Raw genomic sequence first — 144,179 nt, 5'->3', positions numbered from 1 at the left:
CTTCCATATGTTACAGATGCAGCCATAAAAAAAAAAAAAAAAGGATTATTAAATGAACAAATCACACCCACCCATCCCAGAGATTTGGTTATATCACTGCAGTTAAAGCCTGAGTTATAAAGTTGACTCAAGAAAAATGAAGTTAAGTGTCTGGCTAACCATTACAACTTCTTGCTAGAACACAACCCCAAAAGATGAATGCTTGCCTCCAAATAGGTACAGCACATGGTGTATGAACTGAAATCCAGTTGACAATGAGGATTTAGCAACTGGAAGAAATATTAGACACTGAGATTAAACTCATCAGAGCAAAAACCGCAAGCATACAACGTCAACATCTTTTGTGCTTGCTTGGGGGTATTTTGTTTTTTAAGTGTTAGATGAGCTGCAAAGTTTCTGACTTCAGAAGTGCTGTTGTAATGACAACACTTATGAGGTTAACTTTAAAACGTATATTTTCAGGCGATTTATGAGTCATTGTAAAATGTGACAAAGTTAATGTCTAGCAAATCAGCAGCATGCTTCCAACGCACAGCTAAGACAGCCTGCACGGCAGAAAGCAACCAGTTGAGCAAGAACAATTTTAACTGGAATTGGGACTTTAAAAAAATACTATTAGAATTGGGGCTGAATAAATACTCCCCCCCCCAAAAAAAACGATACATTGATTAGTAAATCCCAGGTGAACACCTTATAAAGTACTTTTGAGCAGGTATCAAAAGTGTTCTTTTTCTTCTTCTCACTGAGCTGATTGGAGGCTTTCAAATGATGCTAATGCTTCGTCCTATCTCATTGTATGAAGACAGGCAGATTAATCAATAGGCATCTTTTGTCTAGTAGGACAAATACATAAAGGACTTTTCCTTGAGGCTTGTGATTTGAAGCAAAACTTGGAAATGCAGAATGACATGCAAAATAAAAGACTCATCTAAATTGGATAAGAAGATTTTTGACCTTCTATCAGCCTTTTTTAGAATAATAATGTCAGTGTATATAGATCGTATTACGACTGGCAGATATTGTAGTTTCATTGACTGTAGAATCTTTAATTAGCTTAAGTTTCTCCATAGAAATCTCTAAATCAGCTATTTTAATGCCCATCAAACTGGCTTTGAAGCAGCTGCCAGCAGCCTATTCTATTAATGGTTTACCTCGAGTGTTTTTTATTAGATCCATACATTAAGTTACCCAGAGACATTTGGATATCGTTGTGTTACTATCAATTCAAATAATATAGCCAAAAGGGTCTTCGGCATTCAAAATGAAGCAAAGATGCCCTAGACCAACCTGACATGATAATCTGTGCTGGAGAAAGATGACAGTAAAAAGCAATCACAAACCTTTTAGTCTGATAGTTCTCAAGTGAGGGTAATTTTACATTTTTTATTGAGAGAAGTAGGCACCAAAGTGCAGTTGTAATTAAATTGTCCCAGAGTCTTCAGAAGGCAGATGTGAGCCAGAAGAAATGTCTGAAACCAAGTCTAGATTTCTATGTCTAGATCTCATAGACTAGTACAATTTGTGCCAGAGCTTAGCTCTCAGGTGCCGTAATGAACTGCCCTGTGACTATGGCATTACCCATCCAAAGTCAAGAAGACGTGTCCTTTGAATTGTTTTTTTCCAAAATTTAAACGTGAAATAAGAAAACAACACTGGTAACCTTCCAGTTTAGCTAAGTACACTTCTGGAAAGTTTCTTTCGAAAGGTAACTGCAAATAGATAATGTGATGTCACAGTACTTTGGCAGACAATATATCATTTATCATTTCGATTTCTATTCTAACTAATGAAAATCTCTGCATTATTCACAATGCAAAGTTAAGCCTTGTTCTTGGACTGAAAGCTGTCAGCCGGCCTTAAAAATTAATAACTATCCACTTCTCTCCTCTGCATTGCTTAAGTGGCTCTATGGGACTAATGTTTCAGCTGATGGACGTTTCTGAAGGGTAATAAATGCTTGAGGAAATGTTTATTTCTCGCCACCCATCTTCTTAGTTACCTCTCAGCCTTTTGCGCTATTTCCTATAAAGACCATGGTTGCAGGTCAAAGACAATGAAATAAAAAGCTCACAAAAGGAGGAGTATTGCTAGGTGGAGTCAGCACTTTCCATCATTCCTCGTAATGAAAAAGCCTCCTTATATCTGCTTCATTTTTTATTTCTTATGTTAATATCTATCCATCTCTGTGAATGCTTTTGTGAGCCTGGGATATCTGGAAACTGTCGTCACAAAAACATGTCAGCGTCTTGTTTGTGAACCATGAACCGCTGAAAATGAATCTGTGGGCTTGTTCCTATCTTGTCAGACTTACTAAAAAGAATGTTTTTAATTCAAGGCAGTGCGATGGGGACGCAGAAGATGCTGAAAAATTGTATTAACTTATATAAGTATTACCAGGCTCTTTTTCAGAGGATCTGTTGCCAGCACTACGTCCTCTGATATATGTTGCAAATTGCAGTCGGGCCATCAGTGCAGGCTTGCAAAGGCCAGTCTGGCTTGTGTATGTTGAATGGCAGGAGAAATGTAAATTGAAAACGTTCATTTTTGGAAAAGGAAATGAACTCCCCAGATGTGAGTTCAGTATTTCACATTGAAAATCTCAAAATAGGAGTTCCTGTCATGGCTTAGGGGAAATCAATCTGGCCAGCATCCATGAGGACACAGGTTCAATCCCTGGCCTCACTCAGTGGGTTAAGGATCTGGTGTTGCCATGAGCTGTGGTGTAGGTTGCAGACGTGGCTCTGACCTGGCATTGCCGCGCCTGTGGTGTAGGCTGGCAGCTACAGCTCCAATTCGACCCCTAGCCTGGGAACCTCCATATGACTTGGGAGCAGCCCTAAAAAGACCAAAAAAAAAAAAAAAAAGAAAAGAAAATCTCAAAATAGCTCTCTTTATACAACTATTAGACCCCTGCTACTGTACTTTTGGGAGCTTTTCATTGGAAGGAAGCATGACTCTTGGAAAAACAGTCCTTATCTCCACTGTTCTTGAGGCTTCTCGCAGGCTGGTGTCCACACATTCGCCTATCTTCCCATGAATACCTTTTAAGAAACTAAAATAATATTACCGAAGCAATGATGGAATTGGAAATAAAAATAATCCCTATGTCTTCCTTTAATTTTACTAGAGAAGCTAATGGGAGAAAAACTGACTAGGTTGAGTGCTAATTTCCCTTCCTCATTTTGTAATGTCTGGAGGAGCTTTAGAGAAGAAGAGTTGAGAGTTGCTGAGCTGCAATCCTGTGCTTGCCCAACCTCAAGAAAAAGCCCAGAGTCGGCGACAGAGACATCACCCACAGCATATGGAAATTCCCAGGCCAGAGACTAAATCCAAGCCACAGCTGCTCCATCCTTTAATCCACTGCACCGGGCCAGGGATCAAACCCTCACCTCTGCAGCAATCCAAGCCACAGCAGTTGGATTCTTAACCAATTATGCCACAGTCGGAACTCCTGGGTAGAGGATCTTTCTTACACGACCAAAGCAAAAAGGGGCCTGGAGTGACACTACTAGGTCGGCTCACCCATGGGTTACCAGGGAAAGAGCAGAGAGGCACACCCCTCACTGCCCCTTTGATAAGCTATCATAGTGGAGACGTTTAGCTCCACAGACTGGAACAGGCACTAACCGGGGCCTGGGACAAGTGTGCAGTCATTTACCGATAGGCTCTGTGATTAAGAGGGAAGGTCCGTCGTGTGGGTAGGATATAGGTGAAGCAGGGACTGGTCACCTGAAATCAGGGATATACAGAGAGTGAACATCCATCTCAGATGGCCTGATCATACAAGGGTGGAGGCACAGGAGAATTTTGTGACAGTCACAGATGGAGAAAAGCATAAGATTCAGGGGAGAGTGATCCTGTGGTCAGAGTCAACATTTCAAAGGAGTCATAGCCGTGGTCCAATAAGCCATTAAGAATCTTACTGTTTCTTGGAGAGTCTATATTTCTTTTGGAAACTATCTGGGGAGTTACATGTAGCTGTTCTCACCACAGTTTATATTTAGAGCCAGAAGCATTTCCCCATAACTCTGCCAAATAGCACAAAACTACCGGCTAATCTTTCTACTAGAAGATCTCTGAGTGCGGAATCTATATTTTGTTCCCTGATATAATCCTAGAGCCTAGAAAATGCCTTGTACATAGCATCCAATGAAAAAGGACTGTTGAGTTTATATTGTTAAGTAAATTCTCTTGGCCTAGCCACTCATTTTTCAAACTGGATTCTCAAATTTGATGAAATGTTTAGAATTATGTTTAGAATTTAGTGAGATGCTCGGCGCACTTACAAATTTTTTTCTTTCAGTTTTTTTTAATTAAAGTATAGTCAATTTATAATGTGACACTTTCTGCTGTACAGCAAAGTGACCCAGTCATACATACATATATATTATTTTTCTCATATTATCCTCCATTATGGTCTATCCCAAACGATTGGATATAGTTCCCTATGCTGTACAGCAGGACCTCATTGCTTATCCATCCTAAATATAAGAATTTGCAGCCTCAACCCCGAACTCCTCGTCCATCCCACTCCCTCCCCCTCCCCTTTGACAACCAGAAGTTTGTTCTCCATGTCTGTGAGTCTGTTTCTGTTTTGTAGGTGGGTTCATTTGTGCCATGTTTTTGGTTCTTTTTTGTTTTGTTTTGTTTTGTTTTGTCTTTTTGCTATTTCTTTGGGCCACTCCCGCAGCATATGGAGGTTCCCAGGCTAGGGGTCCAATTGGAGCTGTAGCCACTGGCCTACGCCAGAGCCACAGCAACGCGGGATCCGAGCCGCATCTGCAACCTACACCACAGCTCACGGCAACACCGGATCCTTAACCCACTGAGCAAGGGCAGGGACTGAACCCGCAACCTCATGGTTCCTAGTTGGATTCATTAACCACTGTGCCACAACGGGAACTCCTGTGCCATGTTTTAAATTCCACATATAAGTGATATGTAGTATTTGTCTTTCTCTTTCTGACTTAACTACTTAATATGAGAATCTCTATGTTGCTGCAAATGGCATTCTTTCATGCTTTTTTAGAGCTGAGTAGTATTCCATTGTGTATATGCACCACATTTTCTTAATCCATTCATCTGTCAATGGACATTTAGGTTGTTTCCATGTCTTGGCTATTGTGAATAGTGCTGCTTTAAACATACAGGTGCATGTATCTTTTTGAATCTCAGTTTTATTGAGATATAATTGACATACAGCACTGTATGAGTTTAAGATGTACAGTAAATGATTTGACTTATGTACATCATGAAATGTTTACCACAGTGTATAGTGAAAAGCCATCATCTTATACAAAAACAAAAAAGAGAAAGAAAAAATACTTTTTCCTTGTGATGAGAACATCCCTAGTATGTATCTTATAACTAGAAGTTTGTACATTTTGACAGCCTTCAACCAAATTTCCAATATTTTTATTTAACGAAGGGAGGGCCTGTGTCTCTTTAGCTTAACTGGGTGGATTTTCAGTAATTTTGAAGGTCGAGATACAGGGAGATGGATTAAATTTCCACTATGTCACATCAGAGCAAGAGCTTGAGTTTGTAGATCCCTGAACAAGACACCTTTGAGGAAATAAGGACCTGGAAGATAGATGCACCCACAGAGTGAATTCAAATGCAAAATACAGCCAAGGAGATAGACTCATTGTCAAAAAGTTGGGACCAGCAGAATGGAGACCTAAGCCAGCCCCGTACAGGGGAAGGTCAGGCAGCACAGAATAGGGGTCTAGCTACAGTGCAATGGTTCAGAGCCAGGATTCCAGGTCTTGGGTAGGTTAACAAGACATTCTTCATAATGGATGTGTTAATTAACTCAATGGTGGGAATCCTTTCATTATGTACACATATATCAAATCATCATGTTTAAACTTTAAATATATTACAGTTTTGTTGATTATACCTCAATAAAGCTGAAAAAACAAAGACAGTGTCTCTCAAGAATGTCATAAACACCCAAATCCCCAAACCAGTGACTCAAGTGGGGACTGTCCATGGGGCCAATGTAGAGAAAGCATTTTACTAGAACCAGCTCCAAAGTCAATGCCGACCCCATGGTGAAGTGGAGCCTAGAAGGTTGTGTCTCTCCAAACCAGTACTCCTGTCATTCAGCCTAACTTAGGGACCAGCCACAGCCGTGTTTTCTCCTCTCCTCACCTCCTCATCCCCAGTCACATCTGTTTCCCCACATCCACCAAGCTCTTTCCTCCCTCTATGGACTCGATAACCCATGTACACCCTTCAGATCTCAGCTTAACTGCCTCTCCCCCATTTTACCACTTCCCTCCCACCCTCTGGAGACTAGTTGTGGGCACTGGGATATACTGTTATATGCTTTCATCATATACTGTATTTTTCCTTGAAAACAGCACCTTTTTTTTTTTTTGTCTGCACCTGCACCCTCAGCATGTAGAAGTTCCCCAGCAGGGGATCAAACCTGACCCGGGGAACTTCCAGAAAACCTAAGTTTCTGCTTTGGCAGACAGGAGTCGGGGGCATTTGGCTGTGGTGTGCAGTAGTTGGATGGGGGATCTCAGTTCCCAGGCCAGATATTGAACCCAGGGTGCAGTGGGGTTCAGATTACTGCTACTAGATCACCAGGGAACTACCCCAACATAACTAATTTTTTTTTATGGCTGCACCCACAACATATGGAAATTCCCGGGCCAAGGACTGAAATCTGAGCCGCAACCATGACTTATGTTGCAGCTACAGCCACACCAGATCCTTTAACCCACTGCACTGGACCAGGGATCAAACCTATATGTCCACAGTGACCCGAACAGCTTCAGTGGGATTCTTAAGCCACTGCACCATGGCAGGAACTTCACAATTGTAATTTTTAAAAGTGATGATATCCCCAGGGCCTCACCCCTTTCCTGATGTAAAGGACACTCTGTACACTAGAGAATGGGTGAGTATTGAGTGAATAACTGTAGGAGTAAATGGGTTCAGAAGGTTGCTTAGGAGTTCCATTGGCAGAGGTGGGGGAGAAAGCTCTTCGTTTTTATTCTCTGACTCCATTTATAGGAATGGCCACTCCTCACACAAGCTAGACTCTTGGGCATATTCTGTGACTCTTCCCTCACTTCCTACATCTAAGCAGTCACCAAATGAGACACTGTCACCTCCCTCCAAGCAGCTAAAAGTTCCTACGTGTTCTTCAACCTCTTTCCCTGGACGCCCTCTCCCCGTGCCTCAGTAGACCCTCAGCATGTCTCTGAACTCGTGCTCAACTTACTTTTTACTTCTCTGCGTTCCCCACTTGTAGCACCTGGAGATCATGCCCCTCCCACCCTGGGATCCCAGGACCTGAGTCAGTATCTGGAACATCACAGGAAATCAGTAAAGACTTCTTGTACAAATGTTGTACCAAATTTTGTACAAATATGTACAGAACCCACAGCAAGGAAAATGTCCCCAAGTCTTTACGTTCTCTCTCATCCCTCTTTCCTCACATCTTATGAAAATTTAAATTTCCCCATTCCTTGCCCTATAGAAGCTCATCTAAATCACAATAAGACAGAAATGGTTTGGGCACTTCTCTTTCCCAGAAATTTTCCTTAGCTACTCATTATGGCCTGTTTTGATGAAAAGTTGACACCAATAAGCAGAACACCCACACGCCAGAGAGGGGATGTAATTTTCTATGTTTCCGCTTGAAACTGTATGTCAGGAATGATTTAAATGAAGGTGGTCCTACCTCTGCCAGTATTTAGCCCGCGCTCATTAGCACATGGGTCCCCAGGGCGCTCTGAGCTCTAACATCGCAGCTCTGTGGGTGACACCTGGAGCTGGGGTGGGGGTTCTCTCAGGGCATGTTCAAGTGCATCACTTCTCTCCATTCATTTGCAAACGGTGAATTTGGGGCGGCTATTCCAAACATCCTGAGGGTTCTGCTCCAGACCAACAGCCCTGGGAGTGGAAAGCTCATCCCTTGCGGCAAGTGTTCTGCACAAATGCCCCTCCGCTCCAGGGAGAGCACCTCCCTCCATCCCTGATCACGACAGCCCGGCCCCAGGTTCTCATGGATACCAACAGCCGTGGGTGGCGGCTGGCCCTCCCTTCCTGAAGAAAGGCTGAAGGACCCGCCATCCAGATGGTTCCGGATGGAAGATGAGGGATTTGGGAACCAGATGTGATTATGAGGGAGCAACAAATTTAAAAATTCACATCCTCACAGGACCCTAAATGCAGTGAGGGAGATAGGGGACCGTAAGGATTTTATGTGGATCCTGGGCAATGGTTTTATTCTGGGTTATTAGTGGGGAAATTTAGGAGCCCAAGGGGAGAGTAGGTACCAGCAGTCTGACAGGGTCCCCTGTGCTGTCATTTTAATTCTAAATTCAATATCCCTCTGCCAACCCACCTCCCCTCTCTCGGTCCTCCCACTGCGCTGGTCTCCCAGCCCCACCTGCCAGACCCCTAAGTCCTCCTTTCTCTCCAGCTGTCCCTGAGCTGCCAGGTGACACAGCAGAGAAGCACCTGCTGCAGCCACTGGTCCTGTTGCTGTCCCACAAGGTGGCATTAGCGCATGTGCCCGGCCATCACTCTGTCCTCCCCTCACTCATTCCTAGCAGTGCCTTCTCCAGGTCCCTTAAAACTGCAGTTTCAGGGGTTCCCGTCATGGTGCAGTGGTTAATGACTCCGACTAGGAACCATGAGGTTGCAGTTTTGATCCCTGGCCTTGCTCAGTGGGTTAAGGATCTGGCGTTGCCGTGAGCTGTGGTGTAGGTCGCAGACATGGCTCGGATCCCTCGTTGCTGTGGCTCTGGCGTAGGCCGGTGGCTACATCTCCCTAGCCCGGGAACCTCCATATGCTGCGGGAAGTGGCCCTAGAAAAAGACAAAAAAATGCAGTTTCAGAGCTTCCCACCCTGAGGCTTTGGAGTCTACTCTTGGGTTAGGAACGAGGAAGTGAAGCCAGAGAGGGGGTGATCCTGGTACCATTGCCTGCCCTTGCTCCATATGCTCAGAGCAGAGGCTCTTCCACTGCAGCCAAGAGAAGGAAAGCCAGGAGCCTGGGTTCCCACCAGCTCCCAGCAGGACTGTCCACACGTGGATTATCCTCTTCCTGACCTGGAAGAGGAGGCCTCCCCTCCGCCCCATGGCTTTTGTGGCTCTACGTCCATCCTCCCACATTCAGGACCTTGCCTCATTAATCACGCTCTTTCCCTCCCGAGCTTTCTCTTTCTTTCTCTCTCTCTCTCAATTTTTTTCCTTCTCATTGGTTCTTTTTCCTTAGCTTACCAAAAAAGTCACATACTTAAAAACAAAAACAGAAATTACCCTGTCTCCCTACCCAGTCTACACTGAGCATGCCTGACTCTCATACTTCTCCCTCTACACCTAGACTTTTCTACAAACCAGTCCAGACTTAGTGTTGACTTTATCACCTCCTATTCACTGTCAGTTCGCTGCTGTCCATCTTTTTGTCCTATGTGATCACTAAGGCTGCTCTCTCCAAGGCCAACAATGACCTCCTAATTGTCAAGTTCACTTAGATCTCACCAGGCTTCCTTACCATGCATGGGGTAGGTCACTGCTGACTATTCTCTCCTTGGATATCTTCTCTTCTGGCTTTCCAAGCAATCCCATCTCTTGAGTTTTGCCAGGCAATCCCAACTCTTGAACAGCACTGTTTTGCCAATTAAAAATTATTTCTGTAATTCCCATTGCAGCTTAGCAGAAACGAACCCGACTAGTATCCATGAGGACACAGGTTCGATCCCTGACCTCGCTTAGTAGGTTAAGGATCTGGCGTTGCCATGAGCTGTGGTGTAGATGAGGCTCAGCTCCTGTGCTTGGATCCCGTGTTGCTGTGGCTGTAGCATACAGCTTTGATTCAACCCCTAGCCTGAGAACTTCCATATGCCACAGGTGTGGCCCTAAAAAGACCCCCCAAAAATTATTTCTAATATTCTCATGCAAATTAAGCAGATTTCTGGGGCAGACACAGGTAACAAATTCTGAAGTACTCGCACTGGCTCCTTTGGAGTGATGATGCTTTACCATTAAGGCCTTAAAATGTCAATGCACCATCCTTCGTATCCAGCTTTTTCTCTCACTGTTACACTACAGCATCTTAAGTAAGATCAGATGATGAAACAGAAGCATTTTAAATTAAGACCAAACAATAAAACAGATGTTTATCCCTTTTAGATAGCAAAGAGGCACATAATATTCTCCAGAGCTGTATACTCTAGGATCAAATATTTAATGGAAATCCGATTTTATAATTCCTCCGAAGAAGTATCATGCAAGTAACCAACAATAAAAGGCATATATGGAGCACTCATCTTCATGTGCTTTAAGTACTTTATTGACTAAAAAAAAAAAAAAAACTAATTTAGTGTTATTCCTGGGAGCAGTATTTGAAACTGGCCTAAGTGAAGTCCTTGGTAGTTCCACTTAGCTTGGATGCCCACATGAAGAGAAAGCAGCGGAGGAGTTCTGTGTGGCTTAGTGAGTTAAGGATCTGGTATTGTCACTGCTGCTGTTAGGGTCGGGGCTGTGGCTCAGATTCCATGCCTGACCCTGGAATTTTCCACATGCTGCAGGTGGGGCCAAAAAAATTTTAGAAACAAAAGGAGACCAAGTAGGGGAGAAGTGAAGGCATTTGCCTCTCCTTCTAAGTTGTATGCAGTACAAAGTAAATTCATTCTAAATTCTATACCTAACTAGCCTTTCGGTTTTGTCCACATTCTTTCCTCAGAGAAGGAAACAGGAGCTCTCTCGCTTGCTCGCTTGCTCTCTTTTCTCCTCCTCGCTTTTGTCTGCTCTCTCTCTCTGATTATAAGAACGAGAAGCCTAGATCAGAATTAATGGTGTACCCTGAGAACAGCTTTCTCTGCTACCTACAGTTCATTCAGCTGCAAAGCTTGTAATGTTTTCCAGCCCTTACTCATTGAATACCATCTACACAAATTTTGTAAGAGCCGTGCGAGCTCAGGTCGGAGACTGCCCAGATCTTTGCCATTTGTCAGTTCTTCTCCTGGCACACAGGTTCCCTGCAGTTAGGTGTCCCATGACATTGAATTCCAGATCATGGAATGTTCTGGAACATGACCACTTCCAGGCCTGGCCCCCATGTCGCTTCCACATGTGGTTCTCCGGGCTCCTTCCCCTTCCTACCTGTTGGGTACAGACCAGCACAGAAGCTTGGGAAGCCACATGTTTAAAATTGTGGAGCCACAGTGTTGAAGGGACCTGGGTCACTGAGTCATTGCTTGGAGGAGAGTTGACCACATAACATGAGAACAGGATGACAGTGCCTCTGAGGCACAAGGCACTGAGGAGCACCCAAGACAGTAGGTCAGGGGAGGGTTCACAGAAGTGGGGACCCTGGGGCAAAAACCAGCAGGATGTCCTGTACCTCTGCCAGGGAGCAGAGCTTTTAGGCATTCCACAAACATGTGAGTGCCTCCTGGGCACTTGGGAAGGTCTCTTGGAGGAAGTGGCATGGAAGCTGAGACTTAAAGGGTAAGAAGGAGCCTGTGAGGTGACTGGGCAGATGGGCCATCAGTGCATAAAAAAGTGATTAAGGAATTACTTCCCAGAAGAGGCTTCCAGCCCAAACCAATGCTGTGCCCTCAGCAGCAGCTTCATCCTGGATGCCCTGCAGACTCAGCCAGAATCTGGCCCCTCTCCACCTATGGACCCTCCAAACAGTAGTAAATTAAAAGGCAGGTTATCCACCTCAGGGACTTGATTGTCAACCCTGTGCGGAGCAGGAAGGCTGTGTGAACAGGATGAAAACCATATCCTTTTCACACATTGCAAGAAGAGACATTGCTTAGAGGGGATTTTGGTTTTATTTTCTTTTTCTTTTGCTCTATATGTGCCTCAATTTCTCTTTAGTCGTCTTCACGTTTCTTTGGAAGAGTAAATTAGATCTGTTTCTTTTTTATTGAAGGAAAACAAAGATTCCAGCTAAGAATCTATTGGTCCTAAAGTTGGAGCCAAGGTGTCACACTGACTCTGCCTTCCTCCCAAGGTGACAAAGATACCCAAGGACAAGTGAGGGTCAACGTTTCTTTATAACTTTGTGCAGCTCCTGACGTCCATGAGGGAAGCGCTTCTGCACAGAAAGTTATATCTATTCAGGGTCTTAAATTACTATACAGTTTATTAAGCTGACAGTTTTTTTTTTAATCTGTTTTTTTTTTTTTTCCTTAAGCTCTAAATGCTACCAGAGCTAAATTTTAATAATCACCTTGGGGGAACTTTTGGTTTCTTTTTATTGTGGCAACACATGCATAATGTAAAATTAACCATTTGAACACGTTCAAGTGTCCATTTGGGGGCATTAATTCTGTTCACAAAGTTATGCAACCATCACCCCTATCCATTTCAACTTTTTTTATCATTCCATACAGAAGCTTTGTGTCTGTTAACAAGATCTCCCCAATCGCCTCTCCTCTCCGCCCTGGTAACGTATTTTATTCTCTGTCTCTCTGTACTTGCCTATTCTAGATACCTTATGTAAATGGAATCATAGAGTTATTTGTCCTTTCGTGTCTGACTTGTTTTACTTACTATCATGTTTTCAAAGTTTATCCACATCGTATCCTGTGTCAGAGATTCCTTCCTTTCCAAGGCTGACTAATATTCCATTGAACTTTTAATGACTCTTTGATCAACTTAAATGCAAAAGTCTAAATTCCTTTAACTAATCTGTTCCATTAACAAGTTAAAGTCCTTTGGCTTAGCAGGTTAAGAATCTGATATAGCATTCATGAGGATACAGGTTCGACCTCTGGCCTCACTCAGTGGGTTAAGGATCCAGCATTGCCCCAAGCTGCAGTGTAGGTCATAGATATGGCTCAGATCTCACATTGCCATGGCTGTTGAGTAGCCCTGGAGCTACAGCTCTCAATCAACCCCTAGCCTGGAAACTTCTCTATGCTCCAGGTGAAGCCCTAAAAAAAACCAATAATATGGGAGTTCCTGTCGTGGCGCAGTGGTTAACAAATCCGACTGGGAACCATGAGGTTGCCGGTTCGGTCCCTGGCCTTCCTCAGTGGGTTAAGGATCCAGCTTTGCCATGAGCTGTGGTGTAGGTTGCAGACGCGGCTCGAATCCTAAGTTGCTATGGCTCTGGCATAGGCTGGCGATTATAGCTCCGATTGGACCCCTAGCCTGGGAACCTCCATATGCCGCGGGTGTGGCCCTAGAAAAGGCAAGGAGACAAAAAGAAAAGAAAAAACCACACACACACACACAAAAAAAAATAATAATACGTTAATAAGTCCTTTAACATTTAACCTTCACTCAAGAAATCATTGTAGTTATCATTCTTTAGAAGTACTTCAAATATTCCTTCTAATAAACAAAACATTCACTGGTTTATAAACTATTCCAGCAAATCTAATAAATAAAAAAAGATGTTTATACATATATTAAATCTTACGTTCTCTTAAATATTACCCAAAGTTAATAAAATCTTCCCATGACTTTCTAAATTTGCTTCTAAAATCACAAGCATAAAATTAATTACCAAATTCACATTTTGAAATGATTTTACTTGGTGAACCTGCCAGATCTAACATAATCTGTCTGATGATGTTAAGAAACACAAGGGAGTTCCCATCGTGGCTCAGTGGTTAACAATCCAACTAGGAACCATGGGGTTTCAGGTTCAATCCCTGGCCTTGCTCGGTGGGTTAAGGATCTGGTGTTGCAGTGAGCTGTGGTGTAGGTCGCAGGCATGGCTCAGATCTGGTATGGCTCAGATCTGGAGTTGCTGTGGCTGTGGTGTAGGCCAGCAGCAACAGCTCCAATTAGACCCCTAGCCTGGGAACTTCCATATGCCACAAGTGCGGCCCAAAAAAAGACAAAAGAAAAAAAAATGTAGAACTGGCTTACTTTGTTCTCTCTGGAGTCAACTCCCTGTGTTGGCCATGTGTTTCTCTAATAAATAAGCATCTCAAACAAATTGACTTCACTACATATTACAGGATTTTTCAGCTGGGAAGCAGGACCTAAATTCCAAGAGGATTCTAACTTTTCACTAATGGGTTTTCAGAGATTTTTTAAGTAGTTGGAGGAACAAGAGGAGATCTCATTCCATACCCTTCAAATGTGATTAATTCTGCAACACCAGAACTCAAATGACCTTGGATTTGAGTAGACAGAAGACTTTACTCCTATTAGAGTTTCTTTTGGTTGCTTTTTATATTTGCTAAATCTTTAATGTCTTCCCGTGTGATTCAAATGCTTTGTTGACATTTCACTTCTTTTTTTTCCTACCATACCACCTGATGAATTCTGTGTTCTTTCTATATTCTAAGTAGGTTGCCAATTCTTGTAGATATTTAAATGTTTGATTGGATTCAGCATTCATTTCCTAACTCTTCTTGTTCTGAGGTCATTGACCTGTTCAGATTCAAAAGTATTGTCCAGATTCTGCATTTTATTGTTTAATTTTAGGCTGTAAACAAGTTTAAATAGCTAATCCTTTATTGACTTATTGATTCATTCATTCAAGAAACAGTTATTGAAAGATTTCTGAACATTAGACCACAAGGACACAGAGATGAATAAGACTTGGTCCCTTACCCAGGAGATCTTAGGTTCTATTAAGTGATCCAAGCATGTAAATAATTGTGAAAGAGTGAAGTGCAGATAATGGTCTGTATAAAGTGAATCAGAGGCACAGAAAAAAAAAGGCAGAGGCTAATTGTGTGTCAGGCAAGTATGGGGGCTCAGAGCTTGAGAACATGGTCTTAAATGAAGAATATTACAGAGGTCCCTTCTTGGTGCAGCAGACACGAATCCAAGTAGGAACCATGAGACTGCGGGTTTGATCCCTGGCCTTGCTCAGTGGGTTAAGGATCCGGCGTTATTGTGAGCTATGGTGTAGATTGCAGATGTGGCTCAGGTCTGGCATTGCTCCAGCTGTGGTATAGGAAAGGGAAAAAGGAAAAAAGACCAAAAAAAAAAAAAAAAAAGAATATTACATCACAAGGAAGGGGACAAAGAAATGCATTTTAAGTAGTAGGATAACATGTCAAAACAGCTTGGGAAAACCATGAGATCCTCAGGAAGTGATGAGTAAAGGGGTATTTTCAGTTCACTAAGTGAGCAGTGGGGTCAGTCTTTGAGGGACCTTGGATTCTGTCTTACACCAGTGATTCCCAACCTGTTTCCTATCTTGGCACTTATAAAGTTAACATTTATAAGGCACTCTGTGATAAATAAATTACTTTTCTCCCAGCTAACAATAACCACCCACATGGCTTAGCTACCCCATGCCTTGCACAGTGCACACCAGGGAATGAGGGAATCAATATGCTGTCACATCTGTACCTATCAGATCTCATCAGCTGGGATGCTCTGCTGGATGACGTGGAATCAATGAATGGATTTAACCTTGAGAAGAATATGATCAGATGCCATTTTCTTTGACTAGTAATTCATAGAGAAAAGAATAAGAAAAGTGACCTCGGAAGAAATGGCATTTTGGGGATGGAGACTGTCTCAGAAATAGGAAAACCAAAAGTAATAACAGAGGTTATTTTTTTTAAATAAAGTAAAATAATATTCAAAGGGGAAATGTTCAAAATTGTAGAAGCAGACAGTAAATATGAGCTATAGAGAGACTTCAGAGTCAACAAGTATTTGTCCCTTGATTTATAGAGCAAAGTAAAAGACTGGCTAGATTTCAATGAGAATTATAAAAATATATTGGAGAAAAAATTGGATAACCAAGGAAAGAATATATTACAAGGGGGAAAAGTTATAACTGTTTGGACAGATTCTTAGAACTGTTTTTAGCCCTTACCTTTTTAAGCCATCAATTCCTCTCAGCCTTTCCATTCTGGTTTAATTGAACCCAAAGAGATTTTAGAATTTCATTATGCCATATTTAAATATGACCTACTCTTAGAAAAGTTTAAAGTGGGGAAAAAAATCTATCAGCACTGATTATGGGGACATCTGATTCCAGAGATCTGGACCCGCAAGAGAAACAAAAGCTGGAAAGGCAGCCAAGCAGAACTGAAAGGAGAGCTCCAAAAATAGAAAGGGAGGTGTTTTTAAAAACGTTGTTTTCTCTAGAATGAAAGACTCCTCTGAATGAGCCCAGCAGTAGTGACACAAAGACCTTCAGCCACCAGTCATTGTGAGTAGATAGCAATTGAAAAATTACAAAAACTTTGAAAGAGACTTCACAAAGTCAAACCATAGCTGAAAAGAGTAAGCAGCCATCCCATCCAATTACTGAGCCACTGATGAAGATTAACAGAAGGGTTCAGAGTGTCTCTATGATAGGAAAATCACACAATGTGGGTCACTTTCAAAGAACTGAGTAACTTTATAGAAAATAGAAAATGTACTATTAAAGATGAAAACTAGGGAGTTCCCGTCATGGCACAGTGGTAAATGAATCCGACTAGGAACCATGAGGTTGCAGGTTCAATCCCTGCCCTTGCTCAGTGGGTTAACGATCCGGCGTTGCTGTGAGCTGTGGTGTAGGTCGAAGACGTGGCTTGGATCCTGCGTTGCTGTGGCTCTGGTGCAGGCTGGTGGCTACATCTCTGATTCGACCCCTAGCCTGGGAACCTCCATGTGCTGCGAGAACAGCCCAAGAAATGGCAAAAAGACCAAAAGAAAGAAAAAAAGAAAGAAAACTAAAATAAGAAAGTGGGGGAGGGAACCTAGCTACTTTCTTTAGGAATATAAGAAAATCAAAACCAAAACGCATATGTGTGAGGAGGAAGTAGGTTGGTGGGAGCCGGTATATTACGCGCATCGTGTAAATATCATATAACTCTGGCAACCAAGAGTGAGGAAGGAAGCCACAGTGGCAGGTGTTTATTATCAAAGCACCCAAAGGATCTGGCGTTGCCGTCAGCTGTGGTGTGGGTCGCAGACATGGCTCAGGTCCCGCGTTGAGGCTGTGATGTAGGCTGGAGGCTACAGCTCTGATTAGACCCCTAGCCTGGGAACCTCCATATACTGTGGGAGTGGCTCAAGAAAAAGGCAAAAAAAAAAGACAAAAAAAAAAAAAAAAAGAGTGTCACGTGTGCACTGGGCCAGTCACGAGCTCAACACCTGCCCGGGATGGAGAGAGAGCCCAGATCCCATGTGACACCTGACTCTGAAGACTCTGCCTCTTCTGAGCTTTACTTTCTTTCTTGCCATACAAGGAAGTTTAATTTTCTAGAATAAAAACACTGCTCATGGAAGATGAAACCTCAGGCTTCAAAGCCTAACAGACTAATCAATCTCCCTTCCTCCAAACGATGCTTTCCAAACATGAGAAAATCAAACTAGACACAAGCTCAATGCAAGCTTGCCAAGGACAGACCCGATTCTGGGCAAGTTGGATAACAGAGCACTGGAGTTCTCACAAACCACTATTATCCTAAGCTAAACAAAGCTTTTGAAGTTTTGGAAATCAGTTGTTGATGGGCATGTGTCATCAGAAAAAGATAAATGTGTAAACAATATGGATAGCAGCCTGTTAAGTGCCTTCTGCGGACCAGCCCTCCTGGACTTTATCTAGGGCAGCCACACTCTGGGAGGCATTGTGCTCATTTTACAGATGAGCACACTGAGTTTTCCCCCTATAAGGAGTGGAACGAATATCTCATACAGATATTTCAGGGACCAAAGTCCATATGCTTTCAAATATCCAAGTATGCCTTTCTTTCCAACCAGGATAACAACTAAATTCTTCATACACTGGTAAAGAAAAATACTTTGGTCACTCACTAGATTAAAACTAGAACATTCATATTTAAATATTGAGTGAGAATATAAATTACTTGCACAATGTAGAGAAAGATAATGGGCTAGCCCACTAAAATTTAATCGGATACTGGAGTTCCCGTGTGGCTCACCAGGTTAAGAATCTGGCATTGTCACTGCAGCAGCTTGAGTCACTGCTGTGGCACAGGTTAGATCACTGGCTCATGTCACAGGCTCAGACAAAAAAGAAAAAGAAAAAAAAAATCCTGTCCTAATGTAATATATTTATTCCTAAAAGATTTTTCTTAAGTCTACCATATGATGAAAAAGTATTTATAGATTGAAATTTCATTCTTTTTTTTTCACTTGTAATGATTTTTATTTTTTCCATTATAGCTGGTTTACAGTGTTCTGTCAATTTTCAGCTGTACAACAAGGTGACCCAGTCACACATGCATATATACATTCTTTTTTCTCACATTATCATGCTCCATCACAAGTGACTAGACATAGTTCCCAGTGCTATACAGCAGGATCTCATTGCTTATCCATTCCAAAGGCAATTGTTTGCATCCATTAACCCCAAATTACCAATCCATCCCACTCTCCCCACTCCCCCTTGGCAACCACAAGTCTGTTCTCCATGTCCATGATTTTCTTTTCTGTGGAAAGGTTCATTTGTGCCATATATTAGATTCCTGATATAAGTGATATCATATGATATTTGTCTTTCGCTTTCTTTCTTACTTCACTCAGGATGAGTCTCTAGTTTCACCCATGTTGCTGCAAATGGCATTATTTTATTCTTTTTTACAGCTGTGTAGTAGTATTTCATTGTGTATATGTACCACATCTTCTTAATCCATTCATCTGTCAATGGACATTTAGGTTATTTCCATGTCTTAGCTATTGTGGATAGAGCTACAGTGCACATTCAGGTGCATGTGTCTTTTTCAAGGAAACTTTTGTCCGGATATATGCCCAAGAGTGGAACTGCTGGGTCATATGGTAGTTCTATGTATAGTTTTCTAAGGTATGTCCATACTGTTTTCCATAGTGGTTGTATCAATTTACATTCCCACCAACAGTGCAGGAGGGTTCCCTTTTCTCTATACCCCCTCCAGCATTTGTTATTTGTGGACTTTTTAATGATGGCCATTCCGACTGGTGGAAAGGTGGTAACTCATAGTAGTTTTGATTTGCATTTCTTTTAATAATCAGGGATGTTCAACATTTTTTCATGTGCTTGTTGGCCATCTGTATATCTTCTTCAGAGAAATGTCTATTCAGGTCTTTTGCCCATTTTTCATTTGGGTTGTTGGCTTTTTTGCTGTTGAGTTGTATAAGTTGTTTGTATATTTTAGAGATTAAGCCCTTGTTGGTTGCATGATTTGAGACTATTTTCTCCCATTCTGTAAGTGGTATTTTTGTTTTCTTTTTGGTTTCCTTTGCCATGCAAAAGTTTGTCAGTTTGATTGGGTCCCATTGATTTATGTTTGCTTTTATTTCTGTTGCTTTGGGAGACTGACCTGAGAAAACATTTGTAAGGTTGACATCAGATAATGTTTTGCCTATATTCTCTTCTAGGAGTTTAATGGTTTCTTGTCTTACATTTAAGTCTTTAAGCCATTTTGAGTTTATTTTTGTGCATAGTGTGAGGGTGTGTTCCAGTTTCATTGATTTATATGCAGCTATCCAGTTTTCCCAGCAACACTTGCTGAATGAAATTTCATTCTCAGTGTTACCTTTAGTGTATAAAAGTTCTTAGTTTGTATAGTCCAGTTACCAATCTTAAATCAGGAAATTTCATAGTTTGTTCTTCAAGACTAATCTTCAGTCTTTGCCTCTTTACATAAATTTTAGAATCAACACTTTGATTAAACTGCTGGAATTTTTTTTTACTGAAATTGCCTTGAATCCATAGATTAATTGATCCACAAATCAACTAGTATCTTTATAATACTGAGTGTAGCAACCCATGAATATTTCATATTCTTCCATTTGTCTACGACATCTTCAATTTCTCTTAATAGATTTTGTTGTATTCCGTATGGAGGACTTGCAAGTTTTTTTAGATTTATTCCCATGAGTAAAAATTTAATTTTTTCCTGTGACCGGGTTTTAAGTATTAAAGTTCTTCTTTAAATGGGATTACAAATTGAAATTATTGGCTACCAACATGACTGAGCAAACATAAATGTGTTACAGATATTGATGAATAAGTCTTAAACAATGTAATATGCATTGGACAAGTACCTCTTAAGAAAATGGACAGAGTAGTTTTGTTTCAATTAGTTCATATATTCATGGATGAATATTAGGTATTGCTAGAATGCAGTAGGCTTCCTCAGGTACCTTCACAGAAAAAAACTATGAGAATGGGGGGAGATCAGTTACATCAATGCCACTTAATTGTTTTAATTCCTTCTTTGCTCAAATAGTTTTGAGGGCTTACCTTGTACCAGGTGCTGTTCTAGGTGCTGGGGACATAGAATTGAACAAAATCAGACAAGAGTAGACAAAAATTCTTGTCTCTAAGCTTAAATTGTAATGAAGGAATCAGACATCAAGATTTTTTAAGTGAAATATATAGTACAGTATGGTAAATAGTGATGAAATACAAAAGAGAAAAAAATAAAGGCAGAAAGGAGGTAGGACAAATGGCAAGGAGTGAAACTGTAGATAAAAGTGACTGATGTTTATGTCAGAAAGTATATAGTGATCCATTATCAAAAATTATTTTTAGGAGTTCCGTCGTGGCGCACTGGTTAACAAATCCGACTAAGAACCATGAGGTTGAGGGTTCGATCCCTGGCCTTGCTCAGTGGGTTAACGATCCGGCATTGCTGAGAGCTGTGGTGTAGGTTGCAGACGCGGCTCGGATCCCGTGCTGCTGTGGCTCTGGCGTAGGCCGGTGGCTACAGCTCCAATTAGACTCCTAGCCTGGGAACCTCCATATGCCGCGGGAGCGGCCCAAGAAATGGCAAAAAGACAAAAAAAAAAAAAAGAAAGAAAGAAATTATTTTTAAAGTAAAGTACTACAACTGATAGATTGGTTAGGTTCTCTCTCTCTCTCTCTCTCTCTTTTTTTTTTTTTTTTCTTTTTTGTTAGGGCCGAACCCAAGGCATACGAGTTCCTAGGCTAGGGATCAAATCAGACTTGCAGCTGCAGGAGTATAGCACAGCCACATCAAGGCAGAGCTGCATCTGCAACCTACACGACAGTTCACGGCAGTGCCAGCTCTTTAACCCCTGAGCCAGGCCAAGGATCGAACCCACATCCTCATGGATACTAGTCAAGTTCATTACACTGAGCCACAATGGGAACTCCAGGTTCCCCTTTTGGAACTACCTACCTTGTCATTAGTAGCTATTACTTTATCATCCATCACAAGAAATCAAAACTGCCATTTTGGAGTTCCCATGTGGCTCATCGGGTTAAGGACCCAAAACAGTGTCCATGAGGATGTGGGTTCATTCCCTGGCCTTGCTCAGTGGGTTTAAAGATCTGACATTGCTGTGGCTGTGGTGTAGGTCAGCAGCTGCACTCGCATTTGACCCCTAGGCTAGAACTTCGATATGCCACAGATGCAGCAGAAGAAGGGGAAAAGAAAAAAAAAACCTGCCATTTTGTTTGGCACCCTGGAGGTTTTTACTCCCTGGGGAGTGCAGTAAGATAAACGCTTATCCTGGAGGCTGAGATAAACACCTTTCAGTGAATCGGAAAGAAGATAATTGTAGAAGAAGAGAGAGCCAGAAACCAGAATGGCCACAGGTACCGTCTCAGGACACATAAACGTTGGAACAAGTCTCTTGAAATTGACCACCTTGAATGACACTTGCCCACACACAATTTGGGAAGTCCTCACATCCTGGGGTGGGGGAGGGGAGGGTCCTCATATTCCCAGGATGAGGAGGGGCTGGGACTCTCAAATAAACCTGAGCTTGCTTCCAGACCCTCCAGCCTCTTCTGGTGACAGCTCCCTGTGTTTTCCAGGCCAAACTGCCATCTGCGGCAATTGAGCCATATCATTTCTCCAAATCAGGACCAATGACTGAGTGGAACCAGCGGGACATTTTGCTTAGCTATTACTTGGCAAGAAGAGATAAAAATATCGGAAAACTCTGACCTGGACAAGGCAGCCTCTGGGACTGTGGACTCCGCTCTTGAGCAGGGTCTGCCTTCTCCTCGAGCATCTCGTATTGGTCCCCACACTTCCCTTCTTCCGCTTCCTGAGCCTTCCGAAAGGTGGAAGAGATGTTAAACTTGCTGCACCATCAAGAGAACAAGAGTGACTATCCATAAAGCTTGCCGTCAGGGTGTCATCTGCCTGACTGAGCAGCTCTTAAGGTTCACAAAGTTATTTGGAGCAGGCAGCAGCCCGGCCCCAAGCACCTCCTCTTGGGCATCGGCAGCATGTCAGGGAGCCATCAGGTTCACTGGGCAGAGCCAGCAGGCCATCCTTACAGCTACTCCGTGTGCCGTGAGCAGCCTGACTGTGGCCTGCGGGCTTGGCACAGCGGGTCATGCCCTCTGAAAGCTCAGATTCTTCAGATCACTGATCCTGTAGGCTAGCTTGTCCTTAGTAATGCAGGCAGAGTTCACTTGCCAGCTACCTGGGAAATAACCGGTCTCTCCTAAAAGCCTTCATTATCGGTGGGGGGCTGCAAAAAGCCTCCCCACAGTCTTTGAAGGGCCTCTCTGCGTGAACTCAGCTGATGGCAAGCCTCTACCCCAGCTTTTCTCTCATGAATTCATATTGCAGAACAAGTAAATCACAAAGAAACGGCCCCCATCTTTGAGTTCTTTAAGGCCTAAGCGATGCTTCCTTAAGACATTACTGCTATAAAATAAATTCTTATTAGAAAAGTCTCAAAACCACATAGCAGGAACAGTGAGAGACCAGGAAGCAGCTTCAGAATAAATATGAGAATTGCGCCTCATCTTCCCAGGTCTTTTCATTTCTCTGAGCTAAACACAATGATACAGTGCCTGTGTCAGAGACAAGGCAGCATGCACCGAAGCTGGGTCAGAAACAAAATGCCTGCAGTCTAGTTCATTATTTGGTGACTCTAGTGAAACCTGGTCCTCCTTGCAGCACAGGGAACTCAATCCAGTCTCTTGGGACAGCCGCTGATGAAAGAGACTATGAGAATGGGAATGTGTATGTGTGTGTGCCTGAGTCACTTTGCTGTACAGCAGAAACTGGCGCAACAGTGTAAATCAACTGCACAGTAAATAAAACAGAATTAAAAAAAAAAATCCTGGGCTATAAGGAGTTCCCGTCGTGGTGCAGTGGTTAACAAATCTGACTAGGAACCATGAGGTTTCGGGTTCGATCCCTGCCCTTGCTCAGTGGGTTAAGGATCCAGCGTTACCATGAGCTGTGGTGTAGGTCACAGACGCGGCTCGGATCCCGAGTTGCTGTGGCTCTGGCATAGGCCGGTGGCTACAGCTCTGATTCGACCCCTAGCCTGGGAACCTCCATTTTCTTGCCTCCCAAGAAATGGCAAAAAGACCAAAAAAAAACAAACAAACAAAAAAAAACAAACTGGACTATAAATGGTAGCTGGAGTATGCACCGGAAATGGCCTTTGTGGCTTTAGGAGTCAGTCAGGTTTGCAGCATCTGAGTGAAGCACCGAGTCATGAGCATTGGGTTCTCTGCTGGAAACATCACTGGTGACGGAAAGTTTCCTGTAGCAACAGAAAAGTTGCAGCTGGCTGTGAATCCTTCCCAAGTGGGAAACAGACCTGTATGTGTATGTTAAGAGGAGGCTTGAAATAAAGAACAGCTTTGCCCGTCCTCCAAGTCTGTGAGTCCCTGTCCGGGTTTCAGTGGCTACAGTGACCAACCACAGAGATACTCAGTTACAAGTAACATAATTTTTTCCAAGAAGCTGCTTGGCTGTGCCTTGGAAGTTGGCACCCAAAATAGGTTTGAAAGGACTACAAACAGGGAGGGTCCTGGCTCTGGGCGCTCCCTGAGGGGTCTTTTATAGGAAAACCTCCAGCTCTGAGAAGGGGCCAACAGGGCCGTGCTCTGCATAACTGCCTCTTCTGATGCCAGTTCTTAATTGTGCCCTTTTTTTTTTTTCCTTTTGGGGCCACACCATCCACTTATACAAGTTTCCAGGTTAGGGGTCGAATTGGAGCTGCAGCTGCCAGCTTACTCTACAACCACAGCAACGCCACATCTGAGTCACATCTGCGACCTACACCCACAGCTTATTGCAACATCAGATCCTTAAGCCACGGATCAAGGCCAGGGACGGAGCCCACATCCTCATGGATACTAGTCAGGTTCTAAACCTGCTGATGCACAATGGCCATACCAGTTGTGCCAATTTTTTGGTCTACATTTTAAGACTTTAATAACCAGAAGATATAGAATTTAACTCAGTTATCCTGCAGGTCACCCGGCGAGCTGTGACCCCTACCCTCAGCCCTCCTTCTGTCCTTGTCTCTTCCAAGGCCACTGTCCTGCCAAAGACCCTTATATGGTGTTCTCACTGTCATGACTACAGATTTCGTGGATGTTTCCTTCCCAATCCTCTGTTTATAATACCTCTGAAACCCATCCGCGCTGCTTCTGTTACTTCCCATGTTTCATTGAAATTCATCTCCTTATTTCTGCTGATGTAACCCCTTCACTCAGCATCTTCTCTTCTCACATCTTTCTCATTACAGTGACTTCTGGAATATGCACAGTTGCTTTACTTAACAGTATGACATAACTACGTTTCTGCAATTAAAAGCTGAAGGTCCTTCCTACTGAGCTGTCTTCAAGTATTTTGTTAAATCATCTTTAAAAAAAAAACAACTTCGTTTTTTAAAGTATAATTAAAAAAAAAAAAACTTTCAGACTCTATAACCTTGTCCTCCGTTTGCACTTCCATTTACCTCTTAAACTATCGTCCTAGTTTAGCAAACAGGAAGTGTTGGTATGTGCATAAAAATCTATTTTTCTAATATGGAAGCATCAGCCTTCGTTGTCAGAAAGCCACATAGTTGGGTCCCATCCACAAAGGATTCTTGATATTTTCAGTTTCTTTTCTTTCCTTCTTTTTAAGGCTGCACCTGCAGTATATGAAAGTTCCCGGGCTGGGGTTGAATTGGAGCTGCAGCTCCAGGCCACAGCCACAGCTCACAGCAATGCTGGATCCTTTAACCCACTGAGCAAGGCCAGGGATTGAACCTACATCTTCATGGATACTAGTTGGGTTCTTAACCCGCTGAACCATGATGGGAACTCCTATTTTCAGTTTCTTAAATACCTACTTTTCGATGACTTCTTCTTAATAGTTACTTTTTTGGTAGTCTTGTCTATTTCTCAAAATGTATATATCTATACACACACATATCAGGATAAACTGACATTTTTGCCACCTCTTGAATAATGTGAATAATGCATCATCAACATTTGTGAACAAATCTTGGTGTGGATGTATGTTTCCTTATCTCTTGGGTATATAGCTAGGAGCGAAATTACTGGGTCATACAGTAACTCTATTTTAACCGTTTTTAACAACTGCCCATTTTCCAAAGTGGTTGCACCATTTTACACTCCCACCAGCAGTGTTTGAGGGGTCCAGTTTCTCCACATCCTTACCAATATTTATTATTATCTGATATCTTATATAGTTCTTCTAGTGGGTATAAAGTAGCATCTCATTGTGGTTTTGGTTTGCAAATCCCTGAGAATATTTTTTAATGAGGTTGATGATGAAAACAAACAAACAACACTTCAGAATGACCAAATCCATTTTCTGTCTTTGCTTCCCTTCATCAATAGGAGGTAGAGTTATTTCAGCCTTTTGAGAACTACTGTGTAAATTAATCTAAGTTTTCTACAGTTATCATAAGCATTTTTATAATGTCTTCTACATTTTAGTCGCATTGCATTCAAGATCAGTTGAAGAATTTAAATTGAATTACTCAAAAAAATGAAGCACCTCCAAAACCATCTTTTGAAGCTTTTAGTAAATGGCAATAAGTAAAAGCTTATTTAAAAAAATATTGAAATTTATGCTCACAAAAGCAAGTGAACTAGACAAATTAAATAATAAGAGTTCAAATGTTATTCAAGATTGAATTTTCATTTTTATATAATTTCTTGTTGAAATATCTTGACTTGAGAAAAGACTCTTTTGGCAGAGCTCCTGTGTTTTATTCAACAAATTTGAATTCTGTACCAAAATGAAAAGAAGTTAATTTGTGGGAAGATCTAAAAACACCATCAATATATGCAATTTAAATTCTATGTTTTGTAAAATTTTTGGCAAAAAAAAGATGGCCAAATGGAGGTAAAATAACAGTGCCTGAGAAAGTTTTTGGGCTAAACTATATTACATGTGTCATCTCTTTAGCAAAATTGCTTGATATTTACCAGCACCCATATAGAAAATATTTTTATAGTTAAAAATACTATTGATTTATAGTCAGTAAAGTATCAACAATTTTAAATTTAATCATTCAAAGAGATTTTGAATAAGATTGTAAATTATGAAAATAACAAAACCATGTTGAAAAAGTATATGCATATATTTCCCCCCCAAATACCAGTGATACAGCATATTAGAAACAGAGATGAGCTAAGGAGCAGATTCATAGCAGTACGTGAATTTACACCAAAAATCGTCATTCTGTTAATGTTATGTTTTAACATTCAAGTGACAAACATAAAAAAAGTTTTCTTTTTCTCCTTTTTTCTTTTTTTGTCTTTTCATCTTTTTAGGGCCACACCCATGGCATATGGAGGTTCCCAGGCTAGGGGTCCAATCAGAGCTGTAGCCACTGGCCTACACCACAGTTGACGGCAACACCAGATCTTTAGCATACTGAGCAAAGCCAGGGATCAAACCCAGTCCTCATGGATGCCATTCGGGTTCATTAACCCCTGAGCCATGATGGGAACTCTATTTTTTGTTTGTTTGTTTTTTGTTTGGAAGTCTTCTTTTCTTTCCTTTTGCCCTAATGAATGCAGATATTCATTCTATCTTTACTTTTGTAAATATTTTATTTTGAACATAATTTTTCAATTGAATCATTTTATTCACAAATGTATACATTTATAAAGTTGTTTAAACACCCCCTTTAACTTCCGAAAGTGCCCTGCAAACAAGAGGATCATTCAACTTTTAATCCATGATCTTAACTGATCCAGTGATTTTCCTTCTAAATTCCCACTCATTGGTCAACAAGGTGAAAGAGTGGATATTTGATTAAATATCTAAGCTAATAAAAATGTAATCCAGTCTGACTAAAAGGCCACTACAAGCAGGCTTGTTCTTTCTGGGAAAATCTTTTTAATGTCTCAGATTGACTGCTCTCTCACTGCTTCTCCCCTTAAGGTTGTGTCCAGGTAACTTCTGTGATTTGATAAGAAAAAGATGGGGGAGTTCCCATTGTGGCGCAGTGGTTAACGAATCCGACTAGGAACCATGAGGTTGCGGATTCGATCCCTGGCCTTGCTCAGTGGGTTAAGGATCCGGCAGTGCCGTGAGCTGTGGCGTAGGTCGCAGACGTGGCTCGGATCCCACGTTGCTGTGGCTCTGGCACAGGCCGGTGGCTACAGCTCCGATTGGACCCCTAGCCTGGGAACCTCCATGTGCCTCAGGAGCGGCCCTGGAAAAGACAAAAAAAATGAAGAAGAAAAAGATGGGCTTCAGCCTCCTCTGATCTCTAGGGAGATGATCCCTTGTCACCTGATTGTTGTGAACCCCATAGGACTCAAGGCTCATGTCTACATGGTGATCTATCTGGGGAAGCCTCAGCTCACTCCTCCAGTGGAGGCCAAAGGATAGAGCAGGTCAGAGTAGGTCAAGTTCAATAGAACTTCTAGGCTAATTCATCTCTCTCTAAATCATTACAGTTCACTAGCTGAGGATACAATATAATATTCACATACTTTGTTCTTACACACATACACACACACACACACACACACACATTCTTTGTCCCTCTATGCCCCCATACGTGTTAATGTTAATTTGCTATAATATAACCAGACCTTGGTATAAACTAATTAATATTTTTAATGAGTTATGACAAAAAGAAAAAACAAGAGAAAAGAACTAAGATTAGCCATGGACCTTAAGTTTGGAGAAGAAAGATTGAGGCTTTGATGGAAATAGAAAGAAATTAGAAAGAACAGAATATTACCAAAAGCAGTGAGTCTGTGCAGACTGAGACAAGTACCACACTACCAGAGAGGAGACCCTCTGCAAAATGCAGATGCTTATTTGTCAGGGATGGCTTGAGGACAGAAGGCAAGGGCATGGATTTTTGTGACTTCTCAAAGGTCTTTCTAATGATGCAATAAATATTCTTAAGAAAAAATAATAGATTCTGGCAACAAGAAGAAAAGGTATATCTTTAGATATATAGGAGGAAAGGGCATATCTGTATGCCTAAGGACAAACACATTATTTAAAATCTGATGTTACTCAATGTTACTTCATTTTTCACTAAAGCCAATAACAACTGTGATTTTGCAGCCCCTAAGTTCCCAAGTTTTATGTGTATTTTTAAAAAATCCCCCCCCCTTTTTTTGTCTTTTGTCTTTTTAGGGCCACACAAGTGGCCTATGCAGGTTCCCAGGCTAGGAGTTAAATCGGAGCTATGGCTGCTAGCCTACACCACAGCCACAGCAACGCAGGATCTGAGCTGCATCTGTGACCTACACCACGGCTCACAGCAACGCTGGATACTTAACCTGCTGATCGAGGCCAGGGGTCAAACCCACAACCTCATGGTTCCTAGCTGGATTCATTTCTGCTGCACCACGATGGGAACTCCAAAATCTCCCCATTTTTGAACCATTGATAATATTTTAAGAGTTCCTGTTGTGGCGTAGCAGACAAATCCAACTAGGAACCATGAGGTTGTGGGTTCAATCCCTGGCCTTGCTCAGTGGGTTAAGGATCCAGTGTTGCCATGAGCTGTGGTGTAGGTCGCAGACATGGCTCAGATCCTGCATTGCTGTGGCTGTGGTGTAGGCCGGCAGCAGTAGCTCTGATTTGACCACTAGCCTGGGATCCTCCATATGCTGCGGGTGTGCCCCCCAAAAAAAGATAATATTTTGAACAGTCCTTTATATTAAATACCCATTTTTCCATTTGTGGAAAATATTTTTGTTACTATTACTTTTATGTGTCCCTTTTTTAAGCACCTAGTATGATGTGAGTTTTTATTTGCACATTTATTCACATTGGGCTATGCTGTATTTTCAGTTGATTTCATAGGCGGACTTGAGGCACACTCCTACTACCAAGATCATGTTGAGTTAAAGCCTGTTCATCTGTAAGTAAAGGTGTGATGAGATGGAAAATATTAATCCTTCTAACTTGGCCAAAACTAACCCAACCTGAAATAATTTGGACCTGCCACTACTAATCATTGGTTTAATTTTCCACTCATGCTTAAAACACACCTTTCACCTGTAACCCAACATTATCATTATTATTGTTCATTCCAAAAAGTATTTGACGTAGGGCACATGGTTTATGTTCCTAAAATGATCGTTTTATTTCTTTTCTCTCATCAGTAGTTGATTGCCAAATTGGGGGCGGGAGAGGAGGATTCTGTAGTCTACAAAAGAGGGACTAAATATTGTCTTTGGGGCAGCATCGCAGAGGGAAAAAGGAAAAAAAGATGAGGTGGGGATCCGGGCTCTATCTATATGGTCCCAAGGCTCTATCTATGTGGTCGAAGACTTGGTTTTCTCATCTGGAATATACAGTTTCATAGGTGGAGGAGAGAGGATAGATTAAATGAAATAAGGTCTGTAGAGCATCTGTAAAATTACCCTCGATTATGTCTGGCACTCAAATATTTGACTCACCGGAAGGAAGACATCAACTCCAACAAAAGCAGCTCAAACTGGACTGATTTCAGTGTTGACTGTAAGGAAGGAATCTCGGTCACTTGATTGATGATAACACACTAGAAAATAAGCCCATAGATACAGTGACTCCATTCCTAGAAAACTCTAAGTAGCAAACAGACAACTGTGCAAAATAATAGCTATCATGTCCTAAGCACTTTGCATGTATTATCTCACTTAATCCTCATGCAAATCCTGCAATGTACTAATTAACAGTCCACTTTATGAGAAGGAGCCTGAGGTTCATAGAGGACAGACAACTTTCCCAAAATCTCTCAAGTAGCAAGTGGCGGAGCTGGGATCTTGCCTGGGTGATAAATCCTCACCATGACACTGTGGACTGGCTCAGACCACCTCCCAATTTTTTCAGCCCAATGCTCTGTAATTCCACAGTGACAGAGAAAGTTTCTAAAACAGTCACTGGGGTAGGAAACAGCTCATAGGCTTCATCGGCTGCCTCTTTGTCACATTGGTTTCTGCCCAAATCTGCAACCTCCTCCCCAGCTTCTTTGGGGACTACAGCCCTGAGAAGCCTGCAAGGGCTCCTCCCCATCCCCAGGTAGAATTAATTTTATTCTAGCGGAATGAGCTGAAGGAAACATAGCTCATGGGCTACACAAATCAGCACTGTGCCTGTCACATGATAGATGTTGAAATAGATGTTAGTTTCTTAAAGCAAATCCAATTTGGAAAGACATTCACCCCATAGAACACTCCAGAGCCAAGCAGCCACCACGTCATTACTTGTGCTAGTGAGTGCTCGTAAATGACCTACTTCAGTGGATGTTTGTGGATCTAGGGGACTGGACAGGGCTGGTGACAGTAACAAAGATGATCAGCGCGTTGGAAACGAGAAAAGAAATGAAACAATGCCAAACGGTGACTTGGAGAGTCCTCTATATATTTGTTGTGTGAAAAGAGGATGATGAATGATTTCTTTCATTTCCACTGTGGAAAAAATAACCTCATCAGAAAAGTCACAATATGAAAGATATTGGTCAGACATAAGAAAGATCTATTAGGGAAGGTTATTAAAAATGGCAAGTGATTAATGCTGGTAATGCATCTCCTCTTTTGATGACACGTATGTATCCATACACCTGAAAAGGGGACCCAGTGGCATGGTCCAGAGGCAAGTAACTTCCATCTCTCTCTCTCTCTTTTTTTTTTTTAGGGCCACACCCATGGCATATGGAGGTTCCCAGGCTAGAGGTCTAATCAGAGCTACGGCTGCCGGCCTGCTCACAACCACAGCAACACTGGATCTGAGTCGTGTCTGTGACCTACACCACAGCTCATGGCAATGCCTGATCCTTAACCCACTGAGCAAAGCCAGGGATCGAACCCGCATTTTCATGGATCCTAGTTGGGTTTGCTAACCGCTGAGTGATGAAGGAAACTCCGTGACTTCCATCTCTGCTCCCTTAAGTCCCACCCATCTGCGAATCAAGAACACATGAAACGTCCCCATAAGGTTACCTAAAAGGCTTAAATCAACTCCACTCCCTCCTCAAAGGCCTTTCTCAACTACCGTGTTCACTGCCAAACTCTCAGACTCCTCAGCCGAATATGGCATCCGATACTGTCTACAGAAAGCAAAAGAACAAGTTTCTGCTCTGATAAATTAAGCAGGTCATTCTGTCAGAGGACTACGGGATGCCTTTCAGCCAGGAAGGGGCAGGAATCTGCAAAGCGCAAACTAAACCCGAATTAAAACCAGCGTGCATGAAGCAATGTGCACTCCCCTCAAGTATGCAAGTCCTGCAGGCTTTACAGGCTTGACCTCAGTCAGCCTGCTTGATTTCTTTTCATAAAACCTTTATATTAGATTCTGTGCAACCAGCCCAGTGATCCCCTATCTGTTGTACCAGCAACAGATTGGAGAAAAAGCCAATCTTCTGTACTAAATTGTTAGGGGAAGTGCAGTGAACCCTGCCTTTTCACCTTCATTAAGGCTCTAATCGCCATGGATTACAAAACCAGGTTGATGAGGAAACCACTTTATTAAGGAAGGGGATCAAGAGGATCTTCATCATATTCCCGGGCACATGGATATAAGTGGGTAACTTTCAACTCTTGAAGTTTCGTTACAGACAGTCCATTCGCTGCAGACCCAGTCCGGGGAGCCCTCACTCTCTGTTTGATTGTGTCACTGCTTGTAATCATAAAGTGTACTCTTCCAGGGCCCACAGTGCAACTGCATGTGATTATGTGCGCTGAGGTGATGGGATGGGGTGAGGCAGTTCTTACGTGGATTCAGTCTTTCATGCTTTGTCTCTTCGGCATCAACAAACGGACTTACGGAACAGAAACAGACTGACAGACATAGAAGACAAATTTATGGTTACCAAACGGGAAAGGAGGGAAGGATAAATTAGAAGTTTGAGATTAACAGACATACACTACTGTATGTAAAGTAGATAAACAACAAGGACCTATTTATATAGAGCACAGTAAACTATATTCAATACCTTGTAATAACTTATAATGGAAAAGAATATGAAATATATATGTATATATTATAGCTATACACCTGAAACTAACACAACATTATAAATCAACTACACTTCAGTTTTTTTAAAAAAGTAACAACATTAAGCTATCAAGGCACACTGGTTAAATAAATTGGTTTACTGCCATTTATAACTATTTATTGATGACTCACAATGTGTGTACCACGCCCTGGGCTGGAGATTACAAAAGATAAATAGTACTTGGGCTTTGACCTCTGGCAGCTAATGATTTAGGAGAGGAGACACACAGAGAAATAAGTGGATACAAAATAATGTCCCCAAGGCAATTTGTTACCAAAAAACAAACAAACAAACAAACAAAAACAATGTTTACTTCTCACTTGGGGAAAGAAGACTCCCCTAGGTGATGATGCCTGAGCTGAAAGACAGGAGTTTATCAAAAGCTGCAGACAAAAACAAGTGTCCCCTGCAAGGAGGCTCATTTGCAGGGCCATTCTGCAGAGAGAGGATGATGCTGAAATTTGTGCCTATCCAGTCCAGCCTTTGCTGTTCTCATATAAAGTCCACAAACCTAAAAGGAAGCAGATGCAGATGTTTAAGCAGAGGAGGAATCTTGCCAGCTTCTGGTGCAGAGGCTCTGAGAGCCTCGGCAGCCGTTACTGTGACATCTACACCCTGTCATTCTTTGTGCTTATGGCTGTAAAGACGGTTCCGGGGCTTGTTGTCCGGGTCTGGCTTGGGAATTTGTAACACATGGGGTGAGGTTTTGCTGGGGTCCATTAGTTGCCATGGCTACAAGGAGGGAGCTAAAACTCTCAACATACATACATCCTGGTTCTTTACCAGGGTCTCCTCGCTGCTACTAGGTCACCTTTCATGATGGGGGAAGGACAAGGTTGCTCAAGGGGTCATTGGTGGCTTTGAAAAGGACACTTTCACGGAAGCTTACAGTCAAAGCAGCAATACCACCAAAGGGAGAGGACTAATGGAAACAGATTACCTCTCGGGAAAAGAAGTGGCTTGGCATAAACCCCTGCAGCTGTAAAAGAGATGTGGACTATCAAGGAACATCAGAGTCACTGAATTGCTTTAAAGTCTGTCAAAATCATCATAATGGTTAGCGACTAGGTGGTAGGAAAATTAAGCTCCAAGCAGCAGCAACTCTTCACATAAAAATAATTAGACCGAAGCAGTTTATCAAAGAAAGACAGCGGTGGAATTTTAGAACTCAGTTTCACAATGGAATAGAGAGATCTGACGATGTTGGAAATTTCCATGAGGAAGACGCCCTGTGACTGCAGTCAAGAAAGACTTGATGAGAAAAGCTTCTCCTGTTGCTTTTAGCCAATCTTTTTCTAAGGTTTCCAAATGAGAACTTGACTTTTCCTGGCTATCTGGACTTGTCTGATTGCCTTTGCTGGAGGCTAATTTTTCTTAACAAAAATTGTTACATGCTATGTGGCCACTGCTGATTGAGTGTCTGCTGTTGCAGCAAGGAAGACAGACACTGCTGCCTCCATCTCAGGCTGGCCTTACGGTCGCTCCCACTGCACTCAAGCTGCCTGTCCTCCACCCCAACAGTCCAGGCCTGGAGAAATCCACCTCTGACCATTGGGCTGCTGGATAGAGCCAGAGGTGGTCACGTCCACCTGCTCCTCCCTGAGAACGGCCGTTACAACATCTAGATTAAAAACTAACTAGGAGAACAAAGAGAGGTGTGTATGTGTGCGTGTAGGCGGTGAGGAGGCAAGAATGATGTGGTTTCAAACCCTGATTTAAGAGCCAATAACCCGAGTTCCCACTGTGGCTCGGCAGTAATGAATTCGACTGGTATCCATGAAGGTGCAGGTTCAATCCCTGGCCCTGCTTAACAGGCTAAATAAAGATCCAGCATTCCTGTGAGCTGTGGTGTAAGTTGCAGACTCAGCTTGGATCCCACATTGCTGTGGCTGTGGTGAAGGCCAGCAGCCAAAGCTCCGATTTGAACCCTAATCTGGGAACTTCCATATACCTCAGGCGCAGCCCTAAGAAGCTAAATAAATTAATTAATACCAATAATCCTAAATATAGAAATACCATATGATCCAGCAAGCCCACTCCCAGATATATATCCTGACAAGCTTATACTTCAAAAATATATATGCACCTCTATGTTCATAGCAGCACTATTCACAGTAGCCAAGACATGGAAACAACCTAAATGTCCATCAACAGATGAATGGTTAAGAAAATGTAGTACATATACACAATGGACTACTACTTGGCCATAAAAAAGAACAAAATAATGCCATTTGCAGAAACATGGATGCAACTAAGGATTCTCATATTAAGTGAAGTTAGTCCGCGAGAGACAAATACCATATGATATCACTAACGTCAAATCTAAAATGTGGCACCAATGAACCTATCTACAACACAGAAACAGATCATGGACATGAGAACAGACTTGTGGTTGCCAAGGGGGAGGGGGAGGGAGTGGGATGGCCTAGGAATTTGGGGTTAGTGGATGCAAACTATTACATTTAGAATGGATAAGCAATGAGGTCCTGATGCATAGCACAGGCACCTATATCCAGTCTCTTGGGATAGAGCATGATGGAAATATATATATATATATATTTATATTATATATATATATATATATATATATATATATATATATATATGAATGACTGGGTCACTCTGCTGTACAGCAGAAATTGACACAGCATTGTAAGTCAGCTATACTTTAAAATTGAGCTTAAATAAATGAATAAATAAAAACCAATAACTACCAGCCAAGTATTAGTAAACATTCATTTTGGAGTTCCCGTCATGGAGCAGTGGAAACGAATCCAACTACGAATCATTCGTCCTGTCACCCCACCATTTCTTGACCAAGCACCAGAAGACTAATAAAATGACAGCTCACTGGCTCTCTCCTGTTTTCATTAGTCCTTGATTGGCTTTCATGCCTTCACATTCATCTATCCATGTGTCTGTCCCCACGGCACACAGAGGCAAGTGTCTGAAACCTGCTCACGGGATGGCAGGCTCCCTCCTCTCGTTACTATTACAGAGTTCTGTCACCTGAGCATTCCCACAAGTCCCTGGAACGGTGGCACTGACGGACATATTAACTCTGGGGGCTGCCTCAGAGCACAGAGCGTGGCAGCTCTAAAGCATGCAGCACCCTGAGTGTTCCCAAAGGAGAGGCGGCTCCCTGCCTGCCTTAGCACAGAGAGGGTGGCACCTGGGGCTGGTTGCTGTCCTTGACGTTGGAGTGTCTTCCCTTTGTCACTGGCGTGCACAACTTCTTGACCCAGCAAAGGAAACGATTATACCATTTTAGGGATTGGATAAAAACACACCCTAATGGCAGTGTTGATATGGCTTACGCGGTTCTGATTCACCCCTACATTGGTCAGTTCGTGTACCACTGTCCTTGGTAGAAAGAACGAGGCCACCAACCATGCAGCTGCCACATGCAAGAGGGGCTGCCATGACCATGACCAATAGCCAATTATCTGCCCTACACTTCACTGAGGACACAGAGACCCTCTCCTTTGACACAGGACCTCTCGCACTGCCCCCAGAGCCTGGTGGAGCCTGGCGCTCACGCTGCCTCGTGAAGCACATAAATGTTTTTCCCAAACGAGGAAGCTCTTATCCAAACAGTACCGTCCAAGGAAGCTGTCGATTCTCATCTTTCCCAGAATTCTCCAGGTCTCCTGAGCCCTTGGCAGTGACTTCAGTGGCTAGGAAAGATCTGTGCAGTAGTGCGGACATACAAAGCATCCCCCACCCCTGAAAAAATTAATCAGTGTAAGTAAAGGTAACTTCATTTGGCCATTTCCAAGAGAACATGTTAAATACATATTTTTTCATTTTATATTCCCATCAAAAATATGTATAATCCGGGAGTTCCCATAGTGGCTCAGTGGGTTAACCCGACTAGTCTCCATGAGGATGCAGGTTTGATCCCTGGCCTCGCTTAGTGGGTTAAGGATCCGGCATTGCCACAAGCTGTGGCTTAGGTCAAAGATGTGGCTCAGATCTGGTGTTGCCGTGGCTGTGGTGTAGGCTGGCAGCTGCGTCTCTGATTCAACCCCTAACCCAGGAACTTCTGTATGTCGCAAGTGTGGCCATTTAAAAAAAAAAAAAAAAAAAAAAAGTGTAATCCCCATGTGATGACAGATTCTGAGAAGAAACAAGGCATAAGAAAGAACATACAAGTGACAGAGTAAAGCATGCGGGTGCACGTGCACACATGGAAGAAGTGACACAGAGAGACTTTAAAAAGCAAGAGAAGAGACAATGACAGACCTTTATCAGGAGACACACTTTGAAATAACATCACTACCTTATCATTTGATTTCATTTTTCCTTGAGGGTAAGTACCCTCAGGTTACTGCTAATATATCTACAAATCTGCAAAAAAAATGTATGTATGATCTTAAGGATCCCCAAACTCAAACTCTTCTACCCAGACTAACTGATCTGTCATTTAAAAAGTGACAACTAGACATTACATGTCTCCAGAGGTGCTGTGATAAGAAGACACAGCTCCACCTCTGAAATATCTTGGACTGAATGTGTCGAAAATACAGGAATAACAGAGTAAAGTAACTCTCACAAGGGAGCAATCAGCCAATCTACAATGTGGGAAACAGTATCATGCAAATGAAAAAAAAAAAAAAAAAAAGAGGGAAAACTTACTAATTAAAAGTTTTAAGAGATATATGTAGCAGAGTTCCTGTTGTGGCTCAGTGGTAATGAATCTGACTAGTATCCATGAGGAGGTGGGTTCGATCCCTGGCCTTGCTCAGGTGGGTTAAGGATCCAACATTGCTGTGAGCTGTGTTATAGGTCACAGTTGCAGCTTGGATCCACATTGCTGTGGCTGTGGTGAAGGTCGGCAGCTGCAGCTCTGATTCAACCCCTAGCCTGGGAACCTCCATATGCCGTGATGAAGCCCTAAAAAGAGAGAGAGAGCACAATGTGTGTGTAGAGAGAGTGAGAGAGATTTTAGGAAAATTGGTTCAGTGATTATGGGGCTGGCAAGTCCGAAATCTGCAGGGTAGGTCGGCAGGCCAGAGACCCAGAAAGAGGCGATGTAGTGTGTTGAGTCCAAAGGCCATCAGGAGGCAGAATTCCTTCTTCCTCCCTCCAGGGACCATGGTCTTTGCTGTCAAGGATTTCAACTGATTGAACAAGACCCACCCACATTAAGGAAGGAATCCACTTCACTCAAAGTCTATTGATTTAAATGTTAATCTCATCTTGAGAAATACCTTCAGCAGTGACTTTTAGGCTGGTGTTTGACCAAATATCTGGGTACTGTGGCCTGGCCATTTGACATATAAAATTAACCATCACAGGGTGGTGTGAAAGCCAGGCTCAGATGGTCCTTGAGCAACTAAGCAACAGAAGGCTGTAGGAAGGCTAAGGTAGGGGTGTATCTAATCAGTCTGGAGACATAATACTACCCTGTCATCTTTACTCCAGGGCCACTAAAGGCAATAAACACCTTGACATCAGGCCCCAATTGCTGCGCAGTTGGCACTTCTCTCCCAGGAGACCACAGCCCTACCCTCTCGTGTTTACACCTGCCAGCCCCATCCGAAAAGCACCCAGGTGTTCCGCTTCCTAACTGCCATGCAGACAGACAGTACAAGACACGTTCTGATTTTTGAAAAGCCCTGATGAATAGAAAGGAAATTTAGCTTTTAATTTAAAAGTCTTTTCAAGCAACTCATATTTTCTGTTTTTAGGTCGAAATAAATAATGGCACGGACTCTGAAATGCGGCCACTGCACTTGACTTAGGAAGCAAAGCACCGTCAACGGCACTTCCCTGCATCCACATGTCTCACTTCCTTCCAGAGGATGGACCGCGCCTCCCTGCTTTCCCACACATCACGGAGTTCTCAGGTCACAGCCTCTGTACTATTAGCATTGTTTGCTAGATGAGTTGTAGGTGCTTGGGTGGGTATATTTTTAGTCATTTCCTTCTTATATGAATACTCGCAAATTGTTTTTAATTTTAACAATATTCAATGTGAGGCATGCAAAATGAAAACCATTCTGTGAAAAGCTTCCCCAGTCAATTCGAAGAGAAATGCAGGTTTGTGTTGTTGAGGTGTTAAGTCCCCTTCGATGACTGATGCCTGTGGTTATCCTAGGCCTGATGGAGTTTGCACAGTGGACAGTACCCGGGTTCCTTGGCAGGAAGTTAGATGCAGTGACAACTGATAAATGGGTACAGCTAGTGTGTCGGGCTTTCAGACTGAGTCTGGATCATGTTTTCAACATCACAAGAAAAAAAAGGGAGTCCTCTTTCATTCTCGACTTTCCCAAACCCAGAATAATATCACGGCAATCTCAAAGTTCAGATTCTGACATGACGTCTTGTTCCTCTTGTGTTCTGAAAAATACATATCATTGGCGTGTAAAAGGGTGAAATGACCAGTAGGACATCTTTCCCATTTGGAGGGAATCTTGAGTATCTCTGAGGTTCAGATTTTCTACCCTTTATCACAGTTCTGGCACAGGCAGCAGACCTAACTATACAGCCTGTAGGCTTACGGGGCAGAAATCACAAAAATCTGCAGTCAGGAAGGTTGCTCTTAAAATATTCTGAAGAAGGTATTAAAAGGGCATGGAATTCTCTAGAAGTACTTCTAAAGGAGATATTTAAGTGTTTTGCATCAATTTTTCTTTCTCCTACCCACACCAAGAATCAAGAAATTAATATGGGAAACATAATTTTCCACGGAAAAAAGACTGCCTTGGGAAAAAAAAACAAACCATCAGAGTTTTTTCCATTCATATCTTTCAGTGACTATTTGCCATATCAAAATAAGCGTGGCTCACTTGGGTAACAACCAATATGAGATTTCCCATGAGCCTCAAAATTGTGAATATTCTATTTAATCCAGAAGTTAACCTGAACCACACATCTCTCAGAAATCAGTTTACAAATCATCTAAAATTGTGTGCAAATTTGTGTATGTTTGTTGAGGGGTTTTTTTCCCTGCTTCTTCGTCTTTGAAGACCCTATATTTTTTGAGACTCTGTGAAGAATCAGAATTTATGCAGTAAAGTCTGCCGTGGTTCCTCCCAGTGTGTGATCAACACTGTGAGCTTTCTGGAGGACTGTTTCACTCTTAGCTTCTAGATTTTACCATCAGTCAGCGGACAACCCCTGAATCTCATCACTTCTCATTTCACTGAATAAACCCAAATTCAAATGAAGAGGAACTAACAGGGACCCAGAAGGGCCGATCTAAGCCACCTTGTGTTGAGGTGACCTAAAGCCTACGAGGTTTGATGGTGTATCCAGAGTCCTGCTGTATTCAGAGGGCACAGGCTATAGTGAAAGGAAGGAGAAGCTGGAGGGCAAAACCAGGAGGGGCATGGTCCACCAATGTGGTCTTGGACAGTGTTGGATATCTTGGCCCCGGAGACTTCCTCATCTATAGAGTGAAAGATAATCCCTACCTCCAAAGGGTAAGGCTCACCTGGAAGGATTACCTGGAAATGTCAAAAATACTCTGTAAACTGTGAAGCCCACAATTGATAGAGGTGATGATCCTTGTAATTACACAAAAAGTTGGATCCTGTCTGGAGCTTTTGCTACCCATTCACATGCTGTGCAGAGCCCCTGCAAACCCCAAACTCTTTCAAGTTTTCTAAAAAGTAGCTTGAGGAGTTCCCATAGGGGCGCAGCAGAAACGAATCTGACTAGGAACCATGAGGTTGCGGGTTTGATCCCTGGCCTTGCTCAGTGGGTCAAGGATCCAGCATTGCTGTGAGCTGCGGTGCAGGCCAGCGACTACAGCTCTGATTAGACCCCTAGCCTGAGAACTTCCATATGCCACAGATGCGGCCCTAAAAAGACAATAAATAAATAAATAAATAAATAAATAAAATAAAAAAATTAAAAAGTAGCTTGAAATAACTGCCCATGTTTAAGAGATGAGAAATACTACACACGAAACAGTGCTTCTTAATTTAAAACTAACTTTTATGTTCGAATTCCAAGACGAATGCATATTATTATTATGGATAAGGCTAATAGAGTATTTTAAAAAGTAGAAAATCAGTAAAGACAGAAGAATAAAATTCACATTTAAATAGTTTAAACTGGAGTTCCCATTGTGGCTCAATGGGTTAAGGACCCAACATAGTATCCATGAGGATGTGAGTTCAATCTCTGGCCTTGCTGTGACCTGTGGTGTAGTTTGCAGATGCAGCTCAGATCTGGCTTTGCTGTGACTGTGGCATAGACTGGCAGCTGCAACTCTGATTCAACTCCTAGCCTAGCAAATTCCAGATGTTGCAGCTGCAGCCCTAAAAAGAAATAAAATAAAAAGTTCAAACTAGCATTTCATGCCCCCACCCCACCACACACAAACAAAACTATTCTATTTGTGAACACCTCACAAAATAGTCCCACACTACCTTGTGTTGTTTTGCCTTCATGTAAGTTTGCACATCATTCTGCGATGCACTGCAGAGGCCTAGACCTTGTCTCACTGCAGGTTTGAGGAGGAGACCCTCACATTCGTCATCTTTCTATAGATATTCAATGCAGGGCAACTACTTAAAAGCGATATGTTTTTAGTTTTTCATCTTTCTTCATTTAAATTATAACTGTTTCAATCCTCAATCTCAGCAATTCATAATAATTCTAAAATTCCAAAAAACTTGTCCCTCATCAGAAACAAGGCAACTAGGTCTCCCTCCCGCCCCCCACTTGGCTCCTCCCTGCCTCTCCTCTTCCTGGCCAGTCTTTAGAGGTTCTGCTTCCTTAAGGCAAGAGATGAAGCATAGGCTTGTGCAGTAGGACTCGGCAGCCACCTCTCGATCGGGGTGATACCAACGCAGTACTGTCGAGCTTGCTGCCTCTTAAAAGTGAACATTTTTGAGTTTGCAGCTTTTGCCTCCTGTGGTAGGCACTCTGCGCTGTACCCATGTGTCATGCAGCAGGGCTTTCGACAAAGACATGTTCACTGTATCTACATTCTTGCCAAATCTTGGCTTCTCTGTGTGCAAGTGTGTGTGTTGTCAGAGCAAGGGAAAATGACCATGTATTTTTAACCTGCACTCACTTGTTAGAATATCTGCATCCAAAGAGAGATAGTCTAGCTCTAGATTCAAGCACTATCCTCAGAAGTGGTCCAGGGAAAGCTGGAAACAGTACACCCACTGCCCATTGGCCCCTAGCACTGACCGGGATGTAAGGGAAGGTGAAAACCAGGTGTTTTTCCCTCTTTTAACCACCTTGGCATTGCGTCTTGTGACCCTTGGCCAGCCCTGCTCTAGGAAATGTCTTCCGTGTTGCATCAGTGACTTATCCTCGCTTTAGTGTCTTCTGCTTCTGTTGTGCAAAGTTATAGGCAGCTGGGGTGGTTTCCGCTTTACCTTTTGTTTCAGCTTCTGGTCATGTTTCAAAGCAGCAAAAGTTAAGCAGAGGAATCACTGGAGGCAGAGGGGTGCGGGTAATTACTGAATTCCCAAGGGACAGAATACATATCAGGATATGGAACAGCCTAAATCAAGAGAAAGCTCAACCACCTCTTAGGAAAAGCTCTGAGCTGGTACATCCACAAGCATCCTAGCCTCCCACCTGCTTACAACATGAGGGTATAAGTCTTTGGAACAAAAGCTTGTGTCCATGTTACTCTGGCCTTTGAGGCTGTTCTCTTGTCTTAAAGATAACTTGACATCTTGCCTAGCAAAATACTGACGTCTTTCTTTTTTCCTCCAGAAAAAATATAAGCCCTAGTATTTCCTATAGACCTAACTCAGGGAGGCAACCAGCTTCAAGAGGCTGGATCTAACATAATATAACAAGGCTGCCATCTGGTTCACTTAATGAAGGGGACACTCATGATTGAGAAGCATTCCTCTTCAGCAGCAGCAGCTAAAATATACACTGCAAATCTGGAGACAACCAACATGACTCTGCTAAATTGAGAAGCAAGTAAAAACCAAAATTGCTCTTTTCAATCTTTGCAAATGAGAAAGGAATCTTGCCAGAAATAAACAGATCTTCATTTCATACCTAATTTAAAAATTTATAGTATCTCAAAATGTGGATTCACTATGGAGTAAACATTCTGGCTAATTATTTCTCCAAGGAACTACTCGCTTATCATTCCTGAGTTACTTTGGTACGTAACTAGGAGAACTTTTACAGTTGATTAGAATAGAATTCAAGTGTTCCAACTTGACCTTTTGGCCCAAGTTCGTAGCTGCTTTCAACAAATCACTGAATTAAGTAGAAAACAATACCAATAATTGATCTTTTGAAACTTAGAAACCTTGAATGTCTGTTTTTCTTGTTTTCTTCCCATTTAGTAGCAATCTGTAACTTTTGCTGGAAAGTCTCTCTATGAACCCTCTTCAATATTCATGATAAGTAGGCCCACAACTCATGGATGTTATGCCCAAAAGTTGAGCTGATAATCACTGCTCACGTAGCTGCATAGTGTGTAATGCAGAAAGAGAGCATAGGTGTTTCAAATATTAGAAGAATGTATTTATTAATAAAGAATTCTTGGGAGCTCCCACTATGGCTCAGTGGGTTAAGAACCAGACATAGTAGCCATAAAGATGTGGGTTGGATCCGTGGCCTCACTCAGTGGGTTAAGGATCCAGCATTGCTGCATAGGTCACATACAAGGCTTTGATCCCACGTTGCTGTGGCTGTGGTGTAGGCCAGCAGCTACAGCTCCAATTCTACCCCTGGTCTGGGAACTTCCATATGCTGCCAGTATGGCCCTAAAAAAAAAATTGGTGTCAGGTGAAAAATGAAATCATCTTGCTCAGATTTACAAGCATATCAAGGACAAAAATCACATTAGATACTAAACATTTTTTAATGAAATATTCAGAGAATCCAAAATATGCTTTGGCCTGAACTAGAGAACTGAATTAAGTAAAAAGAAGAAGGAGAAATAAGACAGGAAGGAAAGAATGGAGGGAGGAAAGGTGAAAATAAATAGAAAGAAGGGGAAGAGAGAGAGAATTCAAATTTGAAAGTTTACCTAATTTGGATTTGGACATATCAATCCTTAACTCGCTATTTTTGTTTCTTTGAGTGACTAAAAACATTGGATCATTTTTCATTTAGGGCATGCTTTTCCTTTACTCTCCAAAGTTAAGTTTTTTACAACAGTTTGAAGACACCAATAATCTAGTTATTTTCATGGACTTACTTTGGTAGACAACCTTGTCAGTCTATATTAGTTAGTCTGTATTAGATGAGGGTTACCTGGAAGTGACAGAAAGAAAAATGACTGTAGCTTAAATAAGATACAGGTCTATATCTCTTCATATTTCAAAATTCTGGAGATAGCAGAGAACTGGACTTGGGTTCCCTAGAGACAAGGACCCAGGATCCTTTTCTTTCGTTGCTTCATCATGTGTTCTGCCATGATGCAAGATGACTGCCAAAGTTCCAGCCATTGCTTTTGTATTCCAGCTAAAAAGGAGGGGAAAGGGAAAGAGAAGTGTGCTTCTTTCATTTAAGGATGTGTCTCACAAGTTGCACACACACTATTTGGTTAACTCCCAATTTAGCTGCAAGGAAATCTGAAAATTGTAGTCTTTATTCTTGGTGGCTTTGTCTCTGTCTAAAGTTTAGAGGCTTCATTTCTTAGTAAGGAAGGGAAATGTATATTGAAGAATGCTTAGCAGTCTCTGCCACACAGTTCAAACTAGTTGGCATGATTTTGGGGGATAATGTTTTCATTTACTTTAATTATAATACATTATAGAAATAAAGCTCTTCAATATTGTGAGAAATTAATTATCAACCCTGTGAAATGAGAACTTCTACCTCATCTTTCTGCCTTCTTAGAAAAAAAAAAATCTGTGGCACAAGACCCTTTCATAATTCTGCAGAGTATATTTTAACTTTCCTTTCTGGAAATTGAATTCAAAATTCAAGAACCAGTCTCATATTGCTTGGTTCCCACTGTTCTGCTACAAAAGTACATTAATTCTTCTACAGTCATAACTCTTCAACTCTTATTTTGGCAGCACCTTTTCTGCTGAATTGATTAGTAGTGTCGTGATTTTCTTTTCATTCAGTTCAACAAAAACGTAATGGACAGTGATGCTTAGGGAGGTGGGAAAGGACATTCAAGTGAAAAGGATACAGTCCTTCCTTTTCTGCTAGTTTTCTCTCAGTAAGTTAGGCTTGTGTTTCCTTTATCGTGTTTCTTGAAGACCATAATATTGGCTAGAGCTGAATGCATCTGTGGGAAACTGGCTCCAAGAGCCCCCATGGAAACCCAACCTCTCCATGCTCACCTCCCTTAAATAAATGATGCCAGTGATGACAAGGGCCACCCTCCCCGCCACACCCCATATCTGTATGCTGTTCAAACCCAAGGATACAGGAAAACCATGGGTGATGGGGAGGGCAGGGTGTATTTTAAACTACTTGACAGTCTAAGAAAAAATACAATTGAGGGAAATCATAAGATGTTTTTGTAATTAGATTTTATCATCTCTTTCTCCTAGGCGGTGTGTGTGTGTGTGTGTGGAGAGAGAGAGAGAGACAGAGAGAGAGACAGACAGAGACGCAGAGACAGAAACCTCCCAGGTACTATTCATGAAACAATAGTCCAGGAAGTGATTTCCATCCTGGGGAAGTATTGGTTACAGTCTTCTTACACCTTGTGCCAGCAAGTCTGGCAGCTGACATTGATAATGGAGATAAGATTGGTGACTTACTCATGTTGTACACACCCATCTGCATACGAATGCCAATAAGCACATCCTTTTCTACATAATCACGCTGTTAAAAGGCGCCATGTGACCCATTTCCCTGAAGGATAAGTAACATGAGATTATTTGAGGGAGTGGGAGTTTAGAGGAGGTGTTCTGGGACAGTGTTCTTCCTCTGCCAGTTCAGGTAACCGTGAAGGGACCTCAGCAATTGGTTTGCTTGGTTCAGGGATTGATGGCACTGCTAGCTCAGAGGCTTGTCCACATTTCATCGGGGTTGCTAGGCAGGTTCTCAGATAAGCCTTCTTTCCTCTACCTTTGGGGGTCATCAGCTGTCACAAGGCCAGCCTGCCAGGCCTTGGCTGTCGTCTGCAATTAACAATTTTTTTCACCTGGGTTCCTATGGGTATCTCCTCCCCCTCTCCCTGCCCTATGCCTGGATCCAAACATCAGGAAGTTCCATCCAGAGGGCTTACTGCTTAAAGTCACAGTGTCTTCTTGGGACAAAAAAAAAAAAAAAAAAGCTGCTCTAGCACAGGTTTGGGCCCTGATCTGGGAACTTCTGCCTGCTGCTGGCTCTGCCTCAAAAAAAAGAAAAAAAGAAAAAAAGAAAAGTACAGTCCTGCCTGCTTTCTTCTTTCTTTGCTCACGATTGAATCATTCCTTCTGCCCCAATCAGCCTTCTCATGCTTTTGTGTCAGACAGCAGATAGTTAAACAGCGAGGTAACAGTCTCTTTGAAAGACTTTTGTTCCTGAGGAAGTGATTTTGTAAGTAATTGCTTCGAGTCACTTTTAACGGCATCATGTAGTTTCATTTCTTTTAAATCTTTATTTTTTAAGGGAATTGCGCTTTCCCACTTCCGGTGTTTTAAATCTATTTTAAACCTAAGATAGCAGTCTTTGAATGCAGTTTTACAAAATAATTTACTTGGGTCACCTATATAATACCCTCATCACTGCAGTTATTCCTACTGTCCTCGGATCACGATGGTATAAATGGAATATTCTAGGTGTGAGCAGTAATTAGCTTTCTGGTCCCTTCATCATAACTTGCATTGTGTTGTACAGACTTCTGTTGGCAATGTCCAGGGATTTTATTCTAAACTGTCACATTTAACCCATGTATTCAACCTGTAAGTATTTAGGTTCTTCTCTGCCTTTTCATTTTGCCACCACTCTGAATCAGAAAATTAGTTTCCTGTGGAAAACATTTTAAAGCAAAATATATGGAGCACCAAATTAAATAATGTTAGAGTTAATTCCATTTTACTTATTATTTTTTGAACCACTTGTTTAGTGAGGTGAATTAAGGAAAAAATCAATTGATTGATCTTTGGATTTTTTTTTTAACATCACAGAGAAGAGCCGTGGATTACCGGAACTCAAATATCTAAAGTTCACCAAGAAATCGAAATTGCTTGGCCCTCTGGAAAGTTCTTTCTGTGCTCCTGGGCTTGCTAGGACTGCTCTAAAATCTTTGTCAAGAAGGAAGTTTCGGGGGAGGGTGGAGGACTTCTGATCCTGTGATATTCTTTCCTCTTTTGTTTCAGGGCCCATGGCCATCACCCTCTTGACTTTATTCTGCCTGGTCTTCATATTCCCATAGCTCTAAATATGGGACTGCATGATAAGTAAAACCTCTTAAGAAAGTGGAGCATTTGCACTACATTTCCCTGAAAATCTAAGATGCCATAGGCTAGAGGCTCACAGCACAGGGGATCATCAGCCTCAGTGATAACTGTAATAAGGCTACGTCTCATTTTCTGGGAAAGACAGATTTTCCAGTTTCCTCCTGTATAACTCAAAGGAAGTTTGAGTGTTAGCACCTCAAAATACTTCTAAATCCTCAGGAGGAAAATGTGAAGCAAAAAATATCTATTTCCTAAAGCAAAATGCCTATTTTATTCTTTTTCCGAATAATGAAGTTATTTCTTATCCCATGGTAGAAATGTATAGGTGAGAACTCCCGCTGAGAACTTCTTGATCTGAAAACCTAAGGAACTTGTGCCATTCTAGGCAAAAAGACAAGAAAACATTGTCTTCTTAGTTGTGCTTACCTTTCACATTTTTCTGAGAGCTGCTTCCTGGCAACCTTACCCATAACAGAACTAAGAACCAAGAACAAACAGAGAAAGTCTTTGACTATCCCAATAAATGTTACAAAACCCATGCTCTGACGTTCCCCTAGTGGCTCAGAAGGTAAAGAACCCGACTGGTATCCATGAGGTGGCAGGTTCGATCCCTGGCCTTGCTCAGTGGGTTAAGGATCCAGCATTCTCGTGAGCTGTGGTGCAGGTCGCAGACAAAGCTCAGATCCTGTGTTGCTGTAACTGTGGTCTAGGCGGGCATCTGGAGCTCTGATTCGACACCTGGCCTGGGAACTTCCATATGCTGTGGGTGTGGACATAAAAAGCAAAAAAATCAAAAATAAAAAGACAAAAAAAAACATACTCTGATACTCCTGAGTTTTTCCAAAGGAAAGTTCTTCAACCCTTTGTTTAAATCCTACTTACTCTTAATTTACACATAATTCTAATTACCTTAATGACATTGTTTTCGATCACATGACAGACTGCAAGCAGAAAATTAGGGAAATAGACATTGCATAAAACAAGTAGAAATACTTACAATAACTTAACATGCTTTCCCTAATGAAAAGAACAGCGATAGAGCAGTTCCCATGTGGCACAGCAGGTTAGGGATCTGGCATTGTCACCGCTGTGACTCTGGCTGCTGCTGTAGTGAGGGTTCGATCCCTGGCCCCAGGAACTTCCCCATGCTGTGAGTTCAGCCAAAAAAAAAAAAGAGACAGAAAACGACTATAAAATTCTATAGCACAGTTGTCTGGAGACATTTAAAATAAGAATGAAAATACTTTAGTAGAGTTTGTGGACAACACTTTATTCCTTCAAAGAATAGCACTGCATTCATACAATCATAAATTCAAATCATCGATAAAAATAGTTATTGTAAATTAGGAACAGGAACCCCTTAATCAAGATACTTTCATCTGTCCTTAATTGTATTATTGATTTTTATTTAAATTAGGCACTTGATCATCTACTGGAAAATCTTTCAAATAACCATACAGATCTTCAATTTGAATGGAAATCCTTTAAATGTGGCCTTGCTGTGCCTGTGTAACCTGCACGACTTTATATTTTGGCCCTGTGGTGAATATGGTCTTCTTAAATAACTAGGTGGTGATTCTGGAAAACACCATAAAAAATGGTTAAAATAAAGATGCTCAGGTATTTAAGAGGTTAAATATCAGTAATACCAAGACATTCCCTAAATATTCAGAATAGGAGCCATGTTCTAGTGAGACACTCTCTGGGCAGGGGTAGATTTTCAAGACTGGGGGCCTTGGTGTTAGTGCTCTAGAATTTTCCCCTTCGATAAATTTTCTTCCAACTTGTAACTGCAAAATTATCTCTTCTAGCAAAATGCCCTGATATTTTTCAGTTGCAAACATATCAAAGTCCTGGGATGTTCCACGGACAGGGGAGGCCTTTGCCAAAAGTACAACCATAGATAGCATGCTTTTTCCACGGTAAGCGTGTCCCTCCTCCTCCAGTCACCAAAACATGCCGGCACCTCCATGCCCTATCACCCCTCTGCAAAAGGAACTAGCTTCTCTCTTGACACTAGCAGCTTTGAGCAACCTGGGATGGGTAGTCACTTCTTCATTCATCGAGAAGTCTGATTTGTACTTTAATGTGTGAAACTGACAATGCCCAGAAGATACTACTGGTCTTGAAGTTGCTCTGCGCAGTAGCGACTGTTCCAGCGTACACCAGCCACATGGAGGAGACAGAATTAAAGACCTCCTGCAAGCCACACCGTGTGCTCATGCCCCCTGGTGGCTGCTGCTTCTTCCTTTCAAAACACCCTGCTGAGCACCTGCTGGGCATGAGGCCTTAGCAGGACTAGAGATGTGATGGGAAATCATACCCGAGTTTGCCCACAAGGAGCTCACAGTCCAGTTGTGAAGAGGAGTATTAACAGAGCCAGACACTGGTGGGACAGGCTGGGGCTGTCCTTTCTCTGGATTCTGGGTCCCAGCAACCTCAGGAGGAAGGAGAGGCTGTAGGTCTCCCTACCATACAGCAAATCCTTAGTGAGCATCTACTTTGCACCAGAAGCTGGGGGGAGGGCGAGGGGTGTGTGTGAAAAAAAAAAAAACAAATCAAATATACATCTTTGCCTTGAGAAGTTTACAAAAGAAACCCTAGTAGCGTTCGGGGGGGGTGGGGGGGTCAATACATTGCTTTCCTTAGGTTTAGCCTGTAGAAATGACACCTGTTCATTTTACCATAACTGAGGCCTCCCGAGGCCAGAGGCAGCCCCATTCATCCCACCAGACCTAGGCTGTCTCTTCTGTTGCGACTCTGGCTGAAAGAAAAGATGGACAGAACGAGCCCCCTACTGCTCAGGACTGGAACTACAAATGCCAGAACTGTGATGACCCATCACAGATGAACCATAGCAAGTCTGAAAGGCCTCTGAATTCACATCAAAGCTCCCCACAATCAAATCAGTCATGGCCACGACTCACTCAAGTGATATCAGCAGACCTTTTCTTGTTCCAACTGTGGTGATCTGAGAGTGGTGCCACAGGGCTGGGTTTGAAGGGTTAATGTTTAAATAAAAACCAGAGGCAACAAATAAGGGGACAGCGTAAAGGAACAAAAGCAATGCTGAAAGCAGTTTTCATGCAGCTGGCATAGTTGCAGAGATGACATAACATGCAACTGTTTCTTTGATATTGTTTCTGACAAACTCAACATTGTTATCCTTATTTATTACTGAAAGCAGGATAGCAGTATTTAAATTGTGGGAGCAGCTCTAACTCTCTAGGTTGCTGTGACCAACAGAATGAAAGTTAGTTTGTTCTCACGTTTGTAACGGCAACTCTGCCATCTCTTGGAAAATGCTGGAAGTACCTAGAGCATTTCACAATATTTCAAAGGCAAGGATCTGCTGGTAAGAAGACAGATGAAAAGGACATTGCCTGTCTATTTCTATATGATGTTTTTAACCTTTAACATTTGTACCAGCAAACGTCACTAAAAAAAAAAAAAAAAAAAAAAAACAAACAAAAAAACTTAGTCTTGAACAATTCTTAGAATGCCTGCCAACCATACGTGTCTCAATCTCGACACTGCAGCTTAATGTAAAAATCTTGAATAATATTTTGTACCAACATGAATTTCTACTGCCCCTAACACTGTGTAGTGACTTCACTGTATATTCTTTTCTACAGATATTTGAGCTACCAGGTGAATCAACTGAAAAAGTCAAATTCTGTTAGGAACATCCTATATGATGTTGGTAGCCTGTAAAAAACAAATGTCTTTTTTTTATACAAACCGGTAACAAGACTTGTTTCCACAATTCCTTTTTACATTTTTTGTGCATATAATACCTGTATATTATACTCATATGCTAAAGTGACCAGAAAGTGTTATTTAATAGAAACTGCATACCTTTTTTTATGTCTCTATGGACCCTTTGACTCTGGGTACACTTACAATAAATTAGCAGTATAATAGACTATTCTTTTCAATTATGAATAAAAATGTACATTGAAGTACAAGATGACTACTGTTTTTAATAAGTTTTTCTCCATTCTAGTGTGTATTTATTCTAGTAAAATCAGGAAAGGCATGAATCTTTTGTCTTCTTAGGGCCACACCCACAGTATACGGAAGTTCCCAGACCAGAGGTCGGATCAGAGCTACAGCTGCTGGCCTACAGCCACAACAACACTGGAGCTCCATCTTCGACCTACACCACAGCTCATGGCAGCTCTGAATCCTCAGCCCACTGAGCAAGGCCAGGGATTGAACCTGCATCCTCATGGATACCGATCATGTTTGTAACCTGCTAAGCCAAAATGGGAACTCTCGAAAGGCATGCATCTTGTATATCTCTTTATTTCTTTAGATTTCAAGGGGTTAACTGTCTATTTCATACACAAATAAAAGTTACTTCTCAGGCCATGTGACTATAGGAAACCCTGTCCCTTCACCAAGACTTTCCTGGCATCCCTGGGGAGCTTGTAATGCTCCACAAGTCCACCCAGGTGGTGCTGGGGTGGGTGCCCTGCAGACAGCTGTTCTGGGCCACTCTGCCAGTGACTCTCCTAATTCCTTGTTCCTAAAGCCCACTCCAGACAAGTTCTCTTCAGCGTAGAAACTCAGGCACTCTTTTTATTTTCCGAGCAAAGCTGAAATAATTTTTCTTTTTAGAGTCACACCTGTGGCGTACAGAAGTTCCCACGCTACAGGTGGAATTGGAGCCACAGCTGCCAGCCTACACTACAGCCACAGCAAGACGGGATCCTTAACCCACTGAGCAAGGCCAGGGATTGAACCCACATTCTCACGGACGCTATGTTGGGTGCTTAACCCACTGAGCCAGGTGAGAAACACCTGCAATAAATTTTTGTAACCAATAAATTCTACTAAAGTTTGATGAATGTTTACACCCCGGGCAGGAAAAGCTTAAAAGTGCATCTCAGGGACCAGCGGGCCTAGGGTGGTTCTGAATCCACCTGCACAGAGGGCATTCTGGTGGCCCCTCCGTTCCTCAACTACCTGCTCCCTCCTTTCGCCCCTGGAAACCTGCCCACTGCTGATTTCAGCGCTGTTTCTGAGTTGGGTGGCCAAAATACCTTCGCCTCACCCCAGGTGGCGAGTAAAATCTCCTTAACATCAGCGTCATCTCCACAGAGATGACTGAAGAGAATACTGTTATTTACTTCTTTAACAGAGTACTAAACATCTGGTCTGAAGCATGCACCCTGGGATTCTGCCCCCAAATCAAAAAGCTTCGCCAAAGACAATGAATGAAACTGTCCCGAACCCACACCCACGGACTAGCAACTCACAGTGGCTTCAGCCCACAAAGGGCGGGGGGGGGAGTGGTGGGGCACACGGGAACTCTATTTTTGCAATTTTTCTGTAGTTCTAAAACTAAGTTTATTTAACAGGTGGAGGAGGGGGCTTGTTTCAGTGATATATTCCAGATTCTACCCTTAGAGATGCAAGTCCAACAGCATAAAAAGTAATGTTTTTCCCTTTTTCCATTTATCAAAAAATTAAAATATAATCTGGTCTCAGAGCACCCATGTACTTACAAGCAAAATAATGAAAATTTTAAATGGCTTATTTTATTGCCTTTTCCCTAAAATGGGTATTTGAGTTTGTATGCCTAGCTGCACACATAGAAATCGTGTCCTATATTTTAATCATGGCTATGAATTTAAACAATAGACTAGAATATATCCTTTCCCACTCTAAGCATATGTTAAATTTTTCTTCCCCTATTCACATGTGTGTGAAAATAAATAGCATTTCTTAACCCTGCTCTCCAGTCCCGTCACTGCCTTCATTCTGGTTCTGAACATCTTTTAATTAAACAGCCTCCAAATGGAGCTTGGACCCTCCACCTTTCCCTAAAAACTCTGCTTTCAACATATTTCTAAAACAACAAATCTGAACATTGTTTTTATCACTCTGCTTAAAATCTTGACATAGAATAACCAAACTCCTTAGCTTGGTGTATAAGATCTTCCATTATTTGACCTGACCTACATTATCATCAGCCTTGCCTCTTCTCCCTTTTCTATGCCCTCTACGTCTCTTTCAAGCTGTTTTTTGTTTGTTTGTTTGTTTGTTTGGGGGGGGGTGTCTTTTTTACCACACCCGTGGCATATGGAAGCTCCCATGCTAGGGGTTGAATCTGAGCTACAGCTGCCGGCCTACACCACAGCCACGGCAACACAAGATCCAAGCCCCGTCTGCAACCTACACCACAGCTCACGGCACCACCAGACCCTTAACCCACTGAGTGAGGCCAGGGATTGAACCTGCTTCCTCATGAATACTAGTCGGGTTCGTTACCACTGAGCCATGATAGGAACTCCAGATTACATCATTTTACATTCTGATTTTTTTCAAACCAAACTACTGGTTCTTCTTCTCAAATTCATGTGACTTGCATATGTTCAAACATCTTTTATCCAGAGAGTACAAATGGTTGAATAGGGTGAGGTAGACAGTGATTATTGCCAAATTATCACATTATTCCCATCAGTCAGGCCTCAACTGCCTCCTTAGGATCTGAGATGATACACTACTTTTACACAGATGACCATTCTGAAACCTAGATTCATAACATTCCTAAATCTCTCTAGTGTAATTTACTATATAAACTTTATGAGGAAGAGGTAATATAACAGACCTAAATCATATTAATTTTTAATAACATGTATTAGTTCTCAAATTAACACTTAGCAGTGTTGGTCTGGGAGGTCATCCTTCTTCCTAGAGAAGGTGAAGAAATGCTGACCAACAGTCCTCTGTAATTACAAAATTTCCTAAAGACAAAGGAAAATTTCCAAGAGCTTGGTCTTTAGCAGCCCTCAAGGAGCTCCCATCTTGATGAGCAAAAGCAGATGCAACAGTGATATGGTACGTAAACTTGGAGAAAACCAATGAACAAATTAAAACTAAACACAGGTTGTGATAAGTACTATGAAATATAAACAGAAGGATGGGATGGAAGGTAAGTGGGACGGGGAATGAGGCCCTATCTTGGATATGCGGCCAGGTGACACCTTTGATTTCACTGCAAATGCAAAGACTATCAAACAGCAAAGTGGTGGATGCAAGCAAGGAACTGAAAAGAGCCCTCCATAGCTGGAAGAATGGAAGAAAGATGTGAGAAAAGGAAAACTACTGGAGGGCATCAGGCCCCGTGGGCAGTGGGGAAGTCAAGTCACATCCAGTGCTAACTCTCTGGGTAACAAATACCAGCAAACACGAGGAACTGCATGCATCTTTTTTGGGAGGGGGGCACCCTCGGCAAATGGAAGTTCCTGGGCCAGGGACTGAACCTACACCACAGCAGTGGCAACACTGTATCCTTAATCACATTTTTAAAAACCCAATTGGCTGGCAAAGAACAAGGGCACTGCACCATGCCTCTTACCGAAATAGCAATTTAATTTCATTTTATCCTTTGATAAAACACCTCACCCATGCAGAGCAAAATATGTGCTTACTCAGCTCACTGTGATGCTGAACAATCCAACACAGTCAATATAATTCAATCACGAAGGACTTTTTTTTTTTGCTTTCTAGAGCTGCACCTGCGACATATGATGGAAGTTCCCAGACTAGGGGTCAAATAGGAGCTGAAGTTGCCGGCCACAGCCACAGTCACAGCCACAGCAATGCCAGATCCAAGCCACGTCTGCAACCTACATCACAGATCATGGCCACACCACATCCTTTAACCCACTGAGCAGGGCCAGGGGTCGAATCCAAGTCCTCATGGATACCAGTCGAGTTCATTACAGCTGAGCCACAGTGGGAACTCGTCAAAGACATTTCTGCTTCCAGGTTATGGAGAAATGACACTTTTAAGTTTGCTTTCAAAAAGTGTTTTCCATGTACCCACGTGTTCATTGCAGCACTATTCACAATAGCCGAGACATGGAAACAACCCAAATGTCCATCAACAGATAATTGGATTAAGAAGATGTGGTATATACACACAATGGAATACTACTCAGCCATATAAAAGAACAAAATAATGCCATTTGCAGCAATATGGATGGAACTAGAGACTCTCATACTGAGTGAAGTAAGTCAGAAAGACAAATACCATGATTTCACTTTTTTCTGGAATCTAATATATGGCACAAATGAACCTTTCCGCAGGAAAGAAAATCATGGACCTGGAGAACAGACTGTGGTTGCCAAGACAGAGGAGGAGGGAGTGGGAGGGACTGGGAATTTGGGGTTAATAGATGCAAACTATTGCCTTTGGAATGGATAAGCAATGAGATCCTGCTGTGTAGCACTGGGAACTATATCTAGTCACTTGTGATGGAGCATGATAATGTGAGAAAAAAAAGAATGTATATATGTGTGTGACTGGGTCACCTTGCTGTACAATAGAAAATTGATAGAACACTGTAAATCAGCTATAATGGAAAAAATAAAAATCACTGTAAAAAAAAATTCTTTTTTTCAAGTGTTTTCCCCTAAAGTTGAGCCACCTCAACTGGTGATGCAAGGGCTCTGATGAAGGCCTGCACGTCCGAACATCTGCACTGGTGGGGCCTGACCCTGTCTTTGTCTCTTGGATTTTGAGAAATACAAGACTGGATATGTCTTCAGCAAATGCAGTCCTCTTAGAGCGCTTATTTGAACAGTTCCTTAAAGGACAAAGTGGCTGGGGAGTAAAAACAGCAGAAGCAATTTCCCCGGGCTGCAGATGTGATTACAGAGGACAGAGGAGTGGGTGGCTGGAGAGGAGGCGCTCCTTGGGGTGAGCCCGCACCCCACAATCCCATTTCCCTTACCCCCACCACCCCCATGCTTTCCCTCTCTGACTTTCCTCCCTCCCACCTCTGCATTTCTGACACATGGGGATTCCCAGTTCCCCCACTCATTAACTCACGGAGTCTGTTACGTTTCTCAGACCTAAGTTTTTTATCCATAAAAGGAGGCTGACACCGATCTCACTGGCTTGTTAGGTAAGAAGATAGATGGAAAGCAGGTAAATAGGCCCTGACCCATCAGTAAGTCCCCTCAAACACGTCTTGCCTCCCCAGTCTGCCTCGTTCAACTCACCCCATCCTCCCCTTCCCCTGCCAGTGCCAGAGGCCAATAGCTGACCTTAAGGGCATAGAGGTTAATACACTCAGAAGTACCTTCTAACATGCAGAGGAAATGTCCTCTTGTTTCCTATTTCAAGAGGTATCATGAACAATTTTATGACCCCTTCTACTAATGAACTAATGAAGAGTAAATTTTTTAATTTAAAATTGAGGAAAGCAGAGTTCCTGCTGTGGCTCGACAGGATTAGCAGTGTCTCTGGCGCACTGGGAAGCAAGTTCAATCCCTGGCCTGGTGCAGTGGGTTGAAGGATCTGGTGAGGCCACAACTGGGGCTCAGATCTGATCCCCGGCCCAGGAACTCCATATGCTGCAGGGCGGCCAAAAAAGTAAAGTAAAATAAAATTTCTAGAAAGTAGTCCTATAGAGGCCACGTATGAGCAAAAACGTTACTATTTTTACTAGAGCATTTTTGAGAGGGAGAAAAGGCTGGAAACAACCCAAAGGTCTATTCTTAGGAAACTGGCTAAAGAAATTATGGAACAGCCACACAGTGCATCCCCCAGAAGAATGGGGAGCTCTGTGCTGGAGGATTTACAAGACAGAGCAGGAGAAAGAGGCCCGTGTGCAGGATGCGCAGTGTTCTGTCAGGCTGGTGATGGGGAAAGGGGGAATCCTATCACGTATTTGTCTCAGCATCGAGGATCTCTGGGATAACACAGAGAAGCACGTACACTGATCGTCACAGGGAGGGAGGGCTGGGTGACGGGGACACAGACCCAACAAGGAAGACTTCGTAGACTTTCCTTTCATAATTTGTTCAGGAAAATTCAAGTTGGTACTAAATAAAATGTTTTGAGCTTAAACCAGCAATGCCTTGGGCTACCGGGAGAAGGGCCCCAGCTCTTCCTTGGAGTGAGAACCTTCTAGGGCAGGACTCATCCTCGAGGCCAGTGTGACTCAGGTGCATGAGGGGAGGTGTGGGGGCCCATTTCCTCCACTCTCATGTGCAGAGCCCTTCCCTAAGGTGCCAGTACAGAAGAATCCATGTCTGCTTTTTAGTAAGGAAGGGGATGTTTTCCTTCATGGACCATCAGACTCTGTTTTCATACAGTTTCTTCAGCTTGGCTAAAGCTCAGGAAAGTCAACAGCCAAAACAGGTGAACCATAAAATTAAGCCCACATCATTGGGGTGTTAACTAAGGCCATTAACTCTGTCATTTGGGATCTAAATATTAGAATAGGACTTTGATGCTGGGGTAAAACTGTACCCAAAGAAGACTAATCCCTATAACACAGTCAACAGCGTAACTGAAAAATGTAAAAAACAATTCAAGCTTTTCAATTGGTATTTACATTAGCACAGACCCATCCTCAATGGCATAGAGAAATAGCGTTACAGATGCTTAATACATCAGGGCTCTGTAAGTCTGGAGGAAAAGCAGATGGCTTATGCAGATTTGAGGGCACTTTAATATTAAACAAATGAGCCAGGATTAGAGGGGCATGGCAAAGGCGCATCCTATTGCATCACGCTCCACCAGGGAAGTGGATCTTTCAGACCTTAGTCCGCTACCTTCTTCAGGAGTTCATGCAAATGGTGCAGACTGAAGGCAAGAGCCAGGGGCATGAAGCCCAGCCAGGAAGGGAGCAGAACTCACTGCACTGCCAGCCATGGAGGTTCTGGCCTGTGCCTGAGGAAAAGGAAGGCCCTCCTCCCCACCTCTCCCCCTCCGCTGTGCTAGGTGTGCAGTAGGGTTGTTGCCAAACTGAAAACCAAGAAAAGCTACACTGATGGACCTTAGTCACGACTGATGTACCAATGTCTGGGATACATGGAAGAACGAAGATGGGAACAGGGGACCAAGGAGAAGGAAGGGGACTAGGGCTGGGGAGAACCTGCAGGAGCAGAAAGAGAAGGAGCTTCAAGGATGCGCCATGTCTACAGAGAATGGTAGGAAATTGAAGGAAACCACAGTGTGTTTGTGACAAGGCAATAATCACCCCTCCTCCATAGCCTCATAAAAAATAAAATGAAAACTTCAACTAAGACCTATTACTCCTCAGTGCTCTGTGGAGTCAGAGCTATGTTCCTTTCAGTGTGTCATGAGGGGCTGATAAGAGTTTTGAGTTGAAAGCAAGAAAGCTTCACGTTTTTCGGGTTGAATTACTAAAAGTGAAACTATGACGGAATTGCAGTTGTGGCACGATGGGTTAAGAATCCCACTGCAGTGGTTCAGGTCACTACAGAGGCATGGGTTTGATCCCCTGTCCGGTGCAGTGGCTTAAAGGATCTGGCATTGCTGCAGCTGTGGCATAGTTTACAGCTGCAGCTTAGATTCAATCCCTGGCCCAGGAACTTCCAAAGTCTGCAGGTATAGCCATTAAAAAAAAAAAAAAAATTACAACTATGAGTCTAGCACATTTTTTCAGCATATCTGATGCCCAAAGGCACTGACACCAGCACTTACTACTTGTTGTCAAAGGCTTGAAAGAACTCTGGGTTGCCAGGTGTTTTTTACTGTAAGAAAGAAGCCATGTGGCCATGGATCTTTCCCAGTGGAGTCAAATCCTACTCAGGAGACGAAGTTGCAAAGTGGGTACACACAGCAGCAGCCAGCTAGTTAAAATTTCCATCTAAAATACCGTACTTCACACCTCCAGTCCAATACCTGTGAACTGTACACCCACCTGCAAACTCCAGTCAAGACTTTTTCAGCCTTGAATGCACAGTTGTTCATGGGTTATTTCATGGGCACCAACCACACACAGACAGTGATGTAGGAGAAGAGTCCTCACCTTCATGAAAATGATGTTCTACGTGATGAAGTCAAGAATAATTACCTGAACAAGTACATGAAACGACATCAGATCGTTATATATGCTGTGGAAACAAATACTGCTGAGAAAGGGAAGAGGCAGCCCAGGCCAGAGTTACCGTTTTATGCAGAGTGATCAGGAAAGTTCAGATGGTGATGTTTAAGTGAAACTGGCAGGAAGGAAGAAGGGAGGGAGGGAGGGAATAAGGAAGGAAAGAAGGAAGGAAGGAAGTAGGGAGAGAGAAAGGTAGGAAGGAAGGTGACCTGTGCAAAAGATACATGGGAATTCTTTGCATAATAATTGCAAGTTTTCTGTAAGACAAATTTGAAAAGTTTCTTTAAAAGAAAGTTCCTATTAAGAAAGGGAAAGTAAATGACTTTTGTGAATTTAACAATTCCAGAAATCCTACAGAGGGGAAAAAACATCCAAATCAGCAGTCAGATTTCAGAGTGGAGACACATTAGAATGACCCCAGGCAGAGTCCCGTCAAGGTTCACAGAATTCTCAAGACCTTAATGAGAAGTGATGAGACCTGAACTGCAATATCTTGGCACATAGGCATCAGCACAGCATCTGTTCTTTCTTTAAAGTACACTTCAACACATGGGCACCATTTGTGTGGTTTCGAAGAGCCCCTGAGGAACTACATAGTTTGTCAGACCTTGCTGTTTGAAAGCAAAGAAAAGGTAAAAGATTAATTGTAGTATCAGAGCAACAACAATCCACACACATCTGATCCTACCTGTAAATAGCTGGTTTGGGAAAATGCCATCCAGAAAACTACATACTATCATTACTCTATCACCTGTTGGAATGCTTTTATTCATGTAAAGTACAAGTCTGTAAACCTTAACCTTGCTATGTTATTTATTTTTAACCTTGCTACTTTAATTGCACTATTTAAATATCCAAACAATTCCGCTCTCCTTAATTTAACATGCACATTCAATTCCTTATTTCTATGTGAAATAAAGCAGGCAACAATATACAATGGAGAAAAGACAGCCTGTTCAATAGTGGTGCTGGGAAAACTGGACAGCCACATGGAAAAGAAGGAAATTAGAACACTCCCTAACACCATACACAAACATAAACTCAAAATGGATCAAAGACCTGGATATAAGACCAGACACTATAAAACTCCTAGAGGAAAACAGGCCACTCTCTGACATAAATGACAGCAACATCTTCTCAGATCCACCTCTTAGAGTATTGACAATAAAAACAAAAATAAACAAATGGGACCTACTCAAACTTCAAAGTTTCTGCACAGCAAAGGAAACCCTAAACAAAACGAAAAGACAACCCACAGAATGGGAGAAAATCTTCGAAAATGAAGCTACTGACAAGGGATTAATCTCCAACATTTATAAACACCTTCTGCAGCTCCATACCAAAAAAACAAACAACCTCATCCAAAAATGGGCACAAGATCTAAACAGACAATTCTCCAAAGAAGACATACGGATGGCCAAAAAACACAAGATGTTCAACATCACTCATTATTAGAGAAATGCAAATCAAGACCACCATGAGGTACCACCTTATGCCAGCCAGAATGGCCATCATCCAAAAGTCTACAAACAGTAAGTGCGGGAGAGGGTGGGGAGAAAAAAGAACCGTAACACTGTTGGTGGGATTGTAAATTGGTGCAACCACTGTGGAAAGCAGTGTGGAGATTCCTCAGAAAACTAAACATAGAACTACCATTGGATCCAGCAATCCCACTCCTGGGCACCTACCCAGAGACTCGCACAGACACATGTACTCCAGTGTTCATGGAAGCACTATTTACAATAGCCAAGACATGGAAACAACCTAAATGTCCATCAACAGAGGAGTGGATCAAGAAGATGCAGTACATATACACAATGGAATATTACTCAGCCATTAAGGGAAACGAAATAACAGAATTTTTAGCAATATGGATGGACCTAGAAATTATCCTGCTAAGTGAAGTCAGTGAATGAGACACCAACATCCAATGCTTTCACTGACATGTGGAATCTGAAAAAAGGACAGACTGAACTTCTTTGCAGAACAGATGCTGACTCACAGACATTGAAAAACTTATGGTCTCCAGAGGAGACAGTTTGGGGGGCCGGGGGGATGTGTTTGGGTTGTGGGATGGAAATCCTGTGAAATTGGATTGTTATGATCATTATACAAGTACAGATGTGATAAATTCATTTGAGTAATAAAAAAGTAAAACATACACACAAAAACAGAAAGTAATATTCCAAAACACCATTAAAAAAAATCGATAAGTAACAAAGACCCACTGAATAGCATAATAAAATCTACTCAATACACTATGATGGCCTATATGGGAAAATAATCTGAAGACAATGGATATATGTATATATAAAACTGATTCACTTTGCTGTATACCTGAAGCTGGGGCAACATTGTAAGTCAGTTATACTCCAATAAATTTTTTTTAGAAACAAAGAAAACCCAAATTAATAATCCTAATATACTATATTTATGCATAATACACAAGTACAGATATCTATGCATACATATATTATAAAGAATAATTAAAAATAAAACACCCTTAGGAATCAATTAAAAAGTTACTAGGAGTTCCCGTCGTGGCGCAGTGGTTAACGAATCCGACTAGGAACCATGAGGTTACAGGTTCGGTCCCTGCCCTTGCTCAGTGGGTTAACGATCCAGCGTTGCCGTGAGCTATGGTGTAGGTTGCAGACGCGGCTCCAATCCCGTGTTGCTGTGGCTCTGGCGTAGGCTGGTGGCTACAGCTCCAATTCAACCCCTAGCCTGGGAACCTCCATATGCCATGGGAACGGCCCAAGAAATAGCAAAAAAAAAAAAAAAAAAAAAAAAATCCTGTCAAAAATTCTAACGTACATCCTATTTTGATGAGTTTAAGGGGCATATGTTTAAAACTTTCCACTTAAGAAAGTAAGTTAATAAATCCCATTGAGAAACAGCAATAGAAAACGAATTATCTAATAAAATTCCTAATAATATATATGAAACTATTTAACTAAATTAAGATATACAAAATATGCATTGTTTATTGCTTTATGATAAAAGCTAAGTGCTGTGAGTTTTTCTCAAATGAAAACATAGGCTTTTCCTCCAAGGAAAAATATAGGCTTATATTTCCAATAAAATCCATGTTGATAAGGGGGAAGGTTTTGAGGACTCAACAAAATAATCCTCAAATTCATTTAACATATAAAAGGGAAAGGATATTAAAACAAATTCTTTTAAAAAAATAATAAAGGATTGGCCATACATTAAAATATATTACAAAGCCATTATAATTAGTACTACTGGCAGAAGAATAAGCAGAAATTAAGGAAACAAAATAATACAAAACAGTATTGATAATAATTTAGTACATTCTATAGACAGCATTGTAAATAAGTAGGGAAGGACAATTATTTGATGTGATGCTAGAAAAACTGGTTGTAAATATAGGAAAAAATGAGCTGCTAACTCCATACCATGCTCTAAAGTCAATTTTGATTGTTACAGTCACACGTACCATGAAAATAAGAGGAAAAAAAGAAGAAAACAGAGCAAAAAAGAGGGAAGGAGGAGTTCCCATCATGGCTCAGCAATAACGAACTCAACTAGCGTCCATGAGGAATCAGGTTCATTCCCTCACTCAATAATGGGTTAAGGGTCCAGCATTGCCCTGAACTGTGGTGTAGGCCAGCAGCTACAGCTCTGATTTGACTCCTAACCCAGGAACTTCTATATGCTACAAATGTGGCCCTAAAAAGACAAAAAGAAAAGAAAACAAAAAACAGGAAAGGATTTTTTAGGCTTAAAGAAAGGGACAAACATCAAAAGGAAAAAAAAAAAAATCTAGGTCTAGACCAAGAAGGCAACATAAGTAGGCTCTGGAATTTCTCTCCTCCCATAGATACACCTAACACACAGCTACACAAGGAACAAATCCCTCTTGGAGAGAAATCCAGACACTAGCTAAGTGACTCCTACACGATAACAGAGAAAATACCCACATCAAAATGGGTAGGAGACAGAGTTCCCTTCTTGGTTCCACTGTTAATGATCTGACTAGGATCCTTGAGGATGAGGATTCAATCCCTGGCCTTGCTCAGTGGGTTAAGGATCTGGCATTGCCGTGAACTGTGGTTGTAGGTCACAGATGAGGCTCAGATCCCAAGTTTCCGTGGCTATGGCATAGGCCTGCAGCTACAGCTCCAATTCGACCCCTAGCCTGGGAACTTCCATATGCTGCAAGGGCAGCCCTAAAAAGCAAACAACAACAAAAAAAAACTGGGTAGAAGAGGCTGAGACACACTCCTACGATAACCCCAAACCCCAACTGGAAGGGAAACCCCAACTCCCAGATGCTCCCTGTGGAGCAAAAGGTATGGGTTGTACATTTAGTGCCCCAGCTTTAAAGGCCGCCTCCTGAGAGATAGGCTCCCAAATCACTTATCTCTGAAAGCCAACAGGGCTTGCATCCCAAGTCCTAGAGTACTCTTCAAACAAAGAAGCCTCTGCTAATGGGCACAAGTGCACTCAACTTGGCTATCCCCTAGGGCTCAGTGCAGAGGGGGAGGGCAAAATCATCCATCTTTGGAAAGGACTTAGCTGCATCCTTTACAATCTGCTGCCCTGTGGGTCTTGTTTCTAATTATTGTGAATCTAGGTACTAAATGATCTGTCCTAGAGCCCAAGTAAGCTGGTGGGTGAGTCCCCCACCTTCTCCCCCCAGCTCACTCCAACAATAAAACCAAGTCTACAGTATCTTCCTGGAAGGAGCTGTCCATGCATCTAGCACCCCAACATTATGGCTGTCATCCAAGGGATAGGCCTCAACTGTCCCACCTCTGCAAACCAACAACAGGGCTTTGCTTGCAAGTCCCAAAGGACTATAGTAAGCAAAGAAGCAGTTTTTAAATAGATGCAGGAGCATGCCCTGTGGCGATACATTCAGGGTCAGCAAGGGGAGGAGGCAAAACTGCCTCTTCCCAGTTTCTCCTGGAAGGGTTGACTGTGTACTTTCCCAGGTACTGCCTCAGGGTCAGATTTCTAGACAGTCTGCATTACAGATGCTGACTGCAATCCTCCCCTCTGGTATGCTGATGGGTCTCAGCACACTCTCAACTACTGGAAGCCACTAAGAAAAAAAAGACAGCAGCTTAGACATTTGCAAAGATCAGAGAAACAACCAGAAGCCCAGGCCAGGTTGACTGACAAGTTTCAGCTCCTATGTGACACCAGTTGGAAAAGTCTGGAAGAGGTGACTTCTTTATCTAGTGTGCAAAAACCAACCCAGACAGTCAAAGAAAATAAAGAAACAGAAATACGTTCAAAACAGAACAAAATAAATCTCAAAAAACCTATCTTAATATAACAGATATAAGTGATTTACCCAATAGAGTTCAGAATATGGACATAAGATACTCACAGGTGTCAGGAGAGCACTGAATGAGCAAAGTGAGAATTTCAACAAGACAGATAATGTAATGAAGTACCAAATGGAAATCATAGAGCAGAAGAGCATAGTAATGGAACTAAAATTCAACATAGATTAGATAAAGCAGAAAAAAGGATTAGTGAACTTTGTCTTTGGACAGGGCAGTAGAATTCATCTAATCAGAGGAACAAAAAAAATTCTTTAATGAAAAAGAGTAAAAATAGCTTAAGGGACTTAGGGAACACCAACAAGGAGACCAATATATGCTTTCTACGAGTTGCAGAAGCAGAAGATAACAGCAAAGAAGCAGAAAACTTTTGAAAAGTAGTAACAGCTGAAAACTTCCCTAAAATGGGGAAAGAGGGATATCCAGATTTAAGAAAGCTCTAGACTTCAAATAAGATGAATCCAAAGAGACTCACAACAAGACACAGTGTAAATGAATTTTCAAAAGGCAAAGACAAAAAGAATTTTAAAAGCACACGAGAAAAACAACTTATGACAAAAGAACCTCCATAAGACTATAAGCAGATTGTTCAGCAGAAACTTTGTAGGCCAGAAGGAACTGGGATGATATATTCAAAGCACTGAAAGAAAAAAAGCTGCCAACCAAGAATGCTCTATCTAGCAAAGTTGCCCTTTAGAATTAAAGTAGAGAAAAAGCATTTCTCAAACAAACAAAAGCTAAAGGACTTCATCACAACTAGAGAGGTCTTATAAGAAATATTAGAGGGAGTTCTTCAAGCTGAAATAAAAGGATGGTAATAAATAACATGAAAACATATGAAAGTATGGCATAGAAAAAACACAAAAGTATAAAACTCACTGGTAAAAGTAAATATACAGTTAATTTGGAATACTCTAATATTGTAATGGTAGTGGGCAAATCATATATAAATAGCATAAAGGTTAAAAGACAAAGGTATTAAAAATGATTACAATAATTTGTTAATGGATACACAATATAATAAGATATAAATTGTGACATAAAAAAGCATAAAATATTAGGGGAAGTGGAAAAATGTACAGCTTTTGTATGTGTTTAAAGTTATAAGCTTAGGAGTTCCTGTTGTAGCTCACTGGTAACAAACCCAACTAGGATCTATGAAGATGAGGGTTCCATCCCTGGCCTCGCTCAGTGGGTTAAGTATCCAGCATTGCCATGAGCTGTAGTATAGGTCAAAGGTGTGGCTCAGATCTGGCATTGCTGTGGCTGTGATGTGTAGGCCAGTAGCTACAGCTCCGATTCATCACCTAGCCTGAGAACTTCCATATGCCATGGATGCAGCCCTCAAAAGACCAAAAAAAAAAGTTATCGGCTTAAAAGAGACTGTTACAAAATGAAGACGTTCTATGTAAGCCTCATGGTCACCACTAAGCAAAAACCTAAAGCAGATAAACAAAAGATAAAGAGAAGGGAATCAAAGCACATGGCAGAAAATCATCAAATCAGTTCTATATTAATGTTTTGAAAGGACAACAGTAGCCACCTGGCACAACTCCTGGACAAAGACACAGTTCACAGATGCAGAATTGACTTAACCTTCTCTCAATGCCTTCAGTGCCTCATAGGCTTGCTCTGGAAGGACCTGGGTCTCAGGCAGGGCACATGAGTAGTACTCACTACCTGCCCAGACTAAAGGGCCACCCAGCAGACCCACAGAATCAGAAGCTAAATAAAATCCACTATCCTAAAAGGCTGAACATAAGCTCAACCTGTTAAACATCACATTATCTGCTTCTCTCCTGACATCTAGTGTTCCTAATTCTTTACTGCAAAATACTTCCATTAACTCTAAACCATGAGAATCAAAATGTTATATGGAGTAAAAATTTTGTTCATTTTATATGTGTTCCATGTAATAAAATAACAAGCTAAATAGTAACAAAATTTGTTTCTACGGAGCAAAAGACTTTTTTCTGTTAATTCTTCCCCTATGAGAAAGTAGTAGATTTTCTTGCTATTCTAGTAGATAAGACAGAGACACCCAGCATACATGGCTGCTCCATTACTGCAGACGAGGGAGGGGACTTCCTGGGGACATACTATTTGCCAGGTACAGGGCCTAAATACTTTAGTGTAAGTTATCACTGTCATTTCAGAAGCTACAAGACCATTCTGATTATGGACACTCAGCCTGACAAGGTACCAAGGATTTTCAGACTCTGCAATGTGGACGTGGAGAGAGCCAACATCCCTTCTTAAAATATCCTGTGCCAGGCTCCAAGTTATGGAACTTGTGGGCAGTCAGAAATATCTGGCTTATTCAAATAGAAGTGAGTGACAGGGGCTGTCCTGCCAAGCAACCGCTCCCATCCCACTGGAGATGTTCACATGTGTGGGAGAATGAGAACTGCTGCACAAAGAACCAACAATTGTTGGGACCACCTTAGCTGTTTCTTACATGTAGAAAAAAAGCCCCATATTTACCAGCTCCTGCCTCCTTTTCTTGCTTTTTTGCTTTTTAGGACCACACCTGTGGCACATGGACGTTCCCAGGCTAAGAGTCAAATCGGAGCTGCAGCTGCAGACCTACACCACAGCCACAACAAGGCCAGTTTCGAACCAAATCTGACCTATGCTGCAGCTGGCAGCAACACGGGATCCTTAACCCACTGAATGAGGCCAGGGATCAAACCTGCATCCTCATGGATACTAGTTGCGTTCTAACCCTACTGAGCCACAATAGGACTCCATTCCTGCCTCCTTTTGTCCTTCCTTTCCTTCTCCTAATCCACACGTTCCCTCACTCACACTCTGTCTTTCAGCCTCTGCTCCCCTCCTGCTGATGAAGTCTGGATCCTGGAAACTCAAAGTGAGACTCGCTGACCAGTAGCATCACCATCACCTGGGAGCTGGTCAGAACTGCAGATCCTCAGGCCCCTCCCCAGACCTCCTGAATCAGAATCTGTATTTGACCAGATCCCTAGGGGATTGGGATTAACACCAGTGTGTAGCAAATGTGTTTATGCTGACAAACCACCTCCAGTAACGGGACCAGCTGACTGGAGCCACGAACTTGCTCAAGGAAAGAGTCCTGGGGTCAGTGACACGTTATCTCCTACAAGCAGGGTATGGAGTGAGGCATCCATACTTTGTGCTCAGAAACGAACCTTCTAATACCGAGTAGCCTTCACCCTCTAAGCTGCCCACTTGGAGGGTCCACAGTGAGCGAGGCAGCATCACCCAGCGACTCAGGCGAGGGGCACCCCTGCTCAGACCTCACCCACCAGGGGTACCCATCAGGGGAGGAGTGCCTTCCTCCAAGCTGTCTAAGCCCCGTCCCAGTACCTGGGAGCAGTCAAGGCCAGAAGGGCTACCTGGGCTAGGAACCCCTTGCCTGGACCTGGTCCTGTGTGGGTCCCCATCACAGGAAGCACACACCTCAGCATTTCATAGGTGCTCCCTCCACCCCCTCTGTGGGGACAAGCCAGCCCTGGGAGCATCATCTGAGCCTGGCCAGACCTGCATGAGTCCTGACTCCTATGTTCCCCCCACAAGGTGCCACCCAACACTACTCCATCCTTGGGGCAGTCCTGGGATTCATGCCTGTGGGACAGCCAGCTCCGGGAGAGCCACCTGGCAACACAGTACTTCTCTTAAGGACAGCAAGAGATCAGGCAGTGAGAGTGGAGTCAACATGCTGATTTTGCAACTCTCACGAAGGGCTCGGAACAAGGTCAGGGATCTGGGCTATAGCTCTGTCAACCCTGGTGCTGGAGCCCCCTGTGTGGGCCCGTGTACCAGCTCCCGCTCATCCATCTTCCCTCCAGTTTACAGCAGGCGAAGGTGGTGGGCGTGGTGACACGTCTCTCAGCCTCCAGCCACAGCACTCCTTCCCCAGGTCCCCAGAGTGTGTCTGGCAGTCCTCTGGCAGTGACCCCTCACCTCCTCCCAGGGCGTCCAGACTTGCTCAGTAATGTCAGCATGTTCTTCTAATCCAAGTCCTCACTTGGCTCTGCTGATGCAGCAATGTCAGGCCTCCCTGGGTCAGTCTTAAGCCAAGCTGGCCAGGGACAGATGTGCCTCACCTGCCCGCCCAGATGGGACTGCTCTTCTGACCTGCCCTCAGGCCCCCTGGTGAGCCCCTGTGGGTAGTGTATGGAACCCAGCAGTGTCGCCAACTTTGAAAGACATTCCATTCTTGGAATAAAATGATTCCAGAAAATTCACAGTTGGAAAACATGAGTGAAAAACAAATGATGGTCCACATTTTCTTCCATTTGTGGTCATCATCAATGGAGCACAGCAAGAAGCTTTGGAAGCAATGAGAAGCCAGTGTCCCTGGGCAGGAAGATGGATGACACAGCAGCATGAGGGACAATACAGTCCGGGCTAAGAGTTACTAGGGAACTTCAGAGTCAGGCAGACTGAGGACATTTCAGTGGAGGCTGGCTGGGAAGAGCCCAGGCAGCTCAGGAATAACAGCAACGGACACGCAGTCAGCCAGAAATGGTACGTCTGGCAAGACTTAATCTTGCTGCTTGGGGACAGAAACCAAATCTGCCACCTTCCATCAGTGCTTCCAGCGGACTAAATGTCTTCATCCACTTCAATTCCATGTTCCATGTGGCTTACTGCCCAAAGCCTATGGTTTACCTCAGTATCTTCAGATAATGGCTCCTATCTTTCTGTACATAATCATTCCTAGTCTTTCGAACATCCTTCCAATCACTCTCTCTGCTTCCCATGTTTGCTTCTCCAGAAGTATCTCTGGAAGAATCAGGACAGCAGATACATACACACTGTCAGAAGAGATCAAAAAATCCTCTCTTCTATGTGCTTGGCTGTCCCCATGGAACGGCTCAACATCAGAGTTTGTGAGGGCATACAGGACGTGGGGGTGGGGAGTGAGGCAGAGACTGAGGACTACATTAAAACACACCCAGGCAAATATACAACAGCAGTTAAATTATTTCCCATGGAAGAAAAGTTCATTCGCAAATAATCACAAATATTTACTGAGGACCTACTGGGCTAAGTAAGCACTGTGGGAGATAAAATTTCAAAACACCGACTCTGCTTTCAGGAGGTGTGCACTTTATCTGTGGAGCTGAAACATCAGAAAGAAAAAGACACACACACACAAAATATTCCAGAGTCTCTGGAGGGAGACCTCAAAGTGAACTGCAAGTAGCATTTAAAGAGTCTTCAGACATACAGAGGGTCAATGGGCACAAATAAACGTGCTCATTATCACTAACCATCAGGAAATGCAAATCAAACCACCTCACACCTGTCAGAATGGCTATCATCAGACAAAACAAGAAAGAACAAGTATTCACCAGGACGTGGCAAAGAGCCCTCGTGCACTATTCGTGGGAATGTAAACTGGTGCTGCCACCATGGAAAACAGGACAGGGTTTCTCAAAAAACTAAAACCAGAATCACCTTATGATCCAGCAATTCCACTCCTGGGTATTAATCTGAAGAAAACAAAGACCATTAATTCGAAAAGATACACACACCCATGTTCACTGCAGCACTACCCACAATAGCCAAGACATGGAAGCGACCACGGATAGGGGAATGGATGAAGACGACCCAGTACATGTGTGTCCACACACACACACACGCACATGAAATGGAACAATGGAATATCATTCAGTCATTAAAAAAAAGAATGAAATCTTGCCACTTGTGGCAAAAGAAATGGATCTGGAGGGTATTATGCTAAATGAAGTAAGTCAGAGAGAAGACAAACACTGTAAAATGAACAAAAACATCTCGGAGTTCCCATCGTGGCACAGTGGTTAACAAATCCGACTAGGAACCATGAGGTTTCGGGTTCAATCCCTGCCCTTACTCAGTGGGTTAAGGATCGGAGTTGCCGTGAGCTGTGGTGTAGGTCGCAGATTCGGCTCGGATCCTGCGTTGCTGTGGCTCTGGTGTAGGCTGGTGGCTACAGCTCCGATTCGACCCCTAGCCTGGGAACCTCCATATGCCATGGCAAGAAATGGCAAAAAGACAAAAAAACAAAAAACAAAAAAAACAAAAACCTCAACATAAACAGTCATAAATATACAGAACAGACAGGGAGTCATCAGAGGGCAGAAAGGTAAGAAGGGGATTGAGATAAACTCCCAGTTAAAAAGTGAGTGAGTCACGGGTAGCAAGGTAAACACAGAAAATACGGTCGACAATACTGTAACAGCTTCGCATGTGACAGTAACTGGACGTACTGTTAAGGTGGTCATTTTGTAAAGTATAAAAACATCAAATCACCATGTTATACACCTAAAACTCAGATCATGATGTATGTTAATTATAACTCATAAAAAATTAATAAAAAAGTCTTCAGCAAGGATGAGGCAGGTAGATGGGCAGGAGGAAGTATGTATTTCCAGAATCAATTAGTTAGAAAAAATATCTATTTTCAATAAATTTATTTTTTCTAATCTTCAGATAAATCTTTTCTATGAAATACATTATGATTATCTGTCTCACTGATTATTAAATGTTATATAAATAGTCAAATTTACTAAACGAAAAATTGGAGCCAATAACATCATAGAAAAGGAATCTCTGTGGCTTTCTATTATTGCCATGAATAGCAAGACATTATAACAGTTTAATCATGGAATTAATCAAAATTCCTTGTTAACACATTGAAGGCTTTCAATCAAATACATAACTTTGCTGAAACGAAGAAATATTTCCAGTATAAACCGGACGGAACTGATAAATTAGTGCTTTGCTCTCTTCAACATCAGATTCAAAATGATGGCTGTTTTTCCGAGCTGCAAGAATAAGAAAGTGTTAATTTTTAAAAAGACAGTATAAAGTTTTTGAAAGCTACTTGATAACAATTCTTCCTATAATCAGCATTAAGTAGGACAATACCAGCAAAAAAGGACAAAAGGTTTACAGAATTTTCCCCCAAATAAGGCAGCACCCAGGCTGCAGGAGTGACCTCCTGACAGCAGTCGTGCCTGCCCTACCCCATGTGACACTCACTGCTCCCCCACTTCTTTTTCTTTTTTTTTTTTTTTATTTGTCTGTCTTTTTTGTTGTTGTTTCTTTGTTTTTTAAGGGCCACACCCGAGGCACATGGATGTTCCCAGGGTAGGGGTTGAATCAGAGCTACAACTGCCAGCCAGTGCCACAACCACAGCAATGAGGGATCCATACTGCATCTGTGACCTACACCACAGCTCACGTCAATGCCGAATCTGTAACCCACTGAGCGCGGCCAGGGATCAAATTTGCATCCTCAGGGATACTAGTCAGGTTCATTACCGCTGAGCCACAATGGGAACTCCTCACTGCCCCTTTCATTCAAACAGCTACTAAGCGCCTACTGTGTGCAAGGCTGAGCAGGGCCTGGGGATGGAAACATCCACAAGGCAAGGTCCTGACGCTCAGGGAGTCGAGTCTAGTACCACACAGAATTGGCTGCTGCCACGTTTTTATAGACTAAGCTCAAGGAGATGCTTTAGGAGAAAAGAGGAGGGAGAAACTAGCAAAGCTGAGGCAGGGGGAGAAGTGAGACACTTCGCACAGAAAAGGCAGAAATTGGAAATACAAAGAGGCACAAAGAAGTCAGTGCGGCTGAAGGTTTGGATATGGGCGGGGGAGGGCACAGACCTTGCCCTAAAGTCAAAACGAAGTCAAAACAGACCTTTGCAGCATTTTAGAAAGAGATACTGGGAGATGAAGACTGTTTAGCCTTGACCCGAGATAACAGTGCAGAGTTTGCTATGTCCACTGCTGTCCTCGTTTACTACTACACACGCACCATGAAAATGTTTCTTGGGACTAAAATTGCACACAGGAGAATTTCTTTTTTTTAATATGAGGGTTTTGTCATGAAATTATCCATTCAATTGAGCACAATTCTAAACCACAGTGAACTCAGGAGGAAGAACTTTACCGCAGGTGTGGGCAGAAGGGTTGATAAAACCCTAGGGACAGCTTGGAGGGAAGACGCTGACAAGGTGCTTGCGGAGGCTTCATGCGGCCACGCTCTGCCTCAGTGACATCCCATCCGCTGCGAGCTGTGCCTGGAGCTAGGCCTCAACTCGACTACAACTTAAGCATCTAGAGCCAAATTCTCAGTTTACCCACAAACATAACATGGCATGAATACATCTGTGTTTTCATCACGAACAAGCAGGCAAAGCATATTAACTTTCTCCAATGTGCCAATACCTACAGAGAGACAGCCTGAAAATCACAGACTGATGAATGTATATTCAACTTATATATACATAAGTTGTCTTGTAAAAGTAAGAACTAATTCTCAGAGAATGTTATAATTAAAGCATTATTCCTAGAGTTTCCACTGTGGTGCAACAGGATCAGTGGCATTTTGGGAGTGCTGGGACACAGGTTCGATCCCCAGCCCAGCACAGTGGGTTAAAGATCTGGCACTGCTGCAGCTGTGGCCTATGTGGAGCTTGTGGCTCAGATCTGATCCCTGGCCTGGGAACTCCACATGCCGCAGAGAGGCCAAAAAAGAAAAAAAGGGGGAAAAAACAAAAATATTATTCCTAAAAAGAGTAACAGAAGAGAAAAAAAAAAATTTCAAGATAGGGAGGAAAAAACCCAATCTTTACGCTGTTGTTCAAGAATTCAGCCCACCTTAAAGTGTACAATCCTGTTAACTGAAACAATCATCCTGGTTTGACCTGAATGACTAATACCCCAATACTGGGGCTTTCACGTGAATTAATTTTTTTTAATTAAATCTACAGAACATTTATAGAGCAAAAAGAGTACCCGGAAGTTCAAACAAGGGCAATCTGCTTCAAAACCACACTGTTGTGATAACAGAGTGATAAAATTACCTTCAGACACAAAGAACTCTGCTAAATAAAATGCAGCCTTCACAGCGTTAGGTGCGTGGGAAATGCCCTTTAGTGTCCCCCACTCATAAGGCGCTTTCTCTGGATGCCACTGGACGCCATACACTGGATGCTGGTATCCTGCACAAGCAACACAGACTGCTAAGTATTAAGTAGCAAGAATGGTTTAAGATGTTACAATTAAATTATGTTTTACACCCCTTGTAAAGCATTACTTTCTTTTTTTTTTTTTTTTTTTTTTTTTGTCTTTTTGCTATCTCTTGGGCCGCTCCCGCGGCATATGGAGGTTCCCAGGCTAGGGGTCCAATCGGAGCTGTAGCCACCAGCCTACGCCAGAGCCACAGCAACACGGGATCCGAGCCGCGTCTGCAGCCTACACCACAGCTCACGGCAACGCCGGATCGTTAACCCACTGAGCAAGGGCAGGGATCGAACCCGCAACCTCATGGTTCTTAGTCGGATTCGTTAACCACTGCGCCACGACGGGAACTCCAGCATTACTTTCTAACACACAATCTTAGACAAAGTAAAACTGTGCACATTCAGACACAAAGAATTTCAGTTCACAGACAACAAGAAAGTTCACAGTACAATATTTCACTGACTTTCCACCTGTTATGATTTGAAATATGATTCATTTCACTAGGTGATCAGAGTAGAGAAACAACTGAGCCTTTGAATATATTCCTGTTCAAGTCAAGTGCATATCTGATTCGGCCTACACTACAGCTCACAGCAACACCGGACCCTTAACCCACTGAACGGGGCCAGGGATCAAATCTGCATCCTCATGGATGTTAGTCAGATTCATTTCCACTGAGGCACAATGGGAACTCCTGGTGTCCTTTTATGTAAGCCAGTCTGTCTCAGCCTACACTGTGTTTCTCTGTTAGCTGGTGGAATGGTTCATGGCTTCATGGTGCCAATTTTCAAATAGTTTTTAAAAGTTTAAATTTGGTATAAAAGATTTTTGTTTATGTTGTTCACTTATTTTTAGAATTCTTAAGTGTCTTTATATATAAAAATGATATGGGAGTTTCCGTCGTGGCGCAGTGGTTAACAAATCCGACTAGGAACCATGAGGTTGTGGGTTCGGTCCCTGCCCTTGCTCAGTGGTTAACAATCCGGCGTTGCCATGAGCTGTGGTGTAGGCTGCAGACACGGCTCGGATCCCACGTTGCTGTGGCTCTGGCGTAGGCCGGTGGCTACAGCTCCGATTGGACCCCTAGCCTGGGAACCTCCATATGCCGCTGGAGCGGCCCAAGAAATAGCAAAAAAAGACAAAAAAATAAAAATGATATGATTCCTAGGATTTATTCCAAAAAATAATCTGGTATGGGGAGAGAGTAGATAAGAAACAAAAATGGCCACATAAATATAACAGTTGTTGAAGCTTAGATATAGGTACCTGCCGGTTCATTACATTATTCTGTCTACTTCTAAATGTTTTTAAAATTCCATAATTTTTTAGCCACGCTCACAGCATGCAGGAGTTCCTGGTCCATGGATCGAATTCCCGTCACAGCAGCAATCAGACCCACAGCAGTGACAACCTGGATCTGCTAGGCCACCAGGAACTCCTAAAACTATGTAATTTTTTTTACATACCTTCTGAGAAATTTATACATTCATCTCTTTTCTTCTTCACATACACCTTTCCCCATTTTAGCTGAAAAGAATCCTCCCACTATTATTTTTGCTTTGAAACTACAACCCTGACTACTGTGGGAAGATACTTAGAGAAATGAATTATCTGAAAGCAGAGAGACCTAGGGAAAAGGGCACTGTCTTCTCACACCCCACAAGACTCTGCTAAGAGAGATGGTGTCACCAGGAGGAAACCTACTCCACCCGAGCCTTCTTCAGGCTGGAGAGCCCAAGAAGAAAGAACCTACCAGCAAGCAGCTCCGGGCCCTCTCCCTATGTCCTTGTGACATAATCCTCTCTTCCTCTGTCTGCGTCCACATGTGACGCTATCAGGAGGAAACCCACGGGCTGGATGACTAGGAAATTAACCACTCCACACAGGTAACTGAAAGGCAGATCTTCTTATAGATTTCTTTGAGATATGAAAAGTATTATTTAGGATATGAAACACCCTAAGTGATAAACTGTAACAAGGATTTTCCAGATAGGCAGATAAATAGACAGACAGACTGATGGATGGATAAACAGAGAGATACACGCCGACATTTAGAAACAAGTGAGATTTACTCTTCTTCTGTAAATGACATTACTATAAGATCTGTGCAGGTTCCTGACAACTGCAGGAATCATGTCCTGACTCACGAATTTAAAACAAAAGTAGAATAGACATGGAATATGCAAATAAAGAGAATCACAAATGTTTCTATCAGGTGTCGAGAATTTTCAGAAAATTTTCAAATGAGCCCGGTATGATGACATAGCCAGGAACAGACCAACATGGGATCTTATTTCCTAATTTCCAAGCAATACTCTTTCATTTAAATAGTCACCCACTCCAGGTCTATTGAGATTTCCACAAAGTCCTGGAAACACAAAGAAAAATAAGACAAAGTTCCAGCTCTGATGAGCCCTCAGCCTAGGAGGAAAGATAGAACACAAACAAATGAGTGCAAAAAGAGACACTCCTAGGAGTTCCCTTGTGGTGCAGCAGTTTAGGGATCTGGCATTGTCACTGCAGTGGCTCAGGCCACTGCCGTGGTGTGTGTTCAATCCCTGGCCCAGGAACTTCTGCAAGCCATGGCCAGGGCCAAAAGGAAAAAAAAACAGAGATGTTCCTAGGTAGCACAATGTACAAGGATCACTGAAGATGCAGAGAGGAAGAGTAAGGGGTGGGGACATTCTCCAGGTGGCGACCACTGGACCAGCCTTAACGCTCACGAAGAGCTCAACGGTGGAAGAGAATGGGGAGCAAGAGAAGCTTTTCAGAGGAGAGGAAAAGACAGGGCAAGCAACGCTGCTGTGTGCTCTGTGGAGGCTGCATGCACAAAACAGGATGCACAGAACACAGGCCAGGGATGAAGGCAGGGGAGAGCGGGGAGCGAGCGACCTGGTAAAGCAGACTTCATCCCCCGAGTGCTGAGGAGACACTGAGGAGGTTTCTCCCGAGGCAACATGGATTTGGGATATGGGAAGCAGAAAGTGGCACGAGTCTTTCAGATGTGGAGACAAGGGCAGGAAGTCAAGGACAGCTCACATTGGATGATCTGATGAATGGCGATGCTATCAGCTGGAGCAAAAACGGCATGAAGGGAAACGGGGCTAAAGAGGCAAGTTCAGATGATAAATTCATTTCAGTGTGGGTTCCTCAACCTCCCCCAGATTCCCTGGGATGTTGTTTCTAGGCCTTCAGACATCTGACCTCCCGGGCCACACACGCGAACCAGCGACACAGGCAGTCTTTAAACGACATGAACCACTTCTACTTCATTCTAGGTGCTTCCACTCTCAGGCAGCACTAGCCAGTCTCACCAGCTCAAAGGCCACCTGTTTCTGCAAACTCTCACTCACCAGATTTCGCTTCCTTTTGCACTTGCGACTTTTTTGACTATGAACTGCTCGTTTTCTTTAAAACCTCAGAGTACATCAGTTTCTTAAAGTCTGGGATAAATGGAGATTCTTCCAGAGAGAATTATCGCTATTTTGTGTCTGCCAGGCTTGCTGAGGCACTGTCAGCCTGAGGTAACTGGAAACACAATCTGTGATTTGAGAGCTGTCAAACCCTCCCAGTTAGTACAATGCAGGCCACCAGGCCCACATGTCCTTCAGAAGGCTCTAGGCTTATTTATTTACCAGCCTCACTCCCTCAGTGCTAAGGTCCAGGAGGGCAATTCTCCCTGCAGTTCTGCAGGCAGGGTTCGTTGACGCTCTGGCCTTTTGGATCCTGCTCTGTGGGGTACCTCCAGGAAGGAGCCCCTTTGCTTGGTCTCAAGTTCTCCTGATTCAATACTAATGCTGGTTTAAATAATCCACGTAACTCTTGGAGTTTGGGCCTGAATACCCCTACTGTTACTGCATCAATATATTTAGAAGGATGTTTTCCTGGGTGTAAATCACACTTTTTGTTGTTGTCTAGAACAGGTATTTAATCTGCACTACTGCTAAAAATAGAGTCACTTTCTGCATTTACTCTCCCTTGCCTCTTTCCTTCTTTATCACCATCTTCTAGAAGGTGACCCAAAGAAACCACAACTGATCTGGAACATGGACAAAACATGTTTCCTGGCTCCTAACTCCCAACTTTAGTCCCCAAAGTAATACGGCTGTACTCAGAAGAGAACTATAAAACCACAATAAACATATAAAAATAATAATAAACATAAGGTATATGTGTGCAGTGATACATACCTTCCATTGTTGAAATAAACTCAATATTGCCATCTGTATTTGTAGTTAATACATTGAAAAACTTCTTTAAATTTTCATTCATTGTAAAATTCTACAGTATAAGAATAAATCAAAAATAAAAACATTTCATTTCTGCAATAAATCTAAATGCACAAATTCCTTTCTTTTTTTTTTTTTTTTTTTTTTTTTTTGGTCTTTTGTCCTTTTAGGGCTGCACCCGCGGCATATGGAGGTTCCCAGGCTAGGGGCTGAATCGGAGCTATAGCTGCCAGCCTACACCACAGCCACAGCAACACCAGATCCGAGCCACATTTGCAACCTACACCGGATCCTTAACCCACTAAGCGAGGCCAGGGATCAAACCCGCAACCTCATGGTTCCTAGTTGGATTTGTTTCTGGTGCGCCACGATGGGAACTCCTAAATGCATAAATTGCATTGCATAACTAACGTGATACCTTCATAGAGAGGCTCCACTTGTGGTAATTTGCAGTCAGAGGTTCTATTGCCAATGACAGCAACAAGTCAGCAGGAAAATTCTGAAACATTCTGCTATGCAATGTACCTGAAATAATTTAAGCACAGAAAAAATAAAATCCACTGAAGTCACTGATCGACAGCCAGAGAGAGACCATTGCTAAGACATAATCAAGATGACTAAATAATAAGCAAACACATCGTTTCTACAGAAGTATTCCAGTCAAGCAGAAAAGAAGGTTAACACACAAATTCAAATACATTCCATACTTCAGTGCTTTTGTCCTAGAATTGTAACATGAATAACTAAAATCCTTTGGATATGATAATTAGCAGGCTAACCAGAGTAAGCAGAGAATTTTAACTTGAGTTATCTAAACAGGACTGAAAACCAGGTAAAATTTTCCACATGTGTATATAATTGTTCTCTCAGGAAAGGATCCAGAACTTTCAACATATTTTCAAAGGTACTTGAGACTTAAAAGGTTAAAAATACCAACAATGTAGGGAAAAAACAAAAACAAAAAAACACATTAAACAGGCAAAGAAATTTCTCCTCAGTAAATAGACCAAAAAAAAAAAAAGCAATTTATTTCACCGAAGGCTCTGGAGTCTGACAGAGACTCATATATCTGCAAAAGGATAAGAAAATCCTGATGGGGGGGTTCCCATTATCAGAAAGAAATCTGACTAGTATCCATGAGGATGCAGGTTCGATCCCTGGCTTTTGCTGAGCAGGTCAGGGATCCAGCATTGCCATGAGCTATGGTGTAGGTTGCAGACATGGCTTGGATCCCTAGTTGCACAGGCTGGCAGCTGTAGCTCTGATTCAACCCCTAGCCTGGGAACTTCGATATGCTGTGGCTGTGGCCCTTAAAAAAAAAGAAAGAAAAAGAAAGAGAAAATCCTGATGGTATTGAAGTCCCTGAAGCCAGCTGTTCCTGAATGAGCCAGTGCCCCAGATAATAAAAACCCACTGATATCTCACTGCAGTGAATTTCATTCCTTTTTTGTATAAATTGGCTTTTAAACCACATACAACCAAAAGAGACTGACCTACATCATATACTTCCCACGGGGTTCTAGCAGTACCTGAGGTATGTTGAGAAAGAGCTTTAAAAGGTACAGAGAGCACGTTATAGGTTCTATGTATAATAACTACTACTTTCTATCCAAAATCCTTATGAGAACAGGAAAGGTTGGTAGCATTCAATTCTGAGGATGCAGAGATAAAGTAATCTAAAAAAAAAAGAAATTATTATCTACCTATACAGAGTGGATGTTAAAGATGGTCTGGCCCTTGTCCTGGGCTCCTGACGGGGAGCTTTCAAAGCTCCTGGAATTTCCTGGGGGATAGGTGTGTCTTTGTAATGCTAATAAGGTGACACAAGGTGGCCCATGGAGGGCTCGTTGGAGGAGGGTGGTCATTGAAAAAATAACCAGGAGATTAGACCAGGATGGACTCTTGGGCCAGCCTGATCTCTGAGGATGGGACAGGGACTGGAGACTGAGTTCAATACCAGGGCCAATGATGCAGCAATCGATCACGCCTTCACAATGAAGCCCCAGTAGAAACTCTGAGCACAGAAGCTCAGGGGAGCTCTCCGGTGGGGGAACACAGTGGTGTGTCAGGAGGGTGACGTGGCCTGACGCAGGGAGAGGGCACAGAAGTCCTGCATTCCCTCCAGGCCTCCTTCCGTGTGCACCCTTTACAGTAAAACTGTTGCTGCCAACCCAGCACTGCCCTGGAGTTCTGTCAGTCATTCCAGTGAATTCTTAAACCTGAAGAGGATTTCGGAATCCCCAAATTCATGGCCAGCTGAGCAGGAGTGTGGGTGGCCCTGGGTGCATGGCTGGTATCTGACATAAGGGCAGTCAAGTCAGGAAGATGAACTTTTCCTGGAGTCTCCACTCCAGGGGGTTAGTAGTGGAATGGAATTGTAGTTCTCCCCAGCTGGGGTCAAAACCCAGTACACGGCCAAGGGAAAATGTTGACTGTAACAACAAGAGCTGACATTTAGGAGAATTATATCTAAAGTGCTTAGCACAGAACCTGACATTATCTTATTTAACCCTCACAAAAAAACCCTAACAGGTAAATGCTTTCACAAATCATGAAATTAAAGCTGAGAGAGGTTAAATGGTTCCCTCTCAAGGCAGAACTGACAAAGCTAGGACTCAAAACCACGTCTGCTTTTAGAGATTTTAGTCAAGCACGGTCCTGATGTCACTAGAGGCAATAAGTTATCAACATTCAGAATTCCTTAAGCTGACCTCATAACTCAGTACAAAAACTGATCATTCACATCTTCAGCCTGTGTAAATAACTTAAAAATTAATAAATGTTACAAACATTTTTGACTTTAATATCTGCGACTTGCTAATCCAGTTAATATTTTTTAAAGGATCAAAAGAGAATAGTTACCTTTAGTGAAGTTCAGCGGCATTTTAATTCCAATGGTATTTGTGAGCGTTAGTAAACTCTCTCCACTGACCAGATACGTGAGCTCTTCAAACCCAAGGCATGTGCCCCACACAGGAAAATAGTCTCCAGCGCCAAAACTCTTTGCAGAGTAAAAAGAAAACCAAGCTTATTCGAACTTCTGAAAATAAAAACTATACAGTCGGTTTGTCATCATGATTTCAGGCACCTGAGTTATACGTGGATTTCTAAGGCATCTTCCAGGATCACTAACAGCAGGTTATCACTTACTAGTTCAGGTTTACTCAACCAAACTCTGAACTCAGTTGTGTTGGGAAAGATAAAGACCTCTGCCAGTCAACTAGCAAACAACACACAGAATGCTCGGGGACCATAAATACCAAAGATGAGTCTAGACAAATGCCTATTTATACATTTTCTACAAATCTTGTTGCTTTAAATGACTGTTTGATTTTGAACATACTCTGAAGCCTTTCCTCCATTACCTCAGAATTTATAGCAATCACAGCATTATCACACCTTCAGCTAATCAGATTTAAATCAAGTGAAAGCCAGGATCTGGAAGGAATAGTTGGTAAGCAAAAGCAAAATAAATTTTCACTGAGTAGAAACTGTTGACTAAAAAAGTCAAAAGTACTGGGTTTCTTCTGAGGGAATTCACAACCAGTGTGACTAGAAAAATGTATTCAGTGACTAAGTTTTATGATTAACAAAACTTAAACCTAAATGTGTTGATAGTTACAAAAACGGGTTTTGTAACTTTTCTAAAAGCAGTGGTTTCCTTGCATGGGACTGTAAAATATAAACAAGTCACTCATTTTAAATGAGGAAATTGTTAGGGAATCTTTTCCTGTTCCTCAATGAGAAAAATAAAGAATTACATTAATTCCTATACATTAATTCCTATCCCAAGAGAGGATTTTAACATTTTACATACAAGTCTGAAAAAATTTATTTTTAGAAGTTAGAACTGCAAACATTAAGTTGAAGGTTCACACTGCATTCGCTTACAATAAATGTAAAAGAGGGCTGAACTGTTCTGTCTCCATATGTACCAAATTTAATTTCCTGACTAAATATAAAATCCCCACTTGCTGGGTACACACCTTTTATCTGCTGTGATCTGCAGAGCAAAGGACAGGGTGGGATGGAACAATCTAACAGAAATCACTTCCTAGGGCTTCTTCATGAGGGTTTGCGGACCCCAGTGGCTACAGCTAAATGGAAGTTCAAGGTTGCTAAGCTTTTTTCTTTGCTTTGAAATTTTCAAGTAGCTAATTACATTTTTTAAAAAATAGGCCTTTGGGAGTTCCTGTCGTGGCGCAGTGGTTAACGAATCTGACTAGGAACCATGAGGTTGCGGGTTCGATCCCTGCCCTTGCTCAGTGGGTTAAGGTTGCTGTGAGCTGTGTGTGGATCCCGCGTTGCTGTGGCTCTGGCATAGGCCGGCGGCTACAGCTCCGATTAGACCCCTAGCCTGGGAACCTCCATATGCCATGGGATCGGCCTAGAAAAGGCAAAAAGACAAAAAAAGAAAAAAGAAAAATAGGCCTTTGGATCTTATAGGTTAGGTGGCTCCTTTTTGTTGTTGTTGTTCATATATATGCTTCCCAAATGCATTCTATATCAATCACATTAAAAAATTTCAATTTTGTTCACTAGCTTCTCCCCCCAAAATACCCACTCAACATGTACTAACGACACAGAGCCTTACAACATGAAGTGCAGAACGCCTAAAGGGTGTCAGAACCAAGCAACCTGATTAGACAGGAAGAGCTAAGCTCAAGGCATTTATAACCCCCTTAATGGCTCAGATGCTGCCACATCACAAAGTCAGAGCTAACTATATATTCGAGCATTTTTGCAACAAAATACTCTACAAGCTGAGAGGAAGAAGGATGCCACTCTAGTAGCTGGGGTAGAGGGTACCTCCACAGAAGAGCTGCAGCCCCCCTTGGCTCTGAAAAGCTGACTAAGTCACCAATCAGGGACGGAGCAGAAACAAACTGACTAAGCAGATTTAAAAGTAGGAGGACAGAGAGCCTGTGCGGGAAATACCAGCCTGGCTGCAATTAGGTGCACAAGCCAAGTCTGTAAAAGGTGGGCTGTGGACAAAGTCTGTGTTTTGACCCAAAGACTATAAAAGGTTATAGGTTTTTAAGCCAAGGCATTAAAAGTTTTCAAACAAGCATCTCGTTTGCTAAAACAGTTTCTTAGGAAAATATTTAAGGTTGGGGGGAAACAGGAGGGCTAGCAAGATTAATTAGAAAATGGCTGTAAATAGTTAAGGAGAGAAACAGCCAGGGTCGAACTAGGTGCAAAGGCAGGCACAGCCCGAGAAAAGGAGGTGAGGGGCTGTGCAAGCCCTGCATGTGGAGGCTCAGGGGCTAAGGAACCTGTGAAGGAAACAGCACTGAGTGAGTTGGGGACCAAGAGCAGCTTTCGGGGAGATGATAACTGACATCACACGAACAATGCCCAGTACAGAGTGAAGTCAGCTTGCTCGGCCACCATGAGGGCTTGGTCCCCATTCACGTGCCCAGACAGAGAGGGCTGGTCAGCAGGGCAATTGCAGATTCCCCACAAGCCCAGATTAAATGGAACGCAGAGTTGACAGGAAAGAGCTGCCACTGGTACTGCAGAACAGGCACCTCAAAAGTTAAAGGGGTGACAAGGCCCAGGTAACTGCGAAGAAAGTATTACTACCATGTCCTTAAAAAAAGAATTACCCTCCTGGAAAATTACAAAAACTCACCTGGAATAATAAGAACCGATACTTACCTGTATGGCCAACGTGTAAAATATTTTGGCCACGTGGGCGTAACCGGACTTCTTGATGTTAACACTTCCTCCAGGGAAAAGGATCCTGAAACATCAAATGGGGTGCATTTCAACCTCTCCCTCCCCAGAAAATAAACAACCTTTTTATGTTAAAACAATTTTTCCTTATTACTAAGCAGCAAGATCATTACAGAAAATGAGATAAGCAAAGGAAAATATAAAATACTTACAATCTCACTCATTTGTAAACTACCAGAGTTAACAATGCATTTGTGCATATTCTACCAAGCTTCCTGGATAAAAAAGCTTATTTTTTAACTAAAATATAGATAAATTAAAGTAAAATAAATGGAGGGAGGGAAGAAGAGTACACAGAGCTAGCAATCAGGTAGAAATAAAACTCCAAGTATAGCCAGGTTTAAATTAGAGTGGTCAGAGATGCCAGAATCAATCCAGGTCCATAATCATGAGTCAGTCTTAATAAAAAATCATAAACATTTTTTAGCCATAAAGAAGAAACTAGTCATAAAAATATAGTAGGCTAAAATCAAATATCCATGAAAATGAAATGTATTATTATCATCCTGAGATCTCTTCAGAAATAAGCATGGTATTAGAAAATTGTGAAAAAGAACACAATTACAATTCTAAAAAAAAGTCGAGGAGGAAAAAAAGGGGAGAGTCACAAACATTTGACTTTATTTTACTCTAGCCATAAAGGAGAGAGATAGTTGCTGGGCTAGGGGCTGAATCAGAGCTGCAGCTGGGACCTACGCCACAGCCACAGCAACAACGGATCTGAGAGGCATCTGGAATCTAACTAGACTGTAGCAAGGCCAGATCCTTAACCCACCGAGTGAGGCCAGGGATGGAACCACACCCTCATGGAAACTATGCCAGGTTCTTAACCTCCTGCCTGAGCCAAACGACAACTCCAAAATATTTATGTTTTTATATCAACTTTTTAAATTAACTCTAAATTTTCAAAATTACTACAGGACTTAAAGTAACTAAGGATATTCAAAAGAGATGACAAAAGTTGGAGTACATATTTAAAATTTTGAAAATAATTAAATGTGAATTTGAGATTTGTGAAACAGCACTTTTGAGACTGCTGTTCATTCAAGAATAGGTATTAGCCTAGAGAGACAGATGGCTAATTGTTGCTGTTAGTAAGATCATGATCTAGTAGGAAATTTATAAATTAGAAGGCAGAACATCTGTCACAAAACCAAGCAGAACAGTTAAAAGGGCTTAATGAAGACTCATGAGCAGTCTTCCCATTTTATCACCAGTATTTAAAAAGCTGCCTCTGAACAAACCTGGTATGTTTAACCCCAAAGTCCTTTCAAAAAGTAAAACCTGTTGCTCCCAGCTGACAAATTCCTTCAAGGCAAGGTTCTGCCTTTTCACCTCTGTGCCACCCCCCACCCCACCCCCACACACACGTGTATGGGGTCCACTGCGTAACAGGGCTCAAAAAAGATGTTTCTGAAGTGCCAAACACTGCTCATAGTCTGCTGTCTATTTTTACATTTTTGAGATTCTATCACATAGTCTATCCTGGACTTATTTATCTTCATCTGTGCCAAAGTACACTGCACGTAACAGGCACTGTAAATGTTTCACTAAATTGCAATAATTTTACAGTAAATATTTACTGAGCCAAACTGAGCTGAATGCAAATGACTGAACACAGTTTTAAAAAAAAAAAAAGAAAGAAAGAAATGAACAGTTTTTAAAAGTAAAAAAAAAAAAAAAAAAAAGCTCTATTTATAAAAGCTTCACGGTAAAATAAGACTCCCTCCACCTCACTCCTAATCAGAAGTAACCACTGTTAAAATTTATTGTGCTACCCTGATAGATAGATGTGCTATATCTCCTCACCCCAATTCCCAAAACAAAAGCAAATGGCAGCATATACTATACACATCACTACCTGCTTTGCTTGTTTTCTGTAATACTACACTGTTCACGTAACAACAGGGATTTATAACAGCATCTAGGTATCCTCATTTTCAACCTGTGCATAATATACTATTATATGCATATAGCCTAATTTTTTACCCAATTCCCACTAATAGACTGCTGCTCCGGTTCTGATCGGGGGTACTTTAAATAATAGCAGAATGCATATGTTTGGACCTAGATCTTCACATAAGGGGGGGATTATGTTTGCAAAATAAAATTCCTTCTGAAGGATTTCCTAGGTCATACAGTACACACATTTTTAATTTCAAAAGATACTGTCAAACGCCCTCCAAAGACTTTCTAACTTAGACCCTGATGGAAGAAGTTTTCACATACTGACGTATGGGGAAGTCACCTGGCTTATACATGATTTGGATTGAACTTTATGCTAACTAAACAGCGTGACAAACATGTACTGTATGTCTGCTTTAACCAGATGTTTAAGAAAAGAATGCTTTACCCAGAAGTTACAAAAAGGCCTCCTGGACGATAGGGATAAATGTCCCCCTTCATCTCACACCCAGGTTAGCAGTCCTTCAAACATAAGGCTCCCTTCCCAGTCACCAAGGTCACACAGGCTCACTGTACACAGGCTAGGCTGTCAGAAATCCTGAAGGAATGTACCACTGTCATGTTTGATGCACATGCCTTGTTCTGTTAGGTTATAAAAACCGGGTTTTTCCAGAGCACTTTATTCCCTGTTGGAGACTACATGCCTGGCCTATAGTCCTCAGTTTGGTTCCAATAAAACTCTCTTCTATTCCTTAGCATAGATTGCTCATTGATTATCTGCATCAACAGGTCCCATAAATAAAGTATAAGAACGCTGTTTCCTTACACCCTCACCAAAAGAGCACTAGCAAACGTTCTGCTCTTGGCCAACCTGATGTTTTTAAATTGCTATAATTAGCTTTCCTCTAATTATGAGTAATGCTGAACATTTCTTTATGAGTTTTTTGTTTGTTTTTTTCTGTGAGCGAAGCAGTCATATCTTTTATGATGAACTAGGGGATAGAAAACTTTTTTCTAAGTTCTATCTCAAAGTACTTTCTGAAAGAACCAATTAACATCCTCAGTCTTAAGACTTATAAATCCCTTAAGCAAGCAGTATGCCATGGCATCAAAAGTGGCTTCAAAGCATGTAAGACAAGCATTAAAAGAATAAATTATTATGTCACACATTAAAAACAAATTTATGTTGTCCTCTGTGGAATAACATTTGTTTTTTTAACCTGTCTTCTCTCTGTAGGACTTCTGCATCTCTTAACAAAAAGAATCCTATAAAAAGAACTCAGAAACTCATGCTGCACCACTGTAAGATAGTTACATAGAAACAGGTAGGATATTTATATATACTTTCATAATCACTTAGATCTCATACACTGTATTATACCAATGCTGGCAACTTACCCATTAATGGACTGGAAAAGCTTTTGATACTCTTCATCTTTAAGATCAACCCTGAAAATAATAAAATACAGTTACAAAAGATCCATTTCCAAAACTTTAAAAAAAAAAAAGCCAGGAGTTCCCGTCGTGGCGCAGTGGTTAACCATCCGACTAGGAACCATGAGGTTGCGGGTTCGGTCCCTGCCCTTGCTCAGTGGGTTAACGATCTGGCGTTGCCGTGAGCTGTGGTGTAGGTCACAGACACGGCTCGGATCCCGCATTGCTGTGGCTCTGGCGTAGGCTGGTGTCTGCAGCTCCGATTGGACCCCTAGCCTGGGAACTTCCATATGCCGCGGGAGCGGCCCAAGAAATAGCAAAAAGACAAAAAAAAAAAAAACAGCCAGCCCCTACTTGAAGTCACATTAATTCTTAAAAGTCAGATGAAAATAATTCTTAAATATTGAACGATATCACCTGCCTTCCTGGAGGCATTTTTTCAAACTACATGAAAGATCCATGATTATATCCTTGTTCTGCCAATCAGAAAAGTAAATATGTCTTCTTCTGGTCTAATGCAGTTTAACATTGTAAGGTATGTGTTCATACGCAAAACATTAAAGACCATGAGATTAAGGCACCAGTAACTTCTCTGCTAGCCAAGCACTCTCCAAAAAAAAAGGTTAAGGATGGGTAAGGACATTCAGTAGTTTTAAGTAAAGACTAAATAAGAGATTTATTAACATGTCTATCTTAACTACGGGCACCTTTGGTAAATAAAAGCAGTACATATAAATCCCTGCCTCATCCCACCCCTACCACCAAATGCAAAGGTCTCAGAGCCGCTGTATTCAGGAGTCAGAGGAGCTCAGATGTGGGTACAGAACACATGCGGATCCCTCCAGCTGGGCCTCATCTGCCCAGGTAATTGTTCTGAAGCTGCTTCATCAAATATCTAATAAGAGTGTCCTAACCATCACCATGTTATGGACAGTATTATTCCCTCCCCAAGATAACCCATGGGGTTAGTCCATGACAACTGGCTACAACCTTCAATTACGTCACAGTAAGATGGTTACTTTTTTAAAAGTTTGACAAAAAAAAAAAAGGGGGGGGGGGAAGCACCATATTTATGAACTCCTCTAAGAACTTTTCTACTTTTAGCAGTCTTCTAGTTGTATAAGAGAATAAGAGGGCATAACGCCTTCTCAACCTGCCATAAAAGAAGTAGGCTTATGGTCAAGTATCAACTACAGTCCATTTCTGCCCCAAGAAACAGTTCCCTAGAACTGCCTCTCTCAGGCATTAAAACACTTCTTCCATTATTAAGTAGACACCCATGATGCCCAGAACGGGGCTGTGCTTTGCCAGCAAACGCCTGTGGGCTTTCCCCAAAACCCAACTGAGCTTTGTGTTCAGTACATAATAGCCCTCCTTGTGGCAGAGAGCCTCGGGGCAGTGGGCTTACACTGTCCTAAATGGAGGAGAAATGGTGGGTGGCCCTGACATGGCAAGTGATAGGGAGATAAAATGGGAGCTCCAGGACTCTGCCAGTTCAATCTCCCCAGATTGTGCCAACAAAGAGGGAACCAGTCGGGACCCAGAATCTTCTCGGTGGATATTTAAACCAGGATGGGTAACCACCACCATCAGGAACCAGAATGGATTTGGATCCCTCAGTGCACTCCACGGACCCCTCCCAGCTAGCCCGGCAGGCTGGTTCCAGTCATCTCAGTCATTCTAAGGGTGCCCACAGTGTCCATGACTGAATTTTTAGGCCCTGCTTATCAATGTTAAAGGGCTTAACAGATGGGGATGGGGCAGGGGGAATGTTATAAACAAGTGCTTTAGACACCTTGCAGGGAAAACAGGCCAGGTCACATTCTTTGAACACAGATGGTATTTGCATATTGTCAGACTGTCCTGAAACAAAAGACCTTTTCAATAGGTTCTCTTTAAAAGAACAGCTTACGGATCCCGCGTTGCTGTGGCTCTGGTGTAGGCTGGTGGCTACAGCTCCGGTTGGACCCCTAGACTGGGAACCTCCATGTGCCACGGGAGCGGCCCAAGAAATGGCATAAAGACAAACAAAAAAAATAAATAAATAAAAGAACAGCTTAAGTCTGGTCATGATGATAAGTGACATCAGCAGTGTGAAAAGGAGGGACAGGTACTGTTGCCAGCGGAGAGCACTTGACCCATTAAAAAAATTAGCTGCAGCTGTTTAAAAAAAAAAAGCCAGTAATTCAGACTTTTATGAAGTCTTTCAATGTGTAAATGTTTTTTAAACACTGTGTGAATGAAACACATTTTTAAACCTAAAGGAGCCTGAGGACCACCCCACCCCACCTCCCAGGAGGAGGACTCTGAAGGTTCCAGGAGCCCCACAGCACCAGGTACCTGAAGGAGAAGGCAGCAGCGAGGAGGAGGAGCCTAAAGACAAACATCTTCACCTGCTCCAGGATTTTGCCTCAGTCTCCCAGCCTCCTCCTCCCTCCTGAGCTGCAGAAGTTGGCCCTCAGCATCCACAATTCAGAAATGAACCCACCGTTATCAGTGTGCTCACCTGTCTCATTCTCCACGTAATCCTATGCACGTTACTCTGGGAACTTGGCTGCCATGTATTACATTGTTTTTATAGGATCATATGATTCTCATTGTGAGCAATATAGCTTAAAATGAACTTTGAGAACCCAACCTAGAAATTAACCTGTATGCTGACAGTCACGTTTTCAGCATCTAAGTCATAAATACCAGTATTCTGAAAGTCATCTGTTTCAAAACTTCCCTAGTTTCAAAACTTCTGTCATTCTTGTCTATTCCTCCCTGCGCCCTTTCATTCCATCAGTCATCAAGTCTTTGATTTTGTTTAAGAACACTTACCTATCTATCCTACAACCACTGCTCTAAGCCAAGCCCTCATCACCTGGCCTACTCACACCTAGCAACAGTCTCTGAACCAGTCTACCTGCCTTTTTTGGGGGGTCTTTTTTTTTTTTTTTTTTTTTTGCCATTTCTAGGGCCGCTCCCATGGCATATGGAGGTTCCCAGGCTAGGGGTCAAATCAGAGCTGCACCTGCCAGCCTACACCACAGCCACAGCAACGCGGGATCCGAGCCGAGTCTGCAACCTACACCACAGCCCATGACAATGCCGGATCATTAACCCACTGAGCAAGTGCAGGGATCGAACCCGAAACCTCATGGTTCCTAGTCGGATTCGTTAACCACTGCGCCATGACAGGAACTCCCCTTGTTACAATTTTTTAGTGTGAAATTATTTACAAAAACAGGAGTTCCCATTGTGGCTCAGTGGTCATGAACCTAACTGGTATCCATGAGGATGTGCGTTGTTAAGGCTCCCGCATTGCCGAGAGCTGTGGTGTAGGTCACAGATGTGGCTTGGATCTGGTGTTGCTGTTGCATAGGCCAGCAGCCACAGCTCCGATTAGACCCCTAGCCTGGGAATTTCCGTATGCTGCAGGTGCGGCATCAAAACACACACACACACACACACACACGTGTATATATATTTACAAAAGCAGGCTGCCAGAGCAAATAGTTGTGTTTTGTGTATGTGTGTGAAATCACATATAATGGGTTAGACGAGGATGCTGGAAGACCCTAAAATACACTAATTTGGGGTGATAATACTAATACCTACAAGGTTTTCTTTGTTGGAAAAAACCTCAACTCTTTCCAAATCAAAATGACATGAAACATTCATTATCATGTCATGTCACAAGTACATGAATCATTTTATTGTTCCTAGGTCATTATACCACAAAGTGATGTAACTCCTTTAAAACTGCATTATCTGCAATATACACTGAAGCAACACTGATGTATTTGTCACTTCCAGACTTCTAACAGAGTTGAAAGTATTTTCAAAGTCCTCTTCTAGAACCCTCCTGATCCCTAAGCAGTTCCTTACCCTAGTGTTGGGGGGGAAGCTGGTGACGCTGCAGAGCCTTCACTTCCTCACTTTCATGATGTGTGATGAGGATCTCACCTTTTCTGGGCTGAAAGAAACCATCCTTTCATTCTCTGTCCAATATAAACGACACACCTCTAACGATATCACAGATACACACAGCTTCATACTTGGAACAACTTCATGAGAGACGGAGCATTAGACTTGTGGCAACAATCAGGTGCAACGTTACCGCATTTTGAGTGATACAATCATAGGAGAGAAGGCATTCGTTTTAGGGATAAAAGGTAATTTGAGAGATAAAACAGTAGTTGCAGTTTTTATTTTTCAGCGGAAGAAAGATCAAATCATACCTTATTGGTACAACTCTGGCACCGGCAGACTCCAGAAACTTTACATAGGATGCGGCAATATAGTATTTTCCCAGGGCTTTCATGTCCTTACCATGGCACCTTTGCATTAATACTCCTAAATTACCAAAAAAAAAAAAAAAAAAAAAAGCTTCAGTTTCAAGACACTTCCTTTTTTCCTGAACAGAAACTGAAACACATCACCCTGGAAATGTTACTACCTTACTCATTTAATTCGCAGAATCAAATAAGAAGTTTCTTCTGAAAGTACATCTACAGAGTCTGGAAAAGGAGGAGTGGAGCTGAGCTGAGTTTTAAGCAGCCTCCTGTCTTGCCTCATCGGGGAGGCCAAATAAGCCCCCAAAGTAGGTTTACAATAGCAACAGCCTCTTTCCCACAACCTGGAATCAATCACACAGTACAGATCCTTAAATCTAGGAGGCCTCTCCCTTCTCTCACACACCCAGAGGCACTTGGTTTCCGTGCCAACAAGGCAAAAGAGTGAAAATATCTTCTATCCATATCTCTCCAACATCATCAACACCAGCTTAATCCAAGCAACTAACATGTTGCCTCTCCACCCTCCAACCCCCGCCGGGGACTATTATAATGGCCCCTTAAATGGTCTCTTGCATCCTTTCTTAAACAGCTGCCTCCACCTCCAGCCAGTTCTACCATCATTCATTCATTCAGCATACATGACTTTCTCATACCAGGCACTGAAGTAGGTGCTGGGGACACCACCCTGCCTTGCAGGCTTTAATTCTAGTGTGTGGAAGGGAGAGGAGAGAGGACACACCAAAAACAAGATGGAAAGGTTAAACAGCAGTGTGGTTTAGTGCTGGTTGGCAAAGTGCTAAGGAGAAAAAGTAAGCAGAGGAAGAAGGGGTGTGTTTGGGGAAGGAGAGAGGGGGGTGTACAGGGGAGAAGAAATCTCTTAAACGTGGTGGCGGGCAAGTCCCCCGGAGAAGGCAGAACATGGCAGCTGAGGCAGGACTTCAGAGAGGTGGTGGAGCAAGCCAGAGGCAGTATTTACAGAAAGAAGGTTCCAGAGTGGGGGAAGGACATGTGCAAAGACCCTGAGTAGGTCTGCACCTGTCCCACTTTTCTCACCGTCCCAGGTGAGCCAGGGAGGAAGCAGCAGGAAGGGAGAATGGAGAAAGGGAACAAAGCAGCAGGGGGCACTCTCTGAGCACTTCAGAGGGTCCCTAAACTTTACAAACTCTACAGACCCTGGAGCCCCTCCTTTCCCCACCCTCCACCCCCGACCTTCTGGTCTGCCTCTTACCACCAAAATCTCAACCCCAGCACAGTACTGGCATCCAGTACGCAGCAACACATGCGTGTCTTGGGAGCGCCCCCCTGCCTGTATCACTCACTAGTTCTCCATTTGGGACCCTTTCGGTATCTCTCAGGGCCACCTGACATCAGTCACCTGCATTCCCAGTTGCTCACAATAACTGGCATCTATCAGGCACTAAATTAACACATGCCAAATGCCAAACTTTGCTCAGTAAGATTGCTTTTCTCTTCATGGAGAGGTAAGATCGCCTTTATTGAGGAAAATGCACTTTGGCAGGGGAAATATTAGGGAGTGTCACAGGAAATGGGGTGGTTACAGAGGAGGCAAGGATGAGATGCCACAAGGGAGAGTTGGCCTGGGACGTGTGGACGCAAGGTACCAGGAAGGAAAAAGGTACAGGAGAGTAGGGGAGTTCCCTCAACTTCGCATTGCCCCCTTCCCACACGTACTCACTTATCCCATCCTGGGACCAGAGCTCAGGCTGTATGCCCTGCCCCTCGAAATGCGACCCAACTCCACCCACTACTTTAAGGCTACCTCAAGACTTCTGTGGCTTGTCTGTGAATCCTTTGCACTCCTAACTCAATGCTCTGCACAAAGGCATTCAGTTAGCTCTTTTTGTCTCAACTGATTAGGGTAAACCAAAAGTTTACTCACTTGTTCTGGACTTGCTTCCTAAAAACCACTGCCTCTAGCAAAGGGAAAAGTCACCCCTCTTCAGCCCCCTCCCCCCGCACTCACAATCTCCAGCACACTACATAGGATTATATTTTGAGTTAACTTCCCCTTGGAGACTCTAGATACTATTTTAAATAGCTTATAAAATAAGGCATTCCAAGTTCCAAGTATTGATACATATCATGGCTCAGTGGAAACGAATCTGACTAGCATCCATGAGGACGCAGGATCGTTGATTCCTGGCCTTGCTCAGTGGGTTAAGAAGTGGTGTTGCTGTGAGCTGCGAAGCTTGGATCCCACGTTGCTGTGGCTGTGGTGTAGGCCAGCAGCTATAGCTCTGATTCAACCCCTAGCCTGGGAACTTCCATATGCCTCAGGTGTGATCCTAAAAAGACAACTGAAAAAAAAGAAAATTGGGCACTACCAATATACATGAAAAACTGCTCATCTAATTCCTATTTAGTTACAGAATATACTGTCTATCTTCGTGGGGAGGGAAGGAACAGTATGAAAGGCATAATACCACAGCTAAAATTAAACCAATCTTAATTGTCTGCACAAATTATTTTTGACAAATTTTAAGTTCGGGCTGATTTCCCTTGGGAGAAAGGCAAATTGAGTTTACTATCTTTCAAAAACATTTGTTTTTTGTTTTTGTTTTTTGGGGGGGTTAACATTGTGGGGCTTTTTAATCGGGTAAAATATACATGACATTAAATTTACCCTTTTACCCAAGCAGTGGCATTAAATACATTCATATAGTTGTGCAACCATCACCACCATCCACTTCCCGAACGTTCTCATCTTTCCCAACAGAAACTCTGTACCCATTAAACAACAGCTCGCCGTTTTCCCCTTCCCCAGGCCCTGATAACTACCATTCTACCGCCTATAAAAAACACCTGTTGAAAATAGACATGCTTCACTTTAACACCGAATAGAACTGACTAGGATCACACTAACCACTGCTGCCCTCCGCTGCTGAAGATAACAAAGACCAAGGTATATCATAATTGCTTGATTATTTAGTCAATTCGATTTTTATAATGCTTTGTTTCTTGAAATACGCCCTCAACCAGTGAAATTTAAATAAACATAATGCATGTACAGAATCTGTTTAATTAGTAGAAATCCCTGGCGAGGCACAAAGAAGAAAACAATCCACAGGATCTTCACAGCGCATCCTTCTCCCTTCCAAATTTAAGAGCCACATGTTTGAGGAAATCAATGCGGCTTTAATTAGCTGTATTTCAGCAAGACCCAAATGATGTCTTGGTTCTGGGGCTATACAGGACGGCGCACAGTCTAACCCTGAACACGGATGTTTCCCAGATGGGACGCACCTGCCGGAGCGCAGCAACTGGAAGCGCCCAGCGCCGCCCCCACCCCGCCCCGACCTCCCTGGCTCCGGCCGCCGCCTTACCTATGATGGGCTTCTTGGAGGTGCTGGCGCCAAGAGCAGACAGCCTGAGGCTCGTGGCCCCGCACAAGACCAGGCCCAGCACGCTCAGCAGGAGGCCTAGGCTCGCCATCGCGCTCGCTGACTCCCGCCGCCTTTCAAAGGCACTGCGGGCGGGCCGCCGAGCGCCGCAGCCGTGGCCTCCCGGCCGCTCCGGGGCGTCAGGCGGGGGTGGTGCGCCGCCGCGCGGACCTATGGGAAAGGCCGGCCCGGCGCGTGCGTGCAGCGGCCGCGGGGCGGAGGCGGGCGGCGCCAGGATCGCCGGGTCGCGCCCACCCCATAGCTCACGCAGCCCCCGCGACCCTGCGCCCGCCGGGCGGTGCCTGCAGAGTCTGTAGGATATGGTGGTTGGACACGGGGCGCTCGCCGCGGTCTCAAATGTGCCTTTTCAGCTCTTACCCCGACGTGAGACTGAGTCACTAAGTGGGGCCCCCAGCCCCAGGCGGTGGAAGGGGAACCGCTGGGCCTCGGCCCGACCTAATTGGTAACCAGGCAACGAGGGAGGCTGGCGAGAGGTTCTAGAAGTCGCCTGAGAACCTTGCGCCATCTGTAGCTCCTGCCTAAAAACGTCTTTAGGCATGAGTGATGGTGGCCGGATTTGACACCCAAGCGTGCGATGTAAGGATGAACGGCGACTTGGGAGGTAATTTCCACATCCTGCCGTTTGTTTGCAGATGTTTCAAGCATCTGGACGAAACGAAAAGGAAGGAAGGACAATGGCTGGGAACAGGTCCCAGGAGCATCACCTCACCTCAGAAATGGGTCAAGGAGGGGCCGACTACTGACATCAAGGCCAGGCCACTCCCGCAGACGATGCCTCCTCACTTGGCCAGACTGTTGACTCCAAGCACAGACTGGCCCACGATCAGGGCAGAAAGGATGACTTTGGTTCCTACCCACTGGAAGTTTTTTGAAGTTTCTGTTTAAAATGTTAAGAGTTTAGAAATACTAGGCATATTTTGGTGAGCAAGTAGATGAAAGACAAGGCATTTCTTTCTGCGTGAAAACCTAACTGTATAGATAAGGCTTATAGTAGGTGGGAGTTCCCACCTATAGGGGTCAAATACAGAAGAAAGTTGTAGAGTGTTTGAAAATCAGCTCTCAATGCTAAATGTTGAGGATACAAAGAGGAATTGGACAGCGATTTTTTTCCTAAGATATTTACAATTTAATAAGGAAAAAATATGATTTGTTAAGAGAACTTGTAGCATTTTTTGGAAAGAGTGAATGCAATGTGTAGTCTGGTTTAGCAGGAAAATACTGCTAACTGTAGAAGGGTGTGGTGAGAGAGAAGCTCGATAGGTGTGGTTAAAATATTGTGAAAAGTCCTACTTCGCTGGTTTTGAACAGTTGAACAGATAAGGAGCCCTTGTAAATATGAATTTGTGGTGCTGGAGCAATTGACCACAAAGGAAAATATTCAAAGTATTGCTTGCCATTATACGCGGAAAAAAAAAATCCAGGGAAGATGTAAATGTGAAAGGCAAGATTAATATACTTTTATAATAAAATATAGGGGTGTATATTCATCACTTTGGTGGTCTGAAGGGTTTCATAAGACATTAAAAATAGACATGTTAGGGAGTTGCTGTTGTGGTTCAGTGGGTTACAAATCCCACTAGTATCCATGAGGATGTGGATTTGACCCCTGGCCTCACTCAGTGGGTTAAAGATACAGAGTTTCCTGAGCTGTGGGTATAGGTTGCAGATGAGGCTGGGATCCAGGGTTGCTGTGGCTGTGGCATTGGCCGGTAGCTGTAGCTCTGATTCAACCCCTAGTCTGGACTTCCATATGCCAAAGTTCCAGCCCTAAAAAAGGCCAAAAAAAAAAAAAAAAAAAAAAAAAAGATGTTAGTGGGAAAACTGGTAGAGTTAATGATATAATTTTAAAACATCTATATAAAACTTTAAATAAATTAAAGGTAAGGCACAAATTTGTAAGGTAGATTTTCAAAATCTAGAATTTCAAATGTGTTCCTTTCTAGCATATACAAAGAATTGAAGTCAACAATGAAGGCAAGAAGTTCTGTGGCGCAGCAGGTTAAAGATCTGGCGTTGTCACGACTGTAGCTTGGATCACTGCTGTGGTACAGGTTGGAGCCCTGGCCTGGGAACTTCTGCATGCCACCGGTGCTGCCAAAAAAAAAAGAAAAAGAAAAAGAAAACAAGGAATGACAATAACCAAATAGGAAAATAGGGAATGAATCTGAAAAGACAAAGCTTCGCTAGTCATTAGGGAAATGCAGATTAAGACAAAATAATATGTCACATCCATCAGAATGACAAAAATGTAAACTTTGTAAGTCAAAAATTCTTAGGGAATTCCCGTCGTGGCTCAGCAGAAACAAATCTGGTGAGTATCCATGAGGACGCAGATTCCATCTCTGGCCTTGCTCAGTGCATTAAGGATCTGGTGTTTCCATGAGCTGTGATGGAGGTCACAGACAAAGCTCAGATCTGGCATTGTTGTGGCTATGGCACAGGCCAGCGGTGTCAGCTCTGATTTGACCCCTAGCCTGGGAACCTCCATATACAGTGGATTCAGCCCTAAAAAGACCAAAGAAAAAAACTTAGGAAGAAAGAATTATCATAACACTGGTGGTAGAATTGTAAACTATCACAACTGTTTTTGAGAGCAATTAGGCACTATCTGGTAGAGGTGAAGATGCACATATTCTGTAACATGGCACTTTTTAGACTTAGGTATGTACCCTAGAGAAATGCTTGACTGTGTGAAAAAATAAATATATACAAGTATGGTCTTTTTACCATTTTCTGTAACAGTGAAATATTAAGTGCAGCATAAATCATCATCAATAAACTATATAATTAATAGATAATTAGGATTCATGAAAATCACAGAAATAAATTTCTATTATTAAGAGAAAGCAGATGAGTTATGCTGGGGTCTGGAGTATTATGTTAACTTCCTGAACCAGAATCTGTCCACACATCTTAAAATAAACCCTGAGATGAAAGTTCCTCATTGGCTCAGTGCGTTGAGGACCTGGCATTGTCACTGCTGCAACTTGGGTTGTTGCTATGGTGAGGTTTCATTCCCCAGCCAGGGAACTTCCACATGCTGCAGGCCCGGCCAAAAATGAAAACAAAGAGATGTACAAGGAGTGCAAACAAAGTTACACATGATCCATATCTTTAGCAATACTGCGAGATGGAGGATACTACAAACATTAAACTACCAGAAAATTAATAGGTAGCAAACTCCAGCAAGCTTCCTCCACTGCCATAAAACTTTGGATGCTGGGAGTAGAAGATGCAAGGTTTACCGTATGATCCAACAGCCCCACTCCTGAGCATGTATCTGGAGAAAACTATGAAAAGATTTGTGTACCCCAATATTCATCGAAGCACCATATACAATAGCCAAAACATGGAAGCAACATAAATGTCCATCAGCAGAGGAGTGGATTGTCAGGAGACCTGTTTCTACAATATTTTCTTAGCCTCTTTGCTTTTATTTTCTATGCTGAAACCTCTGTCTTGTCCTGCCTTACTTTACCCCATATTCCTGCTTGAAAAACAGTCGCAGTGCTGTAAATGACTTACGCTTAAGAACAAAGACCTAAAGGCATGTTTTTCATGTGGTCAGCGGAATAAGGACATAATGCATTGGTATAGGCATGCTGAACTTGTGTAGATAGGCTCGCAGTTTGCACAGCATGATATGTCCTCTAAAGGATAAGAGGAAAGTGAGCCTCATGGTGAGCCTCATGACCCCAAGGGGTTTATGAGGGGTCCTTAGCAGGATATGCATTAGCAGGGAGAACCGAGGTGCAAACCTAGGCACACCAGGTTGCTGCAGATAGGCAAGGGCTCTGCAGAAGCACAATGGTGATTCTCTAGAATGCTATTCATAGATAGCTGACACCAAGCTTCCTCAATGCTAATGATTGTTAAATGCCTAAAAGTCAGAATAAAAGCTTAATCAGCTATCAGCTATGTGACTTTTAAAATAATTTTAAGGAGTTCCCGTCGTGGTGCAGTGGTTAACGAATCTGACTAGGAACCACGAGGTTGTGGGTTCGGTCCCTGCCCTTGCTCAGTGGGTTAACGATCCGGCATTGCCATGAGCTGTGGTGTAGGTTGCAAACGCAGCTCATGATCCCGCGTTGCTGTGGCTCTGGCATAGGCCAGCGGCTACAGCTCCAATTCGACCCCTAGCCTGGGATCCTCCATATGCCGCGGGAGTGGCCCAAGAAATAGCAAAAAGACAAAAAAAAATTTTAAATAATTTTTAAAAACCTATATCCTGCACCTACAATCCCCTCTTCACTTGATGTAATCCTAAAGAGCACAATAAAAGCAGTGTGGTTTCTTGAGGCAGCACTCTTGGTCCTGGAGATCTTGAGTCCCCTAGTTCCCACCTTTAATTAAGATAAATGTCTCTGCCCACAGAATGGGAGAAAATCTTTGCAAATGAATCAACTGACATGGGATTAATCTCCAAAATTTATAAACAACTTCTGCAGCTCCATACCAAAAAAACAAACAACCCCATCAAAAAATGGGCAGAAGATCTAAACAGACAACTCTCCAAAGAAGACATACAGATAGCCAAGAAGCACATGAAAAGATGTTCAGCGTCACTCATTATTAGAGAAATGCAAATCAAAACCACCATGAGGTACCACCTTACACCAGCCAGAATGGCCATCATCCAAAAGTCTACAAACAATAAGTGCTGGAGAGGGTGTGGAGAAAAAAAGAACCCTAGTACACTGTTGGTGGGATTGTAAATTGGTGCAACCACTGTGGAAAGCAGTGTGGAGATTCCTCAGAAAACTAAACATAGAACTACCATTGGATGCAGCAATCCCACTCCTGGGCACCTACCCAGAGAAAACCATGACTCGCACAGACACATGTACTCCAGTGTTCATGGAAGCACTATTTACAATAGCCAAGACATGGAAACAACCTAAATGTCCATGGACAGAGGAGTGGATGAAGAAGAAGTGGTACATATACACAATGGAATATTACTCAGCCATCAAAAAGAACGAAATACCAGCATTTTTAGCAATATGAATGGACCTAGAAATTATCCTGCTAAGTGAAATGAGCCATACAATGAGACACCAACATCCAGTGCTTCACTGACATGTGAAATCTGAAAAAAGGACAGACTGAACTTCTTTGCAGAGCAGATACTGACTCACAGACGTTGAAAAACTTATGGTCTCCAGAGGAGACAGTTTGGGGGGTGGGGGGATGTGCTTGGGCTGTGGGATGGAAATCCTGTGAAATCAGATTTTTATGATCATTATACAAGTACAGATGTGATAAGTTCATTTGAGTAATAAAAAAAATGGAAATAAATAAATAAATAAATGTCTCTGTGTCTTGTTTTATGTTAACTTTTCCCTTAAGTTTCACAGCACCCATTCTTCAGCCCTAACCTGCTGAGCTGGTCTTGGCAGTAGATAAAGAAGATGCAGTACACATATACAATGGAATATTACTCAGCTATAAAAAGGAATGAAATAATGGCATTTGCAGCAACATGGATTGACCTAGAAATAAATTATCATGCTAAGTGAAGTTAGACACAGACATCATATGCTATCACTTATATGTGGAATCTTAAAAAAGGACACAGTGAACTTACTGGCAGAACAGAAACAGACATTGAAAAAATTATGGTCACCCGAAGAGACAGATTTGGGGGGAGGGGTAGAATGTGGGGTTTGGATGGAAATGTTCTAAAACTAGGTTTTGATGAGGGTTGTAGAACTATAAATATAATAAAATTCATTACATATTCAAAAATAGATGCAAGGTTTCAGAGGGTCTTTGAAAGAGAATTGTGGATAAGACAGACAAAGCATAGGCAAAATCAAACCCCAAAAGAAAACATCAAACATTAAGTGCCAGAGTACTGAACACAGCCTAGGTTACAGAAGGTTACAGCACTGGCTATGAGGAAGGAGCCAAAGGTGGCAGCTACAGATAAGCATTGCTTCTGAGGGGGGAGCAGCTACGTTGAGAAGAGGGTAATGTCCCTTAAAGACATGACAGTGAAGGAAAAGAAGGAGGTAAGGGGAGAAAGAAGGATCCTATAGAAATAACAGAGAAATAAGTCATGTTAACCACCCCACCTCACCCCCACATACAACTGCCACCACTAAAAAACAGTGCCTGTTAAAGGGGTTGCACTCCACTATACGGACAGAGTAAAGCACGAAACCAACACAAACACAGTAAAACACAAACCAGCACAAAACTACTCTGAGAAGAAAACATAAAAACAAATGATGGTAGCATTTCACCTAATGAAAATTCTCCCTCAAGAAAACAAACACAAACAAAACCATAAGACCAAGCCCGAATCAAAATTAAATAGCCATAAACAAGTGTTAGATGACGTGTACACACATCGAATCTAGATCACAAGTTCAGAGCCCGAGGACAGAAATGGACAAAAATAGGAAGGAATGGCACAAGACTTAATTAAATCAGGAAAATTTAAAGGAAAAAAATAAAAACATCTCAGAAATGAATAAATCGCCATCATCTGTCTAAGGCAGAAAAGATTCAAGTGGAATTTTAATAAAGATCAGCGAAAAATGAAGCAAACAACCAAGAGAATGAAAATAACACGAAGGAAAACACGTCAGAGAGAAAAGTGCATAAAGTGGAAGACAGGAAAAGGGAGCCAACGTGTGTATTAAGGAGCCCTGAAAGAGAAAGCAGAGCAATGTAATGGAACCAGCATTTATAACCATGATCCAAAAGAACTTCTGTAAGAGAAAAAAATGGTAAAATTGACCTGGAATGATCAAGAGTTATTCCAGTAAAATTATTGAACATTAAGAAAAAAGAAAAAAAAATTATGAAACCCACCAGCCAAAATAATCAATTTACTTATGAAGTAAGAATGTTCGTGTGGGGAGTTCCCATTGTGGCACAGTGGAAATGAACCCAACTAGGAACCGAGAGGTTGTGGGTTTGATCCCTGGCCTTTCTCAGTGGGTTAAGCATCTGGCATTGCCATGAGCTGTGGTGTAGGTCGAAGATGCAGCTCAGATCTGATATTGCTGTGCTGTGGCCAGCAGCTGTGGGCTCTGATTGGACCCCTAGCCTGGGAACCTCCGCATGCCACAAGTGAGGCCCTATAAAGCAAAGGGGAAAAAAAGAAGAATGATGGTGTGACCTCACATTTTTCAAGGTATCGGTGAAACATCACTTCAAGTAAATTCTTAGTCAAGGATTCTATATGCAGCTGAACCATACTTCAAGTATGAGGGCTATAGAAACACGGTTTGAACATATTATAACAGGGAATACTGTTCTCACACCCCCTTCCTAGAAAAACAACCAGAAGATGAACTTTATCCAAAAAAAAAGATGACTAGAAAAATTTAGCAAAATAACAGTCAGTGAGCATTTTAATACATTTAATGGTAGAGCTAATACTAAAGATAGGGATATGGGTCAAAAAACAGAATGTAAGCACGGAGTTCCCCTCGTGGCTCAGCGGTTAATGAATCTGACTAGCATCCATGAGGACACAGGTTTGATTCCTGGCCTCACTTGGTGGGTTAAGGATCTGGCATTGCCGTGAGCTGTGGTGTAGGTCGCAGATGCAGCTCAGATCTGGCATTGTTGTGGCTGTGGTGTAGGCCAGCAGCTACAGCTCCGATTCGACCCCTAGCCTGGGAACCTCCATATACCAAGAGTGTGGCCCCAAAAACCAAACAAACAAAAAAATAGAATGTAAGCATATATGTTCTGCCTAGTAGAAAGAATGCAACTGAAAAAAAAATGAGAGGAAAAAGGAGAGAGAAAGAGAAAAGTATTACCATTGACTGTGTATAGTTAATAGGTGGGAGCCAAAGTGCCATTTAAAAGTGACTAAGTACAAAAGGTACTAACTTCCAGTTATAAGATAATTAACTACAAAGTATATAATGTATAGCAAGATGACTACAGTTAACACTGTTGTATGGTATATTTGAATGTTGTTAAGAGAGTAAATCCTCAGACTTTTCATCACAAGGAAAAAACAATTGTGTGTATGTGTGTCCACATCCTAACATCCTAACACTATTGTGGAAATCATTTCATAATATATGTAAGTCAAATCATTATGCTGTATGCCTTAAACTTATTCAGTGCTGTTTGTCAATCATATCTCAATAAAACAGGGGGGGAGGGGTTTCCTGCTGTGGCTCAGTGGCAACAAACCTGACTAGTATCCATGAGGACTCATTGGTTTGATCCCTGGCCTCACTCAGTGGGTTAAGGATCCATGTTTGCCATGAGCTGTGTGTGGTGTAGGTCACAGACAGGCTTGGATCCGGTGTTGCTGCTGGCCTAGGAACATCCACAGGCCACTAGTGCGGCCCTAAAAGGACAAAAACAAAACAAAACAAAACAAAAAAACCCAAAAAACAAAAACTGGAGGGAAAAAACTGACCAACCAGACAGAAAAATTTAAAAAAAGAGGAATAAAGGGCCTGATAGGTTATAAATATCTATACAGATACACATAGATATAAGATGGATATAGAGATACCTCTTAGGCCAGAGATACGACTGGGGAAAAGAGAAATCAGTGAAGCTTTTTGTAGTTATGTAGAACTGGGGGAAAATATTGGAAAATATAAAGTCTGTGGATATATTTCCGTATGTGACATGTGCTGAGTTCTGGGATGGTACCAGAGACTGAGAAGATTGACAGCAGTGGACCACTCAGCTGCCTTGCAGGGCTTTGAAACAGTCCCGTCCAAGGGAAGGAGCCTGAAACAAATGTGAGAGGTTTCCTCTCCAAGACACTTGCTGGATTTTGAACCTGCAAAGGACAGGAACTAAGTTTCAATTTGCAAAAGGCAGAGCCCTCAAGGCTAAGAAGAGAATATCTGGAATCTGGGTTTTGATTGATATCAAAAACCCCAGTAGACCAATCCTGAAGAATGGGGATGAGCCAGAGATGGACTGATTCCTCCTAGATCAGCAAAGACCTTTCATACTACTGGACAAAAGAAAGGAAGTGTCATCACTGATAGAAGAAAAACATGGAGCTTCTATAGTTCAACATAATATCCAACATAAAATAAAATGTTACTAAAAATAAGAGGAAGCAGACATATGTAACAGTAAAAAGAAAGATAAAATTGGCGACCCATAGAGGACCCTGATACTGGAGTTAGAAGAAAATGCTTTATTTTTCTATTGAAATATAGTTGATATACAATATTCTGTTAGTTTCAGCTGTACTATCTAGTGGTTTGACATTTGCATACATTATGAAATGTTCAAGAATAAGTCTAGTAGCCATCTGTCTCCGTGTAAATTTGCAACATTATTAACATTGTGGTGTATAGTGGCATCTCCATGGCTTATTTATTTTATAAATGGAGGTTTATACTTCTTAATCCCCATTCACCTATTTTGCTCTTCCACCCATCACCCTTCCTTGTGACAACCATCAGTTTGCTCTCTGTATCTATGAATCTGTTTTCATTTTGTTTATTTGGTATTTTAGATTCCACATATAAGTGAGATAATATAGTATTTGGCTTTCTCTCTCTGACTTTATTTTACTTAGCGTAATATTCTCTAGATCCATCCATGTCACAAATTGCAATATGTTTTGTGGCTGAGTAATATTCCATTGTGAATATATACCACATCTTTTTTTTTTTTTTCCTCTGGCCGCACCAGTGGCATATGGAGGTTCCCAGGCTAGGGGTCTAATCGGAGCTGTAGCCACCAGCCTACACCACAACCACAGCAATGCCAGATCTGAGCTGCATCTGTAAACTACACCACAGCCCACGGCAACGCCGGATGCTTAACCCACTGTGCGAGGCCAGGAATCAAACCCACAACCTCATGGTTCCTAGTCAGGGATTCGTTAACCACTGAGCTATGATGGGAACGTCCTCTTTATTGATCCATCGAAGGACATTTAATTTGCTTCCATATGTTGTATATGGAATGTATATTCATGTCCTCTGCTCATTTCTGAATTGGGTCCTTTGTTTTTTTTTGATGTTGAGTTTGTATGAGTTCTTTTTTTACTTTGGATATTAGCCCTTTAAGAGATATATTATTTGCAAGTATTCTCTTCCATTCAATGGGCTGCTTTTTTGTTTTGCTCATAGCTTCTTTCACTGCACAAAGTCTTTTAGTTTGGTGTGGTCCTGTTTATTTATTTATTTTCTTTTATTGCTTTTGCCTGGGGTGATAGATCCAAAAAAACATATTGTTATGAGAGAGTACTGTTTTCTTCTAGAGATTTTATGGCTTCAGAGCTTACATATGAGCCTTTAATCCATGATAGCACTGATAGGCGGAGCTGGCCCTTGGCTTGATTGGCTGTGATGCCTTGCCTCATGTGACAGTTACAAGCCTGCTGGAAAGTGGACCCGGGCTGCCTAAGAGGCTGTTTGCATGGCCCAGAGGGACTCATCGCTGGGTCTCTAAATAGCTATTTGCACAGCCCAAGGGAGCTTAAGGCTGGTGCCAGGCCACTGGAGGGCAAGACTGGGTCTCTGCATGGATTCTGCATGCTCTGGGGAGACACAGGGCTGGTGCCAGCTCACTGGTGGGTGGGTAACGCACACCACCCCACCCCATCCCCCTGGGCATGAATAGGCTAGACAGAGGATTCCAAAAGTGTGCTTGCCAGCGTGGCTGTTATTGTGGCAGAAGGAACTCCCACAACTGGCTGATGCCAGTGTCTCCATCTCCGAAGGAGTCCCTCTTACCCCCTGTCTCTCTGGGAGTCTCTCTAAGATCAGCAAGTGGCTCTGACCCAAGCTCCTTCCAAGCTACTGCCTCTGCACCGGGACTTGGATTTTATGTGAGATTTTGCGCCTGCCCTTTATAGATTCTGTTTGTTCTCACCCCTCCTTCTCCCAAACATAAGCAGCTTTCAAAGCCAGATGTTCTGGGGGCCCATCTTCCTGGTGCAGGACCCCAAGGCCCAGGCCCTTTGCTCCTTGGGGAAAGGTCTGCAGTTGTGAGATTCCTCCCATTTGCGGATCACATCAGCGGGTGGGTCCTGACAAAGCACATCTCTTCCCCTCCTACCATCTTGTTGTGGTTCCTTCTTTCTGTCTTGAGTTGTGGGAAATCTTTTCTGCTAATTCTCAGGTCATTCTCGTAGAGAGCTGCTCTGTAAGTAGTAATTTTGGTGTGCCCATGGGAAGAGGTGAGCTTCCTTCTCCATAGTGGCCAGTCCTCTCTTCAACAGGCTTTTATTTTAAACAAAATATGATGAATTTCAAATAAAATAGAGAAAAGGATGGGTTAAAAATGGATGAGAAATTTTCAGCAGGGAACTGAAATCTATGAAAATATTTTTTTAATTTTCTCTAATGTTCCTTAAGCGTAATGTGGCCAGAGTTCATGTTGTGGCTCAGCAGGTGAGGAACCCGACATACTCTCAACAGGGATGTGGGTCTGATCCCTGGCTTCACTTAATGGATTAAGAATCCAGTGTTGCCAAGGCTGTGGTGTAGGCCTCAGCTGCAGCTCTAATTCAACCCCCTAGCCCAGGAACTTCCATAGGCCACAGGTGTGGCCATAAAAAGAAAGATATAAAGGAAAAAAAGAACAATGTTTTCTTGTTTGTATAAGACATTATTACATCATAAGAGGATCCCATTTTACTAGTACTCTTGCTTCTATGACTGTAGGCACTGTAAGTTAGCTAACAAAAGAAGTTCAAGTCTTAGTAAGTTTAACACAGTATCATGCCAAACAAAATCCAAAATGAACACCTAGAGTAAAACACATTGAGTTAAAAAAAAAAAAAATGGGAGAAAGCAAAACACGAATCACTGTTGGAATTTCAAATGGCAAAGCGAAGAGCACTAGAGACAACACACCAAACAAAAACAAACCTGCTACCTCATTCTTCCCACTGAATTGGAATCTAGATAAGTACAATGCCCAGAAAGGCCTTTTGCCTGCCGACCTGTTTGAGGATCATTGGAAATAATAAAGTTTGTTGTTAATAACTAGTCTTTCTTTCTTTCTTTTTTCTTCTCTTTTTTTTTTTTTTCATTTTTGGCTGCCTCGTGGCACATGGAGTTCCCGGGCCAGGGCTCAGATACCAGCCACAGTCAAGACCTAATCTGCAAGAGTGGCAAGGCTGAATCCTTAACGACTGTGCTGGACCTGGAATAGAACCTGCATCTCAGCGCTCCCTAGAGTCTGCCAATCCTGTTGCACCACGGTGGGAACTCCAACTTGTTTTTCTTAAATAATCCTAATAGTATTATCACATCTGACCAGGCCTAGGATATATTTTTTCCCCTGCCTTAAGAAAGGACAGGTATTCCTGGAATTCCCGGAATTCCCGTTGTGGCTCAGTGGTTAATGAATCTGACTAGGAATCGTGAGGTTACGGGTTCGATCCCTGGCCTTGCTCAGTGGGTTAAGGATCCAGCATTGCCGTGAGCTGTGGTGTAGGTCACAGACAGCTCAGATCTGGCATCAAGTGGCTCTGGCATAGGCTGGCGGCTACAGCTCCAATTAGACCCCAGCCTGGGATCCTCCATATGCTGCAGGTGCAGCCCTAGAAAAGACAAAAAAAAAAAAAAAAGGACAAGTATTCCCCTCTAAGTATAGATCTGTTAGTTAGCTGAATATCCCATCCTCATTTTACATTGGTTATTACCTACAACAATTCATGTCTGAGCTCCTTAAGCCAGTGTTTTACCTAAGGGTCAAAGCAGGCTTTTCACAAAGGGCTGCTGTACATTCTTTATTGTGTCTAGACAAAACCACTAGCAGCATGTTTGACTCCACTTGCTTACAGGCTGGTGGTTGCTGTTGGAAGTAATCCAGTATCACCAAGGCAGAACGTGGAGGGCTGTTCGTCTAAATGCTGTAACACGCAGGGCTCTGAACATGACTGCCTACAGCTCACTCAGGGCTTATCTAGCAGAAGGATGTCTGGGTACACCTAGAACTTGCCTAATTTCCTCTCAACAACCCTGTTTTGGCATTTGCTTCTCTCTTCTGCCCACTCTTCTTAAGTCTGGACATCCAGATCAGCAGTGGTGTGGAAAGTTCTCCAGCCCTGGGCCCTGGGCCACAAGCACAGCTGATTAACAGTGAGAAAAGGGCAGGAAATTAGAGAGCTTGTCGGCAGGTTTGGGCAACAGAAAAATGTCTGTGTGCATCTCGTCAGACATTTTGTCTCAAACCAATCTTAGGGAATCTGAAGAATCTTGTCAGAATACAGAATATACACACTCACCTCCCTTCCCCTCACCCTCCACCCCTTGCTACTGACCCTGAGGGGTTTCGTGTGGAAGGGTGATAGTTCTGGAACAGTTTGGTGTGCCTAGAGTGTAGATGGGGTTAGGAGTCCCACAGGACAAGGATGGGGAAGCCTGGTTGTGGAGGGCCTCGGGTGCCAATTAGCAATCACGCTGCATGCAGTGCTGCTCTGGGAAAGCTGCAGCATAGGTTGCAGACAAGACTGGACTCAGCATTGCTGTGGCTGTGGTGTAGGCCGGCAGCTGCAGCTTGGATTTGACCCCTAACCTGGGAACTTCCATATGCCGCACCTGTGGTCCTAAGAAGACAAAAGAGAAGAAGAAAGAAGAAAGAGAAGAAAGAAGAAGAGGAGGAAGAGGAGGAGGAAGAGGAGGAGGAAGAGGAAGAGGAGGAGGAAGAAGAAGAAGAAGAAGAGGAAGAAGAAGAAGAAGAAGAAGAAGAAGAAGAAGAAGAAGAAGAAGAAGAAGAAGAAGAAGAAGAAGAAGAAGAAGCAGCAGCAGCAGCAGCAGCAGCAGCAGCAGCAGCAGCAGCAGCAATAGGTCAGAGTCAGACTTTGCAGGTGGCCTGTGAATTCAGCACTATTAGGAGCCTGGTGGATGTTGCAGAGTGTAGACTTTACAGCCAGGCCAACCAAGTTCAGTATTCACTAGCCTTGTGATTCTGAACAAGGAATGGACACGTTCAGAATTCAATTCTCTTCTGTAAAAATTACACTTATTTACCTCTCTTTTCTTTCTCAGCAAAGATTGAAGGACACCTGTATGTGAATCTAATACAGGGTCTGGCACACAATGAGTAATTCATACATTTGCATGCCCTTCAACTGTCATTCAAGGCCATATTTGTTTCCCAAGCATCTTTCTAGGCAGAAGGGCCACACTCCTGTACCATTTCCCTCCTTCCAAAAATTTAGGCCCATATTTGATTTCTCAGATGTGACTGAATCTTTCTCATCTCTCAGTCTTTGCTCATGTGTTTATTTTCTTTCCTTTTTCACTTTTAGGGCTGCACCCACACCATATGGGAATTCCTAGGCTAGGGGTCAAATCAGAACTGCAGCCACCAGCCTACACACAGCCACAGCAACGCTGGATTCGAGCCATGTCTGCAACCTACACCACAGCTCATGGCAATGCTGGATCCTTAACCAGATGATAGAGGCCAGGGATGGAACCTGAATCCTCATGGACACTAGTCAGGTTCTTATTGCTGAGCCACAACAGGAACTTGTTTCTTTTCTTGGGCTAGCCTCCCTCTCCTCAGTTCTTATTGCTCTCTGGGAAAATCAAATCTCCTTAAAGGCTCTGCTTCAAATGGTATCTCCTCCAAGAACCCATCCTCAATTACCCCAGGCCGAAATGACCTTTCCTTCTGCTAAACTCCCAAAGCTCTGAACTGGTACCACTCCAAAGACTCTTATTAAACTTTACAAGTATCCCCTGATTTTCCAAGGGTTGCCTTATACCCCATCATTTTTGCCAAAGACCGACATGAGTACCTGTTTTTACTAACTGAAAGAAATCCAACAAGGATTTTTGCTTTTTATGAAAAAAGGCAAAAAGCCAAAATAGCGCTCTGCATTTGTTATGCAGGGAGCCATCACAGAGAGGGCGCCACCAGAGCAGCAAGGGTGACACTGCCAAGGTCCTTCCTGGCAACCACACTCAGCCGCTCAGCATCCAGAGCGCTAAACCGTGTCTGTGACCACCTGTGCTTTCTCTCAATTTGCTTTGTGCATCCAAAAGTTTTGGTAGGAAAGCTCTACTTTCAGATACCAGGGGAAACCTGTACTGCACTTGAACTGAACATTTTGGATAAATATTTTCTATTCACTGTATTACTGCAATGCACGAGATTATCAAAGGTAGATATTTAACAGTCTGATTGATATGATTGAGTTGGATGCCAAAGAAGGGGCCAGCAGTCACTCGAGTGCTTGCCAAGAGGGGTGTGCCCTTACCAAACAGAACTCAGTGGGGAGGTCCTGCTGCCAGTCCTAGTTTTACTGCCATGGTTTATGTTTCCATCTCTGTAACTCGTGACACCTCCACAGCATCCAGGTGAGGCAAAATTCAACAGATAAGGCCAGTAAGACAACACTATCTTACTAGTCCGCTGAGTATGAGGTTCGTTTGTATGTTTGACCAGATTTATGAGCTAATGTTAATTTAGGTAGGGGCAAAGGACTAGGACTTCAGCATCACTTCTGTAAGAAAAATAGAAATTTACAAATGAGGAGTTCCCGTCATGGCTCAGCAGAAACGAATCTCACAAGCATCCATGAGGACATAGGTTCGATCCCTGGCCTTGCTTAGTGGGCTAAGGATCCAGCTTTGCCATGAGCTGTGGTGTAGGTAGCAGATTCTGCTCAGATTTGGCATTGCTGTGGCTGTGGTGTAGGCCAGCAGCTACAGTTGCAATTCCACCCCTAGACTGGGAACGGCCATATGCTGCAGGTTCTGCCCCCCCCCCAAAAAAAGCCCCCCCCAAAAAAATTTACAAATTAAATCATGATCTGGGCTAATAGCAGTTTCAAAATCAAATTATCTGATTAGGTGACAGACTCTGGCTTTTTTCACTTTTGAAGTATGTATGGCTTAGTTTTATGAAATTAATTTGTGGTCCTTTTAAGCACAGCAAGATAGGGGAAGGTGGTATTGAACTGAGCAGCAGGAAGAAGCAGTCTGCAATTAAAACGTATAAAGAAAACACTGGCTTTTGTGTAATGGACAATTAGATGTGATCATTTTTTTTTCAACTGTAAGGAAAAGCAGTTTTTGAAAAAGAATACCTGATATCTGTATTTGAAAATGAAAAACAAACAGCTATAGTTCACATATAACATCTTTATTTTCTTTCAAATGATATTGAAACAAATAAATTACCTAGCTCAGAAACACAATGGGCCCATGTTAGAGTTAATATTTTTAAAAGGCACTTCTGGTGCAATTATAGAAAGTAATAGAGACAATTCAGTAGTTGTTTATCTTGCCACCTTATCAAACCGTCTCCACATTTCACATTATTCTTTTGATGTTCTTTAGTGAAATGTTGAATTTCATAAAAAATTCAAAGTCCTATCTAGAAATGTACTTCTATCGACCGACTTATTTAATTCTATTTACTGTTAATAACAACACCAATGAATCATATTTAAAAGACATTTTAAAATATTATCCCGTATTCTTTTGCAAAAGTAATCATTCCTTCACAGAGTCATAAGAAAGCGTTTTAAGTACCCAAATGCAAATGAAGTAGAACTTGTGATGTAAACCTTCTTCCAGAAATAAAAGAGCTTTTCGTTGTTGTTATTGTTTGTACTTTTAAAATGGTTTTATTCTTCTATCATTTTTAACTACACAATTTTAAATTGTATTATTTTTTAAAAAACACTGGGAGTTCCTGTCCTGGCGCAGTGGTTAATGAATCTGACTAGGAACCATGAGGTTGTGGGTTCAATCCCTGCCCTTGCTCAGTGGGTTAACGATCCAACGTTGCCGCGAGCTGTGGTGTAGGTCGCAGACGCGGCTCGGATCCTGCGTTGCTGTGGCTGTGGTGTAGGCTGGCGGCCGCAGCTCCAAGTGGACCCCTAGCCTGGGGACCTCCATATGCCGCAGGAGCGGCCCAAGAAATGGCAAAAAGACAAAAAACAACAACAACAAAAAAAACCCAAAAAAACACTGTAACATGTTTTAGAAAACAGGAATGATCCAATTTTTTTCTTTTTTTAGGGCTGCACCTGTGGCATATGTTACCAGGCTAAGGGTCGAATTGGAGCTATGGCTGCTGGCCTACACCGCAGCTCACCCCCGTCACTGGGGACACACTGAGCAAGGCCAGGGATCGAACCCGCATCCTCATGGATACTAGTCAGATCGTTTCTGCTGTGCCCCATTGGGAACTCCCAAATTTTTTTAATAAAAATTATAATGTAAAGTTAGCTTCCCAATGCTAAATCAAAGTCAGACACGTTCTCTAAAGAACATTCACAATCACGTTCCATTTTTCATAGATATATGTACAGAGAATTATAAGTATCAGCTCACCTGAGTAGAATAATTTTCTTATAAAGAAAAACATCCTTTACATATTCTTTCACAAAGATATATTGCATGATTAATGCTGAAACCCAACTGAGCTAAAAAATGTTTAACAATTTTTGTACGCAGTATTCTTTTATTTTCAAGCTCAAAAGTTAAAAATTACAAAATACTATAAAAATTGCTATAAATTGAAAGCTATATTGACATATCATTCTCAATAAATGAAATATGCTTTGACGTAGCTACGGTACAAACAGCACATTGTAACCAATTTTTTTTGAGTAAAAAATTATAGGATTTCGCTAGAATATTCCGATAATATAGTAAAACTCATTTCATGAATAATCTGAAAATCTCTAGATGTAATTGACAGTGATTTTTTAAATGTAAACATTTCCTTTCCCTTGTATAGTTGTATTATTGTTCAATTAAAAATAGAGCCCACAGGAGCTCCTACTGTGGCACAGTGGGCTAAAGATACTGCATTGTCTCTGCAGTGGCTCAGGTCATAGCTGTGGCATGAGTTTGATCTCCCCCAGCTCCTGGACACAATGGGTTAAGGATCCAGCATTGCTGCAGCTGTCATATGGGTTGCAGCTGTGGCTCGGATTCAATCCCTGGCTTGGGAACTTCCATATGCTATGAGTGAAGCCCAAAAAAACCCCCAAAAAACTAGAGTCCATGTATACCACAACTAAATATTAGTCCATCTCTAAATCTCTGTGTAGTCAATTGTACCAACATAAGTCATTTCATAGAAACTTATAGATGCTATGTATAATAGTTTATGGCATAAAGACTTGTCAAACAAAAATGTCTATTGTGCAAATATGCTAAAATAGAATTTCCCTGAGGCGAACCACCTTTCTGGCCCACAGAAATAACTATGTAAAATTGTATTCAGATTGTAACCTGAATTATAATCTAATCTGATACTCACCCAAAATGAGTATGAATAGATTATTATAATCATTTGATTTGTGCTTATATTTCTTGTCCATGAACTATTTATACATTTGTAATTAAACCAATGTAAGCAAAGAGCTTGTTTAAAATAAAACTCTTCAGAAACAAACCGAGATGCACGTGAATAAGTACTTTAGAGATAAATTTCTTTAACATGTGAGAGTTAGGGATCTCTTCTATGCTTTTAAGGTACACTAACATTTAATTACTTCAAAGGTAAAGAAAAGGCATTTAAGAAGTAAAGTTTCCCAAATACCTATATTGCTCAAGTTAGAAGATTTTTACATTTTAAAAAAATCAATCAGGAAAGTATTACTTAATTTAAAAGATTCTTGTTCTTTCTTTCTGATACCAGGCAGGATCTCACTCATGTATTTTTAATTAGGAAGGCTTTCACATTAAATAACTTCTCCTTTAACGGTCTTGTGAGATGCTGCTGAGATAATTTTCAGACTTCATTATAAAATTTGTCCACTCCTGACAAATGTCCTCCATTGAGACTTCTTCCCCACCATATTCCAGTGGAAGAATGTCTGGGAAATGCTGAAGTAAGCTTTGTTTGTAATCGTTCCCATGCATATGAATCTGAAACAACCAAAATGTTTTAGAAGGTATGCCCTCTGCCTTTCAGTATATCAGATGCATTTCCAATGGAAAACAAACACCATAAAATAAGGTAGTCTAGGTAACTTCTGAGATAGGAGAGCCTGTATAGAGACTGCATCCTTTATTCCTCTGCTTATGAAGCTATGAATTTTACTTATGTTTAGACTGTGCTGCTTATGAATCTGATTATCTTACTGTTTTCTTATATTTGCATTCTTATAACTATGCAAAATTTATAAAAATATATCCTTTTTTTCTTTCAAAAGTAGATTTTTAAAACTCTAAATAAACTAATGTTGGACATTCTATTCCCTAGGTGATTCTCAGCAAAAGATCTGATATTCTGGGACTGTTCTGTAGATGATATAAATGTACTTTCTTTTATTAGTTCATATTAAATTAGTTCATATTAAAAAGCAGGCACACAAGTATGTGGGGAATACTTTATATTCAGTTGATAGGTACTCTTGGGTAATGAAGTATTAAGAGAAATTACAATGGTTGAGAACTTTAAATTTTCAAATATTTTAAACCATAAAAATGGGGTAGGTATATAATGTCCTGACAGTAAAATAAAGACGTGGCACCTTTAATTAAAAGCACATCTTATTTAAAAAAAAAAACTATGTAAATAACCTTTACTCATCTGCTAAGATAGAAAGATTGAAAGATGAATGAAACAAGTTTCTTGCCCTCAGGAACCTCGCAGCACAATCCTTCATTTTTTTCTGAAATATTTGAAATACTATCAGTAAATTGAAAAGGAACTCAACTATCTCTTCAGGAAATGTGAAGTCAGAACACTTACAGGGTATTGCCAAAATGTTTAAAGGCAGAAAATGGCTGGATTTACTCCTCCCCACTACTCCTCATTTTGGCAAGTCTATTTTATGTCAATTAACTTTCACAGAAAGGCTTCACTTAACTTCTCAGTTTTTAATTTTTCCTCCTTTTTTACCTATCACATTATCCTGTTTATTATGTTCAGATTATTGGGGTTTTTTTTTTTTGGTCCATAATATAACCTAAAATAGAAATACTTATTTTTATGTCTTACAGAGTTCAACAGAAGAGAGCCAGCTATTATTATCAAGCTATACCAAAGAGAGGGGGAAAAATGAACAAACAAAAAAATTGACTTTTCTAAAAATAATAGAATGAAAAGCACCCATCTTCCATAGGGGTGGCTCTTCTTGAACACAGACAGAAATACCTACCGGAAAACCTCAAAAGAAGCTCTAGAGTCATAATCTTCTGACCAGATGTAAGATGTAACATTTTCTTAATGTGAAAAAATATACTTTCTAAAATTCCAAATTATGCTGCTAACTCACATCATCAGTCTTTACATTTCAATAATTTTTGAGATTTAAATTGTCAAAGCCTTAGTTCCTGTCATGGCACAGAGGAAACGAATCTGACTAGGAACCATGAGGTTGTGGGTTTGATCCCTGGCCTCACTCAGTGGGTTAAGGATCTGGTGTTGCTGCGAGCTATGATGTAGGCTGGCAGCTATAGCTCTGATTCAACCCCTAGCCTGGGAACCTCCACATGCCACAAGTGTGGCCTGAAAAACCAAAAAAAAAGATGATTGTTAAAAACTAAATTCTCAAAGCCTTTAAAAACTATTCAAGCATTAGATGTTGCCAATATTTGTCTAAATAAACGCTCTAAAAAATTATCCTTTATAGAATAATGTGGAAGAGTGGTTGCCATTCTTGGGAACTCAGATTCTGTTTTCAACACATGAAAAATCCCAAATGATATTAGATATTGACTTGAAATAACACCCCACAAGATAAGTGAAAAACAACAAAGCTCTGCTATAACTAAGGTGACATGAAGTCACATACCTTGGGTACTGTGGTTTTCAGTTACACATGTCTAATTAAAATATACTTATTAATTACACAGATAATACATTCACACGGCTAGAAATCAAAACAAGATAAAAGATACAGTGAGATGTCTTGTTCCCAACCCTATCCTCATCTACCCCATTCATACTTCTGTTCTGTTTCATTGAGATAACCACTTTGGTTGTTTTCTTGTATATCCTTTTAAGGATTACTTTTATGCAAATATACCTATAGATTCTGATTTCTCCCCTTTTTATACCAAAGGCAGTTTACCCATAAACACTATTCTGCATGTTCTTATTTCACCTTACAAATACATCTTGCAAATCTTACTGTGTTCCACTGTGTAGATGCATGTACTTAATTTAACCAGCTCCCTGATGATGAATACCTGGTAATTTCCAATCTTTTGCTACAATAAATCCTCTTGTATATGTAATTTTGTTTACACGCAGGTACATCTGAGGATTAAACACCAGAATGTGAAGGCTGTAATTTTGATGACTGTGACCACACTGCCCCCTACAGGGAATATACCATTTTTCAGTCCCAGCAGCCATGTATGAGAAATCCAGTTTTTTCACAGCCTCACACTAACTTGATTTTTCAAAATTAAAAAGAAATTTTAATCTATAAGTGTAGATGTCTTGTTAAATAAATATTCAAAACATTGGGCTGATGCTACGTATGTGTCATGGGGGCGGAGATTAGAACAATTCTGAAATTAGAATGGAGTGAAACATTTAGTATAGAAGAATAGTGACTTATTAAGTTTTACTTACCCGTGCCTTAATTTTTTCAGTCAGAAATGGTTTAATCATGGAAAAGACAGCATGGAAAATTATTGGCTCATTTATCAAATGGATACCACGAACTTTTAATGGAAAGGAATCCTTTTGAAAATAAAGCAAAAGTCTTATTTATATACAAAGCATAAATCAACATGTAATCCTGTTGACAAGTCCCTTCTTTGAACACTTGCTGAATTTACAGCAGTACTGAAAGTGTGATTTTATTTTCAAAATTATTCCACTGACACAATATTCTGCTTTATATTCAATGTCACTAGATTTAGAAAAGATCTCGAAATGGTTTTACCTTGTATCTTAAGCTACAAGTATTTTAAGAAATACTTGCATCTTTCATAAGAAAAACACAGAAAATATCTTTCCCAATCACATATAAATGTGCTTTTGAAAAATCAATGAGTCTTTTGGATATTTATATTTAAACTTTCCCTCAAAATTTGTATTTTAAGAAAAAAAATCAAACTTTCATAAAAGTCAAAAAATAGTACAAAAAACACACACTTTTAAACTTCTGACACAGATATGTCTTTCATATCAAGGTAATATATGATTTTTTTGAAGGTTTAGAAAGTTAAGAACTGAAAGAAAAACCTCATCAAAGTGTCCCTACCCAAAGACATGTTGTTAGTATAGAGATTTTTTCTGTCAAGTCTCTTTCGTGTGAAGCTCTTTTTTGCCTATAGATGTCTTTTAGATGTATGTTATTAATTTGTGGCTTTTCCATTCAGATTCTTTCTATGAATAACTTTGTTTTAAATATTATTCATAATATGCTCTCTAAAAACTTACACCCTGTTTTGTTTCATTGATATAATTTTTGTAAACAACATGAGTTTTTTTGGTTTTTGGTTTTTGGCTGCGCTCATGGCATATGAAAGTTCCCAGGCCAGGGGTCGAATCTGAGCCACAGCTGCAACCTATATCACAGCTGTGGCAACACCAGATACTTAACCCACTGCACCACAGCAGGAACCCCAAATGTGAGTTTTACAATTGTTGCAAAAAAGCCATCAAAAGGATGAACCATGGTTCAAGAAATCCATTTTCCAATTTCTAGAAATAAACTATTTCTAATTTTCTTCTATAAAAATAAATGCTATAGTAATTACCTTCATGTACAGAAGCAATAGCTATTGCAAGTACAGCTTTTATATGTTCAGATGTCCTGGACTAGAATCCTTGCTTCACTGCTGACAAAATGGGTGTGCTTGGGCATTGCTGTGTTACTTCTCTGACAGATTAAAATAATTCATAAAATGGGAAAAGTAATATATATCATAAATTTGGTGTAGCCATTAAATGGTAATGCATTTGAAACACTTAACAAAGTACCTGGCACATAGAAAGCTATTATTACTATATACAAAGTCTTTGCTATATTTAAGATTATTGCTTAGCTAGGTTCCCAAAAGTAGGATCACTGGGCCAAAGATGATGGCCCTTAAAAATTTTTTTTTTTCTGAAAGAACTATATCAATTTATACAGACCAAAACCTATGTGACATTTTGTTGTCCCACTGCTCTGAAGATTACTTTTTGAGTCAATTTTTAATAATTTAGGAAGAAAATTTTAATGACAGAAAGATAATTCACTAAACTATTGTTTAAATGTATAAATTCTGTGGTTACAAATTTTGAACATAGTTTCACAGTTTGCTGCAACATTCTTTTTGAATTGTAACAGTTTACTTCCTCTTAGCATTATTACATTTTATGCATCACTTCTAAAATTTTATTTAATTTTCTATTAAATGTACTATCCCTTCTGTCGAATATATAACTAAATTTATATCTATTTTTTGTAAGTATATGGAGAACGGTTAAAATATACACTTACTGTAAGAACAGCAGCAATCTTCTTGGCTACAGATGGGGTAATCTGAAAAGCATGAGAAAAATGCCAGCCTTCCAAATCAAAGATGGCCTTGATTCCATTCCGTTGTGTTTCTACCTCCTGTACAATAAGCTCGGAAGTGATTAGACTTACACGAAACACATCGTAAGCTGTGAAAACGTTTGGGTTCCAGTGTGCTAAAAAAATAAATTAAAAAAATCGAATCTCAGCACTGCGTGAAGAATCAGAAAGATTTACAAAAGGAAATGAATTCTTTTTAGACTTAAAGGATCAATAGAGGAGTTCCCGTCGTGGCGCAGTGGTTAACGAATCCGACTAGGAACCATGAGGTTGCGGGTTTGGTCCCTGCCCTTGCTCAGTGGGTTAATGATCCGGCGTTGCCGTGAGCTGTGGTGTAGGTTGCAGACGCGGCTCGGATCCCGCGTTGCTGTGGCTCTGACGTAGGCCAGTGGCTACAGCTCCGATTCAACCCCTAGCCTGGGAACCTCCATATGCCGCGGGAGCGGCCCAAGAAATAGCAAAAAAAAGACAAAAAAAAAAAAAAAAAAAAAAAAGGATCAATAGAAATAAAACGTATGAAGATCATGAATTGAATAATGGATCAAATGGGTGGTCCAAGAACACGTGCCTGCTTCTCCCTCCCTCCTCAAACCCCTAGCAAAGAGCAGATTCGTAAGAGCACAGGGAAAAATAAAGAATGAGTGCAGGCTGGATTTCATTGTCAGATGAAAGTTCAGCCCAAAACGTGCAGGAGGAGGCTGTGGCTGAGGGTGGGAATGCCTCTGGGTGTGCTCCAAGTTCAAAGGTACTGGAAATGGGATCACACAGGGTAACTAGGGCCCTTTCCTTAGTTCAGAGTTGCTAAGGAGACTGTGTGAGGAGCAGACAGGCAGGCAGAGCTCTCTGACACTGCTCCATGATAAGCAGCGTGTCCCAGAGTCACATCCATACAGGCTAGAACAGTAAGTGTGGGCTTAGGAAGCCGAGTCAGGGAAGCAGTCTGGGAGCTGCCCACACCCAGGAAAAACATGGAAACCCTGTGCTAAGAAAAGGTCTTACTGACAGCCTTGTCCTCCCTCCACCCCTACCTGTCCTGGGGCAGACCATGGCATGCAGAAGTGACAATCTCGAAGAGGCAAGCAGATAATCTACAAGACACGCATTCATTAAGAACTGTAATATTTTTTGGAGTTCCCATGATGGCTCAGTGGAAAGAACTCTAACTGGTATCCATGAGGACGAAAGTTCAATCCCTGGCCTCTCTCAGTGGGTTAAGGATCCGGCATTGCCATGAGCTGTGGTGTAGGTAGCAGATGTAGCTCGGATCTCCAGTTGTTGTGGCTGTGGCTGTGGCATAGGCAGGCAGCTACAGCCCTGATTGGACCCCTAGCCTGTGAACCTTCATATGCTACAAGTGCGGTCCTAAAAAGATCCCCTCCCCCCAGAAAAAGAATCGTAATATTTTTTTAAAACACAGACACACAAAGAGAGGACCCACTCAATAAACAAAGACATTAAAACTCAAGAAAATAGCTAATAAAGCAAGAAATATTAAAAGAAGCAAAATAGGAGTTCCCTGGTGGCTCAACAGGTTAAGGATCCAGTGTTGTCACTGTTGTTCCCTGGCCTGGGAACTTCTGCATGTGCAGCTGTGGCCAAAAATAAAAATAAAAAATAAAATAAAGGAAGAAATAATTGTTTTAGTGGGTGGAAAAGATAATGTAGACTATTATTATAAGAACAAGGTATTATAAAGAAGAATCACTTGAGCTCTTGGAGATAAGATGATGATGATCCGAGCTAATCTCAGTTGATGGGACAAATGTCAGATAAGACACAGCCAAGGAGTAGAATGGTTTGGAATATCAAGCAGAAGAATTCTCTCAATCTCAGCACAAAAAAGCCAAGAGTCAATAATTGTAAATAAAAAGTTAAAGAGACATGCAGCTAGATCCATAAGTTTCAAAATCCAACTAGAGTTCTGAAAGATGGTAATACAGAGAACAGGGAAGTGAGGAGAAAGAAATGGCAACAGTAGAGAAAATTTTTCCAAAGCTGGAAAAATATGCAAATCTTGAGATTGAAAGGTTCATCAGTGCTTAATAAGATGAAAGGGTTGGGGAGAAAGATTTATAACTAAGAAATGGTAAAATTCTAAAAATACCAAAGTGTCTGGCTTGGACAACTGGATCAAAGGGTGGTACCATTTGTTGAGACAAAAACACTGGAAGAGAAGTGTTGGGGGGAAGGAAAGATCACAGACCTTTTTGAACATGTTAAATGGTGACCGTGAGACCCTCAGTTGGATCCAGCTGGATCCAGCTTGGATCCAACCAGCTTGCATCCAACCAGCTTGGATCCAACTGCTTGGAAGGAGCATTGGGAATAAAAAGATGATGGGGGTGGAGATAAATATCTGGGAGTTGTTTGTGCTTCTGGGTCTATGGCGGGATTACTGTAGACTTATGTTTATCTCTGTTATAGTAGAAAGATAAAGTGGCATGAGAGGAGAAAGCTGAGGCCCAAGTCCTAAGAAGTTTTGGAATTTAAAGGACGAGTGGATAGAGTTCCCTGGTTGTGCAATGTAACCCAGGAGCCAGCATTGTCACTGCAGCAGCTCAGGTCACTGCTGTGGTGTGGGTTTGATCCCTTGCCTTGGAACTTTCACATGCTGTACAGCCAAAAACATACCAAGAAAAAGGGTGAGTAGAATAGGTAATGGCAGAAACAGCTATTTAAGTTATTAAGTTAAGGAAAACACCAGGAAAATGTGGCATCAGAGATGGGAAGAGAATATATCGAAAAAGAGGAAGAGCTTTACAGTGTTGAGAGGTCCAGTGAAAGAGCAGTAGACATACCCATCAGATTTGGTGAAAAGCAGGTCTTTGATGGAGTTCTCCTTATGGCTCAGCAGTTAACGAAGCTGATTAGGATCCATGAGAATGTGGGTTTGATCCCTGGCCTCGCTCAGTGGCTTAAGGGTCCGGCATTGCCATGAGCTGTGGTGTAGGTGCAAGAGGTAGCTCAGTTCCCGTGTTGCTGTGGCTGTGGTGTAGGCCAGTGACTACAGTTCCCATTCGACTCCTAGCCTGGGAACCTCCATATGCCATGGGTATGGCCCCAAAAAGACAATGCGTGTATGTATATGTGTGTGTGTGTGTGTGTGTGTATTATATATGTGTGTGTGTGTGTGTGTATAAATAAATAAAAGAAGCCCAGGTGAAGATGAATTTCAAATTAACTGGATATATTTTTTTAGTCTGTGTCCCATGCATACTAAAAAAACTATTCCTTGTTTATCTGAAATTCAAGTGTAACTGGACACCCTGTAGGTTTTATAAAACAGGTGTACTTGCTACATAAAACATAGATACTTCACTAAATCTGGCAACTCTCCCCCTCAGGAACTCAGGGAACTTCATTCAACTTCCTATAACGCCAGTGAGGCAACAAAAGGACAGAAGAGCCATTGTGATGTCTGGTTTGTAGACAAAGACTTCGTGATTAATCCAGTTATGTCTGACACAGAAGCTGGAGCAAAACACCAGAATCATTTTACTCAGTCGTCCTTTCGCGAATGAAATGCAGTATCTTTTTTGCAAGATAGCAGAAGTGCTGAGTTATAGGTATCTTCCCTACCAGCAGGCAGGAAGAGCAAATCTATCAATATTTTTAAGTTCCTTAGAATATTTACAGATGTCAAAGTTTCTGTAGGATTATAATTCTTTTTTTTTTTTAGTGCTCATCATTTTATTTATTTTTTTGTTTTATATAATGATTTTTATTTTTTTCCATTATAGCTGGTTTACAGTGTTCTGTCAATTTTCTATTGTACAGCATGGTGACCCAATTACACATATATGTATATGTTTTTCTTTCTCACGTTGTCACGGATTATAATTCTTAAGATTCTGCTGGTGATAAGTTGGTTATCTTTGTCTTTTCAACTGGACCATAGGAGGACGCTGGGGGCAGTGACACCCCCCACCCCCTCTTAAACGCCATTTTTAATCCCATGCAGGTCTGGGGGAGGGGCAGAAGTTATGGGTCCTCAACCTTCAGTAAACACTAGAAAGACACAATGGCAAAAAGGAGACTCGGTGAAAAGAGGGGCCTGTGTCCTTTAACATTTTCTCGGGGGCTGCTTCCTCGACAGGCATCTTCCTCCGCTGGGAAGGAGCCCTTGCTCCACAGCCTGGGGTGTCATCCAATTCCCATTCACTCGGTCACTCACTCCAGAAATATCTAATAAACACCTGCCAGGTGCCAGGCCCGGTTTCAGGTGCTCCGGAAACATCAGCGCCCAGAACAGACAAAATCCGTGGTCTCGTGGAGCATGTATTATGATATAATGGCTCAGATTTTTTTTTTTTTTTTTGTCTTTTTGCCTTTTCTAGGGCAGCTCTCATGGCATATGGAGGTTCCCAGGCTAGGGGTCTAATCAGAGCCGTAGCCGCGAGCCTATGCCAGAGCCACAGCAACGCGGGAGCCGAGCCACGCCTGTGACCTACACCACAGCTCACAGCAACGCCGGATCATTAACCCACTGAGCGAAGCCAGGGATCGAACCCGCAACCTCATGGTTCCTAGTTGGCTTCATTAACCACTGAGCCAGAACGGGAACTCCAATAGCTCAGATTTCTTATTCAGACTTCCTCCTAAGTATTTCCGAAACACTTTTCTTTGGTCTCTTTTACCCCCCCCCCGCCCCGTTTCTCTTCTATATTTTCTCTCTCTCTTATTTTATACAATGACTGTGTGGAAGAGGAGAAGTAGGATTGTCACTGGTTTGGGATAATTTTCTCACAACTGCCAGTTTTATTGTATTTGGGGGACCAGAAAGTCCAAAGGAGACCTAAATTAAAACCTGAAGAGCGCAATTCTTCAACATGAACTCACTGAAGCTTTCCATAAGGCAGCTGAGAAAAATAAGAAAGAAGGGCTAGGTGTGACCTACCGATTCTGTAGATCAGCACTTTGCTGCCCGTGGGGTCCCTGGCTCGCAGGACACCGAGGTAGCCGGCCTTCAGAAGGCCAAGGATGCTTCGAGGGTGGAGGTCTGCACTTATCTCTGGACATTCTGCTCTCCACTTGTAGTAGTTCCTTAGTAACTGGAAAATGAAATAAAAAATGCCTGCAGATAGCATCCACGGCAAGCATGTTGTAAACATGATAGGAAAGCCTTGTCATTACGGAGGGACTTTGCCATTTGTTTTGTCAGGATTTTAATCCGGGGTATCTTGGGGGCTATAAAAACTGAAAGTTCCCTCATTAGGGATCTCAAGTGATCGGTGTTAGTCACAAATTCAAAGTTGAGCAATATTTCTTTGCCTCTACGGTAAACAGTCTCCCAAGGTTAGTTGTCGCCAAGGCCTCCCGTCCTGGGGTGATCCTTCCACCAAGAGGTGGAATCCATTTGATTCCTTCCTCTTGAAGCTGAGCTGCCCTTTATGTCTTGCTTTGACAGAAGTAACACTGTGCTAGAAGCCCGGGACCTTTTCTTCTGGGGAAATCCAGACACCCTATAAGCTTACTAAACAGTGAATCACTGCAGAGACCCTGGACCAGGTTGAGGGCGCCTCAGACAGTCGGACCCCAGCTGAGTTTCCATCAGTGCAGTGTGGGGCAGAGATGAACCAACCCCACTGAGCTCCGCCCCAAGCGGAGACTCACAAACAGCTGTGGTTTAAGCGCTAAAGTTGGGGGTGATTTATTACTTAGCAACAGATAACTGAAACATCCACCTTTTGTCTTTTTTGAAATAATCAGGAAGAAATCAATCAGATGAATTAACTTCACACGTTTTTGGCATCTACCCACTGTTTTAGGCACTTGAGGTGCAGCAGTGGACAGAAAAAAAAATTGGACCTGACCTGTTGGTGACAACTGGGTCATCCAGGCCACTCCTGTGTGGCGGAGTTCAATTCCCAGGCTGCCACTGCTTCAGGAAACCCTTGGCCCCACCACTTATTATCTGTGTGATCTTGGGTGGGTAGTTAACTCCTCTGAGTCCTACTTTCTCAATATCTGCCTTGCAGGGTTATGCCTAAAGCACCTGGGTGTCATGAGTGGTAGTACTGCTGCTCTTTTAATAGAGAACGTTATATGGATTAATTGCTCATCCAAGTATTTAGTGCCGGTTTATATCAAGGTAACTAAAATCTGGGGGAGGGGGTTATTTTATTTCCTACCAAAACAAAAAAAGTGCTAGATTAAAGATACAGAGGAACATTTCTATTTACCAGTTCTAATAGAAAATAACAAAAATTAATTTTGTTAATGGTGGTATGCCTTTGGAGAGCCTATGGAACAGTCTTGGCAAAATGTGGTTTGAAAAAAACCATCAACAGTGGTTACTCTGCATCTACACATAATGCAGACATTGTCAGTGCATTGTGGAGAATACTGACATCAAATTGTGCATTTTTTTTCTTTTTTTCTGTTTCTTAGGGCCCCACCCACAGCGCATGGAAGTCCCCCAGGCTAGGGGTCGAATTGGAGCTGTAGCCGCTGGCCTACACCACAGCCATAGCAATGCCAGATCTGAGCCTGTGTCTGTGACCTACACCAGCTCACGGAAACGCCAGACCATTAACCCACTGAGCTAGGCCAGGGATTAAACCTGCATCCTCATGGATCCTAGTCAGATTCGTTTCACTGAGCCACAACAAGAACTCCCAACTTGTGCATTTAAAATGTGTTGTATTTCGTAGTTCCTGTTGTGGAACTCTGCAGAGTGCTGGGCACTGAGGAAACAGGTACATGTGTTGAATGAAAGAATAAATTAATACACAATTAAACCAGCTGGATCCAATACTTGAAAAAATGACTTTTATAAAGATGCACAGTAACATTCATGCTTCCGACACAATGTCTGAAAACTGAAAGCTCTAAACCGGGTCTTTGAATACTACTTTTCCACTGATAAATTCAAAGGTCTAGTTGACATAAAAAATTATGCAAATGAGGTAAACTGCTGCTGAGCAATTCTCAAACAAATCGCCTAAAGTCAATAACAACTAAAAAACTGCCTGCAAGTGAATATTCATTACTGAAAGGCATCTGTTTCGTACTACGATGAAAAATAAATAAATATAAAAAATGATGGCTGATTTTACTATGCCTTGTAGCAGAGTAGGTTTCTTCTTACATTTCTCATGGACTTTTTTTTTTTTTTTTTTGGCCACACCCAAGGCATGCAGAAGTTCCCAAGCCAGAGCACTGACCTGAGCCACTGCAGTGACGATGCTGGCTCCATAACCCACTGCACCACAAGGGAACTCCCATTTTTCATGAGATTTCAAACAAAATTACAAGTGTATCTGTGCCACTTTTATAGGGTTTAATGGCATAATTTCAATTCCTGCTCATAACCATTCTGAGAGGTGACTATTGTTACCTATTTTATTGGTAAGAAAACTAAAGCTCAAAGAAATTACACATTTGTTTGAGGGCAATAACTATGAGGGGCAGAGCTGAGACCAAAAACTGACACTTGACATAAATTTTACCAAAGAAGCTGCATTTAGTGGGAAATTAGCAAGGGAGTCAATGGAATTTTGAAAACTTTTAAGTCTTTGGGAACACCATAAAAATAAAGAGGAGTTCCCATTGTGGCTTAGGGGTAACAGACCTGACTAGTACCCATGAGGATGCAGGTTTGATCCCTGGCCCTGCTCAGTGGGTTAAGGATCTGGGGTTGCTGAGAGCTGTGGTGTAGGTTGCAGATGTGGCTAGGACCTGGCAGTTGCTGTGGCTATGGCTGTGATGTTGGCAGGTGGCTACAGCTCTAATTTGACCCCACCCTGGGAACTTCCATATGCCATGGGTGTGGCCCTAAAAATACCAAAAAATAAAATAAAATAAAATAAAGAATTAAAAAATGTATCACATGGAGCAAAAATATGGGGAGGAATACTCACTTGCGAAAGACAAGAATTCACAAGAATATATAGAACAGACCAAAGTTAACAAGTTGTCGGTCTTCCCCGTGTGGCTCACCACAAAGTTAATGAGTTGTCATGTTAATTGCTTTAAACAGGCAAGTCCTGTGCACTTGAGAACACAGGCTCCTGAGTTCAACCCAAGTTCAAATTCTTGCTCTACCACTTAATAACTGCTATTCGGACAAGTAAGGCACTCTTTACATCTCAGCTTCTTCTAAAATGAGAAATAATGAGATAAACCATGCAAACACTACTTACTAAGGTACTTGGCACTCCAGAAGCTATTAGAACTCTAAAAAGTCACTAACTTGTTATAACTTCAAATACAAAAGCGAGAACAAAGAGAAACTGCATTGTAACTGAGAGACTTATCAAGTTTCCTTCATACGCTAAAATTATAGGGCTTTCATACGCTAAACAAGGAAGTGTGAATTGAATTAACTGCCTCTGTGGAGGAAAATGAAAAAAATAGTTTCATACTCTAATCCCTCTCTTTTCTTTCCCGTTGGCAGGAAAATAGGGCAAAGAGTTCACAGAAACTTGATTCCTATCCAGGGGATTTGGGTCCAGTTCTCCTAGCCAATTCCTCAAGGACATGGTGCAATGAAAACAATTCAGGAAAATAAATAACACGGGAAAAAATATATATATAACACAGGGGCTGGAAGCAAATTTTGTCTTCTACTGAGACATTACTTTAAGAGGGCAACCAAAATGAAATCTGTAAATCATACACTTTTCTTAGTTACCCCACACCTATAATGTTTAATGCCCTACCTGAACTGCACTCTTCATTGGACCTGACATGGTGTTTTCACAGCTAGTAGCTACTGAGTAAATACTGGGATATCTGGGTAGCCATCTAATAAAATATAACCAAGTAAATTAATTAATTAAAAAGTAGGCTCCTATTTCATTCCTCATGTCAAAGCCAACATAGATCTACAACTCCAACATAAAAAAGAGAAGTCACAAATTACTAGAAACAATTTTGCAGAAGAGCTTTGGAAACACAGAAGCAATCAGAATAATCAAATCAATACATTTGATTACATAAAAACTTTAAAATTTTGCACAGAAAGAAAAGAGTATTTATTAATAATGTCAAAAGGCAAATAATAAACTAAGACCACATCCTATCTTCTTTAATACATAAAGATATTTGATGAATAAAATTTTTGTATAGTTTATGTAAACAAAGTGGAAGAAAATAAAAAGCAAAACAAGCAGTTAACTAGAGAGGAATTATTTATTTATTTATTTATTTATTTTTAGAAAGGAATTTTAAAATGTTAAAGAGGGGGAGTTCCCTGGTGGTGCAGCAGGTTAAGGATCTGGTGTCACTGCTATGGCTCAGTTCACTGCTGTGGCTCTGGTTCGATCACTGGTCCTGGAACTTCCACATGCAGCAGGCACGGCAAAAATAAATAAATAAATAAATAAAATGTTAAAGAGGAGCTCCCTTGCGGTACAGTGGGTTAAGGATCCAGCATTGTTGGTGCAGGTCACTGCTGTGGCATGGGTTCAATCCCTGACCCAGGAACTTCCATATACCATGGGCATGGCTAAAAAAATAATAATAAATAAATGTTAAAGACATGAAAGACAATTAATTTCACTTGTAGGTTAAAAAAATGCATATAATAATAATAACAACACATTCCTCACCTGGTTGACACACACATCATAATGTTTTATAATACAGTGTGGGTGATAATATGCGGAAGGCACCATTACATAATATAGAAGTGAAAACTAAGTCCAAACACTTTAGAAGACAGTTGGTATTTTTATCATCAACACTGAAAATGCACATCACACTTCATTCAACAATTAGGAAGTTGAACTTACAAGGATTTTCCTATTTTTATACAATGACAGAGACATACTAGAATACTCAGTTTGTCTTGGTTACTGTATTTTGTGAACTGCCAAGCAAATTGTAGGAATTCAAAAAATAAACATTAAATGAAGAAATAAACAGCCTACACAGCAGCATTGCCAGTGTCTGATGACAATTCTTATGTCCAATACAGGGGGCTGGTTAATAAATTTTAATATAATAAATTGAGACAATGGAGTAGTACACAGCCCACTAAAGAATAATACACCTGCTGAAATAGGTTGATCTATGATAAATTAGGTAAAAAAAGTCAAATGTAATACACATACATATGCTTGTGTGACTGTATATTACATCTGCAAAAGGTAAGAGGCAGGTTAATAGTGACTGGGTAGACAGTTGGCAAACTGAGATCTGGGGTTAGGAATTTTTTCCTCGAGAAAGTTACTTTTAGTAACTTATTTTGCATTTTTTTTTTTTTTACTATTTATGTATTATTTTTTTAACCTCTGTACTTATTTACTTTTTCAATTAAAAATTAGTTATTGACAGGAGTTCCCTGGTGGCCTAGAGGTTAAGGATTTGGCATGGTCACTGCTGTGGCCTGGGTTCCATCCCTGGCCCAGGGAACTCCCGCATGCCACAGGCACGGCCAAAAAAAATAAAAGAAAAAATAAGGAGTTCCCGTCGTGGCGCAGTGGTTAACGAATCTGACTAGGAACCATGAGGTTGCGGGTTTGGTTCCTGCCCTTGCTCAGTGGGTTAATGATCCGGCCTTGCCGTGAGCTGTGGTGTAGGTTGCAGACGCGGCTCGGATCCCGCGTTGCTGTGGCTCTGGCGTAGGCTGGTGGCTACAGCTCCGATTCAACCCCTAGCCTGGGAACCTCCATATGCCGCGGGAGCGGCCCAAGAAATAGCAACAACAACAACAACAAAAGACAAAAAAAAAAAAATAAATAAAAAATAAAATAAAATAAAATTTTTTTTATTCCTTTCAACAACAAAGATCCTCATACTGAGACAGCTGGCACTCTGGACTATAATACTTCCTGTGCCTACCAGCTCACTGTGTGACACTGAACGAACCACTGGCAGAAAGGTTAGATCGGGTTCAACTTCTGAGCACTTACTACGCACCAGGCTGTGTGCTGGGTACATCTTGTTCTGTTAAATTGGTTAATGTTCAGTCCTGGAAACCGGTCATTGCGAGAGACGTTTTCACGGTTATTTACCAGATGAGGATGCTGAGCCCAAAGTGACAGAACTCAAGGTCTCAAGGTCACATCCCTCTTTCTGATTCCTGTGTTCCCATCACCCTGCTCTCAACCCGCTGTTAACATACCTGGAAACACAAAAGAACAGCCTCATCCCCATCCTTCCATTCAAAATACACTGAACCACTTTACTGTCTTGGCACAAGCATTACTATTAATAACACTCTTTTGCTAGAATTTGGCTTTAGATTTTCTCCTTTACTGGCAATTTCATTTCCCGCACCTCACGTGGAGTTACCTGCTAACATGGAATAAATCTAGGCTTCCCACATCTCCGCTGTCACTTTCGTGTACCTCACCTGCTCTGCCACGGAGAGGAAGGCATTTCCTCAAAACTTTCTAAGTGCTAGAGGCTCATCGGGGGCAGAATTCCAGTGTTTGAGGTCAAACTGGCCCTCATCTCACAGGGTTCCAATTTTTTTCGAGGTTTCCCGTTTCCACGACCCGGAGAAACGAAAAGGACCAGCGCGGAAGACTTTGCAGGACACCCGCGGGCGCCGCCTGATGTGCTCTGCGCGCGTCCCCGCCAAGGTCCAGGCGCCAACCGGGGCATCGGCGGGGGTCCAGGCCCAGCCGCGGTCCCTCAGCCCGTCCCCCGGGTGGGGCGCGGCGGGGAGGTCCCCTTACCCGCCAGGCCAGGTCCAGGTCGAAGTCCCGGGCGCGCAGGAACCGCAGCAGGAAGGCGTCGCTGAGCGGCCCTGGGAGCAGCGGAGAGCCCGGCGCCCGGGCCCGGCGCCGCAGCTCTGCCAGGCTGGGCTGCAGCAGCGGCGAGTGGTCGGGCAGCAGGCTGAGCTGCGCCCCCGCCGGCCCCGGCGCCTCCGCCATGCCCGCCGCCCTACCCACACCGCTGCCTCCGCGCCGGGAAAAGCGCGGCCGGCCGGCCACCCCTCCTTCGCCGGCCGCTCGCCCTGCCCGCCGGGCTGTGCCGGGACCTCCGCAGAGGGAGACACGTGGTGGCCCCACCGCGCTCCGCGTCCCGCAGGCTCCAGGTAGGCACCCTGGGCCTTTCCCACCGCTGTTCAAAGCCAAGGGGAAGACGTCAGCAAGTTTGTTTGCCTGCGCTGTGATTGGAGAGTAGTCTGCTAGAGAACTTTTTTACTTTCTCTTAACTTCTTTCCCTCCCTCTCGCCCCTTCCTTTCTTCCTCTCTTCCTTCTTTTATATACATTTTTTTTAAAATACGATTTTCCATCATCTCCTTTCTCCCCTTCCTTCCTTCCTTGCTTTTCTTTTCTCCCCTCCCTTGCTTCTTTCCTCCCTCCCTCCTTTCCTTCCTTCTCCTGAATCGGGAAGGCACCTTAGAATAACCAGTTCATGGCACAGTGGCCAACTCGCTACTGAGCCCCTTCCATTAAGGCTTCAATCTGACTCCTCACCTCAAACCGATTAGGGCAGTGGTTTTGAAAATACACATTCCCAAATGGCATCTTCACTGACTCCCTGTCCTCCCGCTTCCTTCCAATCCAGGCAAAATCTTCTCATTTCTTGGTACTTTTCTCTGCTAGTGACATACAAATAAATGACTAGCAAGTGCCACAATTAAAAAAAAAAAAAAACTATATACTTCCTCTGTTATGCCCCACCATCATGTCTAGTCCCTCAACGGATAGTCCAAAGTCCTTATACGACCTCATCTAAGCAATCCCGGGTAGTGAGGATGAAGCAGGGAAATGATGTGGAAATCAGGTCATTAAATCGGTCTTTCTTTGATCTCTGCCCATGGCAGTGATCCCAGAATTGACCTGTCTCCCCAAGGGGGAATCCATGAGACAAATTCTTATTGAATATATATTATGTAATAGTTAAATACTAGGATCACACAAACAAAACCAAATCTTTGCCTCTAAGAAGCTCACTGGGAAGTACCCTGGTGGCTCAGTGGCTTAAGGATTCTCCCTTGTTGTGGCTCTGGTTACACCTGTGGCGAGGGTTCAATACCTGGCCTGGGAACTTCCACATGCCATGGGCCAGGCCAAAAAAAAAGCAGCAGCAGCAGCTTAGTGGAAGATGAGAGAGACTGCCATTTCATTCATGAAAAGAATAGTTATTGAGCAGCTTCTGTGTCCAGACCTTTTTCCAGGTACCAAGGATCCACCTGAAAATAAAACAGACAAAATCCCTTGACTTAAGGAGCTTTTACTCTTGTAGCAAGAGAGATAAGGAACAAAATAAATAAGCAATAGACCAGTGTGGGAGAGGTGGTGATAAGTGATATGGGGAAACATAGAGCGGTAAAGGAGGGTAGCACCTAGAGTGACACTTGAATCAGTTCCCACAGGAGGAGAGGAGGCCAGCCCAGGGATATCGGGTCCCCAGCGGGTAAGCTATTGTCAATGAAGGAGAGAGATTCCAGGCTTTGATTTTTACTTGGAGTGAGATGGAAAGCTGTTGGAGTCAAGGTTAACAATTCAACATGGAGGCTGTTATGAAAGAGGTACAAAGGAAGGCTTTAGGGAACACTGAGGAAGGCTTCCTGACTCTGCTCAGCAGATCCAGGAGCAGCAGGGGACGTTTGCTCAGCCTTAGTGAATGCTTTGGGAAAGCAAGAGGAGGGCAAGAGGAGAGTTTGGGAAGAAAGTAATTAGTCAAAGGGTAGACTGGGAGGTCCTGTTGTGGCTCAGTGGCAATGATCCTGACTAGTAACCATGAGGATGTGGGTTTGATCCCTGACCTTGCTCAGTGGGTTAAGGATCTGGGGTTGTTTCAAGGTGTGGTGTAGGTCACAGATGAGGCTCACTTCCTGTGTTGCTGTGGCTGTGGCCTAGGCAGCGGCTGCAGCTCTGATTCACCCTAGGAACTTCCATATGCTGCAGGTGCAGGCCTAAAAAGAAAAAAGAGGCATGGGGTGGGTAGACTGTGCAAAGCCTTACTTGGAGCTCTGAATAATAAAATAACACAAGAGGAGCCAGTCTTCTCCAGTAGTTTAAAGTGTTTAAAAGTAAATTAACAAGAAAGAGTATACATAGCATATTTTCTTCTGTTTCAAGTTTCAAGTTTTTTCAGGACATTCTTCTACTTGTTCTTGGTAATTAGCATCTGCTATTTTGGTTTGGCTTTTTTTTTTTTTTTACCTATGCCTATGGCATGTGGAAGCTCCCAGGCCAGGGATTGAACCCACACCAAAACAGTGACCTGAGCCACTGCAATAACAACGTCAGATCCTTAACTGGCCACAAGGGAACTCCAGCATCTGCTGTTTTGAAATTGGGCAGAAAGTTCCCTGGAGCTCTGGACATAACAATATCATAGCTATAGCATCCTTTTTTTGGAAGTGAGCTCTGTGGGGTGTGGTCCAATTTGGCTGGGTCTGCACTGGTAAAACTCTTATAAACCCAAAAGAATGTTTACTGGTTGATTTGGATCGATTGCCATTAAACTTGGTGAAAATGGAACCAGCATGGAGCCCAGATGGCTGTGAGATATGGCTCCTCTTGGTAGCCATGACAGAGGAGGGATAGCTGTAGCCAAAATGTGAAGCAGTTCCAGTGTCTGCAGTTATCGCCATTGAAGAAAAAGGGAAAGAGAAAGAAAAAGTCATGGAGAAGTGGTGGCCTAGACTCCCACACGAGAACTTGATTATTTTTTGCTAAATAATGCAGGCCATCCTCGTGTCTTTCAACAACATATCTTAGATTGATACAGAAATTTTAGAATTCTTGGCCCAAGTTCTCTGGTGATGTTATTTGCTTTTTGTTTTGAAGTGTTTTTGGTTTTGCTTAGCTCCTCTGTTACTCTTGTGAGCTCACCTGCCTCTTTGTACCAGGCCTCTGGTACAAAGATTCCAGAGGGGTTCTAGAACTAGTGGCACGAGGACATAAAGACAAAAACAGAAGAAAAAGTTCATAATTGTACAACTAGCTTACAGTATACTCTGAAATTATTTAACAGTTGTTCATTGGAGTTCCCATCATGGTAGAGCAGAAATGAATCCAACTGGGAACCATGAGGTTGTGGGTTCGATCCCTGGCCTCGATCAGTGGGTTGAGGATCCTGTGTTGCTGTGGCTATGGTGTAGGCCGGCAGCTACAGCTCCGATTTGACCCCTAGCATGGGAATCTCCATATGCTGCTGGTGCGGCCCTAAAAACACAAAAGACAAAAGACGAAAACAAACAAACAAAAAAACAATTGTTCATTTACATGTAATAATTCGTAAGTAAACTGGTTTACTTGCAGCTTAACAGGAAAGCCATAAATACTATTGATGATCACTGTTAAGAGACAACTTTGAAAAAAGCATATAATGATGACTCTCTTATAGATATAAAAATGAATTTGTGCTAAAGATTTGATTTAACTTGATAGCATGGAACCAGGCAGATGTTATGAGGCTCAAAGGAGGAATCAAGACAGCACCCATTGACAGGGAGTCAAGGCTGTTGAAAAAGGAATGTGCACAGGGAGACACAACTAACCTCTTCTACTGGGAGGGAAAGAGGCCAACTGACACTCTACCAGGTAGGGCAGAATTTGCATGCTTTTAAAAGAGAATTTTCACTGCCTCACCAATCCACAGTTTACAGTGTTGTGAAATGGCCAGATAGAATCACAATCAGATAATCTAGAGGGAGTGTCCTAGAGTCCATACAACGCATTGTTTTCCCCTGAAGCACAATTTTATCCTACTTCACTTGAGAAACTTGATTTATAATTTTTGAAAGTGTTTTTTTTTGTTTTAAGTTTTATTGAAGGATAGTTGATTGACAAGGTTGTGATCATTTCTGCTGTACAACAAAGTGACCTGGTCAAGCATAAACACATAGCCATTCTCTCTCAGATGAAGAAGTTTTTTTGTGTGTTTGTTTTTAACTTAAACATGATTAATTTATTGGGGTAACCAGGTCAGTTTTCCTCAGGATTTGCCACATTTAGATCTGGCTGATTACTTCTTTCTGGTATCATTGAATTGTCCCTCTTTCCCCTGCATTTCCTATAAACAATAAGTGGATCTAGGTGATTGATTCAATTGAGGTACAATATTACTCTGGCAAGAATATTTCCTGAGGTGACTCTTTTTGGATCTTTTTTTTTGCTTTTTAGGGGCTGCACCTGTGGCATATGGAAGTTCCCAGGTAGGGGCAGAACCCGAGCTACAGCCCCTGGCCCACAGCCACAGCCACAGCAACTCGGGATCTGAGCCGTGTCTGCGACCTATGCCACAGCTCACAGCGACGCCAGATCTTTAACCCACTGAGTAAGGCCAGGGATTGAACCTGAATCCTCGGGGGTCCTAGTCACGTTTGTTAACCGCTGCGACAGAAAGGGAACTCCTCTTTTTGGATCTTTGTGTCTTCTTTGAATAACATCAAAGTGATCCTCCTGTTAGTATTACTAATATTGATTAGTTGGCTTAGATGCTATCACACCGATCCATCCATTTTTATTTTATTGCCCTCGTTTACAGATTTTGTAACTATGAAATTGGCATATTTGCCTCCCATCCTGAGGAACTGTCATGTTGATCACAGAAATGCCATGGACCTGTCTGAACGATTCAAAAAAGTGGTTGAAGGATCCATCGAATCTCTCAGGAACGCTGGCTCAAAACCTTGAACCATGTGGCTCTGTTTCTCTGTAAAGTCACCAATTTCAGGTGCACGTTATCATTAGGATGAATAATATAGATGATAAAAGGATGACCAACCCTGAGATCCTAACTTCAACCCATGTTCGTTTGCCTCAATTCAGTACTGTTGGAATGCAGAACAGATGATCACCGTTTTGCTTAGACGGGATTTTCTATTACATACACATACACACTAACCATGCAATGGGGATTCTACTGAGCTCTTCATATATTATCTCTGTTGCTGACTGGCAGTCTTTTGAGAGAAATCATTTAAACATCTTCCAGCAGCAGTAATTCATTTTGCAGATATTTGTAAGGTGCATCCTCTGTGCTAAGTACTGTTCAAGGTCGAATGGAACTTTATTTTGGAATCACTAAACTGAAAGAGTTTATTTCAAAACTGAAGGGACACTGTGTTTTCCTTATCCAAAAAATGAAAGAATTGGGTTAGATACTATCTTAGGTATAAACTTTATCCACCTAAAATTTGCTTTCTTTCCTGAAATATTATATGTGACTGCATCTGTATGGCTAACAGTATATCCATTAGGAAATGTAAAAATCTCTATCATGAAAATGCTTCTAAATGATAGAAAAGTAGGAGTTCCTGTTGTGGCTCAGCAGTTTACAAACCCGACTAGTATCCATGAGGTGGCGGGTTCAATCCCTGGCCTTGCTCAGTGGGTCAAGGATCCAGTGTTGCTGTGGCTGTGGTGTACCCCATGGTATGTACATAGCCCATGGTATGTACAATTAACACACAAAAGGCTGCTTTCCTGAGTGACCTTCCATCCCTGACAAGCAAGATAACAGCAGGGCGATGTTGAGAAAGGAGTTTTATGTGAAGGAACTGAACTGTTTCTTTCTTTTTTTTTTTTTTTTTTGTCTTTTGTCTTTTTAGGGCCGCACCCATGGCATATGGAGATTCCCAGGCTAGGGGTCTAATCAGAGCTGCTGGCCTACACCTCAGCCACAGCAGATCTGAGCCGCATCTGCAACCTACACCACAGCTCACGGCAATGCCAGATCCTTAACCCACTGAGCGAGGCCAGGGGTGGAACGCTCAACCTCATGGTTTTTAGTCGGATTCATGTCCGCTGTGCCATGATGGGAACTTCTGAAGGAAACCGTTTCTTGTCCTACAGTTGTTATTTAACATCAGATTAAGGATAGCAAAAAATGGGAATTCCCCAGTGGCTCAGCAGGTTCAGGATCCAGCATTGTAACTGTTGTGGTGCAGATTTGATCACTGGCCCAGGAACTTCTGCATGCTTTGAGCATGGCCAAAAAAAAAAAAAAAAAAAAAAAAAAAAAAAAAAAAAAAAAAAAAAAAGAAGAAGAAGAAAGAAAAGGAAAAAATGCCAATTTGTCTTGTTTCATAATACATAATTCTGTTTTATGAAAATTATTTACATAGGTTGTCTCATTCTGGGAATAGAAATAAATGTATAAGAAATTTTTAGAAGGAACGAGGCAATCAGACACCCTCAGTCCACTTACTTGATGGTGGCCTTTAGTACAATACCCCCACATTATAACTAGCCCAAAACCAACTCCAGAAAGTGTTTACTTAGCCTTGCCCTTTGTGTTAGTTCTGGAAATCAGTTATGCAAATTAACCAAGTTCAAATAATACCTCAAAATAATATTTGCTTAAGTTTGCACTACATAAAATTGGAATTTTCACAATTTAAATGTTTCCAAAGTGTATTTCAGTAAAACCTGATACTCATGCATCTCTAAGAAGTTTGCATAAACCATAATAAAAAAAATCAAACAAAGAAGTACTGTTTTTAGTATCAGGTTGGAACTGATGAAAAGAAAGATGTATGGGAGTTCCCGTCGTGGCGCAGTGGTTAACGAATTTGACTAGGAACCACGAGGTTGCGGGTTCGATCCCTGCCTTGCACAGTGGGTTAATGATCCGGCGTTGCCGTGATCTGTGTGAGCTCAGATCCTGTGTAGCTGTGGCTCTGGCGAAGGCCAGTGGCTATGGCTCTGATTAGACTCCTAGCCTGGGAACCTCCATATGCCGCGAGAGCGGCTCAAGAAATGGCAAAAAGACCAAAAAAAAAAAAAAAAGAAAAAAAAAGAAAGATGTAGATGATTGCTGACAAAGGCATTACGAAACCTGGCGGCAGGCTAAACCGGCACAACCTTCCCAGATTGTTTGGCAATCCACATTCAAATGCCCTGGACAAAAATGAAAAAGTACATGCAATTTGACCGAGATTTAGTCTGAGGAAATAATTGGTTAAGAGTACAAAGCTCAGAGTTCCCACGTGGTACAGCAGGTTAAAAATCTGGTTTTATCACCACTGTGGCCCTGGTTACAGCTATGTATGGCTCAAGTTTGATCCCTGGCTGGAGAAGTTTTGAAAGCTGCTGGCACGGCCAAAAAAAAAAAAAAGTATAAAGACCTATATATAAGAATGTTCTGGAGTTCCCTTGTGGCTCAGTGGGTTAAGAACCTGACCAGTGTCCATGAGGATGTGGGTTCAATCCCTGGCCTCACTCCATGGATTAAGGATCTGGCATTCCCATGAGCTGTGGTGTAGGTCGCAGATGAGGCTTGGATCTCTCTTTGCTGTGACTGTGGTGTAGGCCCTGGCAGTTGCAGCTCCAATTTAACCCCTAGCCTGGGAACTTCCATATGCCTAAAAAGCAAAAAAAAAAAAAAAAAAAAAGAGAGAGAGAGAGAGAAAGTAAAAAGAAAGAAAAAGAATGTTTATTTAGGGGGTGGTGAACTCTGAGATTTCTCACTAAATATTTAAAAGTTAAAGCCTGAAGTCTCTGCCTAATTGGACATAACAAGTGGGAGAGGAGGAAGCTTCCTGACTCCAGCCCCAGAATAGCTGGCCAGGCTGTGTGGTCCCCTGAGAGGCAGGGACCATGGCATTGAGAGATGCTCAAGCAGTGCCCTGGAAGGCGAAGCGATTGTCTGGTTGAGTCAATAGAGACACAGTGTGGCAGCCGCTCCAACATACGAGTATGTGTAACACCTGCCTTGGCCTTCTCTGAAATATCCAGGGGGCGGGACAAACTTGTGGGGAAGATTTGGGTATTAAATTAGTATGACCTAATGTTTATCTAAGAACACAGCAGATGTGGAGATCTGGGAGTTGCGTGTTGTAGGGTTTGAGGTAAACAGCTGGCAATCACAGATTTAATGTATTTGGATTTAACTGTCTCTCATTTAATAAACATTCTGAGCACCTGCTATGTGGAGGAAATTTTTCTAGACTCTCGTGTCACAAATGTTGGGGATGTGTCATTCTACTTTTATTTTATTTGTTTTTATTTTTTTATTTTTTGTTTTTTTTTGTCTTTTTGCCATTTCTTGGGCTGCTCCTGCAGTACATGGAGGTTCCCAGGCTAGGGGTCGAATTGGAGCTGTAGCCACCGGTCTATGCCAGAGCCACAGCAATGCAGGATCCAAGCTGCATCTGCGACTTACACCACAGCTCATGGCAACGCCGGATCCTTCACCCACTGAGCAAGGCCAGGGATCGAACCTGCAACCTCATGGTTCCTAGTTAGATTTTGTTAACCACTGAGCAACGACGGGAACTCCCTGTCATTCTACTTTTAAAAAATATTTTATTTTGGCAGTGCCCATGGCCCAAAACAAAATACTGAGTATAGTTCCCTCTGCTATACAGCAAGTCCTTGTTGTTTATCTATATAGATATATAGTGATATCAGGGGCCAGTCAGGAAAATAGGACATTAGGCATTTCAAATACAGGCAACTGAATGCAGATTATTCCTTGCACGAGTGATGGAAAAGCTGAAAGAGTGAAAAAAAAAAACATATAGTGACATAGTGTATAGCGTGATGATGATATCTGATCTAAGAGAGTAGATCCTAAGAGCTATCTTCACAAGAGAAAATTTTTTTTCTTTTTCCATTTATATCTAAATGAGACGATGGATGTTTAAACCTATTGTGGTAATCATTTCACAATATATGTAAGTTATCTGTATACCTTAAACTTATTATTGCTGTATGTCAATCATACCTCAACAAAACTAGAAAAAATATAAATAGAAAAGAATTCCAGAAATTAGTAACTGCAGGAAGCTCCTACCACCCCTGAAACTGGAAGGATGAAGGGACAGTGGGGACGTGCTACCTGGGCTGGCTCTCAGAAGAGGGGTCCTTTCTCTGGTGCTGGATCCACTGAGGGGCCAAGCGGGTGCCACGTGGCTCTGCTGGAATCATGGGAAGGTGTCCTTAGCAGGTATTAGGGCCATGGAGTGGTGTCTGAGACCTGGTGCTGAAGAGGTGTTGACACAAAGAAAAATAAGGGAGTCTTTTTTCTTCTCCTCCCATCTGCCAGTCTCCCATGAGTATCTCATTGGTAGAAGCCACTAGAAGCAAGCTGCCAAGTCAGGGTCTCCACCACAGAAGTACTTATGAGAGCACAGAAAGAACAGGTGGGCCTAGGGACTCAGAACGAAGAGGCTGGTGGCAGGCCTGGAAGACCCCAGGAGGGAATTTGGACTTTGTTTTTGTGGCAGTGTGAAGAGAAGAAATAGGTTAAAATTTCTGGAAGTCTGCACATGACTAAACAAAAAAATTTAAATACTGATATCAAATAAATGTTGTTACAACTATAAATGTAATAAAATTCATTGAGTTATTTAAAAAATAACAATAAATAAATAAATGTTAAATTAAAATATTAAAATAAAAATATTTAAAATAATTAAATCAAGAGGAAGCGCATGTGAATGTGCCTAAATTTGGCACATTTTATTTTCATAGAACATTTTTTTTCTATTAAAAACTAATGCATGGGAGTTCCCTTTGTGGCTCAGTGGTCAATGAAACTGACTAGCATCCCTGAGGTCACGGTTCGATCCCTGGCCTTGCTCAGTGGATTAAGGATCCAGCGTTGCCGTGAGCTATGGTGTAGGTTGCAGATGGGGCCTGGATCCCATGTTGTTGTGGCTGTGGTGTAGGCCAGCAGCTATAGCTCCAATTCGACCCCTAGCCTGAGAACATCCAAATGCCCCTGGTGTGGCCCTAAAAAACAAAACAATGAAAAAACTAATACATGCTTATAGTAGAAAATGTGAGGAAAAAAAATTATAAAAGAAGAAAATAATTCTGCCATCTAGGGACTGTCACAAGTAAATTTAAGTATGATTCCTTGTACTCTTTAGTCTAGAAAGAATATATATTTCCATATTAATATATTTTTATATTAATAATATAGTGTCTATAATAATATAATATTAATATTATAGGGTGAAAACAGACTTTATAGGCTTTTCTTCAATCACCGTTATGTGTGAGCATTTCCTCAAAGGGAAGTTTTTTTAAATGGTTACATGATGTTGTACCTGATGACGTACACTCTAAATTATTTAACCATTCACAACATTGTTAAATGTGGGACAGAATGATAAAGTGGAAGTTTACTAGATCCTAAGGTATTTATTTATTTATTTATTTGTCTTTTTAGGGCCACACCCGGGCATATGGAGGTTCCCAAACTAGGGGTTGAATCGGAGCTGAAGCGGCTAGCCTGTGCCACAGCCACACAAGGTCTGAGCAGCATCTGTGACCTACACCACAGCTCACGGCAACGCCCTATCCTTAACCCACTGAGCGAGGCCAGGGATTGAACCTGTGTCCTCAATGCATGCTAGTTAGGTTCATTTCCGCTGAGCCACGATGGGAACCAAAATCTGATAAGCAAGACAAACTACTCTGTAGGGATAGCACAGTAATTGAAAACAGGCTCCTAGCTTTTGAATGTTTTATTCTTATGTGGGATGTAAAGAATCAAAAGTGGAGGTAACTTTATCCCCAAGGAGTTGGTCTTCAGTGAAGTCCTGTGAGAGCTGGTATGGTTGGCTTCCCTGTGGTAAGGATAACCTAGTAGATTCTTGATTCCTTTTTTTTTTTTTTTTTTTTTTTTTTTTTGTCTTTTAGAGCTGCATCTGTAGCATATGGAAGTTCCCAGGCTACAGGTCAAATCACAGCTGCACCCGGTGGCCTATGCCGCAGCCACGGCAACGTCTCATCTGTGACCTATGCTGCCCCACGTGGCAATGCCGGATCCTTAACCTACCCACTGAGCAAGGCCAGGGATGGAACCGGTATCCTCATGGATACTAGTTGGGTTCTTCACTTGTTGAGCCGTAATGGGAATTCTTGATTCTTGACTGGAAAATACTGGGCAGAGACACGCGGGCTGGCTGCTCTCAGGCAGGAAGGGGAGAGCAGGTGGGTGTTCCCATCCTGAGACTGTCAGGGTAAATGATGTTGAGTGCTTTTGAAGACCAGATCTGGGCCACGCCAGTGTGAAAGAGCTGGCCTGGAGCTGTTTTAGATTCTGTCCAAGAGAGGTTGCCTGGGGACATGGTCTCCAAAGAAAAATCTGTGCAGAGTAGACCATGTCATGAGCTGAACTGTATCTAAACAGACCATAAAAACAAAACAGGAGCTGAGGGGGCAGAGTTCAGCCAGAGAAGCCATCATTTGTATTAGTAGTTTCACAACCTGGGATGTTTTTGTACCCCTGGGGACATTTGGCAATGCCTAAGGATTTTTGTTGTTGTTGCCACAACTGGGGGCGAGTGGGGTGCTCCTGGCATTTTGGGTCGAGGCCAGGTCTACTGCTAAACATCCCGCCAGGCACAGATGTTTATTTGGCCCCAAATATCAATGGTGCTAAGGTTGGGAGATCCTGGTATATATAGTGGAGAAAGAAAGAGTCACTGTTAAACATCTGCCAAAAAATTTGTTGTGGGATGGTCACATAACCTCTCTTAATATACTTAAAATACTAAAAACCACTGCACACTTTCAATGGGTGAATTATGTTATATGTAAATTGTCTCTCAATAAAGCTGTTACAAAACAATGGGCATTGCAACATTATAGAACTACTTTTAAAATAGAAAAAACTTTGAGATATGTGGACAATGCATTAAATAAGCACGTCTCAAGGAAGTTAATCAGAAGTAAACTATTTCTTTGTCCCCCTGTGGCTTTACAGTATTTCTGGAAGAAGAAATTTTTTTCCTCTACTCCAGGAAGATTTTTTTTGATCATTCCCAGATAATAAAATTCCTGTGATCACTTAATGTCACCAAAATAGCCTCAATTTAGAAATTAGAATGTTTAGTCTACACAATCAAAACTCTGATATTTTACATTAATTGATTTCTAATGTTAAACCAAGTTTGTATTCCTTGGATACATGCCACATAGTCATGGGGTATAATCCTTTTAACATTTTGCTGGACCTGGTTTGTCAATATATTTTTTGAGGATTTTTGCATCTCTATTCATTATGAGATATTGATCATCAGTGTTCTTGTGATGTCTTTGTGTGGTTTTCTTTTCTTTTTTTCTTTTGTCTTTTTGCCATTTCTTGGGCCGCTCCCGTGGCATATGGAGGTTCCCAGGCTAGGGGTCTAATCGGAGCTGTAGCTGCCAGCCTACGCCAGAGCCACAGCAACGCAGGATCCGAGCCGTGTCTGTGACCTACACCACAGCTCACGGCAATGCCCGATCGTTAACCCACTGAGCAAGGGCAGGGACCGAACCCACAACCTCATGGTTCCTAGTCGGATTCGTTAACCACTGAGCCACGACGGGAACTCCTTTGCGTGGTTTTCATGTCAGGGTAATACTGGCCTCATAGTATGAGTTGGGAAGTGTTCCCTCCAATTATATTTTTAGTAGAGTTTGTGAAGAATTTGTATTAATTCTTTAAATGTTTGATAGAATATGACAATGAAACCATCAGGGCCTGAACTTTTCTTTGTGGGATTTTTTTTTTTTTTTTTAGGGCCACACCCATGGCACATGGAAGTTCCCAGGCTAGGGGTGGAATTGGAGCTGCAGCTGCCAGCCTACACCACAGCCACAGCAACACCAGATCTAAGCCGCATCTGTGACCTACACTCCAGCTCATGGCAACGGTGATCCTTAACCCACTGAGTGAGGCCAGGGATCGAACCTGAGTCCTCATGATACTAGTCAGGTAGGTTTGTTACCTGCTGAGCCACAGCAGGAACTCTGGTGGGATGGGATGTTTTTTGACTACTAATCCAATCATTTTACTTCATCTAGGTCTGTTGAGACTTTCTATTTCTTCTTGATTTGGTTTTGATAGTTTGTGTCTTTCTAGGAATTTATCCATTTCATGTAGGTAATCTAATTTCTTAGCATATAATTGTTCACAGTATTCACTTATAATCCTTTTTATTTCTATAATATATATATCAATGTTCCATCTTTCCTGGTTTAGTAAGGTGAGTCTTCTCTCTTATTTCTTAGCCTACCTAAACTTTTGTCAATTTTGTTGAACTTTGAAAAGAGCCAACTTTTAGTGTCATTGATTCTTTCTACTGTTTTTCTTTTTTTGGCTTCACCCATGGCATGTGGAATTTCCTAGGTCAGGGATCGAACCCATGCCACAGCAGCAACCTGAGCTGGATCCTTAACTCCTGCACCACAGAACTCCCATTACTGTTTTTCTATTTTATTTTATTTTTATTTATTTATTTATTTATTTTTGTCTTTTTGCTATTTCTTTGGGCCGCTCCCATGGCATATGGAGGTTCCCAGGCTAGGGGTCGAATCGGAGCTGTAGCCACTGGCCTACGCCAGAGCCACAGCAACACGGGATCCGAGCCGAGTCTGCAACCTACACCACAGCTCACGGCAACGCCGGATCATTAACCCACTGAGCAAGGGCAGGGACCAAACCCGCAACCTCATGGTTCCTAGTCGGATTCGTTGGATTCGTTAACCACTGCGCCACGACGGGAACTCCTCTATTTTATTTCTTTTCACTCTAGTCTTTATAATTTCCTTCCTTCTGCTACTTTTGAGTTTAGTTTGCCATTCCCCCCACCACCCAGAATAGCAGTTCCTTAGAACAGTAGTTCCTTATTGTGGAAAGTTAGGTTATTTATTGAGATCTTTATGTGTTTCTTTTTTTTAACAGTGTATATATTTTTAAAAATCCTACTGTACAGCACAGGGAACTGTGTCCAATTTCTTGGGATAGAACATGCTGGGAGGAGATATCAGAAAAAGAATGTATATACATTATACACATTAGATAGATAGCTGGCTGGGTCACTTTACCATACAGCAGAAAGTGGCACAACACTATAAATAAGCTATACTTTAATAACAAAAGAAGAAAAAAATTTTGTCTGTGGAGTGCAGTGGTTTAATGGTGTATCCAGGGATCCAACCTGGACTGCAGCAGTGAAAATGCTGAGTCCTAACTACTAGGCTACCAAGGAACTCCCTTTTCTGTTTTTCTGTTTTATTGGTTTTTTTAAAATGTAACCATTACAATTTAATAAAATAAAATAAAATAAAATTGTGATAAGCACCATAATTCAATAAATTTAAATAAATAATAAATTAAAATAAATAAATTTACATTTAATGTAAACATTTACTATTTAGTTCCCTCTCAACAGTGCTTTCAAGGCATTCTATACGTTTTAGTATGCTGTATTTTAGTTTTCATTCATCCCAAAGTATTTTCTAATTCAGTGTAGTTGGAAACTGTAGCTCAGATCTGATTCCTGGCCCAGGAATTCCATACACTCAATATGCTGAAGGGCTACCAAAAGCAAAAAAACAAAAACCAGAATCCAATGATTAATTCTACTGTAGCACCACCTAGTGGAACTTTATAAGAAATAAATTGGTTTCTCTATTCATATTTTCTATATGCTTGATATGCTCTATTTAAAGAAGCAACTTTATATTTGTAACTGAAAATCCTATTTTTCTAGTTTTTAATTTGTTTTTGTTTTGTTTTGTTTTACTTTATTTCTTTTTTTAAATTGTACTCAATTGTTATTTCCCCAATACAATTTTTTTTCTACTGAACAGCATGGTGACCCAGTTTCACATACATCTATACATTCTATTTTCATACATTATCATGCTCCATCATAAGTGACTAGACATAGTTCCCAGTGCTACACAGCAGGATCTCATTGCCAATCCATTCCAAAGGCAATAGTTTGCATCTATTAACCCCAAGCTCCCAATCCATCTCACTCCCGACCCCACCTGCTTGGCAACCACAAGTCTATTCTCCAAATCCATGATTCTCTTTTCTGTGGAAAGGTTCATTTGTGCCATATATAAGATTCCAGATATAAGTGATATCATATGGTATTTGTCTTTCTCTTTCTGACTTACTTCACTCAGTATGAGAGTCTCTAGTTCCATCCATGTTGCTGCAAGTGGCATTATTTTGTTTTTTTATGGTTGAGTAGTATTCCATTGTGTGTGTGTTAGTCCAACAATCTGTCAATGGACATTGAGGTTGTTTCCATGTCTTGGCTATTGTGAATAGTGCTGCAATGAGCATGTGGTTACATGTGTCTTTTTTTTTTTTTGTCTTTTTGCCTTTTGTAGGGCCGCTCCCGTGGCATATGGAGGTTCCCAGGCTAGGGGTCTAATTGGAGCTGTAGCTGCCCGCCTACGCCTACGCCACAGCAATGCAGGATCCGAGCCGTGTCTTCGACCTACACCACAGCTCACAGCAATGCCAGATCCTT

At 42.1% G+C, this 144,179-nt stretch overlaps 3 protein-coding genes and 2 long non-coding RNA genes across 18 annotated transcripts in view; 2 read left to right on the top strand and 3 right to left on the bottom strand.

Annotated features, from left to right (window-relative positions):
* The window catches only part of NKAIN3 (sodium/potassium transporting ATPase interacting 3), a 571,670-nt gene extending 526,444 nt beyond the window's left edge, over positions 1 to 45,226 (top strand). Inside the window, exons 6-7 of one of the 3 annotated variants that reach the window (XM_021089313.2) lie at positions 28,928 to 28,997; positions 37,808 to 42,987. In XM_021089313.2, coding sequence (XP_020944972.1) covers positions 28,928 to 28,997; positions 37,808 to 37,817 — 80 coding nt within the window. In that variant the 3' untranslated portion in view covers positions 37,818 to 42,987. Of the gene's footprint in view, positions 1 to 28,927; positions 28,998 to 37,807 lie in introns of all 3 variants that reach the window. The other 2 variants (XM_085022309.1, XM_021089314.2) reach the window with 2 other exon arrangements.
* On the bottom strand, positions 31,565 to 34,413 carry LOC146403871 (uncharacterized). Its single transcript, XR_014843763.1, has 2 exons — positions 32,435 to 34,413; positions 31,565 to 31,896 (listed from the first exon to the last, which is right to left on the bottom strand). It is a non-coding gene; the product is annotated as an uncharacterized LOC146403871 (long non-coding RNA).
* Positions 45,227 to 70,034: 24,808 nt separating the features above from the next.
* On the bottom strand, positions 70,035 to 93,757 carry GGH (gamma-glutamyl hydrolase). 4 transcript variants are annotated; one of them, XR_014843750.1, is made up of 9 exons: positions 93,549 to 93,757; positions 90,148 to 90,262; positions 85,886 to 85,936; positions 82,505 to 82,589; positions 79,706 to 79,844; positions 77,262 to 77,368; positions 73,844 to 76,895; positions 72,455 to 72,740; positions 70,035 to 70,405 (listed from the first exon to the last, which is right to left on the bottom strand). XR_014843750.1 is itself a non-coding variant. In XM_001926703.5 (9 exons), the coding sequence occupies exons 1-9, from the start codon at positions 93,655 to 93,657 to the stop codon at positions 70,284 to 70,286; spliced, it is 957 nt and encodes a 318-aa protein (XP_001926738.1). In that variant the 5' UTR covers positions 93,658 to 93,757; the 3' UTR covers positions 70,035 to 70,283. The 4 variants fall into 4 exon arrangements, 1 of the variants encoding a protein (XP_001926738.1); XR_014843751.1 differs by having other exon boundaries at positions 74,187 to 76,895; XM_001926703.5 differs by having other exon boundaries at positions 72,455 to 72,592; positions 76,805 to 76,895.
* Positions 93,758 to 93,808: 51 nt separating this feature from the next.
* Positions 93,809 to 96,424, top strand: LOC146403870 (uncharacterized). Its single transcript, XR_014843762.1, has 2 exons — positions 93,809 to 94,068; positions 94,259 to 96,424. It is a non-coding gene; the product is annotated as an uncharacterized LOC146403870 (long non-coding RNA).
* Positions 96,425 to 109,678: 13,254 nt separating this feature from the next.
* On the bottom strand, positions 109,679 to 130,108 carry TTPA (alpha tocopherol transfer protein). Of its 9 annotated transcripts, none has more exons than XM_085022297.1 (6): positions 129,986 to 130,108; positions 129,424 to 129,548; positions 121,943 to 122,096; positions 116,968 to 117,161; positions 115,104 to 115,214; positions 109,679 to 112,441 (listed from the first exon to the last, which is right to left on the bottom strand). In XM_085022297.1, exons 2-6 carry the CDS (start codon positions 129,472 to 129,474, stop codon positions 112,271 to 112,273), a joined length of 681 nt encoding a protein of 226 aa, XP_084878423.1. In that variant the 5' UTR covers positions 129,475 to 129,548; positions 129,986 to 130,108; the 3' UTR covers positions 109,679 to 112,270. The 9 variants fall into 9 exon arrangements, 8 of the variants coding, with proteins under 8 accessions (XP_084878423.1, XP_084878424.1, XP_020944970.1 ...); XM_085022298.1 differs by lacking the exons at positions 129,424 to 129,548; positions 129,986 to 130,108 and adding exons at positions 125,709 to 125,793; positions 127,912 to 128,051; XR_014843748.1 differs by lacking the exons at positions 129,424 to 129,548; positions 129,986 to 130,108 and adding an exon at positions 127,912 to 129,069.
* Between the last annotated feature and the right edge of the window lie 14,071 nt (positions 130,109 to 144,179).

Source organism: Sus scrofa, chromosome 4 (genome assembly GCF_054392235.1).
Source record: "Sus scrofa isolate SSC_HxYL_T2T_F1_AM1 chromosome 4, Sscrofa_HxYL_maternal_Yorkshire_Landrace_v2.0, whole genome shotgun sequence".
NCBI classification, from domain to species: Eukaryota; Metazoa; Chordata; class Mammalia; order Artiodactyla; family Suidae; genus Sus; species Sus scrofa.
The sequence above is the reverse complement of the archived record's forward strand: the minus strand, read 5'-3'. Positions and strand labels throughout refer to the sequence as shown.

Coding starts and splice junctions, on each gene's coding strand:
- GGH (XM_001926703.5), bottom strand. CDS start 93,657: ATGGCGAGCCTAGGCCTCCTGCTGAGCGTGCTGGGCCTGGTCTTGTGC. Junction 90,263..93,548: donor CTCCAAGAAGCCCATCATAG/GTAAGGCGGCGG, acceptor TTGGTAATTTAG/GAGTATTAATGCAAAGGTGC. Junction 82,590..85,885: donor CTTTTCCAGTCCATTAATGG/GTAAGTTGCCAG, acceptor TTGATGTTTCAG/GATCCTTTTCCCTGGAGGAA.
- TTPA (XM_021089310.2), bottom strand. CDS start 128,873: ATGGCGGAGGCGCCGGGGCCGGCGGGGGCGCAGCTCAGCCTGCTGCCC. Junction 122,097..128,675: donor ACCTGGACCTGGCCTGGCGG/GTAAGGGGACCT, acceptor TTCATTTTCCAG/TTACTAAGGAACTACTACAA. Junction 115,215..116,967: donor AGATTGCTGCTGTTCTTACA/GTAAGTGTATAT, acceptor TATTTTCAAAAG/GATTCCTTTCCATTAAAAGT.